The 142,829-nt window shown below is 35.0% G+C and overlaps 7 protein-coding genes and 1 long non-coding RNA gene across 24 annotated transcripts; 3 read left to right on the top strand and 5 right to left on the bottom strand.

The window, feature by feature from the left end:
- Positions 1 to 68: 68 nt before the first annotated feature.
- LOC110006853 (ammonium transporter 2 member 5) lies at positions 69 to 3,586 on the bottom strand. Its single transcript, XM_020664542.2, has 3 exons — positions 2,581 to 3,586; positions 1,463 to 1,748; positions 69 to 1,005 (listed from the first exon to the last, which is right to left on the bottom strand). The coding sequence occupies exons 1-3, from the start codon at positions 3,178 to 3,180 to the stop codon at positions 443 to 445; spliced, it is 1,449 nt and encodes a 482-aa protein (XP_020520201.2). The 5' UTR covers positions 3,181 to 3,586; the 3' UTR covers positions 69 to 442.
- A 10,369-nt stretch (positions 3,587 to 13,955) lies between these two features.
- On the top strand, positions 13,956 to 17,488 carry LOC110006819 (uncharacterized). 2 transcript variants are annotated; one of them, XM_020664196.2, is made up of 4 exons: positions 13,956 to 14,121; positions 14,266 to 14,324; positions 14,477 to 14,704; positions 15,631 to 17,488. In XM_020664196.2, the coding sequence occupies exons 2-4, from the start codon at positions 14,282 to 14,284 to the stop codon at positions 17,295 to 17,297; spliced, it is 1,938 nt and encodes a 645-aa protein (XP_020519855.2). In that variant the 5' UTR covers positions 13,956 to 14,121; positions 14,266 to 14,281; the 3' UTR covers positions 17,298 to 17,488. The 2 variants fall into 2 exon arrangements, with proteins under 2 accessions (XP_020519855.2, XP_020519856.2); XM_020664197.2 differs by having other exon boundaries at positions 13,957 to 14,121; positions 14,263 to 14,324.
- Positions 17,489 to 32,746: 15,258 nt separating this feature from the next.
- CML11 (calmodulin-like 11) lies at positions 32,747 to 35,085 on the bottom strand. The gene is made up of 4 exons (XM_006838849.4): positions 34,719 to 35,085; positions 33,533 to 33,690; positions 33,295 to 33,375; positions 32,747 to 33,102 (listed from the first exon to the last, which is right to left on the bottom strand). The coding sequence occupies exons 1-4, from the start codon at positions 34,792 to 34,794 to the stop codon at positions 32,968 to 32,970; spliced, it is 450 nt and encodes a 149-aa protein (XP_006838912.1). The 5' UTR covers positions 34,795 to 35,085; the 3' UTR covers positions 32,747 to 32,967.
- Positions 35,086 to 50,231: 15,146 nt separating this feature from the next.
- LOC110006845 (uncharacterized) lies at positions 50,232 to 51,062 on the bottom strand. The gene is made up of 2 exons (XR_002280154.2): positions 50,777 to 51,062; positions 50,232 to 50,520 (listed from the first exon to the last, which is right to left on the bottom strand). It is a non-coding gene; the product is annotated as an uncharacterized LOC110006845 (long non-coding RNA).
- A 15,814-nt stretch (positions 51,063 to 66,876) lies between these two features.
- LOC18429565 (uncharacterized) lies at positions 66,877 to 82,092 on the top strand. Of its 2 annotated transcripts, none has more exons than XM_006838850.4 (14): positions 66,877 to 66,977; positions 67,868 to 67,976; positions 68,147 to 68,201; positions 69,928 to 70,016; positions 70,350 to 70,374; positions 77,011 to 77,049; positions 77,149 to 77,266; positions 77,444 to 77,604; positions 77,704 to 78,058; positions 78,762 to 78,886; positions 79,351 to 79,561; positions 79,803 to 80,474; positions 80,614 to 80,694; positions 81,294 to 82,092. In XM_006838850.4, the coding sequence occupies exons 2-14, from the start codon at positions 67,884 to 67,886 to the stop codon at positions 81,670 to 81,672; spliced, it is 2,403 nt and encodes an 800-aa protein (XP_006838913.2). In that variant the 5' UTR covers positions 66,877 to 66,977; positions 67,868 to 67,883; the 3' UTR covers positions 81,673 to 82,092. The 2 variants fall into 2 exon arrangements, with proteins under 2 accessions (XP_006838913.2, XP_088717816.1); XM_088861690.1 differs by having other exon boundaries at positions 79,354 to 79,561.
- A 10,033-nt stretch (positions 82,093 to 92,125) lies between these two features.
- Positions 92,126 to 99,397, bottom strand: APG1 (S-adenosyl-L-methionine-dependent methyltransferases superfamily protein). The gene is made up of 3 exons (XM_011623328.3): positions 98,358 to 99,397; positions 95,519 to 95,825; positions 92,126 to 92,510 (listed from the first exon to the last, which is right to left on the bottom strand). The coding sequence occupies exons 1-3, from the start codon at positions 98,951 to 98,953 to the stop codon at positions 92,355 to 92,357; spliced, it is 1,059 nt and encodes a 352-aa protein (XP_011621630.1). The 5' UTR covers positions 98,954 to 99,397; the 3' UTR covers positions 92,126 to 92,354.
- A 3,822-nt stretch (positions 99,398 to 103,219) lies between these two features.
- LOC18429567 (protein LIKE EARLY STARVATION, chloroplastic) lies at positions 103,220 to 109,206 on the bottom strand. The gene is made up of 4 exons (XM_006838852.4): positions 108,602 to 109,206; positions 105,902 to 106,557; positions 105,367 to 105,563; positions 103,220 to 103,919 (listed from the first exon to the last, which is right to left on the bottom strand). Exons 1-4 carry the CDS (start codon positions 109,035 to 109,037, stop codon positions 103,541 to 103,543), a joined length of 1,668 nt encoding a protein of 555 aa, XP_006838915.1. The 5' UTR covers positions 109,038 to 109,206; the 3' UTR covers positions 103,220 to 103,540.
- Positions 109,207 to 121,674: 12,468 nt separating this feature from the next.
- Positions 121,675 to 137,813, top strand: SIR (sulfite reductase). 15 transcript variants are annotated; one of them, XM_020664300.2, is made up of 9 exons: positions 121,675 to 122,454; positions 127,657 to 128,442; positions 128,746 to 129,042; positions 129,151 to 129,348; positions 130,073 to 130,207; positions 130,321 to 130,437; positions 130,606 to 130,764; positions 131,221 to 131,419; positions 137,225 to 137,813. In XM_020664300.2, the coding sequence occupies exons 1-9, from the start codon at positions 122,284 to 122,286 to the stop codon at positions 137,233 to 137,235; spliced, it is 2,073 nt and encodes a 690-aa protein (XP_020519959.1). In that variant the 5' UTR covers positions 121,675 to 122,283; the 3' UTR covers positions 137,236 to 137,813. The 15 variants fall into 15 exon arrangements, 13 of the variants coding, with proteins under 13 accessions (XP_020519959.1, XP_088717822.1, XP_088717821.1 ...); XM_088861696.1 differs by having other exon boundaries at positions 127,660 to 128,442; XM_088861695.1 differs by lacking the exon at positions 137,225 to 137,813 and adding an exon at positions 133,499 to 133,521.
- The last annotated feature ends 5,016 nt before the right edge of the window (positions 137,814 to 142,829 follow it).

Raw genomic sequence — 142,829 nt, forward strand, 5'->3', positions numbered from 1 at the left:
GCTTATTCTCACAAAACATTAATAACAAGCTCTGATTTTTCACAAAATCAACCAAATACCCAATGGCATTGACATTAAAGCCCCTCATTTTATTACTTCCCTCCTAAGTAAATTCTAGACTCAATGCAAACCAAATCAAACACTCGGTCGCAGTGACGCTTCATATATCAAGGAACAAGTTTCTCATTGGAATCAACTGCCACCCCATCGAGAGAGAGAGAGAGAAAGAACTTTTACCCCATACAGAGAGACCCAAGAAAACCCTTTCAAGACACACCAAAAAGAAAAACCAAAGAAGAACAAAAGACAGAAGAGAGAGAGAGGAAAATCCTAGCAAGACAAAACAAAAAGAAAACAAAACAAAAAAAACCAAATAAGAGCAACACCCTAGCCCTTAGTTCACATCATCTCCACCATTGAACCCCTTGATCCACCATCAGTTTTAAGCCTCAGCATGGGCCCCTCTAGGCTTTCGAGACTCCTCCATTTCAAACACCGAGTTTCCATGCCTTGAGCTATCGAATTTTTCCCCATCACCCCACAAAGCATAGGCCTCCTCTCCATGAGCCGCGTCATCACCAGTTACCAAATCTTCCTCACTCATCCTCAATGGCACAATCTTACTGATTATGAAACATATTATACTAGTGGTTGTGATATTTACCACTATCACAAACAATATCCCTACAAGTTGCACCCATATTTGCCTAAGCCCTCTTTGAAATTGCCCCATTTGTATACCGTAAGCCAGGCCTATGTAGTTAAGATGGATTCCGTTCTCGTCTCCTTCGCCTCCATAGAAGATGCGGTTGAGCTTGGGAACAGCGAAGAATCCTGTGAGGATTCCACCGAGAGAGCCCGCGATTGCATGTGTATGGAATACGGCCATGGTGTCGTCTACCATCTTAAGGAACTTGATCTTTTTGTGGAGCACCATCATGGTGTACCAAGGGATGCTCCCTGAGAGTAGTCCCATGAGGATCGCTGCCCACCCTTGCACAACACCTGTTATTGAAGTGAGATGATTTTTGTGAGAAACTTTGAGAGAGAGAGAGGTCGGTATGGCCTTTGAAAAAAAAAAACGGAAAATGAATGTTACGGATGCAAAAACATACACAAGCATTTATGTGTGTGTGCGAAAGAAGGGCTAAAAGTGAAAAAATATCCTTTCTACAACAAACATACTAAAACTAAGATTACGTAATACAAGACTTTTTTGGAACTGGGAGTTCAAAATCATCTTTAACCGTCATGTGTGGAATTAACAGCTTGGAATGTGCCACAATTTTTTAGAATTTTCCTTAGACTTTGAGCATAGTTAATTCACATATCCAGCTGCCTGATTCACATCCAATGGCTGATGGTGTTGTGTACCCTCTTTATACCAAAAATAAATAGTTTTAGTGTATATTTTTCCTAACATAAATATCTCACAGTTATTGTACATATAGAGAGAGAGAACCTGCTGCGGGGGTAATGCACACCAGACCGGTGATCATACCCTGGACAGCTCCGATTACTGAGGGTTTTCCGAAGAAGATAATATCAAGGAAGAGCCATGTGAGCAAGCTTGTGGCTGCACACACATGGGTGTTAAGCACAGCCAACGATGCATCTATACTTGCAACATAAGGATCTCCACCATTGAATCCAGTCCAACCCATCCACAACAACCCAGCCCCTGCAAGCATAAGAAGGATGTTGTTGGGTGGGAACCTCTCCCTATCTGCGGTGATCCTAGGCCCAACCTGTGAATATAACTCACAATGAATAAATAATCATATGAAATTATAAAAAGACCATGATATTTTAATACTACACTATTATTTTGGGGAAAGTAAATACTAAGATCATCTATCATTGTTTTAAGAAGGTCACAATCACTCTGAGGCGTCATATGTAAAATCATGTGGCTTGAAGTGTGCTACTCATTGTGTTCAAAGTTCAAGAAAGTTTTCACAATTTTGTGTAAAAAATGATACAATCCTAGCATATTGATTTTCACATCTGATTGCTAAGGGTAATTGTTTGCAACTTTATCGAATTAAAGGTGAATGACCTTATTAGAAATGCCAAGGGTGTGACCACCCCTTGGAAGTAAAAGTACATGCCCCTACCCATTTCTTTCAAGTAGATTAAGAGTTAGCTTTTGAAGATGTTAGTGGGGTGATGTTGGCGGTGGGAATGAAAACCACAATATGGTAACTAAGTTGTAGGGTAAGAGCACCACGACCCCAGTTCCTTTTCATTGAGAGGTTGAAATACCATACATACCATTTTCATGTACATATACAATAATATAAGTGGCGAATGAAGAAGAACCATTATTGACATATAAATGCTAATAGATAGAGTGGTTTCATAGGATTTGGAGGGAAACTATAACTTGATAGAAACTTAAAGGTGTGTCTATTTTTTCCATCAAGCAAATGTCCTTCTTCATTTCATAGCCATGGTAAAAAGAGAGGGAGCAACTACATTATTGACAGTTCACACTCTTTTTTAAATCTAAGCCTGTATGATTTCATGGCATGTATTACTCATAGAAAAGTCTACATGTATATGTGCATAAACAATTACCCAATATGCTGCAGTAAATCCTGCAATGCCTGATGAGAGATGGATGACATAACCGCCGGAGTAATCAATAACACCCAGCAGGGACAAAAATCCAGTTGGACACCATATGCTATATGCTCCAATGGTATATGAAAATGTCAACCACAGAGGAACAAACAACATCCAAGCATGGAAATTCATCCTCCCAAGCAACGCCCCAGCTATCAGTATCAACGTAATGGCCGCAAACACAAACTGGAAGAAAACCATTGTTGCATTAGGAAACATGCCCAAAAAGGCTTTTTGCAAAAGATATTTCTCGCTCAAAGCCACATTCGGTCGTCCCCAAAATGGAATCATCTGATCCCCAAAGGATAGGTGGTATCCCCATCCAACCCAGCAAACCAACACAGCTGCAAAGGCATACAGGGCCATGAAAGCCGAGTTCACAGCCCATTTCTTCTTTACAATGCTTCCATACAAAACCACTAGTCCCGGGACACTTTGTAGGCCGACAAGCGTCGCCGCAGTGAGTTGCCAAGCATTGTCTCCTTTGTTCATCCATGGTGGGCTACCGTCATCTGGGATGAGGTTTGGAGGCAGTGTAGAATAGTTAGTCATTTCTTTTTGCTACTCTCCTCTAAAATTTTTCTCTTCTTCTGGTTTAGAAAATCTGTCCTGCTTTTCCTTTCTCTTACTTCTTTAGGTATTCCAAGTTACTAAACCTAGGTGATAATGTGCTCAACCAAAGCTCAAAGAATCAAATGAGTTAGGTTCTGAGATAGAACCAAGGACTTGAGCCCAGCCAACGAGAGGGTCCAACCACTGGGCTAGACCTCTCTACTCTTGAGGGTGGGTGGCCTTGTATGCGATCAAAATGGGATAGACTTGAGATTCTATGTGAGGGGAGTTCAGATATATACTTACATGCACGTGTGCCACATACACATGTGCGACGCCAAACGACGTGCCGAGATTTAGACTCTCTTAGCTGGATGGTGGAGAGATGTTGATTTAGGGCAGATCCGGACCGTCCATGTTAAACTACTCTTTTTTTCCTACATTGTGTGCTTGCCTGGGTGTCATGAAGTGGCGACCTTTGAGTTGTGTGGAATCTTGTCCATTGGCCGGCTCCTATGTTGCCTAGGGTTGAATCTAATTTGTATCTTCATATTTGGCGGAAACAACAACGGTCCCTCAATTGCTTTGTGAGGCTCTCATGATGATACAACCAATGGCAGACCTTAAACGATATTTGATTATAAATTTTAGCATGTCATTATCAAAAAATATAAAAATAAATTAGTATGAGGAACAATTTGATTATAAAATTTAATATGTGAACGGACGGTTCAGATCATTTGCCTACACAAGTCAACATCTAATACAACCCCAAGCTTAAAAGATTCGTATTGGACAATTGTTTTCTTGTTCTTGGAAATTGAAAAAAATAAAAAAAATAAAAAAATAAAAAACTAAAAAAGAAAAGAAAAGAAAAGTGGGGCTCAGTGCTTTAAACCAGCATTTGAAAAGTCGGATTCAAGTCGACTCGTTGAGTCCAAGTCCAACGCCTCCTAGTAGGGGCAACTCTTGCCTCCAACATGGGAACTTTAATAAGAAGAACAATTTTGAGTCTTGTATGATTGAAAGGGCTTTGTGCATCGCAATCGTCAAACTCCTGATTTGGTCCAAATCGGGTGAGTTTTGGGTTAGACAAGCTCCTTTCAAATACTAGTCTGGCTTAGCCGATTTTGACAAGTTAGATTGGTTAAAAAAAGTTGATTAAATTTTTTAATATGTTTTATATTTTTGAACTTTTAATTATTACTATTTTTTACTTTTATTATATACGCTCCAACCAATTCAACTGACGGTCATAGAGATTTGACTGGACTAGATTTCTGACCAATTCGGTGGCTAATCCTAATAAAACATTGGTTTAAAGTTTCTTAGTATAATTGATTCACGCACTCTGATATGAGATGCAATTTTAAATCTCCCTAGTCTTGGCTGATATTAAGCTGTCACTATTTGCATTTTATTAATATTATAGGAATCCATTGGCCTTTATTTATATATTTAAATAGTTGATGTACATCTGGAGTCTCTAATTACATTGTAAAATTAGTTATTTAGCCTCGATTGATATGGTAATTCATGTCCATTGTGCCTTGATTCGTTATGGTTGGTCTAAGCATAACCATTCCTGTTACTAAAAACGAGTGTCTTTGAAATGTACTTCTCCTATAAATTATAGATCAGGCGGATCAAACGCTCTTGGGGCTATTTGTATTACATGTAATATTGTTTTTATATGAGTGTTACTCCCGCATAAACAAAGGCACTTATAAACAGTCCAAAAGTTACAACTCTACAAACACAAAAAAACAGTTTCTTTATTCTGAAAAATGACAAGACTAACTTCTAAATACCTAGTAGGGTTTTAAACTAAGTAAACGCATGCACACATTCTAAACATTTATTTTAGGATGTGGTTCGCATAAGGTTGTAACCTTAAACAATTAAATTAAGTGGCACCCCCAAATTTTATCATAAGATGTAATTTCTGTGTCAAAAATTCTTAGGATGGTACACCAATCCATTTTCATCTCTAATTATCAAATTTTAAACTCCAAGCATGGTTCAAATTAAATAGATATATAAACACATGAAAATCTTGAAAATGAACAGTCCAAATAATGTGTTGCAAGATGCACTATAATCGAGATTCGAAATCTTTTTTGTTTTTTGAGATGATCAATTAAAGGGTTTTTCAACATCAAAATAGCTTTTTTCGATAAATTTTTGAAGTGCGTCATCACTCCACAATTTAAGGGTGCAACTTTATATAATATTTTTCCTTTATTTTATAACAGATGCTATCGTTCGGTGACGTGTGAATATGTGATGGCTCAGGGTACGAAATAATCTTTTTAACCCTATTGTTTTATTTTTTAACAAAAGCGTGTTAAGGGTTGGAAAACAGTAGATTAGCCTTTACATGTTCATTTGATATTTTCATTTCAATAAATTGACAGAATCATTGAGGAGTAGAAGGATTATTTAGCCCTATTGTCTACAATAGGCTAACACAAACAAACAAACGGTATAATCAAGATTCAGAAAATAGGGGAAAGATTTGGAGCCTATTGGCGTCTCCCATCGGCATCTAGATTTTCGATTGCGAGTACAGCGAAGAATAGCCAGATGGTGGGTGATAAAAAAACAAATTAAATAAAGGATCGTATATTATGAGACTATTAATTTGTAGTAAGATTTTAATCAACCCATGTCAAATTTAATGGCTTGGGGTACATCACAACTCGCAAAATTTTTTCTAGAATTCGAGCTAAGTTAATGGCAAATTCTCAGCTACCCAATTTGACAATTCAATAGCCGATAGTGATCGTAACCTCTTTGTACTGAAATCAAATGGTCTTATGCTATTCTTTTCCCGTCCCAATAGCCATACTTAATCCTTGTCTTTAGTGACCTTTATGGGTTAGAATAAAAATTTGGCACCTTTAATGGTCTTCATTAGTGTGTCGAAAGATGTGGCCTGGATGGGGAATCACTCACTCCTGACCGAGAACCAGTTGGGACCGATTTAGTTCTGACCAGCCGGATCCCCCCCCCCCCCCCCCCCCCCCTTATGGTTTTTATTTGTTTCATTCTTTTTTTTGCTTTTATTTACCCAAATTAATTCAGTTTTGAAATTTTGGCGTTTTTTTTTTTGCCATATCTCTGAGGCTCAAACATGTCAATTAGCATTTACAGGATAAGCAATATTCTATTCCTTAACTTGTACTCTTAATTGTGGCGTGCCTACCTGGCACTTCAACCATGCTGGTGGAAGAGTAGTGCCATATCATTCCAAAACTTGAAATTCATTTTTTTTTATGAAAAAATAGTGTAGATCAAGCTGATCTATAAGAACTTAAAAATTGACGGTCCAAAAATACATTATAAGATATACTATTTCCAAAACATTGGAATCCATTTTTTTCTCATATTTATGCATCTTAATGTCGAGATGATCAATTTGAGTATATTTGAGCATCAAAACAACCTCTTCTAGCAAAATTTTTGAGTTGGCTCTAATTTGATTATTTAGAACATCGACTCGATATAAACTTTTCCCATGTGTAAAGGTTGACGTTTGTATAAGATGTCAAAGTGTCAACCCTAAACAATTAAAGGCCACATCTAAATTTAGCTCAAAGAGGCAGAACCTGTACCGAAAACTCTTATGATGACATAAAAAGTATAGATTTTCACCCTAGCCAATGAATTTAAAGCTAAATAAATAGTGTAGATCAAGCATATATATGAATACTTGAATTTTTTAAAATTGGATGGTCTAGATAATGTTTTACAATATGCTATTTTTAAGATTTGAAGTCCTTTTGTTTTTTATATCTATACATCTCGAGGTCGCAATGATCAATTGTAAGGCTTTTCCACGCCAGAATAACTTTTTGGATCGGAGTTTTAAGGTGCACCTTATTTTCACATATAAAATTGACACGTTATATCTTTTCTATGCACAAATGTATCTTTATTCACTTATACATAAATTTTCACTCTTAATCGCAAAACATCTTAGGTAAGGCATGCAAAAAGAAAAAAAAAAAAGGGAAAAAGAAACAGATAAACAGTTTTGTGATTTTGTCCAAAGTTGAGGCATTTCACCGTGGGTTAATAATACAAAGTGAGAACATTGATACATGGAGGTAGGGTTGAGAATGGGTCGGATCGGGTCTGGATCTATCAAGATCCAAATTCAGATCCAAAAAGTATATATGGAATTCGGATCAGATCGCATCTAGAATATTCGAATCTGGTTCCATATATGAATAATATACATGTTACTCGGATCCAAAAAAATTAATTTATATATTATTTTATAGATTATTTTATATCTATAAAATAATATATAACAAAAAATGCTATATAACATATATGTACATATATAAAATAATATATTATATATTAATTATTGTGTCGGTTGCGGATCGGATTCACCTGTAACCGAATCTGATTCGAAGAACTATTCAGGTCCAAATTTTGGATCTAGATCCGAACCGTCGAATCCACATCTTGGATCCATACTTGGATTCCGATAGGATTCAAAATTCTAGTTTCGAATCCAAAGCAGATAAATTCTCAGCCCTACCAGGAGGTCACAATTACTTGTAATCATCTGATCTAAAATCTGACAACTAGATGCGTCACAAAGTTCGAAAAATTTTCTGTTTAAATTTGAGCTCGATAAATTGAATAAATATAGCCATCCAACTTTACATCCAGTAGTCAAGATCAATTATGACCACCTTATACCAAAAATAAATAATCTCATTGTAAACTTCTCCTCATATAAATAACATACTCCCCCTGCAGAGGTTCCTAAGACGAGGAGAACCTCAGTACAACGATTCTTGGAGAAGCAGAAAGCCACGTATATTTTCGTTATGTGAAAAGACGTAATCAATCCCTATTCTTTTATTTCACCAAAATTGCCGGAACTCCTAAACCTTCCCTCCTTTCTGAAAGCGAGTAACCTTTGTTTTTTTATTTTAGCAAGTACGAGAATTTCATTAAGGTAACGAACAACTTGAAACAAGAAAAGAAAAAAAAAAAAGAAAACAGAAGAGAACAAATAAAGGAGAGAACCAAAAAACCAGAAAGCTACGGGGATGTCGCAAGCTAGCACATCAGGTTCTGAATCGAAGCCCCGTTTGAGATGAACAAAAAGAATTGCACAGGACACCAAACCGAGAATGATCTCATCCATAATAGCACAGAGATTCCAGGGTACAAGATCCGGCCTTAAGCGTCACTAGATCATGTTGGCTGAGTCACCCTCGACAATGACATTGAGTTGAGCAGCGCTCAGCCATGCTACGCCGAGCGCCAAAAGTTCAGCATCATTAATCTCGCAAGTGTGCATCCTCCCATAGTATGACTACAAAGTATCTCCATTGTGATATCGAAGTAAGTCACTCACATTGTGACGAACACTACCATCGAAATTGAATTTTATTTTAGCTACCATTCTGGCCCAAACACAATTTAAGCGCCTAAGGCGTTCCTTGAACAAAACAATCTCCGTAAAATGGATGAATAAGAGTTCTTTGGGAACGGAGGTCTACAAAATAATTGCTCTTGATAGCAATAACAAACTTGGGGAAATCTCGAATTTGGCTTTTGAAAGTTCTAAAGTTTCTTTCTTTCCAAAAAAACACAGCTGCCACAATCTTCCACATGCTAAGGCCCAAGGACGAGGAAGGAGGTGTCCAAATTTGTTGCAAGCATTCAGAGATCGCTTCCGGGCGCCGGCTAGCCCAATTAGATGCGTACCCAACCAATCCCATAATCTATCCGCACAGGCACAATGGATGAAAATGTGATTAGTGGTTTCTTCAGCTTCCTTGCACATAAGGCAAACATCGGCTAAGATCATCCCTTTTGAAGGCGGTCGACCGTGAGGAGGCACTTAACGCCCGGCAACCACAGGAAGGATTTAACCCGACTAGGTGCTTTACATTTCCATAGCTTAGCTACATCCTGCCCATCGGGAATGTATGGAGGGAACCTTTTTTCTCTGTTCTTAATGCGAAAATGTAAAAAAAATGGATGGAAAAGGACAAGTGAGAGAAAAAAAATAGATTACTTACTCAACATAAATAACCACATCGAGTTCTTGTTATTTGGATATGGGACTTTGAGTTCAGCCAATGAGAAATGAGCAAGCTTTTTATGCTTTCCCTATAGCATAAAACTTATATATTTCCTCTTATCCAACCGTGCATTCTGAATGGACGGTTAAGATGGTCCCAATCATAATGTCATGTTTCTACACTATTTTATTTTTCATTTTTTTCTACATACTATTTTGACACCAAATTTTGGGTGTCCAATCCTCTCTTAAACTCACACTTGTAGAAAATATATACAAAAAAATATTCCCAATAAAATAAAATAATCAAAATACCCTTGAAATTTTTAAAGGGCATTTTGGTCATTAAATTTAATCGAAAAATTATTTGTAATATATTTTAAGGTGCACCCCATTGAGAAGGTGGCAGGTAGCAAATTTTATATTCATAAAATTTGTAAAAAAATAAAAAATAAAAAATAAAAAATAATAATAAAGAACATTGAAGCATCGGATCTAGATCAAATGATGAGTAGCTCACTTGACCAAAATTGAATGGTTGGATGGAAAGGGAGATATGCTGTAGGAAAAATATAAAAAACCTTTTGCATGAGGAAATAGGAGTGAAAGTCCGATTTTACCTCCTGAGATTCAAGTCATATTGCAAATTGCGATCCCGATACTTGGATTAGAGCATACAATTAACAAAAAAAATCTGAAAAATAAACAGAGAATTGGGGCTGTTACGGGATTCCTCAAGGAAGAGTTGGGGTTAGCACCTCTTGATCCCAATCTTGATCCCGGCTTGGGCGGTTCTGAGTTGGATCTGTGGTTTTCCAAACGTCGATGAAAATGGACGGTAGCATGCAAATGTAAGCAAATTATAATTTATAAAGTCATCTGACGTATAATATCTCCAGCTCTCCTTATTATTGCATAACATATATACTCTGTAACTGTAGTTTAACAATATAGTATAGATAACATGAATAAAACAAATGTGTGGTTTATAGAAGGTGACATATCATAATTTAAGGTTTTGATGTAGAACACCGTCTATTTTAATTGGATGGTTTAGATTTGAAATGCCTTTTAAGACAATGTTAAAATTTGTACATTTTTTAAGATGGTGCAAAATCTATGCTATCCAATTAAAATAAACAATACGGATTACTGCCACCTTACTTCTACCTTGTTATATAAACCTTTTCCAAATTTCTTTCACCTGTATCCAAGAAAGATAGTAATATATGAGACACTGTGGTCAGCCTCATATCTCTCTAGAAAATATTGTTTTGGTGGTGGAAAAATCCATAAATTAATGACCTTAGCAAATATTGATTTCAAACCATAAAAATAGTGTATCTTATTTCATATTATTTGGACTATCTATTTTAAGTCTTCACATATCCGCTACTTCTACATTTTTTTAAGCTTCAAAGCTCATAATTATATATATATTTTTTCAAGCCATCATAATGGTTAATGGCACCAAAAATGTATTTTCCTATAGGACTTTTGACATGGGATTTTACTCCCTCTTTTTTGTTAAGAAAACGCGGCCCTACTGTTTTGAAGTGTCTCTCCCCGTTTCTATAAAATGGAGAAATGAAGAGACTGAAAGGGACCAATGTTGCATAATGGATGTCCCCATTAATAGCAATGATTTATACTCAATTGAATTTTCCCCAGCTAGAAAACAACTATCTAGCGAAAAGATTTGCTTCTCTTGCAGGAGCGTAATGTGCAATTGCTCCCTCAGGTTAAACTCTAGCTTAAAATATTTTTTGGACCCCAAATTTTGGTACGTAACTTCTAAAACCAAACAACCAACCTCCACCAAAAAAAAGAAGAAGAAAAAATAAAAAAAAAAAAAAGAACGCTATGTGCCTCAATAAAAAATGAGATCCAAAGATTGAACATAGACTGTCCAATTTTTTGAGGGTAAGATTGAGATGTTCAAGAACTCAAAATGAGAACTTTTTTCTTGAAAACAATCATATGCTGATACTTAGATTGATTCCAAAAAAATTTATCACAAAAATCTCCAAGTAGTTCCTATGCCTGAAAGGAATTGTTGTACACTGTACTCCCGCTGGAGTCCATGGGAGTTTCTGTACAATATACTCCCGTGGGAGCATGCCAAACGCGCTCAATTATATAAGGGAATTATCGACATGCATAACCTTGCTTTCCATTTTCCTCTGAAGAGAAACACCTCACCATTGCTTTGTCAAAAGGGAAACGTCTTACAGTCCATACATAACCTTGCTTTCCATTTCCTCTTTAAAAGAAAAACAGCAACTAACCATTCAATCCGAACAGTCCTCTTCTATTGGACACGATTCAGTTCAGTTGATAATAAAATAAGCTCCCACTAATGGCGTGCTTCTCTTTACAGGGCATTAGGGGAGATTTTTACTAATTTTAAGAAGAAAATATTACTAACAAAAGAGTGGTCCATTATTCGAACGACCAGTTTCCAGAGTGAGATGGTGAATGACCACTCCCACCAGGTTAGGCCTTGACTAGGGCAAAAGGTTAGCCATGTAGATGAAAAGCCCTCGTCTTTCAACAAAATAACTACTATACCCCCAATTATTAAGTTTTATTTAACGATAAAAAAAAATTTTGATATCATGATTTATGTGGAGAAACAAGTATTAGCCCACAATTATTTATGGGATGAAGATATTGCATGTAGTTAATCACATTGGCTTGATTCATGTGAAGAAACATATATTTGCTCTCTCTCTCTCATATACACACATACGTGTACGTGTATTTAATATTAATGGATTGGATCTCCTACCACATTCATAAGGTAGAATATGAATCTTCCATTCATCTGCTTTAGGAGAAATTTATCAAATTACCGATGAGAGATAAACAATTTAACATATTAGCTGTACCTTTTAATGTAGTTTCTGAAAAACCATAAAAAATTGCATCATCTTGAGTTGGAGTAGTTGCATATGAATAGAATGTTAAGATCAATTTCTCTCGGAATTATAAAGCTTTCTTTTACCTTATGAAAGAACTTTATAAACTCCAACTTGGCCTCAATTTGATTAAAAAATGAAAAATTCATCAATCAAAAGTTGTTTCCTGATATGCTAAGTATCAAAACATGGAATTCTAAGTTTTCTTTTTTTGTTTCACTCAAAGAAGTGGCTGAAGAACTGTACTATAATCACCCTCAATAAATATACGATAAATGCATAGAAATGATATATGATACAAATGGTTAAATGTAAACATGATACATGTATAAAGGTGTGTACATATATGCCTTTGACGGAAGGCCAATATGGAAATTTCTAGAGAAAGCTGGTACCCATATATGAAAAGAAGGACATGGAATCATATTCATGGCCCTTGAGAGGTTAAAAGAAATAGAATGATCAAAGGAAAGCAAGCTGCAATCATGTTAGAGATCACCATTGAATAAAAGACCCACTAAAATACAGCTCCAGATAGCTTTCTCATCAAGATCTGAAGGGAAATATATAATAAAGTTTAAAATAAAAGTATTAGCCAAAAAAAATTGAATGCTTTGGCCCATGACTCCCCAATTCCACAACTAGAAAGCAACTCTCACCTGTGAACTTTTATTAAAGGGAGAGCTGGCCCTTATTGAATAAAAGAGGCCATTTACTTAGTGTCAAAGAAATCATTATGGGAACTGTATCAGCAAAACCAACATTATTAGAGGGGAAAAAAAAACATTACCATTTTCTTTTTAAAGAGTATCTAAACATTTGGTAAACAGTCTCCTTCCTTATAGTACAAAAGATTTCTCACCCTTTTATATGTTGCCAAAAGATATTATACCCCCACATGAGGATACTGTCTATTTACTCCCTCAAGTAAAACCCTAACTAGAATTAATTTTGGGACGCTAAATTTTGGGGATATAACCTTTCAACCCATAAATTAACCTCAATGAAAAAAAATCCTAATTGGGCTCTCTATCCACTTGAAAATAATAATGTCTCGAGATTGAATAGAGACCATCCAATTTTTAGATGGTAAGATCTAAGTGTTAAAAAACTTAAATTTCAAATTTTTTCTTTTGCAATTATTCATCTAATGATCCTCAGGTGGATCCTAAAATTTCAGATCGAAAAAATAGACCCACGTAAGTCTTCTAATCGAGGAAGTAGAAGTAAACTATGCTTTTGAGGGAGCATACTATGCATGCCCTTATATGATTTCACCTCTATTGTTCCAAAAAAGAAAAGATGTTTTCGCCTAAAAATTTTCGATAGTTAAGGTATAAGCAGAACGTAAATACCATCTTACAAGAAAATCATAAGTTTATAAATTATAGTATGGAAAAATTATATTTCTAACAAAAGACAGTCTGAAAAACTCCCATTAACAAGATTATAACTATGCTTAAAAGTGAAAAGAATTTGATTCATCATGTATTTGGTATACACAATTTAATAATAGAGATACGGAAAATCACTGGACTGGCATTTGGGTGTCAACAAGAGATGGTTGGGTTATTCAAGTTTGAAGATGGTAGCGAACTGTTTGAAATATAAATTCTAGCATAGTGTACTAACTGTATAGATACTTGGGTTTAACTAATTTTATTCAATTACTTAAAAAATTATACAGTTAATGTCATGCAACAAATATGTGGGCTACCGCATAAATATTAATAGTTATTGTTAAATTTTGAGATTTTAAATCAACAACTATATAAGAGGATGATAAAAAATACCAATGACTCTTAGATTTTCAAAGGCTTTGGCACTTCATTTTGATTTCTGCCTTTTTATCACTTGATCTGTCTTCTGATCCAAGGCATGGGGCTCCTCAAGTATACAGTCTGGCATCTCAGCTTTCTCCAAAAAAACTAAGGAAGAAAGAAGCAGCATATGGTAATCATGGTATGTACTCTGGAGCCCACTTCTCATTCCATTTTAACAACAGAGTTTTCGGGGCTTATGTTTAGTAAAGCCTAAGACCTTCCTGTCCAGAACTTCACTGTACCAAATTCTTGTTGTTTTTTTGCCTTCTTAAAACTGTAGCAGGCTTCAGTTAAGCCATATGGGCAATGAGATGGGCAATTCGAATGTTACAGCTCTTCAAGGTACAGCTTCTTACTCTCTCTCTCTCTCACTCTCTCTCTATCTCATTCTCTGTATTGTCTATCTATCCATCTCCACTACACAATTCATGTTATTGCCATGCCCACGATTTTTTATCTCACTTGTTCTTGAATGTTTTTGAGTGTCGGTTCAGAGCAAGATAACAACGATGTCCATGCTACAGAGGAGAATTCAGAAGCCATTAGGCCTTCAGGCCATGCAGGAGCAATTAATGAAGAGGCTGTTAATAACGAGGCAGTGATAGATCAGCCAGTTGCAGGCTCGCATGCTGAAGATGGTGAAGAGAACCAAAAGAGCCATGAACATGCAGTCCCCTCAAGTATGGGGGATCAGACCCAAGAAGAGACAACTAATGGAAATGGTTAGTAATTTTCTATTTCCTGTTTGTATCATGGTTTCATACCAGATTGGAAGCATACTTGAAGCAAAAATTTAAGGCTTTTTAGAATATTTTGTATCTCTAATGAGCAAAGCACTAAAATAGGGGTTGAAGTACATAGCTCAATTGGAAGGCTTACAAAAGATTATATTTTTTAATTAAAAAAACATTTTCAGTATTTATAGGAGAGATAAAAAGTGGTGTGAATGCATGTATTAGTAAGCGTTGAATCCTATTCTTTAAAAAAATGGATTATTTAGCTATTGTTTCATTAATACTAGCACTTTGATCTATCATTCTGATCGGTATTGTTCTTCAGAATATCTCAGTGAGGCAACTTATCAGGAGATTTTCATGGTTTTTACATTTCTCAAGAACTTCTCGAAAAAAAAAAAAAAGCACTTCAAAAGAGAAAAATTGAAGGATTATAAATAAGAGGGAGAAAAAATGGTGATGGATTTGATCTAAAAAAATAAAAGAAAACGTGATGGGTAAGGATTATAATTAAACGTCTATGACTTTATATTTTCCTTATACTCCTCAAATGTAATATTCGTTTAAGGCAAAATGATCTCTATTTTCAATTTTCTGGCCAATCTCATGATTCTAGCATGAGTTTTTTCAAAACGGGGCTACAGTGTACCAAAAGGTAATGATTTTTGTTGCTCTCTCTGACTCTCTCTCTCTCTCAATATTGTTATGGTTGTAACCTTAGATTCAAGCCCAATTTACGTTTCCCCTAGAGAATTATTTTCCTAATTTTCAGGACATGTAGTCTCCAGGAAGAAAACATTACAGTACTAACCATTAAATAAGTTTTGCACCGTTTTTAAAACATTTTCTATCTCTAGGCTGTATTTAGTGAACAAGTAGGATTAAGTTTGTAATAATTTGCATCTATGTTGCAGAAACTATGGAAGAACATAAAGAACCAACATTGAATACTCCCATCGCATCCCAAGATTCAGTTGATCAAAGGAGAAAACCTGGGGTAATGGCCATCTCAGCAGAGTATTCTACCATAGATGAAAGTAGAAACAAAGTGCAAGGAAACACAGAGTGTGAAAATGGGGTTGCGCAAGTTGATCAATCTACCGATTTAGACATCAAAGTTGATGACTTTGAAGACGAAACCCAACAAGCACTTGAGATGAAATTTGGTTCAGATTCTTTAGAAAATGTGAATGAATCACAGGGAGAGGAAGCAGTCCCAAATAGAAGCAGTATAAATGAAGAAAAAACAGAATTATTGGGGAAGGAAACACAATCTGTTCTTCCAGATCCCCCAACCCAAGATCATAATGAACCATCTATGAAGCCCGAGAGAGAACATGAGAGTGGTCGAGAGGAAATTAAAGAGTCTGAGAACCATTCAGTTAAACTGCAGGATGCTTCTGATTACCTGGGATTGAATGATAAGGAAAATGAGCTTGATTTTGAAAGGAAAATAGAAATCAACAAACTCGAGGTCCCCCCATCTGAATTTTCATCCCCTCCGAATGACTCAAGCTCTGAGAAATTGGACCATGTTTCTATCCAGGTAAGGGAACCACCCACATACGGTGCTCCTGAATCTGAAATTACAGGTTCAACCACTGTTCATAAAGATGAGAAGGAAGTCTCAGGCCCCAAAATCGAGCTTGAATTGGATTATTTCGAAGAGAAAAGAGAAGTTCAAGAATATGAATCTCCTGAATCTGAAAGTAAAGCGCCAGCCAATGTTGCTGACGAAGACAAAGAAGTTGAAGGTGCGATAACTGAGATCCCAAGTGCCAGTGTGCTTGAAGAAAAAGAAGTACCGGAGCCTGTTGATCCAGAAAATGTTAAGGAGACAGATGCCCAAAACCACTTAAAGTCCGAGATGGAAATTAAAGATGATTTTGCCATTGAAAACACATCAGAACAGATAGAGAAGGAAGGTGATTCAGCTACAAGTTCCTCTGATGCTGTAAGTACAGATCATTCAGTCAAAGAAGCAACGATGGAACAACCTAGGTGTCTTAACAGCAAGGAAGTGAATGAAAAGGTAAAGCCGATAGGAACAACGGGAAATTCCCCTGATGCTGTTGATCAGTCATTAGAGGATAAAGAAACACCCCATATCTCAAACCGATTGCAGGCTGATAAAAAAGAGGAGATGGATAAAGCTAAGGAGAAAGATGGTGATTTCGCGAACCCTGTAAACCAAGAAGAGCAGACATCCCAAGAAGACTTGGAAGTTGTAAAAAATGTGGACTTTGAGGACCCAAAATCGGGAACCCAAGTTTCAATACCTGAAACAGAGAGTGATGAATCAGCTCAAGCGCAGTATCCATCGCCAAACCAGAGAGAAATTCCCACCATTCAAAGGACTGATTCAGGTAAGATGAGAACTCCACTAAAGAGCTTCTTCGATGGACAAACATATGTGGTACCTGAATCATCAAAGGAAGAGACTGCAACTGTGAAAGCTGTGGATGAAGTTTGGAGTCCTCCAGCAAAGATAATCACAACAAATACTCCCACAGGAAGATACAAATCAAAATCCTGGTCCCTGTTTGGCAACTGCATTTGTTGTGCAGCAGCAATACACTGAAGAAGTAATGTGAGATTTGAAGAGGGAGTTCTTATTTATAAATTATGGTACTAATGATTTCTCATGTGGTGAGACGATTTGATTTTTTTGGGATTGTTTTTTCTTTTTCACTATTCATTATTGTAATTTGTATTATGTTTGATACGTGAGGAAATAATAAGGAAACTCTATGTGTGTTGTGATTGGTTTCAGTGGATGAACATATGGAAAAGTTTGAGAACTGTTTCTTTACCGCTTACAAATATATACATATTTCAATCTCTTTTTGTCAGATGAAAGTGTATTGTTAGCTTTTGGGCTTAATGTGTTTCAAAATCGAGGGATCACGTACGGACCCAGAGATTTTGCTTAAAATACACAAAATCGCCTTTTTTTTAGAGAAGAACTCGCCTTTTTTTTAGAGAAGAACGGGGGAATTGCTTCAAAGTTCGAACCATTCGCTACAGTTTTATAAACGCTCACCTCAAACGCACATGAACTAAAATAAAAAGGTTCGCATTACTTTTTATGTTGCCATTCATTCCCCAAAAGTTTCCATGGGGACTTTTTAGCTTTTAACCGGATATTGTAGCAGGGTGCCATTTTCGTTGGCTCCAAATTGCTAACGTAACGATGTTTTGCTCAGGGAGCATATTGTTCATTTGCTCCTTTATGCAAATTTAAGCATGCATTTTTAAGATTTCGGCAATGTAATATTTTGAGCATGAATATTAAAAAAAGAATATTTTTCAAGTCTAATGTATTACGTACTTGAAAGTCCAATTTTTAGAGAACTTTTTTTTTTTTTGTCTCAAAATAATCATCTAGTTATTCTTAATTGGATCCCAAAAATCAAATAAAAAATATCCTAGTGGCATTTAATCATAGATTATTTTCCCATCATCTTTTTAATTTTTTGTCAAAAAATAAAAAAAAATTACCTTGACAAAAAAATAAAAGTTACTTTGATAAAAATAAATAAAAGTTATATGACAAAAAATAAAAATTACCTTGACAAAATAAAAAAAATGTTACCTTGACAAAAAAATAAACATTACCTTGACAAAAAAATGACAGTTATGAAAAAAAAAATAGAAGTTACCTTGACAAAAAAAAAAAAAATTCAAAAAAAAAAAAATTACATTGATAAAAAAATAAAAGTTATGACAAAAAATAAAATAATTTTTTGTCAAAAAATAAATAAAAAGTTACCTTGACAAAATGTAAACCAACAATTTCAATTTCAGTATATAAGATTATAGTTAGTTAGTGATGGCCATTTTTTATGGTCATTTTTTATCGATTTAATCAATTCTTTATTGTACTCCGTATATGATTATATATTTCATCCATGATTTTTCTTTTGTGTGATGTAAATTTAATGGTTAACATAAATTCATACAGGGAAATAACATCTCAGTATTCGCATATTGATAAAAAAAATGAAATTTAATAATGTAGTACCCATATTTTTTATTGGATTCTTAAAAAACAATATTTATAATGAATTTTAATATTTTTTTTAGATTTTATTTAAAGCTTAATCCGATCGATTTAGCCGATTCTCGATCCAAATCGCTGATTCATCAATCTGAATGGGTTTTTGGGATGCCCGATTCGAGACACTAGTTTATTTTTTAAACCACTGCTTTTAAGTTTTTTATTAATAGGGCAGCACTACGACCTCTAAGGGTAGTGTCAAGTGGTTCGAGGTTCGAATCCTCGGACCTTGTGCAAGCCGAGTACTTGACCGAGTTACGAACTAACTTACACCCAAAAAAGAGTTAAAAAAAAAAAAAAGCTATAAAAAGGGTAAAAAGACCTCTAAAAGAATTTAAAAAAAAGAACAAGTTAAAAGTATTAATAGACCCATTAGCAGATTAAATAAGATGGAAAAAAGCTACGAAAAATGGATTATTCAAAAAGTAGATTTATACCATGAATATTATAGAAAAATTTAAAATGCATGAGTTCTAAAAGAACCTAATTATTTCACTCAGCCGAGTAAGTAAAATAAATGTATAAATATTTTATATGTAATTTTAAGATCTTTTATGATGATTGTGTGCCCTATTATTTTCTTTTTTTTTGGATTTTTATAAAATATCTCAAAGGCATAAATCACTTTTTTTTCTAAATCCACGTTTTACAAATTTTTCCTTATCTTGTTTGGATTTTTATTGTTGTTTTGGGATTACTTTGATTCTTACTTTTTCCATATCATTTATATTTATATATATATATATATATATATATATATTTATTTAACACTGCTTGAGGGAATTTGAGTTACTCAGCTTTGGGCTGGGCCCGAGTATCGCGCCCGAGCCAAGTTGGTCTTAACGATTCTCCATGAATCCACATCCCAACGCATTTGTTTTTCCTACAACTCGCTAGCATCATGCCAGTCTTTGGGGGACGCCTGACATGTTAAACTTTTTTTTTTTTTTTTAACACTGCTCGAGGGAGTTTGAGTTACCCAGCTTTGGGCCGGGCCCGAGTATCGAGCCTAAGCCAAGTTGATCTTAACGATTCTCCGTATAAGAATCTACATGCCAACGCATTTGTTTTTCCTACAACTCGCTAGCATCATGCCAGTGCCATATGTCTTTAGCGGATGGCTGACAAGTTAATTTTTTTTTTTTTTTTTTAACACTGCTCAAAGGAGTTTGAGTTACTCAGCTTTGGGCCGGGCCCGAGTATCGAGCCCGAGCCAAGTTGGTCTTAACGATTCTCCATATAAGAATCTACATCCCAACGCATTTGTTTTTCCTACAACTCGCTAGCATCATGCAAGCGTCAAATGTCGTTAGTGGACGGCTGACACGTTAATTCTCTATGATGTCAGCTGATGATTAGAGTTATGCTTTTGAGCCGTAAAAAAGTGAAACGATAGTATCAACTATTTTCTCTATCAAAATTGAAATCAATTTTCATAAAATTTTAAAAAGTATACATTTGCTTATATTGATGTGGAAAGAGGAAAATAGATGAGGGCCGTGGTATTGCAATATTTCTTTTTTGATGGGAAAAAATCGGTACAAAAACTATTTGAGTGAATTTAATGTAATTCGATGGGAAAAAATCGGTACAAAAACTATTTGAGTGAATTTAATATCATATGTATTTTCAACAATTTATTTTCCTTTCAAAATACTTCAATGTTTTTTTTACTTAGATGATTAAAGAGAAGTACTTTTAGGGGAAATGAAAAATAGTTTTCTCGACGAATTTTTTAAGAGATTGTATATTATGAGGCCATTTATCTTTGATATAAAGAAGTCATAATTACTAGTAGAAATTGGATGTTAAATCAGATGGCTTTGGGTATGACAAAGTTTAAGAAATTAATTTTGAACTTAGAGTCTAGTCCATGACACACTCATAAACACCCGATTTAAAATCTGATGGATAAAAGTGACTTTTTGTGTACTTTTCCATCTTTAAAATGTTACAAAAAAACAGTATACTTGCTAGTGTACTAACCAATGTTCAAATTTAACCAAGACTCCCTCTCTCTATCACATTAGTTGGGGCTTCATCATCTCTATTACATCACATCAGTTAAGACTTCGTATTTATTAGGCCTCTGTTGCTGAATCCGTTTTATTTGGGTATCCTTGTCTTTCCATAACAATTCTAATTACAAGTAATTAAGAAAGAACCTCTTTTTTTTTTTCCTTTTTTCTTTTTTTAACTAAAAATTTAATTACTATGATGAAAAAATGCTGTGCACTGAGAGAGTTGTACAAAATTGTATGACAAAATTTAAAAAGATGACTCTTTATACATTCTCAACTGTGTAATTGCGGCATGACCTTTGCCCTAACATTGCTTTCTTACACCCCCACGTTCTAAAACATTAGTTGTAACTGTTCTAATCTTTTTGTCTCCCACACAATAATTTGTTTCATGAGTCTCCACACACTGTGAAGTGAACCACCATGGCTGAGTACAATTGACTCCAAATTAGGCTCTTCTTTAGCTAGTGGCTAATCAGCTTCTCGATTTCTTTCTCTATTTGTATGCCGAAATTCAGTCCCTCTTATTCAAGAGTAGCTTTTATCTCATGAAGAACAGGGGTCACTTTGGGCACCATGACCTGCTTTGCACCAATTAATCGAACCTCTTCCTCACATTAAAATCTCTCTTTTGTAATCCTTTAAAGGTTCACCAATTTTGTGTGACCGTGGCCACTCTTCCCAGCCGCTTTGGCTATGAGGTTGAACTTAAAATGAACAAAACGTCCTCCTCACTCAATATTGATATCAGACAGAACATATTCATGGAAATCAACTGCTACTACTGCCTATCATACACATGCTTACGGCCAATTCAACATGATTATATGTCACGTCACTTCGTCACCGCTATCCGAACCCTGAACATGACAATTTACCTACAGGTTCTTCTATAATGTGTTGAGAGGCATATGGGTGTCGTCCTCGAGTCATCCATGTCATAACTGAATTTATTACCCATGAAGTGTGGGAAGAATTAGAGTTCAACAAAATAGGATATAGGGACGGAATTTAACAATGAAATGTGGGAAGAATTAGAGTTACAACAAAATGGGGTAGGAATTAAAGTTCCAACAAAATAGGGTATAGGGACTGAATTTAAAAGTGTAGAAAGAATTAGAGTTAAAACAAAATGGGTTATGGGAATTGAATTTAACAATAGTGTGAATATAACTGAATTTATTAACAATGAAGTGTGGAAGGAATTAGAGATCCAACAAAATAGGGGTATAGGGCCTCGAGAAACAATTGTAATAAATATCTTAACTAATATTTCAGAGCAAATAGAGAGGTACTTTCAATAGTTATTGACGAATATTTCAGAGCACATAGATAATCTACCCTCAATAGTTGAATAGTTCTTGAGGAATATTTCAGAGCAAGCAAATAGATGATCTACTCTCAATAGTTGAAGCCCCCTCCCTCCGCCATGTCCCTAGACCAGGGCAAGAGACTGTCTAGAAGCCAATGAATATTTGAGGGAAATAGTTGATTACCTCTAGTTGAAGCCGCGTCTCTTCCTTGAGGATTATGGCCATGGGTCAGCCACTCGTCAAGCAATGGAGTCACTTGCATGTGTGATATCGATGCAGACACACTCACTCTCACAAATTCCATGCAGAATCCATTTTCACTTGGCCCTATAACAACCATGTTTGCCCAAATTGTCGTTACTGTATAAATGTTGTGGAATGCATATTTTTGTTCTATTTTGATGTTACTTATAATTTATTTCTTTTATTGTTCCCAAAAAAATAATACTAGTTAGAGTTGATTATTTTTTCTCATTATTTTATAATGATTTCTATTTCTTGTTTTAATTTATGTATTTAATAAATAAAACTGCCCGGTGTACAAAATGGTGGCTCAAGTGGGTACAATCTAAAAAAGTACAGAGCTCTTATACACCCATGGATAATTGTAATTTTCTGTTTTTTGGGTTAAGCGCGGTGAAAGTTCACGTGGATAGAGTTTCCCCTCTTTTGATCTTGAAAATTCTGATTTCTCAATCTGAGATTAGGATTACATAGATCTAAAACTCGATGTTCTTGTTTTGAAGCATGTACTACAACAGAGTAGGTGGGAGTAGGATAAAAGGTTACATGAGTCAAAATATCAAAGAACTGAAAATTCAGAGTAGGTGGGACGTGGAAGTCAGTGAGCTTGGTTGTAGTGACAAATCATACTATGGTCGAATGATGCCAACGGCAGTTATGTAAAACTAACTGCTGCCAGCGTGTTTTTGTTGGAAATTTGAAACTCAAGTTTGAAAAGTGACCAAACTCACTGATAAACACAAAACTCAAAGAAGCGAAATTCTCAGTTTTTCGTAGTTAGAATCCAAAACTCTCTGAATTCTAAATTGGATTGGAAGTTGGAACACCAGTTAATCCATGTTAAATCCAACAATACCTTTCACATGGTATACAAAAGCAGTATACAGAAACAATGGTCAATATTCTACCTCTTGGCTTGAATGATCCGAGAACAGGGGATGTAGCATTATGGTCTATAATTGGAAACCCATCTTACCAACCCCATAGTCCTTATCTTCAGTTGGTGCACCAACCCTCTCCAGTGCAACATGAAATCACTATTAACCATTAATCAACCAAATGGATGTTCTATCCAACAAAGTGGTTTGACGACCATGTTCAAATTTATTTATTAGAAAGATTTGACCCAGACCAGTTTTGGGCCCTGATTAAATCCTTGAAATTGGAAAATAACTATCTTTTTATTGGGCCCAAAGACTCTTTCAAGAGCCACAAAAATTTCTTCCCATGAAAGAAAAAAAGGAAGGCAACAGTAGTAAGGTTTAGAAGTTAACCAAGGTCTACGAACCCAACGTTTTTGTAGATTACAATAAAGTTTGGTATCCATTTGGGCCAGCCCAAGGCCGAACACTAAGCCCAAAATTGGACCACACGGCTTTGACCTTTATTTTAACTACTGTTTTAACACCCGGAATTGGATTTTGAATGGCCCATCCATTGTCCCAAACCCAATCGACGATCCGATCAGATGAACCGGTGGAAACTCGGTCATAATTTAATTAAAGAATGGGGGGATTTGGGGGGGGGACCAGATCACCTTAGATTTGATCTGGATTGACGATTCCCAGGCCCAATCTCCACGTTTTAAACCTGCTTTGGACATTGGATTTGTGAGTATACAAGCTTGACTAGTTCACACAAAATGAATTGATCAGTAAGCCAGTTTGACTAGTTCAGAGAGAATCCTCAGTTGTTGGGTGACGATCTAGAACCAACCTAAGCATTAAACAAGAATTAAATGAGAGCATTTTCTATAAGCTGAAGAGTCGATTTGAAGTATTTTATTTAGACCGTCACAAATTGCTTGATATTGACATAATGGTTTCCAAATATTGTGAAATTTTGAAGTGGGTGGTTTCTCTGGTTCACGTCAAGTGTCTCTGTTTATGAGAACTTCCATGATCATCAGAATCCAGTACGAACTTTGAATGATTCCACTGTCAATTTGGTTGCGTTAATAACTAGGGATCCAAATCTTTGTACACTAACTGTACTTCATACTTGATCTGAAACCTTTTATTTTTCTGTCACAGGTGAAGTTTTGCATGTATAAGTTAGGGGCACCTCTAAATTTTGCTTAGAGATGTAGTTTTCGTACTAGAAACCTTATTATAATTTGAAAATCTATTTTGGTCTCTAGCTATGAAATTTAAAATTCTAGAAATAGTATATACCATATTTATACACACTTAAAAATATTGAAAATAGATGGTCTAGTAACTTATTATAAAATGTACTATTTTTGGGACTTGAAATTTTTTATTTGTATATGTGGCTCTTGAGATCAAGTGATCAATTGGAAGGTTTTCTAATAACGAAATACTCTTTCTTATAGAATTTTTGAGGTGCACCTTACTTCAATTGTATAAGGTTGACACTCAAAACTTTTTCCTTTAATTATTGGATTAAAAAGACTTGAAGCTAGTAGCTAATCACTACAACGAGTGCCAGTGCAAGGGCACACACTTGCAGGGGTCGGGTTGGGTCCAGGTTGACCCTAACTAAGACCCAATCTAACTATGTCTTTGCTAGACCCAAACCCCACTTAGACTATGTTGAATGCCACCGGGTCAGGTTGGGTTATGGGCATATAAGAAAAAGGTACAGTCGGCATACAGATGCATCCGTAGGTGTACAGGTAAGGTGCACCTTCAAATTTTATCATGGTATATAATTCTGATGTACAATGTTCTTAGGATTATAAAAATAGAATTCTTAGGATTATCTCAAAATCTATTTTTATATCTAATTATAAAATTTTAAATTTTAAAAATGGTTAAAATCAAGTAGATCTATAAACATATGAAAATCTTGAAAATGGACGGTGTAGATAATATGTTGTAAAACACACTATTTCTGAGACTTAAAATCTTTGTATTTTTCATAGTCATACATCTCGATGTCGAGATGATCAATCAAAGGGTTTTTCAACATTAAAACTACCTTTTCTGATGGGTTTTTGAGGGGCATCCGTAGTTCTACAGTATAAGGTTGCATCCTTATATAAACTTTTTCCACAAGAAAAATCAATTATATTATAAATATAATATAGGGATTACATACAATGAGATCTTTTACCTTTGATACAGTGAAGTCACAATTATTTACAACCATCCAATGTGAAATCTGAGAGCTTGGGTGTGTCACAAAATTCGAGAAAATTTCTTTTGAATTTTGAGCTTGGTCAATGAAATAAATGCTGCCACCCAATTTCACATCCAATGGTCAAGATTAACTGTGACCACTTTGTACCAAAGGTAAATGGTCTCATTATGTACACACCCATTGTATAATATTTTTACATATATGCATTCCTCAAATGCCCCAATACTACTATCTTTTGGGCTTGGCTTTTCAGTTTGAGTGGCTAGAATAGGCCATGGTCCCAAGATGCCCATTCTTTAATGCATTAGATTTGGAGCCCCTCTTTCCCTTCAGTGGGTTTGCATCTTTGGAGAATAATGGTTGCAGCCTTACTATGAAATTTATTGAAAGCATGCAATTTCAGAACCTTTGAGGGTATCTCGAGAGATGTCAATTCTCTGAAGAATTTTATTCATTGCTCAGCTATTTCCTGGGCCTATGATATCCTCCCTCTCTATCTCTATTGTGCCCAATCTATCTCTCTTTGCACATTTTCAAGATATCATCAAGCTCAAGAAATGTTGCCCTTCCCCTAGATGTGTCTGGGTTAAACATCTGATTGGGTGGTTTAAGTTGAATTTCGATGGATGCGTGCGATGTAATTGCTGGGATGGATGGGCTTTACTGTGGGACTACCAAGCAATTGTTCTTTGGTCCCTTTCGGAGAGATTCCATTACTGTGAGGTAAATGAAGCTAAGTTGTTAGTACTAAAGATGGGGGTGGTTCATCTTGACACCTCCTTTTCCAAGATCATTCTTGAAGGAGATTCAACTAATGTTATTGGTGGGTGTTGACTATAGGCTCATATTCCTTGAAGGCTCAGTGGTTCCATGGATGAAAATTTTTGGGTGTTGAGGGGTCAATAAAATTCTTTCAGTCTTATTCACAGACATTCAAACTTGGGGGCTGATTCTTTAGCTGTCATAGCCTCTGCTCCCTAGTGGTCTTTTATTGTTGTTTTCAGGCCTCCTCTTTTTGCTTTTGTTTTTTTTTTCTTGTCCTTTCCATTTGTCTTGTTACTTCATTGTCTTAATGAATATCACCCTTTCTTAAAAAAAAAAAAAAAAAAAAAAATTCAATTCACATTTATCATGAAAATATTTTCCAGGGAATATTTTTACACTAACCAAAGCATTGATGTTAAAAAAAATGTATTAAGAGAAAACACATCCAATTTGACATGTAATGAGTGGGAGTGATTGTGATATCTATGTACAAAACATAAAAGGAAAAGTTTATATAGAGCCTAGGCTCTAAACAATCAAATTAGAGCCTATGTCAAAAATTTCACTAGAAGAGTGTTATGTGCCCAAAAGCTCGAACGTGTAGCTCGAGGGGAATGCAAGTTTCTGTGGATATTTTCGCTAGCTAAATAGGATAACTCACGATTTTTACCCTTGTTCTTATTCCTCCCTATTTTTGACATAATACTAAGAGTCCAGTACTAGAAGGAGAACAAAGATAATTGTAGTTTCTTCGAGGGAAACTGACCTCAAAAGCCAAGTGGTTTCTTCGAGGGAAAACCAACCTCCAATGCCAAGCATTTACTAATGAGATTCCAAATAATTACAATCTCTAATTCTGGCCATTTAAAGACTCCTATCACAACATCTTCCCTAAACTTAGCAACGACTACCACATGACTCCTAAACTTAAGCAACAACCTGCGCACAACTCGAGTAACTTACCACCTTCTACCATCCTGGGCTTACCCGTTACAAGACTCAATCAACAAAAGAACATGACACCTTGTCTTTCCAAAGACACAGGGATTTATGGAAAATAAAAACAGAAAATAAAAAGATGCATAAAAAAGGGACACACAACAAAGAGGTTGTTTTGATTCCCAAATATCTTCAAATTGATCATCTCGACGTCAAGATGTTGGACTTCAAAAAAAAATGGATTTCAAGTTTGACGTCAAGATGTTGGACTTCAAAAAAAAATGGATTTCAAGTTTTGGAAAGAGTGTATCTTGTAATGCATTTTTTTACCGTCAATTTTTAAGTTATTCAAGTTTTCATAAAATTGCCTGATCTACAGTATTAAATTTTATAGTTAAAGATGAAAATATTTTTTAAGACCAGTCAAAGATTTCCAATATTGAAACCACATTTCTCGATACTATTTGAAAGTGGGCTCTAATTTGATTGTTTAGAGCCTCGGCTCTATACACTCTGCACCCAAACATAAATGGTCTCTTTGCGGACAATCTCAATATTTTATTATTACATTTTTAGAGAAAAAATATGTACTTTTTTCTTTTTCAACACGGTGAGGTCGAAAGGAAAATGACAAATATCTTAGGGACCACAAAATAGATTTTTTTCCTTTTCAACACGGTGATGTTCAAGGAGAATGACAAATATCTTAAGGAGTACTTTTTATTCGCACATTTTAAGACAAAAAAAATGTGATTTTTATCTTTTTCAACACGGTGGAAATTGACAAATATATTACGGAACACATTTGGTGAAATCAATTTTTTATTAATCCACCCACCACTGATCGCCAAAATCGTTATCATCGCGGCTAGTTTTATTTCTCGTTGTGCCAAAAGATACTCTACTCCCTCGGGAGAGTAGAATGTGCATTTACTCTCTCGTGTAAAACCCCACTTAGAATTAATTTTAGGATTTCAAATTTTGGGGACATACCTCTTCGGCCTATAGATTAAACTAAAAAAAAAATGCCCTAATTATACCGTCTATGTACATGAATAACATAATGTATTGAGATTGAACAGACCATCCAATTTTTTGATGATGAGATCTAAGCATTAGAAAACTCAAACTTTAACCTTTTTTTAGAATAATCATTGATTATTTCTTAATTGATTTCTAAAATTTCAAATTGAAAAAATCCTCCCGAGTTGATCTTCTATATGAGGTACACATTCTACTATTATAATTATTACTAGAGAAATCAACTATAAATCAATTTTCTCGGGTAATTAAAAAGTAATATCTATTGTCCACATTTTCTATTGGTTGTCGACTTTTTTAAATTTTCCCCAAAATAAACCTAATCTAGTACTTGAAGTACCAGACCACGTATAGGACTTTTCTTTTAAAACTCGAACTGGCGCTTGATGTACCAGATTGAGTCCGTAATATCTGCTATTTTTCTTTTCCTGGAGCCATTAGTGTAATTGCAATACCAAACTAGCATGAACAATGAAAAAATATGATTTGGTACTTCCCAACTATTTGCTATTTTTTCCCCGGATGTTGATCATGTACTTTAAGTACCGGACCTGCTGGAATGGTACTTAAAGTACTAGGCAAAAAGTTGAAAAAGATCGGTATGGTACTAGACACATCGGACCACAATAACATAGATGTGGTACTTCAAGTGTTGGACTGAGTTTTGGAAGAAAGAGTTTTACATGTGGTCTAATACTTGAATTACCGAGCCGATATCATCTTTGGAAAGGAAATTACAATATAAGGACCATGCATAAACTATGAAAAAATAGTGATTATTTTTCAATTCTAGAAAAAAAGGATTTACACGTTAGTTTCCCTTATTATTATCTAGTAAGAATAGGGAAAGTATTTTATGTCGCAAATTTTTTTTTTTTAGGTAAGTAAAAAAAAAAAGTAAACCGGTGGGAATTTGGGCCCTACCTTAATGAGAATGGAGTCACATATTTCATCATGAAGCTTCTAGGTACTACCACCAAGACCGAGCCCATTCTCAAAGATGCACCATGACTTATGTGTCCATGACTTCACAAAGATGCACCTCAAATCTTACCAAAAGAAACACTCAGCACTAGAAAATCATCCAATAAAAAGGGAAAATATGAAGAACCTCCAAAATCGATTATCTCAACTTCAAAAAGTAATGGACACGAAAAAAAAAATGGATTTCGCACTTAATAGCCTAGACTCTAGACCAGTCATTTCCAGTACTAAAAGGTTCACTAAATTGTTTTAAAAAAAATTATATAAAGCTACAACCTTAAAACGTATAACTAAAGATGCACATCAAAACTCCATCGGAAAAAAGTTGTTTTAATGTTAAAAAATCCCTAATTGATCATCTCGATATCAATATGTACGAACATTGAAAAAAAAAAAAAATATAGTTTTAGAAATATTGCATCTTGTAATACATTATCTAGACCATCCATTTTCAAGAATTTCATATGTTTATAGATCTATTGATTTTAACCATTTTTAGAGTTTAAAATTTTATAATTAGATATGAAAATAGATTTTCAGATATCTTAAAAAAATTTACACCAAAATTATATATTATAATAAAAATTGAAGTTCCGCCTTAATTGAATTGTTTAAGGTTGCAACCTTATCGAAACCATACCCTTTTTAAGGGAAAGTATATAATGAGACCATTTACCTTTTGCACAAGGTAGTCACAATTAATCTTGACAATTGGATGTAAAATTGGGTGGTTGCATTTATTTTAGTGACTAAACTCAAAGTTCAAAAAAAAAATTTCGAACTTTATGACACACATAAGCTGTCATATTTCGCATTGCATGGCTGTTAGTAATTGTGACTTCCTTGTACAAAAAATAAATGGTCTCATTGTATATATTCTCTTTTTTTAAATGTTAAATTTATATTATTTTTAAAGCTTCAATTTCTCCATAGGGTTGTATATCATCACAAAGATATACCCACTACTAGAAGTGCTTTTAAAGTGGGGACCAAAAGTGCGACTATACCAGATACTTTAAGGTCATGGTCCTACCAAAACCTCAATCGTAATCAAGGATTGTTACCTTTTGACCCTTTCAATTTCAAGTTTCATCCAAAGGGAGGGTCCCTCGTGATGTCAGCATGTATAATTCAAGGTTTACAGTACCATCTCCGTTGGGCATTGACCTTTAGGTGTTTGCTAAAGAACATGTCCCCTTGCGATGTCACCCGATCCAGGCTAAAAACTATCAGTCTGCCCCTTCTCGGACAATCAAACCATTGGGTTTTTTTTGGGGAAATTCTTAGCACATACTAAAATTATCTTTATGCATTCTGATGCATGGGACAGTCCCATTTCTAGGGTGGTTCAATATTGGGTGTTCCATCTTTTAGTTTTGTATAGGATATGTTGTTTTAGACATCATACCGCCTCATACTTAGCATTTTTAAGGTATATCAATTCGATGGTTCTATCGGACCACATTTGAAATTGAAAAGGTTCAATGCGATTTTTCTAACATCAAACAGCCCTTGCTACTTATAAAAATTTGTAAGTATCGAACAGCCCAATTTTAGAAACATCAGATATGATACATAAATAATAAAAAAATATAAGGGGATGTCTGAGCATCGAACTTCTTCATTGTAAACCACATGAAGAAACTTGGACCAGTCCGATGTTCCTCAAATTGGACCACCCAAAACTGGGGCCTCCATTATTTGGGCTGTCTTAGGATTTAATAAAATAAAAAATAAGAAAACCAAGAAATTTGATATTTGTAACAAACCTTGAATGAAAAATTATTAAAACGTAGGACTTCAATGTAAAATTTGTGAAAATATGGACCAAAGCATATTAATTAAATCCTATTATAATGTAAATTTTCCTTTTTCTTTTTCTCTTTCTCTTTGTATTTTAACTCACATATATATCATCCTTTTGAAATTCCATTCTCTTTTATATTTTTCAGACACGGCTTTTGTGAGTCAGCCAACTCACCTATTACTGTGCAGCCCCTTGGCTATCTAACGTCTATCTCTAAGATGGACGTCAACAAATATTTACATCCACTAAAAGTTAAAATGAATGGTGCATAAAGGAATTAAAAAAATAACATTTATATTTCTAAAAAATTGTTTTTTCCAAAATTAGATCATTGTCATGGTTGATATTAGTGTACTCTAAAATTTTGGGTCGAAAATACATCTTTGAGATATATTTTGTAAGGAGACAGCACAAGAATAGTGTGAGTGGGCCGACTCACTCAACACTTTTCCTTCTTTTTATTTCCAAAGTAATAGACCAATTAGATAGCAGCGTCTCAGGTAACCCTGGTTCTAGTCAAGCCAAGGGAGACAAGGGAGATGTTCAATGTCGATATCTATTTTTACTTCGACCGGCTATTGGGCGATCCCAATCCGAATTTCTATTAGTAAAGAGTTATTTATGGAGATGGGGACATTTTTAATTGAAATATGAAGGCAGGCGACATTATCCTAATGTGGGGCAGAGAAACCGCAGGACCAAACATTTGAGTTCTTGTTTTTTTATCAAAGCACAGGGAGATAACAAATTGCCATAACTCCTGTGAGAGTATCCATTTACCCACTTAGGTAAAACCCTATCTACGATTAATTTTAGTGCCCCAGATTTAGGAGTTGTAACCTCTTCAACCCCTCAATTAATCTCAAGGAAATTTTTTTTTTTTTTTTTGTCATGATTGAAGCCTCTATGCACTTAAAAAAAAGGAATGTCTCAAGATTGAATAGGGATCATCTAATTTTTAGTAAGTGCTAGTAAACTCAAAATTGAATTTTGTTTAATTTTGTTTCTTAATGAGAATAATGATCTAGTGATTTTTAGGGGGTTCCCAAATTTGAGATTGAAAAAAAATGCTCCCAAGTAAGTCTTCTGATCAAGGGAGTAGATGTACATTATGATCCCAAGGGAGCAAATTATCCAAATTGCGCCTCGCTTTGATATATTTGGAGTAATGTATCTTGCCTCTTCAAATATAGATCTTTTTTCCTTTTTTTTAATGTTTAGGCAGTTTAGTTAGAAAGAACTCCCTTACATGTGATAGGAATTTGTTTGTGGCATCCCGCTATCCTGACCCTCTGGCCTTGAGTCCATTCTTAATTATGGTATATACATAGCACAATATTGCACAAGCTTATTTTTACCCCTTCATTATGGTCAATAGATTTTAGCCCCTTCATTATGGTCAATAGATTTTAGCATATAGAAAGTAAACGTATCAGTTGGGTTTTCTTTTTAAATTGTATGAAGAGAAATCAACATTTTTCAGGTCATCTTTTGAGTTTCCTCTTTCTTTTCTTTTTTTTCTTTTTTTTTTTTTTTTTTTTTTGAATATTAAGGTCATATTTTGAATTGGTATGAAGAAATGTGTTTTACAAAAATGTGTTACCGTACTAGCAATGTCTCGTGTACCCAATAGGGTCACTTAGATTTGATGCATTTTCTTGTCCTTTTCCTGTATCATGTTACCATACAAACAGCGGATTAAGTTGTACATGAATGCGTTCTTCACTGGGCCACTTTTATAATTCAAAAAGGTATATGAACGTAGTTTTGCAAAGTTTATTGATTGATTCACATATTGACAAAGATTTACGTACTTTTGATCCTTGGAAAAGAAAGAGTTAGCCTAGGACAATTTGCAAACAAACAAATAAAAAGTAAACTGAGCTGATGGACCCAAACATCACCACCATCACCATGAGGAAGCACCATGAATGAATGATTCCAAATTTGCTAAGGCTAGTTGATCCTTTTGATCAAGCAGCCATCATTATCCTAACAAACTCTTCGAAATTCACTTGCCCATCACCGTCCATATCGGCTTCCCTGATCATTTGGGCGACCTCCTCATCCGTGAGTTTTTCGCCGAGGTTGATCATAACATGCCTTAGCTGCCCAAATTAGAAAAACTTGAATTATTAAATCCAAGATTTGGGCCTCAATATCACAAAAAATCGTTTCCAAAACCACAAATTTATCAATAAGGTCCATAGAACATTTTCAGAAAAAATATCACAAATTGGGTCACGTAAAACATTTACTAGGAAATATAGTTATGACTTCATGTGAGATAGAAAGATCACCTCAGTTGCAGAAATATATCCATTTTGATCCTTATCGAACACTTTAAACGCTTCCAGGAGTTCTTCCTCAGCGTCCGTCTCCTGCAAGCGATAATTCCTTCAAGGCTTTCAGCTCGAAATTTACTATATATACAAATATTAAAAAATTTAAACGAAGAAAGCTACATGTTTACTGTTTTTCAAAACTGCCAGCAGTTATCTGTAACAAATTCTTTGTTATCTATGTAAAGAGATTTACCTGCATTTTCCTTGCCATTAAATGCAGAAATTCCCCAAACTCAATGCTACCATTAGCATTTACATCAACTTCACTAATCATATCGTGCAGCTCTTCCTCGGTTGGATTTTGGCCTAATGATACGATCACGGTCTTTAGCTCCTCTAGAGTGATTCGCCCTAAGAAACCATAATCCGAACAAATACAAATAAAAAACACATAATAACAACAACAATAACAGCAATGGAAATTTACCAAGCGCACCTAACTTCTCAATAATTTGTCAATTTACCCTTTTTCAACTGTTCCAGGCCATGCTCGTATGTTGATGACTTTTTTTAAATTAAATCATAACATATTAAAGAGCTGATATCTTATATGGACTGTGATAAATTTCTCAAACAATAATGATAACTTTGTCGCAAAAAAGCCCACTCAGACCTCCAAACAAGGATGTGTCGATTTTTACAAAGAAGAGTGATTTAAGTACGGACCTTAAAAATTTTTCCAAAATACTTATGCTCCATATAGGTAGGAAATAGAAAGAAGGTTGACCAACTTGTTGTTTTTTTTTTCCATAATGGCCCCACGGTCCAACGATATCCTCGATTTTTATTTTTTTTTGTTAGTAAGGTGCCGCCCTAAAGCATGGGGCACTGCCCTACTAACAAAAAGCTATATATATATATATATAAAAAAAAAAAAGTAAAATTTAAACCGATGATTCTATCCTTAAACCAAAGGGCAATTTTAAAAAGAATCAAAAAAGGGGGAATAGCCTACCTTTGTAATTTCTAGTTTATTCTCATAAAGAGAGGATTTTGTATTTTTTTAAAAAAAATAGGGTTCCTGTGTAAATCACTCTACAAAAAATACACATGGATACTAGATGATTAAAAAAAACACTCAAAACAGCAAAAACAGGGGCTTATTTCTTTCAAGGAAAGCCCAGACCCTTGTCACTAATATCTTGAAGAAATGAAAACACTGTCCATTTGTCCAAAAGACCAAAACCATCCATGGCCTCATAAAAATGGCTATCATATTGCAAAAGAATCAGCATTCAGTTCTATTTCAGAGATAATTTGTTTGAAATGGCCCTTGATTCCCAGCTATTGCAAACTTTATGAAACTCTGAGAGAGAGAGAGAGAGAGAGAGAGAGAGAGAATGATAACTGATAAAAAAAAATTGGGTAGAAAAACTCACCATCTCCATCTTTGTCGAAGAGACAAAAGGCTTCCTTGAACTCTGTAATTTGCTCTTGAGTCAACGGTTCAGCCATAACTGTGAGAGTAGAGAGAGAAGAAGAAGTTTATGTTTCTCAGAGTGAAGAGATAGATGAAGAAGAAGAGAGATGAAAGAGGAGACTAAGAAGCTGAGAGGAAGGATCGGGAAAGCTTTTGTTTTTGCGGTGAGCGTGTGTGGGGTTTATGTAGGCGTAGAATTGAATTTTTTTTTTTGTTCTCGTAATTTTATTTTCTCTTAGTTTTGTAGTGAGAGAAAACTTGAGAGTCAGATGACATTGAGAGCTGCTGAATTCTTCTTCATTGCTGTTCTTGCTCCCTACGTTCAAAAGAAAATTCAAGAAAATTGACTATAATACCCACTCATGCCTACCCTTCCAACTGTACTAAAACGTGACCCAAAATGCCCATCATTTTCTCGTCAAATATCGGGCGTGCCACTCCCAAGGGAAAATCTCGCTTGCCCACTTTGTTAATAAATTCTAACGGCCTTTTCAGTACCCCGAAGAAACCACTCAGTTCTACTAAGAAAATCATGGGTTCCAATCAAGTCATACCTTGTGTATATGAAAATCTCTCTCTCACGCACACATACGCTATAACACACACCTCTTGTGTATATGAAAATCTCTCTCTCACGCACACATACGCTATAACACACACCTCTGGGGTTTGTCAAACATATGTCTCTGTAGAATTTGCAATAAATAGAATTTGTAATTAAAAAAATAGAGACCAGAGAGAGAGATGAAGAATCAACACGACATAATGCCTACGTCCATAGAGAGTAAATCAGTATCTCATTCATAATGAAGTACTCTAGTTTATCAAAGATTTACAATAGTAATAATAGAAAACTCAATACAAGCAACTTAATGTATTGTAATATACAAGATAACTCAATATAATAAATTTAATATCTTGTAATATACAGGATAGGAAATTAAATATATGGTTTCTATAACTGTCAACACTCTCCCTCAAGTTGGTGCGTAGATATCAATGGAACCGAACTTGGACAGTATCTGATGGAACTTTGTATTTGCAATAGCTTTGGTAAACATGTCTGCAAGTTGGTCTTCACTTCGAACATAAGGAGTATTAATAATTTTTTACTAAACTTTTTCTTTCACAAAGAGGCAATCAACTTCTATGTGTTTGGTTCTTTCATGAAAAACAAGATGCATAGCTTCTTGATTATCACAAAACATCTTCATTGGATTGACCGTTGGGAACCCCATATCTCGAAGTAGGTATTTTAGCCACATCAATTCACTTGTAGTTAAAGTTATAGCTCTATATGCAGCATCTGCAATGGATCGAGTAACTGCATTTTGTTTCTTGCTTTTCCAAGCAACTAAGTTTCCACCGACCAATGTACAATAACTGGTAGTGGACCTCTTGTCAATTGGATTACCTGCCTAGTCAACATCAGAATAACCAATAATATTAGTGTGACCATTCGGTTTCAACCAAACACCTCTGCCGCGTGACGACTTGAGATATTTGAGAATCCTATCGACCGCCTACATATGACATGATCTAGAAGCATGCGTAAATTGTCTCACAAGACTAACCGCATACATTATATTTAGTTGTGTCACAATCAAATAAATCAATCTGCCCACAAGTCTATGAAAGCGGCCCACAACTTCAAGAGGTTTTCAATTTGTTGAATTAAGTTTGTAATTAATATCAATAAGAGTGTCAACGAGTTTAACTCCTAGTTTCTTTCAATAGATCTAATACATATTTCATTTGAGAAATGAATAGTCCCTTTTTTTAATGTATTACTTCAATGCCGAGAAAATACTTTAGTTGATCAAGATCCTTGATATCAAGTTTCTTGTAAAAATATTTTTTTAAGTTTCATGGTGCTTTCTTTATCATTATCTGTAATGATAATATCGTCAACATAAATGAGTATAATTGTTGTACCAAAAGTTCCCCTTTTTGTGAACATCAAAAAATCGGCTGAACTTCTAAGAAACCTGACGCTCATCAAGGTTGAGCTGAATTTAGCATACTATGCGCGAGGTGATTAGTTAAGTCCATATAAAGCCTTCTTTAATTTGCATACAAATCATCTCTCCTTTTCTTTAGACGTTTTCGTGATGGTCACCATGTAAGAAGGCATTTTTAATATCCATCTAATGCAGAGACTATCCACAATTAAATGTGATAGACAAATAACACAAACCATATTCATTTTAGCAACTGGTGCAAAAATCTCTTTATAGTCGACTTCATAAGTTTAGGTAAATCATTTGGCTACGAACCTAGCTTTATACCTCTCAACTGACTCATCACTATTATATTTGATTTTATAAATGCATCTACATCCAACCGCTTTCTTCCCTTTATGCAGCTTGACAATGTTCCAAGCATGGTTCTTGTCAAGTGCTTGAAGTTTTTCTTTCATAGCCTTCATCCACACAGGTTGAGAAAGAGCATTTTGAAAATTAGTTGTAAAGTAGTCTAGAGGAAGGTTGAGATATACAAGAAGACATGTGCAATGGGGGATCAAGTGAGGCCACAGCCACAATGGAGTCTTCTTCTTCAAAACCAGTTTGGTAAGTTTTAGAGGTATCTTTAGCTTCGGCTTGATCATCATGATTTGTTCCAAGTATGTTGGACGCATCACTGGTGCTAATGACATCTTGAACACTCCCCCTGGGTCTTATTTTCTAAACCATTTTTCAATGTGTCATGGAAATATGACTATGTTTCAACACATTGAACATATTTGGAAATATGCATTTTTCTAGTTATGGGATCATAACATTTATATCCCTTTTGAGTAGATGAGTATCCAAGAAGAATACATCTACTAGAACATTTATCAAGTTTATCCCGGTTGTGCCTAGCCACATGAACATAAGACACATCCAAATACTCGCAAATTGGACAAATCAAATTTTATATTTTCCAAAATTTCAAGGAGAGATTTATCCTTAAGAATTTTACTTGGAAGTCTGTTAATCAAATAGCAAGTAGTTAAAACAGCTTCAGATCAATAAATGTTTGGAACATGCATCTGAAACATTAAAGACATTGTAGCTTTCAAAAGGTATCTATTTTTTATTTCAACAACTCCATTCTGCTGAGGTGTTGCAACACACAATATTTGGTGTATAATACCGAAACTCAATAAATGCTCAGAAAAAACTTTGTTTGCATACTCTGTATCTTTATCAATCCGAAAAATTATAATCTTGCCATTGTATTTTAGTAAAAATCAGTTTAGAAAACTATTTGAACATAGGGAAAACTTATGTTTTTATTTCAATAAATATATCAAAGTAGCACAAGACCAATCATCAATAAAAGTAACAAAATATTTAAAGCCGGCATAAGAATCAAAGCTGGTCCCCACACATCAGAATGTATCAAATAAAAGAATTCATTTGAAACATGCATAGAAGACTGAAAAGGAAGTCTTGTCTGTTTTGAGAATTTACGGACTTCACAAGAGTGAGAGTTTAAAGATAGAGAAAGCATTAAAAATTTTAAAACTTTATCTCAAGGGTGTCCAAATCTCCAATGCCATAATTTACTAATATCATAATTATCTTAACTAACAACTGAAGCCTTATTCTCCTAATTAAATAAATATAGCCTATGAGATAGTCTTCATTCACCAATCTTCTTTCCCATGACCCAGTATTGGAAAGTCACAGAGTTAAGAGAAAAAATAACATTACAATTCATGCTCTGAGTAATTCTACTAACAGAAATCAAGTTAGAGGAAAATGATGGCATAAAAAGAACTTTAGTGCTTTGGGATTTGGATAATAAATTGGCCTTACCAACACTATGGATAAGAATCAATGAACCATTGGCAATAGACATAGGATTCATATTTTCATTATTTTTAAGGTTGGATAGATATTGTAAATTGCCAGTCATATGATATGTGACCCCTGAGTCTATTATCCAAGAGAAAGTGTCACATGAAGACATAGAAGCAAAAATATTACCTGTGTCTGGGAATGGAGAAGAATGATCATGTATGGAGGAAGAGTCATTGTTGTTACTTAGTTGATGATAATGATCACAGTTGCAGTGATGAATTTGAGTGATTACAGTTTGAGCGATAGATTTGTATGGGTTTCTACCTCCACCATTATTTTGAGGCTTTTCTGTTTCATATTTCTCATTATTAGCAACCAAGGGAAATCTTTCAACACTTTCTTCAAAGGTTTCGAAACCAAAATTCATGATTTTCTTCCTAATTATGTATCGAAATTTAGATTTTCCAAAAAGAGAACGAGAAACAGCTATCGACCAAATAAGATAATTAAGTTTATTCAAATGAACAATACTAAGTTTCATGCTGGAGTTATTTTCGAAATCAACCATTTACAAGAAGATAAAAGTAACCAAAAGCCTGACCTGATTAGAGTAGAAGATGCCTCAATCAGAAATAATCGAAGATCCAAATAAGCATTATTGTTCATCTCTCTAGAAATTACCAATATGTATCCAATAACTAACCCTTTAAGGTTCAATCTGATGCGCACACAGAATGAATAGGTGCTTCGTCAATAAGAATACAATTGCAACTTGAAACCATCGTATGAGCTTCAAATACATCAACGAAGATGATATCCTCACCCTGCTATCCTCACGTATAAAGTAAACTTTGGCTTCTAGGTCTCCTCACGCACAGCAAATCCCCACTATAGAAAGCAAAGCAAGGGTAAATGATGTATATCAATACTAACAAAATATCCATACGCTCACAGTAGACACAAGTCTCCCTGTTCTTTTTTTACTTCTTCACCTTCTTTTACTTCATGATGTTACACAATTATCTTATTGTACGTCCAGAATAACACTAAGCACCCACGTAGCAACTGCCCTATTCTACGTCCATAATAACACAAGCTTCACGTGGCAAAGATATTCCCCAGGCTTGTCCTCAAAGGCATACAAAAAAGGGCATTTTAGCTATTACTATGAGGAGTCATGAGCTATTTTGTTCCTTTCTTTTTCTTGTTTTTCTCCTTCGAGGAATCCTTTCAATTCTACGTTTATGAAAAAAATCAATGGTCCCCGTTGTTAAATCGGTCTCCTTTCCGCTTAGAAATTGGGGTACGTGTGGACTTACAATTTCCTGTAATTTTTTCGGGACTGAATTAGTATTTGATAATATTTTACTTGACATCTTGATTTCAAGCTATACGGCATGACTTTCGTACTATTCCAATGCAAGTCTATTGACTAAAATAACCTTGCCCACAATTTCCTTTCTTTTGTATTATTGATTATTTGGCACTTAGCCACGTTGTTATTTTTGGCGTCTTCTATTTTTTCCTCGAGAAGAATCGGACTTAGAGTTACCACTTTGGCAATGACCTCAATATCAAATTATGCCAAAAATTTGTCTAAAGCTTGATTTCAATTTTGTTACGGAAAATCATAGATTTGGGGGATAATGGTCGACCCATATTTGAATTTCAAAGCTTGTGAGGGCAATTTCGTCATTCCCACAGCAATTTATTTCAAAAATGATATAAAGTAATCAAAAATTAGTTCGAAGTCAGCGCAGTTAGTAAAATACACACACGATAGCGATTTAACTCATTATCGTACACGATACTGTCCGTCTTTATTTTATTTTTAATATTGTTTTTTTTAAAAGAAAAAGTTTATATCAGGTTGCAACTTTAAAATGTACAATTACATAGTTGTTTTAATGTTGAAACTCTTTCGAATTGATTATCTTGATATCGAGATATAAGAATATATCTAAAAAAAAAAAGAGATTTTGAGTGCAAGAAATAATACATCTTACAACATATTATCAAGACCGTCCATTTTCAAGATTTTTATATGTTTATTGATCTACTTGATTTTAACTATTTTTTAAATTTAAAATTTTATAATTAAGTATGAAAATAAATTTTGAGATAATCCTAAAAATTGTTAAGCTAAAATTACGTATTATGACAAAATTTAGAAGTGAGCCTTAATTGGATTGTTTAAGATTACAACCTCATAGAAACCACACCTTTTTTTAAAATAATAAGAATCCCAACCTCTTTTTTATTTACAATTTTATTCTTATCAATGAGAAATTGAATATTGGCCATATACAACGACTTAGACCATAGAGACACTTGTGTGGAGGGGTGAGATTAATCGATTATTTAGATGAGTGGTCACTATGGATAGCCTTGAAGATGGAAAATCTTAGCCGTTCATTTTAGGGTTTGTTGTTTTTCCGTAGAGCACACAAATCCACTAACGCGGTTTCTCTTGCGGGACAACACGCTTTTTGACCCCATTTATTTTAAAGAACAGCAGAATGGCATGGGCTTGGGGGTTTAATGTTTATGGGGAAATCCAAATCAATGTGAGATTCGTAGTAGGGTAGATGTGTCTCCTACCATTGCTAATTGTAACCAATTTTTTTTGACATCTAGCCAATAAATTGATGACACATAGGTTGATTATACAAGACATTTTCAAATTTGAGAGGAGTTTTTTTAAGTGTTTAATGGTTTAAAGCAGTGTTTAAAAAACCGCCGAGTCGCCCGGGTTCGACTCGAGAATCACCATGGACGGATCGAATCGGTGAAAAAAACAGGAATCGTCCGGTTCTAGAGAGAACCGGACGATTCTGCACAGTGACTCGCCGATTCACTGCACGGAATCGGCAAGTCCCGCACGGAAGAACAGAGTTTTTTTTTTTTTTTTTTTTTTTTTTTTTTTTGTAATCCATGATAGATTTTTTTGTAATACTTGATCGATTTTTTTGTAATCCATGATCGAATTGTGTGTTTTTTTTTTTTTTGTAGTCCATGATCGAATTTTTTGTAATCCATGATAGAAATGTTTGTTTTTTTTTTTCTTGTAATCTATGACGGAATTTTTTGTTTTTTTTTTTTTTTTTTTTTTTTTTTTTTGGTGTAACCCATGATAGAATTTTTTGTAATCCACGATCGAATGTTTTGTAATCCATGACCGAAATGTTTGTTTTTTTTTTGTAATCCATGATCGAAATGTTTGTTTTTTTTTTTGTAATCCATGATCGAATTTTTTGTTTTTTGTTTTTTTTGTAACCCATGATAGAGTTTTTTGTAATCCATGATTGAATTTTTTGTAATCCATGATCGAATTGTTTTTTTCTTTTTTTGTAATCCACGATCAATTTTTTTGTTTTTTTTTGTTTGTTTTTTTTTGTAATCCATGATCGAATTTTATGTAATCCATGATCGAATTTTATGTAATCCATGATCGAATTTTTTGTAATCCATGATAGAATTTTTTGTAATTCATCGAATTTTTTGTAATCCATGATCGAAATGTTTGTTTTTTTTTCTTGTAATCCATAATCGAATTTTTTGTTTTTTTGTTTTTTTGTAACCCATGATAGAATTTTTTGTAATCCATGATTGAATTTTTTGTAATCCATGATCGAATTGTTTTTTTCCTTTTTTGTAATCCACGATGGATTTTTTTTTTTTTTATGTTTTTTTATTTTTGTAATCCATGATCGAATTTTATGTAATCCATGATTTTATTTTTTGTAATCCATGATCGAATTTTTTGAAAATTTGTGATTTTTTTTTTTTAATCCATGATCGAATTTTTTTTTGTAATCCATGATAGAATTTTTTTAAAATTTGTGATTTTTTTTTTTAATCCATGATCGATTTTTTTTTTGTAATCCATGATAGAATTTTTTAAAAATTTGTGATTTTTTTTTTTAATCCATGATCAAATTTTTTAAAAATTTGTTAATTTTTTTTTAAAATCCATATTATTCAAAGAGAAAATGAGAGAGATGATGATTCTGAGGCCACCCTATCCCAGCCATATTATTCACATATCGAGTCCCAACAGCAACAGTGTAGGGATGAGCAAGACAGTGTAGGTGAGCATGAAGGATGGACAAGCTTCGGGGATTTTGGATTGAGAACACAACAAAACACTAACACTCAGGGATTTGGAAATAGTCAGACGCCTGTTAATATCGATGATTCATTTTTAGATCGAATCAATAAATTGTTAAACAAATTCAATCAATGGCACCAGCGTGACCAAGAAGAACAATAACGTCGTCTATCGTTTTATTTTTAGATCATATGTTACTAATTTTATGCTTTATTGTAGTCCATGTATGTTGACATACTTATTCCATGATAATTCTATGTTTATCCTTTTGTGTGATGTAAATTAAATGCTGAATGGCAGTTCATGCAGGGAAAGAACATATCAATATTCGCATATTCATTCAAAAACATGAAAATTCTTAATGGAGTACCCTCATTTCTTATTGAATTCCTAAAAAACAATATTTATAATGAATTTTAATAAATTTTTCGGATTTTTTTTAAGCTTTATTCTGACCGATTCACCCGATTCTCGATCTGGATCGCCAATTCTCAGATCCGGATTGGTTTTTTGGGTACCCGATCCGGGTCACCAATCTGTTTTTTAAACCATTGATTTAAAGCTTATTGAAAAGCACATGTGACAAGTATGCGTTATAAATTTTATGGGATATTTATGAAAGTAAAAATCTTTGACTTTTTTTTATTGAGCAATGATCCAATGCAACGGTTGTATCATAGTATAATGCAACGACACTTCTAGAAAATCATGTTTGTGGTATTTGTATGGTTTTAAATTTTGCACGTACGCTCTCTTCATCTCAATAACCAATCCTTAAAAAAAAAAAAAAAAAGTTCAATTTGACCCCTAGATATGGTCAAAATAAATCTACTCCAAAAACAAATCTAGACTATTCATTTTGTTAATTTTAAGATCTTAGCCTTTATAAACTCAAAATCACTTTTTCCTTTTTTAAAATTGTTCATCTAATGATAATAAGGCTATCCAAAAAAAATTGGAAATGAAAAAATCGTTCTAAGGCCTTGATCTATGCATCTCGCCAAAATGAACGTCTTATGTTAATTGGGCTAAAAAAATACTTTCCAGGTTGTGTTTTCAATTTTTTCTTGTTTTGTGATTGTTCATTAGAATGAAAAGAGTGTATATTTCAAATTTTGGATCAAACAAATGGCCATAAGATGGTTTTTTAAAGTCGTTGCATCATATTACTATGCAACGATTGCATGAAATCATTGCCCTTTTTTTTTTTGAGTGGTAGAAGCATTTACCTATTTTCAACTATGCTAAATCTTGATCATGTGCATGACAAGGTATTTCAAATTAAATAAAAGGATTTTTATAGGACGAGACCATTTACCTTTGTCACAAGGAGGTCATAATTGGTACAAAGTTCGAGATTATTTTTTTTTTCATGAACTTTAAGTCTAGTCAATGACACACGTATTACCATTCATTTATAAATATAACAGACAAGAGTGAATATGACCTCTTTGAATTCCTAAATTAAAATATGAATAAAATATTAAATAGTTCATCATTTAAGTGAATTTTGATAAATTTTTACAAACTTATTTCTATTTTGTTATGATAAGCTCTGATAATTTCTTAGTAAAATAAATTTATTGCAATATTTTAAGCTATATTTGAGGTTTTTGGTTACTATAAAAAATTTCTCAGTAATAATATTTATTAATTTGAAAGCAAATTAGAAACTAAATCTCTAAACAAATTGAAAACAATTGATAATGGATGTGTAACTTACAAAGAAGTTGGATTGCAAATTCGGATATTTTAATTTTAATGTACATGAAAAATTGTTGTGGACTTTAATGTTTATAACATTTTGAGCATATATATGTTTTTTTTAGCTAAATTGGATTGATATTTATTCATCCATCATAAACAACTGATTCATGTTTATACTAACGTCTTAAAAATTATTTGATAAATTTTTATAAAAGACAAACACAATAATATCCCTGTAAAACTATATTCATGTAACGATAATCCTCACTAAGATTTGAAAAGGATTATTGTCATTCAAGGAGTTATTAGTATGTGATTTTTACATGGCATCACTTCCTCTTCTTTTTTTTCATTTTTGTTTTTTTAGTAGATCAAAGGTAAGAATTGAACTTGAAATGCAACGCTATTAAATGTCAACTACTAACCACTCAAGCTCAAGCTCAAGTCCAAGTCCTAGCCGGGCATATGGATAAGTGCCATCTTGGCGCTCGTGAGAAGAGACCCCACGCCGCGTTATATGTGGCCAGTTTAGGTGCAGTAGGTGAGCACATGCTTAGAAGCATATGGTGAAAATATTAGAGCACGTGGGGATACTGTGGCGATAGTATGGCGATTCCCCCGGGTTTAATGTCTCGGAACGGCTAGCTCTAATCCATGCATAAAAGTAATTTTTATAGGATGAGGGTTACATTAGGTTGCCTGCCTATATTATTAAAGTAAGGCCTGCTTCTAAATTTTGTCCGGAGATGTAGTATCAATGTCAAAAACATTATGCTGGTTTAAAAATTTGTATTCAACCTAATTCTAAAGTTGGAAATTTTGAAATTGATACAGATCAAATAGATCTATAAATCTTGAAAATAGACGGTTCAAATAACTTATTACAAGATACACTATTTTTTGAAGTCGAAATTATATATATATATATAAGAAGATACTACAAAACGCCTATAGGTGAAAATGAATAGTGATTTCGCATACCTTCATCACCATTCAAAGTTTCTCGCACACTCACAATTGTCTAGTAGTGTTTTATTTTTTATTTTTTTTCTATTAATCGGAATGATCTGAAATTTGGAGTGTGTATTCATCAAAAATAGGTGAATCTACAAAAAATATCACAAAATTATTTTACATGAAATAAATTGATCAAAATACCCCTAAAAAGTTTTAGGGGTATTTTGATCAATTTTGTTTTCACGAATTATTTCTTTTATATTTTTATTAGGTGCTTCTCACTAAGATGTACACACGCTTCAAATTCATATTATTTCGATTAGAAAAAAAAATGAAAAATAAAACACTACTGGATAATTGTGACCGTGCTATGAACTTTGGACGGTGATGAGGCTAGGCAAAATTACTATTTATTTTCGCCTATAGACGTTGGGAAGATTTTTTCATAAATATATATATATATATATATATATATATATATATATATATATATATATATATATACGGTGATGAGGCTAGGCAAAATCACTATTCATTTTCGAGACGTTGGGAAGATTTTTTCATATATATATATATATATATATATATATATATATATATATATATATATATATATATATATATATATATATATATATATATATATATATATATATATATATATATATATCAAGGTCGAGTTGATTGATTAGGGGCTTTCCAATTCTCAAACACTCATTTCTGCAGGAATTTTGAAGTGCCCCTTACTTCTAGGCTTATATAAAATGTTTCCATTTTTATTATAAACTAAATGATTACAGGCTCTCTGGGAGGGTCCTCCATTCATGCCATCGTGATTCTCATCCAAAAATAATCATGGGGTCCCAAATTTTCGGAATTGTAACCTCCTCAACCTAGCAACAAACACATACATACACATATATGTGCACATTTTCCAAGTTAAATAATGTTCTAAATTCAATAGAGATTATCATTTTTTAAGAAACTAGAATCACTTTTTACTGAAAATTCTCATTGTCTCATCTGAAATGATTCCATGCTCCTTTGGGAGTATATGGACCATTTGCTCCCTCTGGCAAAACTCAAGCTCTAAATATTTTTGGATCTCCATAACCCATCGGCCAAAAAGAAAATAACTCTCATTTTCTATTTGCCTAAAAACTAATGTCTCAAGATTGAACTGGAAGCATCTATTTAGAGCGAAAGATCTAGGTATTCAAGAACTCAAAATCCATGTTTATAATATTAAAACAATCATCTAGTGATACTTAGATGGATCCCAGATTTTCAGAAAGAAAATATACTCCCCGCAAGAGCATTATGCTACACGCACTCAATTCCCATTTGGTGATTTTAAAATGGATCTTAAAAAGTTTACATTGGAAAAGCCTTCTAAACTCTTCTTCTTCCTGATAGAGTAAGTGTAGTTCTTCGTGATAGAGCGAGTGTTTGTATGTTCTCAGATGAGTATCCTATGTATGGTTATGTACTCTTTATAGAAGCTAAGACTATATCAGCCAAAATTTGGAGAGTACTGATTGACTTTTTAACTCCTATAATGTGCGCGATATTTTTTATTTTGAATATATTTTATAAGAATATGTTTTATAAAATATAAAAGAAACAAAAAAGAACCTCTTTGGAATACAAAATTTATATAAATATTGCGCTTGTTTTGTATTGTTCCTTTTGTCTCCTAAGATCTTCCTAGTCCCGCTGATTGGCTTTTGCTATGAGTGAAGCAACTAAGAAAAGTAGTGAAAAGGAAGGGCTCACTTCTTTGCTTCTCTCACAAGGAAGATCGAGAAGAACACAAGGAAGGAAGTAAGCGGGAAGCTGCAATGCAATCGTACAAAGAAGAGGTTTGGCCGGACAATTTTTTTTCTAATTATTCGGGGTCCGCTACAAGTCAGAGGTTTGGCTTTTTGACTGAGAAAGAGAGAAAGAGAAAGCAAGGGTTAACATCTTAAAAGTGACAAAAGGATGGTTTTGTATTGCATGAAAACCTTAGTTCGACAAATGAAGTTTGGATGTAATTTCTTTTTGAAATGGATTTATAGACTTTGTTGGTTATTTGGGAAATCTAATGGTGGTTTGGAAATCTACTTTTGTTGCTAAGTATAACTCTTCAAGTTCCAAAAATATTGTAGATCAAGTAGATTCATAAGCACTTAAAAACCATGAAAATAGATGGTTTAGATGAGGTATTACAAGATGCAATAGTTTAAGACTTTAATAGTTTTTTTTTTTTTGCATATCCATAAATCTTGAGGTTAAGATGATAAATTTTTAGCATGAAAACAATTTTTGTAGATAAAATTTTAAGGTGAACCTTACTTTTGTAGTATAAGATTGATGTTATATAAACTTTTTCCTAATAGTGCAGATTTATGCTATCATTTACTTATGGGAAAGTTTTCTATGCTTCTCCTGCAGCATAGAAGTTCTATCCTCCCCCTACCATCTAGCCGTCCGATTTTGATCAAGAGAGTCAGTCACCGTTTGATCTTAGATCCAACGTCTCAAAGTATTTTATTTTTAGTTTTTTTTATACAAATTATATGAATATGAAATTTGGTACATGTCATCTTCTCATTAGGGTGCACCTATAAAAACTATTAAAAATAATTTTTCGATAAAATATAATGACCAAAATACCCCTTCAAAATTTCAAAGGTATTTTGGTCATTTTATTTTATTGAAAATATTTTTTTTATATTTTTCTCTAGTGCGAGTTTAATAGAGGAATGGACGTCCAAAATTTGGTGTCAAAATAGTTTACAGAAAAAAAAAATTAGTATAGAGACGTGACATTGTGATTGGGGCAATCTTAACCCTCCATTCAAAATGGACGGTTGGATAAATGGGAGGATAGAACTTCTATGCTGTGGAAGAAACATAAAAAGCTTGCCCTTTGCTTCTATTACAAAAACATTGAACAATTTTAAAAATAATTCGATGCCGAATTTATGAGCATCCGAAGCTAATCTCTAAGAAAGAGGAATCACGTACAACACACAATTGGAGAAAGGCACTCCTGGCCTCCAGCCCTGATTGAAGTCTGAACCAATGTTTTAAATTAGGCATTAGCCGTTTGGATCACCTTTTTTCTATATGATTCTAATCGGTGATATCAATCGGGAGAGTGGTTTTAAGCATGGCTCAACATAGTATTATCAAGGGTTGTTAGTGAGATATGTGTTATAACTCTCATCGGAACTATAGATTTTCATGCCTGTTTAGGTGAATCACATGAATCTTTATGTTCTTATAGTATATCTTTTTATATTTTATTTCTCTTGCTTGTACTATGGTTCATGCTCTAGCGGACATTGTTTTTGGCCGATTAATTTTTGAGGTTCTTATTTCTTCATGAAAAAGAGCTTTTGAATCCTAACATAATTATGTCACACATCGTTCTCTCTTATGAAACGGGGTTTTTCCTTGACATTTCGCTTGACTTGGGCTTTAGCTCTCTCTCGTGATCAATGGATGGAATTAGGAAAGGGCTCTTATTATTATTTAAATAAGAAACCAGCTAATGTTGTTTCATTTAATTAAACTTTGGGTACCACATTATGCCAAAATTTCTCAGTGAAAAGATTTATTGTCATTTTGGGAAGGTTGCGGTTTGTATAGAGCCTAGGCTCTAAACAATCAAATGAGCCTACCTTCAAATAATGTGGAGAAATGCCGTTTCAGTGCAGGAAATCTTTGTGATAACCTTGAAATATATTTTTATCTTTATTTACAAAGACTAAAGCTTAAAAAATAGTATAAATCGACATATCTATGAAAAACTTAAAAATCTTGAAAATTGACGGTCAAAAAATGCGTTACAAAATACATTATTTTCAAAACTTGAAATCCATTTTTTTCTCATGTACATGCATCTTGATGTCGAGATTATCAATCTGATGGTATTTGGGCATCAAAACAACCTCTTCTAGTTAAATTTTTTAGGTGAGCTCTAATTTGATTGTTTAGAGCCTTGGCTCTATGTAAACTTTTCCGTTTTGGGAATGTAAACTCTAGAGCCTAATAACCTTCATCAAAGAGAAAAAAAAAAATGAAATAAGCTCTCTATGTGCCTCAGAAAATTAAAGGAAATTTTGAATTCTCAAGGTTGAACGTTAAACCTCGAATTTTCAAAAGACAAAATGCACACATTTAAGAGGTTAAAATATCTTTTTTTTCTTGGATATGATAATCTGGTCATATAGACAGAGTACAAATTTCGGGTAAAATAAATCCCTAGTCACTCTTTTGCTTGAGAGAGTTATTGTACAGTATGCTCCTACAGAAACATGCTATACACGTTATAATTATAAGGGAAAATAAAGTATACAAAGAATCGTTTACTTTTAATACAAGGAGATCACTATTAATCTTGTCCATTAAATTTTATATTGGATGGTTGTGAATGTATCATGAACTAGACCCAACTTCAAAAAAAAAAAATTGAACTTTGTGACATGCCAAAAGCTTTCCAATTTGACATCTAATGACTAGTACCAATTATGACTTCTTTATACCAAAGATAAATGGTCTCGTGGTATACCATTCCAAATTTTTATCCACTTTATCTAACTATGAGAATCCAAAGATGTAGCTTTTTCACGTGAGGGATCAAAGTGGACAGTAATGCTCTCACGGGAGCATACTCTATTGCGTCTTACTTGTATATACTATATCATGGCTTAATGATATGATATTGCCTCCCAATCTTTAAAATAAAATGGAATTGCATACTAAGTGACTATTTATCTTTGATACAAAACCGTCATAATTACTTTTTGCTATTAGATATCAAATTGGATGGTTTGAGGTGTGTAACGAAATTCAAAAAAAAAAATTTGAACTTTGAGTCTAGTTAATAACACTCTTACAATCACCGGAATTGAAATTTGATAAACGAAAGTAATTGTGATATCGTTATACCAAAAATAAATGGTCTCTATAAAATGAAAATAGCATTAGTACATGGAAAGAGATAAGATGAAAAGAAAAAATAAAAAGGCATTCACTAGTTATAATTAGTCATGAAATAAGTCATACCATATAGCCAGCCCAAAGGATTTCTTGAGTTTTAGCATATTTAGAGAGAGAGAGAGAGAGAGAGAGAGAGAGAGTTTTAATAAGAACCACAGCAATATCCGAGGCAGTTATCCATACAGTCGTAGCAGCAGGAGCAGCTGCAACATAGAAGTTCACTCAAAATCAGGGAAGGGAAAAGAGGAGAGAGAGAAAAAAGGGGTGTCCACTCCAAAGTAATAATAATAATAATAATACTAATAATAATAATAATAAAATAAAATGAGACTAACAAAAAGAAGAAGAAAAAAAGAAAAAACTAACAAAAAAGAAGAAGAAGAAACCCCACCTTGAGATTGGATACATCAAATACTAAGATCAATGACTTGCAATGCACCAAAGAATCTGAAATCTTACCAATAATTCGTTACCCTGTCTTCTTCATCTTCTACCTTGTAATCCTTGGCTTCATAACCTGAAAACCCTTGAGAAGGAGGTGGTTCCATCTCTAAAGCTTTACTACTTTACACTGCCGAAAACCTGCAAAGGCACAAGGGCCACAGGCTACAATGGAGTTTCTCTCACCTCTTGAATCAACATAAAATAAAATTGGGACAAGAAGCAAATGGGTATTGGCCAGCACCAAGTAGGGTTTGAGTTTATAGGAGGTTGCCCATGTGACAAGCACCTCGCCTTTTGTTTTTGGAGCTTTGTGGGGTGGGTTGATTAAAGCTGCTTTTGCCCTTTACTTTTTGAACGCCATTAGAGGGGCCCATTATTTGAATGACGTTTATTTTAGGGTGTGGTTTGCATGAGGATTCAATTTTAAATAATTGAAGTAAGGCGCGTATCTAGAATTGTCATAAGTAATTTTGGTATCTATGGCTCAAATATTTATTTTTGTCTTTAATTATAAAATTTTAAATATAAATTTTTTTTTTTTTTTTTTTTTTAACTTTTAAAAATTGATCACGATGTGAATCTAAGATATTTAAAAATTACCACCTTCAAAAAGCCCCCAAGTGCATCCCTTATCAGAGAGACCAAATGTATAACTTATTCCTACAGGATCATATATGTGTTCCCACGAGAGAATACTGTAGGTTTATTCTTTTTTAAAATATTACTAACTTTTATAAGAAAGAGTGGTTACAATAAGTTAGAAAAGGGTTATAGTAACAACTCCTCCAACCCAAGTAAAGATTGAAATCGTGGCATCCACTTTTGATCATTAAATAAAAGTTTGGATTTTCTTGGTAAAAAAATAAATAAATAAAAGTTTGGATTCAATCTCCAAAATTTAAACAGTATACACGTTGCATTTTTGCACACGTAAAGAGATCTCCCTTCTTCGAAGTCGTTCACCAAATGCAACGTAAAGAGATATCCCTTCTTCGAAGTTGTTCACCATATTGAAGAGATTACATCTCTAAAATTAGTTTATTTAATAATTATAGGGCTTTATGTGCATTATTTGCCCACGAAATTTGATTAAATGTACAACAACCAATGTTTAACCATTCGGCGGAATCCACTTCAACTTGGCCGAGCCAAGTTGCTGGCGTAACTTGGGTATATTAAAAAAATAAAAATAAAAAAAAATTATATGAATTTGTGCGATCAATATATAGAAAATTATGTATCTAATCTGGATGTATTTTATTATTATTTATTAGTTTTTATTGTCAAATACATTAATTTTTTATTTTCCTATCCTTTGGATTTTGGTAAAATGTCTTCAACTATAGATTAATTGTGACCACCTTCTACGAAAGATAAATGGTCTTATTGTATACTTTTAAACTCTTTTTAACCTAGTTTTGTTTCACTTTTAAACTTTTTGTATTTTTTTGCATTTTAAATTTTTTATGACTATCTGAGCGCTACATTAATCAACCGAGTTACTTGGCTCGATCCAATGCCAAGTCAGAACCCGAGCCAAGTCTAGAAAAATTGATCACCACCATCACCGCCTTTTGCTCCCTTCATCAATCAAATACATAATCGGCTTCAATTTTATTAGTTGTTATGAAAGGCGTATGAGAAGAATGAGACGTTGCAATTCCCATCTATTTGTGTTTTTTCTTTCACCAAAAGAATTATACTTCGTTGAGAGATTAGGCATTTATTCTCTAAAGTAAAACCTTATTTATGAGTGTTTTTGGCAGCCTCCACTCTATTTTCAGAAAATAAATAGATTATAAGTGACTAAAAAATAGCATCTATATATTGAAAAAAGATTGTCCAATTTTTTGAACGTAAAATCCAAGTATTGAAAGATTTAAAAATGATGTTTTCAAAAACATACTCATCTGATGATGATTCTAAAGTAGATCCACAATTTCCCATAAAATAAACTTCCCTAGGAAGTAGCATAGCGTGGCCCCGCGGGAGTCCACTATGCACACTCCTTTTGTTCCCCTTTTGGTAGGTAATTTCACGCTTTCAACTTCAAACGGTTGCCTAATTTGGGGCACTCCATTTTTCTTCCTCTCTATGGAGTTGGGGACCCTATCTTTGCGATTTTGGGGCTCTCCCAATGGACAGGGCTGGGCCTCGGGCTTTCGTTCTGGGCCGCGAGTTTGGGCAAATCACTAAATGAAAACACCCCGATTGAAGAATGAACTTAGGCCAGTCTCCTCTTATCTGAATTAAACAGTTGGGAGATTAAGTTATGACCTTGTCTTGAAAAGGAGCCATGTGCATACAAGGTTGCCTTATCAGCACCAAATGCACACTTCCAAACTGATCATCAATTGTTCAATTCCCTTTTCCTTGTAATCATCAAAACGATAAGTACTCCATAGATAATATAAATTAAAAATGGAAATCAATCACTAATTCAGCAAAAAAGGCAAAAGAAAATACTACTCCTCAAAATCTCTAACTTTCAAAAGGCCCATAATATTCCATGACCTTATGGCCCTTTGTGGTCGGGCAGACCAAAAGCCCCATAAGGTCCAACGACCACATAGGCCCGTAATATTCAATGACCTTATGGCCCTTTGTGGTCGGGAAAACCGCCTAGAACGCTTTGTGGCTGAATGTTGATGTTATTTCGTATATTCGTTGGGTTGGTCCAATTTTGGAGATATCAAACCAGCTTAATTTTATTTTTTTATAATCAATGCAGTATTTTATAACCAATGCAGTAAGACGTTGAAGACAACGGACGATTATACTTAAAAAACATACACACTTCAAAAGCATAGACAGTCTGGAGTGGTCCAATATTTCAAATACTGGATATTAGGGGAATTAGAATGCCCCGAAACTACAAAAATAAAAATTAAAAAAAAAATGCGGTCCAAAATGTGCAATATCAGGCATATAGCAAAATTGAAACTAAAAAACTACCTAAGCATAAAATTTCTGAAATTTTAGACAAAAACATGTTTCCAAAAGTTAATAATTCCCATATATGAGATAAATGAGACTTGGCCCTGAATTCCGAGCTTGAGGCCCAACCTCTTTGCCATCCTTTCAGCTGCAAAGTTGTGGGTGGCCCCTGTGTCAACCAAGGCCACCGCATCCCGTTTGTTGATGGCCATCGAGAGACGACGTATATCAGCTTCTTTGATGTGGGCTTTTCTTCCGTCCTAATGGCATTGAGTTGTTGCAAGGCCCCCATCCATGGCTCTGCTTGCTCCTCCTCCCTCTTTAAGGAGTTAAGGGCCTGCCTCTGGGGGCTGTTGAACCACACGGAAATATTTTCCCAAAAAGATAGAGCCCAATAAACCACATGGTCGTGAAATCAGTGTTGTCAGGATCGGACTGGTGCTCAAACCAGGGAAGGGGTTGGTTTATTCATAATAGGTCCGAGAAATCAGTGTTATCAGGATTGGACCGGTACTCGAACCAAGGAAGGGGTTGGTCTACTCATAATAGGTACAATTCGCAGTTACATTGGTCAGACCATTTTCTCAATGTAAAAGACTTCAAAAATTTAATAAACCGTAAAAAGTTCAATAAAGTTTAGAAATAGATTAGGTAAAACCAATGAAAAGTTGGTAAAAGTGTTTGGTGATCCATTATTAGTTGAATGCAACATATAAAACCAATTGAAATCTTACTCACCGGATAAGCATGTTATTTTTCCCAGCTCGATCGGTATTTTATTTTCAAAGTTTCAAAAAAGGAGTCTCTCTCCCCTCTCTCCTAAAATCTCCCCGTCTGCATTGAAATTTGAATGGAGTTAGTTACGTTCAGGAAAGATGGAGCATAACAAGTTAAAAGTCTTAAGAAACTAACAAACAAACATCAGCTTACGTTTGTGTTTTGGATTGATACATGGGAATCTCTCCAAATTCAGGAAATCATGGGATTTGAAAAGGTTGGTATGCTGAAATGGTGTAAAGTTTGTTATTTTGTAAAGAGTTTAAGAACTCTCTCAATGTCAAAAGACTCTGTTTTTAGTTTATGGTCTTGCTTGAAAAACAAATGTTGAGAAGTTAAAAATTATTTCTTTTAGTTCTTGGTCTTGCTTGAAAGGGAAGCATGGAGAAAGAAATTTCAGTAAAGAGGAGAAAGCTTTCAAATAGCGCTTCTGCCCTTGAAGGAAACGAGATCAACTCTTGTCTGGTTTCTAATGAGCTTTCTTCTAAATCATGGAAACAATTCCTCTCCTCTCTCTGTTTTGCTCGAACCCACTCTCTCTCTACTCCGCTGCCTCCCTCAACCTTGGCCTTCATATCCACAGATTTGGGCTTCTCCTTTCTCCGCACCTCCTCTCTATTGTACGTCAGAACCATTAAAATCCAACTGCAAAAGCCCTTTTTCGCTGAGACCTTGAAATATTATCCAATTTGTAGTAATGCATGATGTGCTACACAGCCTCTTTGAGTTCGCAAATCGGTATCGTTTTCAACCCTGTTACCAACGAATACCTTACCCTCCCAGAGTTCTCATCCACACTATTTATTGTAGGGTTTCATTTCATGCGAACGAACCAGAATTTCAAGGTGTTGGTGAGATTTCAGTTGCCTACGTATGCCATATTTAGCTCTCGAACCGGATGCTGGAAGAGGATTGAGCTTCTGTTCCATCTCAAAATTGGGGTTGGGGTGATATATTGTGGGTGTGTTACGGATGCACTGAGAATGTAATGTTCATTTTCGATACAAGAGACCAGCACAATTGGGAATCCATTCCACTTATACATAGCAAATCCTCACTGAAATTGACGCAATTCTCGAAATTGAAATGAGAAGGCCGTATATGCATGAGTCTGTCGTTGCAATGTGGAGATATGGGAGCTGACAGAGAGGAAGAATTGGGAGAAATCGTTTATCTGCCTCTTTGCCAACTTCAAACTCATGAGTGTGATGGGTATATATGGTCGGTTACTCTTCATTGTTGATGCTATGGATGCGAGCATCTCTGTTTCCTTTTATTACATATACTTCTGATCTTTGTATCCTAGACTCACCTTTTACTCCAACGTCCGTGCCCTTGTGCAGCTAAATATAACAGACTGCAATTTTAATTTTTATATCTCCCTTTTCTTTTTCTTTTTTCTTTTATTTTTTTACTTTTTCTATGAAACCGTAAAGGATTTTTAATGGACTCTTTCTTCTTTCTTTTTTTCGAGGAATGAAGATATCAATACTCCTTTTGATTGAGAAAAAAATAGTTCTTGGACATTGTTAATCCCCTCCTTCCGGTGTGTGTGATGAACATGAGTTTAAAAAAATGGTGGTTTGACTTGAATCCGCCTAGGTAAATTTGACCTAAGAGGTATACAGAGTGATTTCCTCCCAAAAATTGATTTGGGTAACTTTCTCTTTTTTTTTTATCCTTTTTTTCTGATTTTTTTTCGAAAATCACATTTTTTAACTCATTTGTATTCTATTTTCCTTTTTGATCTTCTAGTAGCACCCTTTCATATCCAGAACAGAAAAGGGGGTTTTTATCACAATTTATTGGATCTAAACCTCTGATTGAGAAAAATTTTAGGCATTTTTTTTGGATACTATAGCTTAGATCTATAGATTTCTCAGGTTTACAATGATTTCGATTTTTCTTTTGGGTTTTATTTTTTTTTCTAAAGTGAACTTCGGTTTTTCTTAAAAAAAACATATATTTTGTAATTATTATGTTAAATTTTGTTAGAGTTTTTCTTCTAAGCTTAAAACACCCGATTATATATTCTTTCATTTCTTTGTATTTGGATGAAAATATTATTTAGGGATCGAAACCCACTATAGGTACAAACCCCTTGTAGGATCAAATGATCCCAATTCTTTGATTTCTTTATATTTGGATGAAAACACCATTTAAGGGTTGAAACCCCTTAGAGGATCAAATGATCTCAATGAACATTTTCTTTTTTTTAAAGTTAATCCTAATTAACATTTGAGGGATAGTTTTTTCACTTTCATTCACTTTAGATACCTTCTTAAAAAAAAATCTCAAAAATCCCTTATTTTATCTTGAGAATTAGAAAGCCCAAATAATGAGGGGGGCTCTTGTCATTGTGTAAGCCATTTGGGTGCCAAATGGCAAAATACCGCTCCTTGTTCTACATAGGATTGTGGTTTGCATAAGGTGGCAAGTTGCAACACTAAACAAATAAGATGCACCTCTAAATTTTATCATAATATGTAACTTTGGTGTTACAAATTCTTATGATGGATTCCATCTCTAACTATAAAATTTGAAACTCTACAAATGGTACATAAAAATCGTTCAGAATCCAAATAATGTGGTCTAAAATAAATTATTTTTGAGACAAATTATTTTTCAGACCTGAAATCTCTTTTATTTTCTTTACTTATATACATACCTCACAATGTCAAGATGATCAATTAGATGATTCTCCAGCATCAAAAGGACATTTTATGATTGATTTTTGAGGTGCACTTTAATTTTGTAGTTTATTTAAGATTGATTTTCGAGATGTACTTTAATTTTGTAGTTTAAGACTAGGAAAATTGTTTCATGTGGGCTGGACCGCATTTCTACAATATGCGGTCCCAAGGTACAAAGCATCCATTTTAAAGATGGATCCAAATAGGTGGTCCATCTAAAAACAATTGAAACTAATGGTCCAAATATTTTTTTCATAAAATTATTATTTTTATTTTTTTAAATTTACTTAGTCCTTGAGAGTCAAATAATTTCTACATGGACTCATAGAAAACGTACGATAATTCTAATCAATTTTTTTTCGACTATCAACTTTTACCATTTAAAATTGGAAAAAGTTTATATAAGGTTGCAACCTTAAAATGTAGAACTACGGATGCACCTAAAAAGTCTAACAGAAAAGGTTATTTTAATGTTGAAAAACCCTATGATTGATCATCTCGACATCAAGATGTATGACTATGAAAAATAAAAAGATTTTCAGTCTCAAAAATGGTGCATCTTACAACATATTATCTACACCGTCCATTTTCAAGATTTTCATAGAATGTAAAATTTTATAATTAGATATAAAAATAGATTTTGAGATGATCCTAAGAACATTTTACATCAAAATTATATATTATGATAAAATTTGAAGGTGCACCTTAGTTGGATGTTTAAGGTTGCAATTAAACCACACCCTTCAAAATTTGCTAAAATAAGGAATATGAAAAGCATATAGATTTGATATCTATATAACGATAACTTTTAATACACACGACTGTGAAGGATAAAAAACAAGGGAAAGCATAGATAGAGTTTGAGACAAATTGTTTTTTACTTAAAACTTCTCCCAAGGATAGATAGAGTTTGAGACAAATTGTTTTTTTACTTAAAACTTCTCCCAATGATATATTTTTCAAACAAATTTGTAGATATTGAAAAGTTTCCAAAGGCAAAGCATTCTAATTCGTGCTTTTAGAACCCAAATATTATTAATACTATGGGTTTATCTAGTAATAGGCGTCAATCTTAAATAATCTAAAGGAAAAAGTTTATATGAGGTTGTAACCTTAAAATGTAGAATTACATATCCACCTAAAAGATCTATCGAAAAATATTGTTTTAATCTTGAAAAACCATCTAATTGATCATCTCGATAGCGAGATGTATGAATATAAAAAAAAAAAAAAAAAATTGAATCTAAAAAATAGTGCATGTTGCAACATATTATCTAGACCGTCCATTTTCAAGATTTCCATATGTTTATAGATCTACTTTATTTTAACTATTTTTTGAGTTTAAAATTTTATTATTAGATATAAAAATAGATTTTGAGAAAACCCAAAGAATTTTTATACCAAAATTACATTTTATGACAAAATTTGGGGGCGCGCCTTAATTGGATTGTTTAAGGTTGCAACCTTATAGAAACCATACCCTAATCTAGTGGTTTAAAAAACAGATCGGTACGATGGATCGGACATCCCAAAAACCCATCTAAATCGGTGAATCGGCCATCCGTATCAGAATCGGACGAATTGGTCGGATTAAGCCTAAAAAAATCCAAAAAACTTACTAAAAATCACTATAAATGTTATTTTTCAGGAATCCAATAATAAATGAGTATACCACAATAATAACTTTCATTGTTTTGTATCAACATGCGAATATTGAGATGCACTTTCTCTATATGAAGATTTTTATCAAACATTTATTAAAACATAACTAAATACAACATTATACATTAAATTAGAATTATTGGTTTGTATTATTATTTTATCATTGTTTTACTATACAAATAAGAATAAAGAAGTGGAAGCCATTCCTCGGATCAGAATGGCCATCGAACCGTTGGACTGACTAGCCAACTAAGCTTGAAAATATTATACTGCAAATAAAAATATGTAAATATGTATTTTGTATAAAAATATTGTATATGCTTTTGGGTAGAGTTTGATCAAATATAACTTCGGAGGTTTAGACCATTTCTATACCAGCAAACCTTTAATTCGGTTGTGCTCCAACACGGGCATTTTGTAAATTTACTCCATCGGCTTGAACATATTTTATTTGAACATTAAATTTCAATAAAATATTATTTGCACTTTAAGTTGGAGTAGTAGCTGTCTTTTATTTTAGATAGAAATTTAGGAAATTTATTCCTCACACTAGAAATATTGAAAAATTTCCCATGTATTTTATGTTTTGTAGTGCAACTGTTGGGCTATGTGAAACAGAATGTCCCACATCGAAGAGATCTGGGATGAGACTGGTATATATAATGGCGGCGTGTAATGTTCAAACGTATGCCATATGGCAATAAAAATGGGTAGACACGGCCAGAGCAACCGGGTGGGTACTGGACGTTGTTTTAGCGCATTTATAAAATCTAATTTTAGTTTTGGAAATTTCAATGACAACCAAAAAAAAAAAATTCACATTTAAAATTTAAAACTCAAAAAATGATTAAGATTGAGAAAATCTACGAGTAAATGAAATTCTTGATATTGGACAATTTTGATTATCTATTCCACACCATCTTTTGAACTTTAAAAAACTTCTCTCTTTTTTTTCACATTTGTACGAGGTTGATATGATCAATTAGATAGTTTTTCAGCATTGCAACAACTCTTTTTGATGGATTTTAAAGGCGCGCCTTTTTTCTAAGATTAAGATTGCAACCTAATATAAACTTTTTTCTCTGCTAATATTAGTAAGGGAGAATAAATAAGAATGTCAATTTTGAAACCCTTATCATACTATTTTTGTCCCCCTTTTTGTGTAAAATTTCTATCATTAAAAAGAAAAAAAAGAAAAAATTATATGTTGAGCAAACTTGAAAGAATTATCTTTCAATTTTTACAACTGCAAGGTGCATTTTCCATATCTCTCCATAGATACCAATAATTTGTTCTGGTTTTCCTCAATTCAAATCCAAAAGGATGAAATTTCAAATTGGCGATCAAGCAACAAGCTGAGTAGTTATTCATTCAACACGTTATGTTTCCTGCAAATCCCACATCGCATTTGGGTATCAAAACATCAAGTTTTATGTCTAAGGGTTTGTTTCGCTCTATGTGTTGACAAACACATGTTTTGAATCAAAACCTTATTATGTCAAACCAGTGATTTTAAAAATGGATCGGTGTCCCGGATTAGGCACTTCAAAAACTCATCCAGATTTGGAATTGGCCGAATCGGTCGGATTAAGCTATAAAAAAATCCAAAAAAATTATTAAAATTAATTATAAATGTTGTCTTTTAGGAATCTAATAAGAAGTGAGGGTACTCCATTGTTAACTTTCACTTTTTTCATCAATTTGGGAATATTGATATGTTTTTTCTCTATATAAACTTATGTTAACCATTAAATTTACATCACACACAAGAAAAATCATATAATTATAATGGATAAAATATATAATCATACATGGACTGCTATAAAGAGTATATTTAATCGATAAAAAATTGTCATCAAAATCTCAAATTGGCGGAAAGCCCTAATCCCTTAAAAATACCCAAATTATTACAAACTAACTAACTATAATCCAAATTTATTACGATCTAACTAACTATAATGTTATGTGCTGAAATTAAAATTTTTTGTTTATATTTTATAATTATTTTATTATACAAATAATAACAAATCTAAAATATTTTGTAATACGATCTATTTTAAAATATATTATTGAGAACTATAAGAAAGATAATAAATTAAATGATTTATAATACAAAATTTAATAAATAAAATAAAAATTTGGTTATAAGTTATTAGAATGCATACCAATTTTCGAAAGAACACTTTAATTTTTCAAAATTTTAATTTTTTAGATTTCTATAATAAATTTAGTAAAAGATATTGTTAATAGAAAGAGAGATATTTTAAATGGAATATTTTTTTTAAAAAAAAATGATTTTTTAGATTTATAGAATAAATTTAGTAAAAAAGATTGTTAATAGAAAGAGAGAGATTTAAAAAAAAAAAACAAAAAAAAATTAAAAAAATTATTTTATGCTTAATTTTATTGTCAACAAAAATAAAATAAAATGTGTCCAGGTAGAAACGAACTTGTGACGTGAAGGTTGTGATAACTACTCCGCCACATCTGCGCAAGTGTAATGGTTTTGTACATTAATAATGTTTATCCAAATTCTGTCATAATTTAATGCATCGTAGGAATTGTCCCACATCCAACAACGAGCTTTAGTTTCGCTTCTATAAATTGTTTTGTAAGGTCGTTAAGGTTTGCGCGCGTGTGCCCGAGGTTGCCATCCACGCGTGCTCAATGGGTGACAGTAGTTTTTCAAGCACGCTCAATGGGTAACATCATACGGGAGACTTTTACTCGTGTATGATGTCAATGTGACGTCATACAGCCGACTTTCACTCGTGTATGACGTCATACAAGCGATTCACTGTGTAGAACTGGGTACACTGGAATCGGCACGGGGTAACTGATTCCCGTGTAGAACCGGGTACACTGGAATCGGCACAGGGTAACTGATTCCCGTGCCGACTCAGGCGAGTCGCAACACGTGTGAACAGTGGAAAATCCATATTTTGTCGCGCGTTAACTCGTTATGTGATGTTATACTGGCGACTTTCACCCTGTGTATGACGTCAATGTGACGTCATTTGGACGACTTTCACCCGTATATGACGTCATACAAGCGATTCACTGTGTAGAATCGAGTACACTAGAGTCGGCACGGGGTAACCGATTCCAGTGTAGAACCGGGTGCACTGGAATCGGCACGGGCTAACCGATTCCTGTGCCGACTCGGGTGAGTCTGTTACGACTCGCCGATTTTTAAATCACTGTGTCAAACCTTGGTTATGTTAAAACCAGTTGGATATTCAAATACCCAAAACCCCAATTTAACTTATCATCGAATATCACACAGTCAAACCACAACAAACTACAACAATAATTTAACGTGGTTCACTCCGTAGGGCTACATCCAACCTAAATGGAAAAAAACCGGTGAAAACCATCACCATAATACGTTCTTAAAAACATCCAAAATGTACAATAGCCTCTGCTTAAATTCGAATGATCAAAAAACTCGAGCAAGACAAGCCCATATAAATTCTCCATAAAATTGGACAATAAATCATTTTTCACCTATTTTCCTTTCTCATATAACCAAAAAAAAACCTAGCCTCTTTCTATAGAGATAAGAGCAAAACAAAGTAGAGTGAATCGAATGTCCAAAAGAACCTATTTTTTGGTCTTTTATACAAGTCACTTTTTATGGTGACAAAAGCCACCAACAATGTACAAAAGACAATTCCCTCTGAGGTGATTTTTTTATCACTATTAACAATCTCCACTTTGATAGCAAATTACCTACTTGCCTTGCCGATAATTTTTTTTTAAATTTTTTTTTTTACTTTTTATGAAACCTAATACTAGTGGGCAACAATTTTTTGGAGTATATTAGTCATAATGGAAATATGTCTTCAAGTGGGAAAATGTTAACATGAAGCCATTTTTCTTAGAGTCTATGAGTTCTTTAATTTGTTGGGAAAAAAAAAAGTGGTCTTGCCTATTAGTTGTGGCTTCCATATTTTTTGGGATATGCAAAAAGGAAAATATTATATTAAATCTTATGAGGAATTAATGTTACCTTATTCATAAGAGGAATAGGAGAGATGAGGGTCATGGTCATGTGGGTCTCCATGGGTTGTCCTCTTTATAAAAATAGTTTTGTAGAAAGAGAAAATGAGAGATACATAGGGCTGCCAATGGAGAGGGCCCGGCCCCGGGGGAGGCCGGGGAAAGCCCGGAACCGTTCCAGGCTGGCCCGGCAATGCTTTGCCCAGAATAAGCTTGCCAACAGCCTGGCCCGGTAAGCTTGGAACAATGTGTAGAGGCCTAGGCCTAGTCCGGTAATTTTAAAAAAAAAATTATTTATTGTGGAATTAAAGGTCTTCTTGGTTCAATTCATAAATTGCAGAAATCCCATTTAATCTGGTTTACTTCTTCTAATTAATTTAATGAATGCATTTATTTACCCACTTAATATGTTAAATTGTAAATTTGTGAGACAATGGAAAAACGTCTCACACTAGCAAACAAGAACATTGTATTTTGTGAATATGGTATGGAGTTTCAATACTAAATTAATCTTCATATTACATCTACAATGCTTATTTTTTTCCCTTTCTGTGATATTCTCTCTCTCTACCTGTGTGCGCACGTGCGCCGTGCTTGTGTGTGGTGACTATTTGTTCTGTGTGCTGGCCATGAAACATGAAATAAACTGAATGGGCCAGTTTAGAAACTTGGTTAACTAAACAGAGCACTATATTCCGTCAGCATTTGGGTAAATAAATGCATTCATTTAATTGATTAGAAGAACTCAACGAGATTCAATTGATTAGAAGAAGTCAACCAGATTGAATGGAAACCTCTGCAATTTATGAATTGAACCATGAAGGCCCTAGAGAAAGAAAGAGATATTTGGCTTCTACTTTTTAGAGAGAGAAATAGTGCGTTTTAGAGAGAAGTTGGATTTTTAGAAAAAGAGATTTGATTTCTAGAGAGAAAAAAAGTGGTTTTAGAGAAAAATATGATTTTTAGAGAGAGATATTATTCAGAAAGAGACAGAGATATTGGATTTTTATTGAGAGAGAATGAGTTTTTAGATAAATAAGAGAGATAGAGTTTATAGAGATAGAGAAGAGATGGGGTTTATAGAGATATAGTAGTTATATATATATTTTTAAATATTTTAATATGATATATATATACATGAGAAATGACACTATGAGACCTTTCTACACCCATGTAAGTAGGACCCCAAAGGATCATCATTAAATTTTGACACAGATATTTATAAAAGTTATGACATTGGTCTGGGACTTGGGTGAATGGGTTTTCTCAAGATTTGTGTCAAAATTTAATGGTGATCATTTGAGGTCCTACTCACATGAGTATGAGAGGGTATCATAGTATCATTACTATATATATATATATGTGCACGTTACCATACACATTAAAAATTTGAAGAGTGAAGCTTTTATTATAAATAAAAGCATGTTAAATGGGCCTGACCAGGCTTTATTTGGGCCCAAACGAGACATTAATGGGCTAACCAGGGACAACTTGGCTCGTTGGACAAAATCCGGGGCATATCAAGCCCGCCCCGCCCTTTCCCAATAACAGTTTATATTCAAAACGGCCTAGGCCCTGCCCGAAGCCTGCTAGCTACCCGTTAGCAGGACCTACCCAGAAGCCCACGAGCAGGAGCTGTCCATTGGCAACCCTCGAGATACAAGTAAAAATAGAGAGAAGGGTTCGTTTTGTGTAGTCCTCTGGGTGGGTGTTCTAAAGAGATAAATATCATGTTTTAAGACTTGAGAGAACGCTTGTAATCCATTACATTTACCATAGTTACATGATGTTTTTTTTATTAGTGGAAGAGAACTTCGCTTCCCTGTGGACGTAGGCAATTTGCCAAACCACATAAATCTTTGTATCTTTCTTTAAAAAATTTATGCACTATTTTGTTTCCTTTATTTGATCCAAATCTTGATTTTTATCCTCTATACAATCTTGTCGAAGCGAGAGGTGATGTTTGTGCAACATTGGAACATGAAGCACACGTATTTGAGCTAGTAACTGAAGACCTTGGGCAAGATGATGCCCACATATAGCTAAAATCAACTTAAGCAAAACTTGGTTAGTTAGACCATGGACAACTTGACCTGACATGTGTTTACAATGAAAATTTGAGAAGATTTCAGAAGAAACCACCCCAAAGTATGCTTTAAACTTTTAAAATTGAAGATTAGTAAATATTTGTGGGTTTCGTCAAATCAGGACTAATGAAAAGGAGGATCTGCATGAACAAATATTCTTCACAAACCATTGACAGAGTCGACTTGAAATCAAACAAAATCCAGAACAATATCTTAAAATTAAAATTGATCTAAATCAATGTGAACTTAAACTTAAAACTAAAGAAGAAAAATAAAAAAATAAAAAAATCCAATGGGGCTTGTTGGCCCAGTATACCTGAAGTCGGTGCTCGTATTAGACCCTAGGTTGTTTTTTCCGATCTCCTTTTCTTCCTTGAAAATTGCATTTGACATAATTATCTTAGGGCTTTGGTTTTGAATACTATTTTGGATATGAATTTAGGGTCTTAAGATTGTAGAGAATTGGCTAGGGCTTAGAGTACCTAGGCTTGCGTAGATCTAGGATTTGAGCTAGGGTTTCTACAATGACTAGTTTGGGGTATTAGATCTATGATAGATGGTACTCTAAGGTCTACTAAGTTATTGCTCATAAGCGAATTCCAAAATGAATATCTACAATGGAACATGGGCATACGTGCAAGAGGCCAGCTAACCATACAATTGGTTGGGTGGTTGTGTTGTTAAGTGTGGCCATTTGAATTATGCAATTGCCCAAGGAATGGGCTTAAGTTACAGCCACAGACCGTTCGAGAGAGGGTGCATATGGTAACAAACCAAAAAGCTTGAATTGAAGTGCAAGCCCAAATAAGACCCATGTAGTTGGCACTGCCAAAGAAAATAATTTTAGGACTATTTATATGCTTAAAACAAATTTACATCCCAATATTGAACAATAACCGCCTAGTTTTCGGAGGGCAAGATCTAAGCGTTTGATAACTTCGAATCCAAAATTTAGATAGATCTCAAAATTTTAGATCAAAAAATAAATAAAAATCAAAAGTTGCCCTTTTGCCTAGGAGAGTTATTGTACGTATATGCTCCCCCGTGAGCTTTCCCAAACTATTTTAGTAGCTTATCTAGACTGTACACTATTTATAGTTGGACCCTCTGTCAAATACCAAAACGACATTTCTAAGTAAATTTTATCGGCACGTCTTATTTCTACATATTAAAAAAAACAACCTTATCGAACCTCACCCATTTTTTTATCCAAAATTTTAGGGATGTGATATCTAGAATCAATGGAACAACCTCAAAAAAAAAAAAAAAGTTTTAATCCTTGCACTCTATGTGACTAAAAAAAAATATATCATCACAAAATTGTCCTAGATACATCTATTTTTGGAGGGAATGATCCAGACGTTCATGAATTAAAAAAATCTAATATTTTATTTTAAAGTAATCATCTATTTATAATTAGATAGATCCCAAAACTTCAAAATAAAAAAAAAATGAAAAAACTCCTAAGCCAGTGTTTTCTCCGAGTGAGTAAATTGTATATTAGGCTCCCTAGGGAGCATAGCATACACGCTCAGAGAGAAACTCCGACTCGGTGAAAGTGGCCAAATACAAAGGAGGAACTTTAAGCCTCTAGAGTCCAGAGAGAGGATTTATGGTAAGTTCTTCTGAAAATCTAAGGAGATTTTGGTAATTTTGAATGTAGTCTCGGTCCATGAGGTTCACGCCACCTACAACACTCGTGTGAAGAAGGGCCTTAGCGTCGCACCGACTCAGAATACCCCAGAAAGTTAGAGGAAGGAAATAGATACTCTAGAGAGAGAGGGGGTAGTGAGAGGAGAGAGAGATAGATATTAGAGAGAGAAAGAGAGAACGGGTGGTGCGAGAAAGGATTTTATTTGAGCGAGAAGGGTTCTATAAGTCAAATTCCATTTTTCTCCTACCCCTCTTTTATTTTCAATGAACAAATAGCTTGAGGTTTAGCTTTTCTTAGGTTTTCGGTCACATGGAGCCCCAAATTTCCAACCCCAATCGCTGCAAACCCTCCCCCTGAAAACCCTAATCCCATGTCATCGGCTTAGCCGCCGCCATTAGGACTAGGTGAGCTTTCATCTTATTTTCATCGTATTGCTGTCTTCTCTTTTTGTTTGCCCTTTTTGATACGTTTTATCACTGTATGCATCGATGGCTTGTTGAGGTCAGGTTTTAAACTTCTATCGTCGCGGGACCTTCTTTTCTAGGGTTTGTCTCAGTTTACGTGGAAGCATTTGAGTTTCATGTGCTATGTGAATGTTTGTGAAGGTTTAGGGTTTAACCATGCTTAGCTGTGTGCTTGTTAGGGTTTGTGCTTTTCTGTGTTTTCTAGGTTTATTTTTTATGTTTGTCGGACTTGTGAAGTTTCTCATAGTTGGGATTAGTGTTTTGGCATGCTTTACTGGATGGTTGGTGTCTGGGCGTTTCTATCTTTTATATTTTCTTTGGGTGTTTATGGTCTAATCTCGTTTTTATTTTACCTGGGTTCAAAATATTTGTTCTTTGTTTTTCTTGTTGTGGCTGAATTTAGTTTTAGGCTCTGAGCTTTTGATACATTTCAATTATTTTAATGCACTCCTTCGACGATATTGCTGAATCAATTACTTGCCAGTAATAAGGAATCTGAGTTATCAAAAGGAATTAGATCTTGGTGTCGCTTCTGCCTATGAGAACTGGGATTATTGAACTTTCGTTTTCATTTTTTATTTTTTTATTTTCTGTTATGTCGTCGATGCAAAGTAAAGTGCGTGTTCTTAATATGATAATTGGATAGGGTTCTGGTTGGTAATTAGGTATAATTTATTCATCCATTTGCAACTTAATTTGTTTTTAAATATGGTTTATGATGGTCTAATAACCAAGAAAATGTAGTAGAAGGCTTTTCCATTTTCGTTATTTATTGGATTTTTTTCGTTTGCTAATTTGAATTCTGCAAAATTGATCTTTGGCACCGCCAGCTGCATTTCAACATCAATGAAGTCTGAAAAGATGGCTAAGAAAAAGAATTCTCTTGTGTTTTTGGATGTATCAATTGGTGGGGATCCTGCTGGAAAAATGGTCTTTGAGGTACCTCCAGAAACTATGTTACAATTTTGATCACTTTTAAGTTTGATTGTTGTATGGCCCTTGTTTTCATTTTGGCTCTGTTAAACCCTGCCTTATTTCCCTGTAATTGTTTGTGATCAATATAAATATTTGTTATATTATTAAAATCGTTCATTTTGTGTAATTGACAGCTATTTTCTGATGTTGTTCCTAAGACAGCTGAGAATTTCCGAGCACTCTGTACAGGTATATGATCTTCCATGCATATCAGTATCTCCTATTCTGGTTTCCTTACAATTAATATTTGCATTGTAGCTTCAACTTTGATGTAATTTATCAATCAGGTCTAACTTCTGATTGTTATGTGGTTCAGTGGATGCTCTTGTAATTAGATATGCTCACTTTCTGTATGCCATGTTCCATCTTTGCCTCAATATTTATGCAATTATTATTTTGGTGACCTTATTCTTCATGATTCTTAACCACATTATTTCTTTGCTGTGAAATTTATTATATTATTATTTTGGTAACCCTATCCTCCCGATGTCTATTCTCTGTCCAAGTAGTTAAGTTATCCTCTAAGTAGTTTTCTTGGAAGGACTCGTCAATTTTGCACAAAGTGAGTTGTAGAACATCATTGCTTTTGAAATTAGTTGCTAATTTTGAATTTTGGAGTTCTCTATTCTTTGCTTTTGTTATGTTTTCCTCTAATATTTTTAGGAATAGACTTATAGCATAGGTGGCCATGGTGGTGGGTACAACAAAATGACATCTTGAGTTCTATTCCTACCACAGGTAGGGAATCCTTTCCCCATTGATCCATCCACAATACACACACACACACGAAGGGAACCCCTTCCCTACAAGAAGGGATAGAATTCAAAATGAATATATTTAGGAAAATTTAGGTGGTGCACCAATAGGCGATAAGATGAGAGAGTAGACATAGTTGGGCTGGCCATGTGTGGCGCAGACCCAGTACAACACCTGTTAGGATGTGCGAGTTAGTTCAAGTAGAAGATTCAAAAAGGGCAAAGGGTAGGCTTAAAAGGATATGGTTGGAAGTGGTGAGAAAAGATATGGAGACATATGATGATATGGCCCTTAATAGAGGGCGAAGCAGGATTTATGTAGTTGACCCGAATTATTTGGGAAAAGGTTTTGACGATGTGTATGTATATATATATATATAGTTTGTGGTTTCTATAAGGTTGCAACCTTAAACAATCCAATTAAGGCGCACCTCCAAATTTTATCATAACATGTAATTTTGGTGAAAAAATTCTTAGGATTATCTCAAAGTCTATTTTTATAGCTAATTAATAATTTTTGAACTCCAAAAATGGTTAAAATCAAGTAGATCTATAAACACATGAAACTCTTGAAAATGGATGGTCTAGATAATGTATTACAAGATGCATTATTTTTGGGACTCAAAATCTTTTTGTTTTTTCATATTCATACATCTCGATGTTGAGATGATCAATTAGTGGGTTTTTCAACATTGAAACAACCTTTTCCGATGGAGTTTTGAGGTGCATTTGTAATTCTACATTTTAAGGTTGCAACCTTATATAAACTTTTTCCATATATATATATATATATATATGCTTTGCGTGTGTGTGTGTGTGTGTATTAGTTCATGTCACTGAATTAGTATGCAACATCTATGAATTTCTTTACTACTTCCCTAGATCAAGTGACTCCAAACTATGAATTTTCGATGGTTGATGATGTTCTTTTACATTTTATCAATGCGCCTCGCTTTTGTTTCACTTTGGTGCTTAAGATATCTAGGTACTTGGCTCTTCTTTAATTTGATTTGATAGAATTAAATTGTGGCATCATACTTCTTGCTGATTGAATGTCACATGTTTCACTGTTAGATACCATTTTGCTGTGCTAGATTTCTATTATTATGTACTTGGATTATGTTTATGACAATGGCTCTAAATTATTTATACTTTTGTAGGCGAGAAGGGCATTGGACAAGTTACAGGAAAGCCTCTGCATTACAAGGGATCGATATTTCATCGCATAATCAAAGGATTTATGGCTCAAGTAGGTTCTCTGATTTACTTCGGAAGCGTTGTTTGTTGTAGGAAAGTGAATCTTCTGGAATTTTGTTATGTATCTAAGTATTAGCATTGTAAAAGCTATTGAGCTTTATATTGTTGGTCAGTTCCCCCTGTTTATGATGTAGGGTAAAGGTAGCTGATGGTCAAGACTGCTTTTCTTGTTGATGTAAATTTAAGGTTGTACATTATCTACTGGTTGAGCCTCATTGTTAATATTTGTAGTGGGTCATCTTGCCTGAACCATGAATTTTGAGCATTGAACCATTTCGTGCTAGACCATTGATGATGGGTACTGATGATTCGCATTATTTTGCAGGGTGGTGATTTTTCAAGAAAAGATGGTATGTGTTTTCCTTGCACCCAATACTTGATTTAGATAAATACTTTGTATTGTGTTTTTTATATGTGACTACTCAAAACTTTCATGTGATTCATGGAAATTACGATATGGTATGATTTATGTTGGACCTCAATGCCTTCAATATGAAAGATGTGCTATTTGCTATATATTAAAGGAACTCTTTCCAATGCATCCAGGGGGTTCTGGTTCAGTTGATTTATCATCTTGCATTTACACCCACTTTTCTCTTCTTACATTTCATATCAGTGTTCAGGCGAGTCCGATGACCTGATGGTCAGGTCCTCTGCCCTTGGTTTCTATAAGGTTGCATTCTTTAACAATCCTTTAAGGCGCACCTCCAAATTTTATTATATTGGTGTAAAAGATTCTTAAGATTATCTGAAAATCTATTTTCATATCTAATTATAAAATTTTAAATTTTAAAAATGGTTAAAATCAAGTAGATCTATAAATATATGAAAATATTGAAAATGGACTCTCTAGATAATATGTTGCAAGATGAACTATTTTGGGGACTCAATATTTTTTTTTTTCATATTTATACATCTTGATGTTGAGATGATTAATTCGAGGGTTTTTCAACATTAAAACAACCTTTTTCGATGGATTTTTGAGATACATCTTTAATTCTACATTTTAAGGTTGCAATCTTATATAAACTTTTTCCTATATATATATAAAGGTTAAACAAAAGGAAAGCGGATGATTAAGGTGGGATTTGAACTCTCACCATGTGTGTTACTTGAATGTTCATTTAAAACATCGGTGTGTTACTTGAATGTTCATTAAAAAAATTGGCACATTATTATATATAACCTACTAGGAACCCGTGTACAGTGTAGTCGGGGCAAACTCGCCTTGCCCATAGGGTGAGGCTGAGTTACTCAGCCGAGTCCGAGTAGTCCTGGTCGAGTCTTGAAACACTGTTCCATATAAAAGAAATTTATTTAGGGAGATGTTTTTGAAAACTTCTGCTATTTAGATCTCTTAAAACAAAAAATAACTTATTTCATTCCTTAGCAGTAGGAGGGCATTTGACTCAATGCTTTTTCTGAATAATCAGAATCACATGTGCAACACATACCCAACACTGTATACATATGTTTATATATCTTAAATTCTAAACATCAAGGGACTGTGGTTTATGAGTCATATGAAATGCACTGAGGTTCTTTCATTCTTTTCTCGAAATTGGCAAAATGACTGTCATACCAATATTTTTGGATCTTTACACTTGACTTGCCATTCCTTGAAATGTCTTGCATGATACAAATCCATAATTTTGTTGCCATATATCTCCTTATCCTTTCTGGAAGTAGGTGGGACCTCACATTCTCAAAAACTTTACATATGTGTGTGGTTCAAATTTTGAGTTGTATTTTTAATTGTTAAAAATGTTGTTTGTTACACCTTTTATGCTGTATAGCTTATAGTTTTAAAACTTATTTTCTCTTTCAAAAAATGGGAGAGGACCATATGACATAAATTGCTACATGTAGGCATAAAATCTCTTCGCTATTCTTGTTATGATTTTCTTCTCTACTCCATTTGGTACGTTTAACGCCTTAATTGGGGGCATTCTAAACGCCCAAAGTGAAAAAAAAAAAAAAAATGAATCTAAGCTTAGCCTTCATTGTTGGAATTTTTTTAGGGTACTAGTGAATGTATTTGAAGACTTTTCGGTGATTTTGTAGCTTGAAATATATCAAAACATCAAAGACCAAATTATTATGGAGGAAAGAACTCTCTCTTCTTTTGTATTTCAATTTTCATTGTCTTGAGTATTCCATCCTATTGTATTGGACATTTGGACTATTGGTTTTATACTTCTATTTTGTACTTCATTTTGTTTAGTTGTGATCATGTTCATGCGTCAGTATGGAACATGGCGTACTTAGTTTAGACTGGATGGCTCGAGCTTAGTACACTGTGGACTTGTTTATGTTTTGACTTTTTTTCCTCTTAATTTTCAATGATTTGAAGTTTTGAATGTGTTTCAACATTCATGCATATACATTTGCATGGAAAAGTTAGTTACAATATTTGTAAATGCAAAAATTGCAAAATTAACAAAAATATTTGCACATATGTGCTTTTGAACAACACATATATGCATTTTTTCACTTGAGGGTGGCAGAGCGCTTGAGGTTCTGGGCACCTGCTTGGTACCTGGGTGCTGGGCACCAGGCTGGTCGCCTAGCGTTTTCTGAAACACTGATATTTATATTTGTTTGTCTGTGTTGGGGGCACATGTGCTCTTTATGTGAATCTATGTATCATGTATGTTGGCTTTCAAATCCGATGTGGTCTTGAGGTGTCAACCTCCTAAATTATCTTTTAGGTAAAATGAACTATTATGACAATGATTAATTTTTATTCATTCATATGATGATATATTTTGCCAATAATCATCGATTTTAAGATTTAATAACCACATAAAACAAGTTGAGTTATTTTATGAAACTTGCTTGTGAATTAGTTTCTTGGTTTCCTTTTGGTGTCGATATCTGCTAAGGCAAGTTTAAGGTCCATAGAAAATTTGAATGTAATGGCCTTTTGTAGGTCTGACAGTGCTCTTGGTACCAAAGTAAAAGTGCATGCCGTGCTAGACACTAATTGGAATGCATATATTTTTAGAGCACTTGTTGGTTCCTTTTGTGAAACGAGAAATCATTGTCCTGTTGGATCGCCGATTGGATGTTGGGAGACACACTTAAAGATGATAGACAGAATGGGCATATTCTTTTGTGGTTTTACGGGATGCCACTAGGGCTGATGACTTTCTCAGTACAAGATTTTGGCAAAAGTTTAGTGATAATACATCCACCCACCCACTTCAAAAAAAATAGAATACCATCCACCTTCAGCCTTTCCGATCCATTTTTTCATTCTATGTTGTTATCAGGGCAGCACTTACCATAATTCACTTGTAGTTTAGGATACTAGAATGAGAGTTAGGTCTTTGATTTTTTGCGATGCTTCCGAACTTGATAAGTGTCTCCAGTGATAGGTCTCAGGTTATTTGGAGAAATCGTGATAGTAGGAGATATGGTGTCAATAAGAGAAGAACGGCGGCCCTGTTCAGGAGGTCAATATCTTCCTATTGTCTTGGTGGAGGTGGAAGCTATCAGCTTATGGGCAACTGTGGCCTGGAACATTGGGTACAGCTCGAAATCGGGAAACTCTGATGGTTATTGCCATTTTCAACTTTCAACTGCATTCCTTAGGGTACCACATGAGAAGGATAAAATATGAGTCAAGAAATGGGGGGTTTCTCTTTCCCTGGAAAAACAAGGAAATTCCTTTGGAATGATGGCTAGGTGGAAAAATTCTTGGATTAGGAATTTTTGTGCCCCTCCAGGGTTGGTCTCTAGCAACCTGCAAAGCCATCTAAATGGCTGATGGAAATGAATGGAGCATCAGAGGGTAACTCTTCTAATTTTAGACACGCCTAACTGCGTGATCACCCTCACAGTCTGTGCCTATGAATGATAGAGTGGAGCCTACAGGTGACTGGCTCAAGATGTCAATTATGTTCTAGTAACGATGCTAAAAGAGAACTGGTATGAGAGTTGATATGGGAGCTTACTATTCAAGACCAAGACACGGGAGTTGTTTTCCCAACAGCCATTGCTAGACAAAGGTGCTGTGGCAGCAAAGCTTCAGAATATCTGCTCTTTACTCTTGTGTAGTTCATCAATTCTGTAACCCCCTAAATGTAATGAGGCAAAATATCTTGCAGAGCAATTTATATTTGAATTGTCTTTTGAAATATGAGCTACCTGATTAGCAAGCATTGAGGGAAGACATGGTTTGGGATCACCCAGGTGAAAACAAGCAAGTCCAAAAAAGTGAATCCAATCGTCCCTGCATACTTGGTGTGGATTAATAGATGAATAATGCTATCATCCCGGCTGCCTCGTAACGCTTGGGCAAACATTGTTACTGAAGGTGGTCCCCTCAACAATCATGCTATCATCCCGGCTGCCTCCTAATGCTTGGGAAAACATTGTTACTGAAGTTGGTCCCCTGTCGAGATCTTGCTGTTTGTCATGCAAAAACCATGGGGTATTGGGCCTCCCAGACCAATGGTATTAGGGAGTAAACCACATCGGAACCCAACAACGTGGGCAAATATCTACCAGAAAAATCTTTTGGTTCTTACTTCTTAAAGACTAATTTTAAAGATATTTCTCATGTAAGGAGCTGAATTAATTGTTTAATCTCAGTGATTGGTTTTGAAGTTGATCTCGACAGCTTTGGAGGTGCCAAAATCCATTTAGAAACTTGGAACAACAAGAAATGCAGTTGGACAGGGTTGTCTGCCTCATGATCCTGCCATAGTCTCATACGTCTATGAAAAGACAGGATGATTTGTGGTTGGCCCCTTCATATAACGAAACTGTTACAGGAAGCCACATCTTGGCAATGAAGACCTCTTTGAGGGAACTATAAGATTGACTAATTAAACAACAACCTCCACGCTTGGACTCCTGTGGAATCTCATACACCATATAACCCTCGCACCACAATGCTAAAAAGTCAATCCTTAACCTTAAACTCTGGGTTACAGTTAACTTTCAGAAAAGACGAAAATTGAACCTCTGGGTCTCTAAACCTTAACAACCTCTGGATCACAGTCAACTTCCTGGAGTTGCTCATACCAGAGGCAGAATCACTTGTGTCACAATTTGGCTATTTTTTAATGACTGGTGCGCTTAACTATTTTAGCTGGGTTTCTTCGTTTAAGGGCCGTTTGGATACCTGGAAATTTATTGTTTGTGAAATATGTTACTGGCGGTAATACATTACCTGCAAATGGATTGTTATTGTTTGGGTAGTATTTAGATGCAACCTGGGAAATACATTGCTACTGTTTGGCTAAGAAATATGGGAAATGCATTACCAACATTTTACCAGCACTTGCCCGTGAACTATCATTTCTTTCCTTTTTGTCACGAAATGCCACTGAAATGTGGAATTAAAGTCCTCATCACACCATTCCAAAAAGATTTTCTAATAATAACATCATCACCATTCCAAAAAGATTTTTTAATAATAACTTGTACCATTCTAAAGTCATCATCACACCATTTCCTACTTATTTTGCATACCTTTGGCACTTACAAGGAATCACATGCCTTCTAACATGATTAGACTTTGGTTTTAACAGGATAAGTCATTGGAATAATATGATTGGAATAACATATTTTCATCGTGATAAGCCTTATTTTTATTTATTTTTTATAGAAGTCTTTTAAATGTATTTATATAATTTCAAATAAGCAATAAATTTATGATACCAAATTCAAAATCTTTATGGTACAAGTTAAAAAATGGGAAGAAGTTTGATTAGTAAACTAGAAGGTTTGGTTATTGCAGTAGAAGATTTTGAGGCATTGGAGGAGACTAAAGAAGTAGGGCCTTATGCAAACCAGTTATTAGGGCTCAAGAGAGATAAAAGGGGCAGGCTTAGAGAGGGAGGGAGCTGCAAACCGGTTATTAGGGCTCAAGAGAGAGAGGGGGCGGGCTTAGAGAGAGGGAGGGAGCACGTATGCAAGCCAATTATTATGGCTCAAGAGGAGAGAGCGAGTAGGGCTTACCAGAGAGAGTATAGGGCTTACCAGTGAAGAGAGAAGTGTCGCTTTGGTAAGTTCACGAGTTTGAGAGAGGGAAAATGGCGGGTTGGAATTTTTTTAAGCGGAATAGGGCAGAGAGGTGTGAGCAAAAGATTTCCCAAAGATTAACTGTCAAGGCGTGTAATAGATCTTTCACCGCGTAATCGGTTTCATTTTTTTTTTGGAGAAATCTCGGGTAATCTCTTTCCATTTCCTTACTATTAAAGTGTACCCAAACAGTGGAAATGTAATCTATAGTCATGTAATAGATTTCCAGGTACCCAAATGGCTCTTTAAAGGAAGTTTTATTTGGATGGACCTAGCATTAGATGTTTTGTAAGGAAAGGGGTAAAAAATGGAACCCTTTTAATGCTTTATGGGTTTTAAGAGTGTTCTAGGGAGAAGAAAGTTATTTCGGTCTCCAAAACTCACTTCAGTTTCCAGCTTGTCCACCTAAAAAAGAAAATTATGGGTTCATCAAGTAAGCTGGCTCAGATGAAATAGAATGTCTTACAACAATCATGGGTTCCAAGTCACTAGCTATGTCATGGCTTAGCCCAGTTCTGGTCATGAAGTCTAATCAAGTGTTTATTCCCAAATTCACTTGTAGATATTTTGAACTGTGGTCCATAGCTTCTGTCGTAAAATATGTGCCTGGTCAGAAGCTCTTGGCTCTTGTAGGAGAATTGTAAATGAATTGATTTTTTTAATAAGTGCAAATGAATTGATTCAAGTTTGGAAGAAATATAATCTGGTGGAGTGGTTGCTTTTCTCTTTGTCAACCTCAGAGTTAAAGTTCTAAGCTTCTAATGGAGTACCAATGATATCTTTTGTAATTTATCCAAGTTCTAAATGTATTTGTGGTAGTGCACTTGTGCCCTTAGGTCTGTGGCATTTTTGTCTTGGGCTGTGTCATGAAAATTTAATGTCTAGTGAGCTTGTTTTGTGTTTGGTATGTGTACTGGGAGAATTGATTAGTTCTTTACATCCATGGACAGGCACTGGTGGAGAGAGCATATATGGTGGGAAGTTTGTAGGTGTGTGAACTTTTTTTTTTTCACTTGTTATGTTTTGGCTTTTTGCAGATTGTGAGCCTTATTTCACATTAAACACTAAATTGTTTTCTTCAATTGTAGATGAAAACTTCAAGCTGCATCATGATGGGCCTGGTGTTTTGTCCATGGCAAATGCTGGTCCAGACACAAATGGTTCTCAATTCTTTATCACCTTTAAGTCTACAGGCCATCTTGATGGGTACTGCCTCTTATTGTTAGGCTTATTCTCTGCTGTGATCTCTCCTTGCTTCTTGTCTCTAAATTTTGGACAGTAGTCACGCTCAAGTTTTTTTGAATTTTATATTTAATGTTCTGGTTCTGCTAAGTGCATGATTGCATTCATCCATTCAATGGAGATGGTTGATGAATGTTGCAGGAAACATGTTGTTTTTGGAAAACTTGTGGAAGGAATGGATGTTCTAAAGAAAATAGAACAGGTTGGTACAGATCAAGGGAGGCCGACTCACAATGTGAAAATTGTTGACTGTGGTGAGTTTATTGAAGCCAAAGCTCATGGTGTGGTGACAACAGAGAAAGGTAACCCATAGGTGTTTGTTGTGACATGAAGTGAGCAAATTGTGGTATCATTTTAATAGTGGATGTATTTACATTGAATTTGTGCTTCGATTGTTGCAGATAAAAAGAAACCAAAGAAGTCAAGAAATGTTAGGGAATACTCCTCTGAAGATGATAATGAAGGGCGGGGGAGGAAGCATAAGAGATCTTATAGGGATCGAAGAAAGAAGAAGAAGAGGAGGCATTATTCCTCGGATTCTGATAGCTCGTCTGACTCGGATGACGAGTCTTCTTCTGATACTTACTCTGATACTGATTCTGATTCTTACGGAAGTAGTTCTAGTGAAGACAGGCGTAGAAGAAGAAAGAAATCATCAAGAAGGGATCGCCATAGGCGTGGGAAAAGAAAGAGGGACAGGCGCAGGGAGAAACGGAAAAGACGGCGTGATAGACGGTCAAGGCGCAAGTCAAAATGGTCTGATGTCAATATATCTTAGCACCAGTTGTTACCCCCGTTTTTTTTTTTGGTTGAGTAATTTTGTGTATTCTCCTTAGGTATTTTAAAAAATGCTTACAGCTCCATGGTCCTTAGCTGTAATCTTAAGATCTTGAATGTGTGAACTCCTGTATTCTTGAAGAGTCTTAAATTTCATTTCATTTTCTTGTGATATTCTCCACCTTTCTAGAGCACCCTTTACTTGACAACCTGTTTGGACAAAAAAAATATTTTGATTTCCTCCCAATATACTCGACTTAGATTGTTATGACTTATGATTCTTACACTAACTAAACACATGTTTTTTGACCAACCGTCTTTCTTCTGTCAAAATTTGAGAGGAAACGATTAATTAGTTCTTAAAGTATGAACTTTCAATTCTTTATCTTAGTATATTTTGTTATGGTTTTTTGCTCTATTCAATATAATCGGTGCTTTCAATATAATTGATTTTATGTTAAACTAATTACTGCCAGTTGAGCAGTGTTGTGAGATTTATGTTAGTACATCAAGACTCTAGTTTTTTTATGCCAAGGGCTATATCTTTCATTTCATCTTTTTCTTTTTTTCAGTTTGGAACGATTTTCTCATAATTGACTGCTCTTTGCTTTTGACATGGAGGTTTTAAATGGTGAAATATCATTACTAGCGAGTGAAGTCCTCTATTTGTACTTGTTTGCAGGAGTTCTGATAGTGCAAGTGATTCAGAGAGTGAGAGTAGCTCTGATGATGGTTTGAAGGCTCGAGAACCAGTTCGAAAGTCAAAAAACTCATTGCAGGCTGCTGAGAAATCACCTCGACTCCCTGGTAAATGACTCCATATATGTATTTACCTCATTCTTGCAATGTGTTTTTACCAATCTATATCAAGAAGCTGTGATCCAAAGCAGCTCATAACATGGTCTGGGATTATATGAATAATTGACTATTGGAGAACATGGTCTGGTCTTTGAAACAGAAGCAATTAGCATGATTAATGTAGTGCAACAGATTAAGGACGTGATGTTCTTTATGAGATTTTGGTTTATCTTTAATGACTAGTAGTCACAGATGAGAAATGCTTGTAAGACTTGTAAGACTATTGGAGGACTAGTCTGGTCTTTGAAACAGAATCAATTAGCATGAATAATGTAGTGCAACAGATTAAGGCCGTGATGTTCTTTATGAAATTTGGTTCAACTTTAATGACTAGTAGTCACAAATGAGAAATGCTTGTACGACTTGTCGACTTGTTGTGAATGTTAAAAGTTTTATGTGTTGGTTCGTTGCAGTAGGAATGCAGTCCTCCCCAGTCTTAGACCAAGAACCAGAAGTGGATCGCCAGAAGAAAGAGGAAGTAAAAGTCATTCTTGACAACGCATCACAAGAGGAGGGTGAATTTTCCCGTGAAAATGGTGAAATACCTGCCAATGCGAACGGGGCAGAGCCTAAATCTGATAAAACCTTGGGAAGACTTGCCGATTCAGATCGCGGTAAATCCAGGTTTGAAGTCCTCATTCCCTACTCCCCATTTTCTTGTTTATTCTTCTCTCTCTCTCTCTCTCACACACACACACACACACACACACCCACCCCCACCCCCCCCCCCCCCCCCCCCCCCCCCCCCACCCACGCACCCACCCATCCCAACCCCTGTTCCCCCCTCTTTTCCTCCGCCTCTTTTTTTCTTCTTCCCCAAACAAGAAAAAGTTTGATTGTGTCCTAACTGGAAGTTGAAAAGCAGGAGCCTGAGCAGGAGTCGAAGTGCGAGCCTTAGCCGGAGTGCAAGTCCAGGCCCTAAGAGAGGCAGTAGCGTGAGCCCAAGCCCTACGAGACGCCAGAGTGTAAGCCCAAGCCCTATAAGGGGTCGTAGTATAAGTGCAAGCCCCAAGATGGACCGAAGTCTCACTCCAAGCCCCAAGAGGCGCCGGAGTCTAAGTGCAAGCCCCAAGATGGGCCGAAGTCTCACCCCAAGCCCCAAGAGGCGCCGGAGTCTAAGTCCATGCCCTGAGAGGAGCCCAAGTCCAAGCCCTAAGAGGAGGAGCCCCAGTGTGAGCCCTAGGAGAAGCACAAGCAGAAGCAGGAGCCCCAGCGTGAGCCCAAGAAGGAGCCTAAGGAGGAGCCCCCCTCCTCGAAGTGTTAGCAGGAGCCCTGCAAGGCCTCCTGGTAGGGCTAATCGTGGTAGTTATTCGAGGAGCCCTGTGAGGAGGGGTCAGGCCCCTTCTCTCTCTAACCATGGTCGAAGTGTGTCAAGAAGCCCTTCTCCTGATGGTACACCTAAACGTATAAGGAGAGGGCGTGGCTTTAGTCAGCGCTACTCGTATGCAAGAAGGTACCGCACTCCTTCCCCTGATCGCTCACCTGTGAGGTCCTATCGCTATGGGGGTAGAAGTGGTTTGGACCGGGATCGGGAGAGGTATTTCTCTCTCTCTCTCTCTCTCTCTCTATATATATATATATATATATATATATATATATATATTTATAGATATAGATATATATTGTTATCTTGATAAGCTTTAACACAATTTTGGTTTTCTCCTTGTGATGACCAGATACTCAGGCTATCGTGGTTATTCAGATCGGTCACCTCCAAGACGATACCGGAGCCCCCCTAGAGGCAGAACACCACCAAGGTCATATCTCTCCTGTCTCATCATACAGAATAGCTTTTGGTTACTACTAAAGAAAAATGATTGACCTTTTAAAGTAACCATAGTGTGTTGGGCACCATATGATGTATTTATTTTGATAAAATTATAAATCATGCGGTGAGACTGTGTTCGAATTGCTATATTTGCAGTGAAACCATGTGTAAAACTTCCTGAAATTCCCGAGCTATTTGAAAAACTACCTTAATTTTTTGAGAAAGTGCAAAAGTTCAGGGAAACTGCAGTCCATTGGGATCACACCCATGCGTTGACTTTCTTGATGGATTGAGAATGGAGCATGCTCCCAATTGTGGATCCTACCCTCGCCATTGCCATCAATTGCATCGGACAGCCATGATCCAGTGGAGATTTGATTTCCCAAGAAGGGGGTTGGTTGTTCCTATTCTCATCACCATCTGTTGTATTTGATTGTCATGACCCCAATGGAGAAAAGTTTTTCCATGCCCATTGCACTTTTTCTTTTCCAGTAAATTGAGAAGATCAAGATAATATTTATCAAAAACCTCAAAAAAATGGAAAAAAGTGATCGGGCTTATATGTAGCCTTCTTATCCCTCATTGCAGATACAGGAGCAGGAGAAGCCGGAGCCGAAGCATATCTAGGAGCCCAATAAACTACCGGTCGCGTGGAAACAAGGATCTCAGCCGAAGCCCAGCATTTAGCCGAAGTCGAAGCCGAAGCCCAGTGGATGAGAGGCCTTCCATGAGTGAGAAACTGCGCTCTCGCCTTGGTCCTGGCACGTCTGCTCGGCATTCCTCAGAGAAAGGAAGGTCTATTTCAAGGAGCCGGAGCCCTTCTTCAATGTCGAGGTCATCTGATGATGCTAAGAAATCGAGGTCTCCTCTTGGGAAGGATCGTTCTCCTAGTAGGTCGCGGTCTCCTAGCCCCTCTGGAAACAAGGGCCTCGTTTCATATGGAGATGGGAGCCCTGATGCTAAGTAGAGGTTTCGTTGTTCATTCATGCTTAGGTTTTTATTATGAATTGTGACTTTCGTATTTGGGTACTTGGTAATTTGCTAGTAGGGAGATGGTCGTATGTGTCCCTTCTGAAGTCTCTCTCAATCTTTCTCTCTCTGTTTGTTTTGGTACTGTAGAGATGGACCAAGCTTACTAGTGGGTTTCTTGCTGTGTGAGGATTAATTTGTATCATTCCCCCTAGTATGGTATGCGCTCTAATGGATATCTTCTCCATTTTGGAAAGGATCAAGTCATATGTAGAAAAGGGGGAATGGAGTGAGATTTGTCGGGTGTGTTATTCGTACCCAGTTTTGTGGGCTTGGTTGTTATTAGCATTTGCTTATCATGGATCATTTATTCCTGTTGACATGGTATTTTTAGACGAGTAGTTTCAGGTTGGCAGAATATTGTCTTTTTAGCTTTTGCCCAGAAGTAGTGAACCTCAACTCATCATGCCCCATTGTCAAAATTCCCCAACCAAGAAAAGATTTTGCTCGACCACTGAAGAGCAGTGTTTTAAAACCTGGGATTGGGAATTGCCGAAATGGGCGGGGAGTAGGCTGCAACCGAATCATTTTGGGAAGGCATAGGTAATGGCTCGGGTTGCCCCCTTCATTTTTTATATTCTCATGTCTCATGACCTTTTTGAATCTCCCTAAGACGAGTTCCTATTTTAATTTTTTTTCATTGCAAGTATCTTTTGGATTGTTGATTTGGACTGATTTGCATCGGCAATTTTGCAATCGATACGGACTTGTGTGGGTTGGGGGATCTGTTTTTGAAACGCTGCATGGGAGTGAAAGGGGTATTTGTGCCAACTACATGAAAAGAACTTACACTTGTACCGATGTCAATAAAAGCTCACATTAACTTCTCTTGATTTTAAACCAAAGAATCTCTGTAGTCTTGCTTGCATCTCGTTGATGTCGAATTTTTATCTTTAAAGGTCCATAATATAAAAATTCTTCTCAAGTGTCTCTACTTGGGATAATGCCTGAAGTGATGTGACAATTATTACCTCTGGATTATCAAGATCCGAAGGTGCTCATGGTTTGGGCCTTTGGCTTTTTAAGGTTTGAAGCTACTTAAAAAAGAAGAAGTTTGATTCACGCTTTCCAGGTCTGAAAAAGTCTCGAGGAAGTTTCAATTCAGACTTCCCAGATCTGAAGATTTGACATGTAGAAATAACTTGGACGCAATAGATTTGAAGTTATTATTGATAAAACTTAATTTAGGACAATGAATGTCCAGAGTTCATTAAAAAGAACTTCGGACCACGAGTGATAATAAGATTAATTGTTCGTAACTTCAACCCGAAGTTGTTACTTACTGTGGAAGTCTGAAGCATAGTTAGTAAGAACATGTCTGATTTTTCTAATAATAAAAACACTTTTTACCATGGATATTAAAAAATTCGCATTTTGCAGGTGCATTTCATCATTTTTCAAAAATGCTTTTAAAAAAAACTTCCTACTTTTGAGTTTTACAATAGATTTTCAAGAAATAACATTTTGATATAAAGGTTTAGGGCTCGTTTGGATCCTAGGGTAAACAAAACCATGTTTTGGATATGCAAACCGTAGTTATGTCAAAACTTGGTTATTGAGAAATGACTGTTAGGATAGCTCGTAGATAATACCCAGGTTATGTAGAATCCCTTTGGGTTGTCTATTTGCTTAACTTAGGATTACACTATTTAGGACAGTTTGATAGGTGTGAAACATTTTCATGCAAAATATTTTCATGTGAAAATTATGTTACACATATTTGGTATGCAACAATACATATAAAAAAAATTTCTTATTATAAAATTTTTTATCAAATGTTTAGAGAGAGAAACTATACAAAATTTTAGAGAGCAAAACTACCTAAAAATTTTAAGAGAGAAAAACTATCTCAATATTTTTAGAGAGAAAACTGTCTTAAACTTTAAATGTGATATAGTTTCTCTCCAAATATTTTGAGATAATCTCTCTCTCTCTCTAAAAATTTGAAATTTCAAGAGGTTGAAAATTGCTCTATCTAAAATTTTTGAGATAGTTTCTATCTCAAAATAAACTTTAAAATACTTTCCCCCTCTAAAACTTAAAATTTGAGAAAATTTCTCTAAAAATTTTGAGATAGTTTCTCTCTCTAAATATTTTTTAAGTAATTTCTCTAAAACTTGATATAGTTTTACTCTCTAAAATTTTAAGATACTTTCTCTCTTAAATTTGAAATTTGATATAATTTCTCTCTCTAAATTTTTTGAGATAGTTCTCTCTAAAAGGTTTCAGGTTGTTTCTATATCTAAATTTTGATGTAGTTTCTCTCTCTAAAACTTAAAATTTGATATAGTTTCTCTAAAAATTTTAAGATAGTTACTCTGTAAAAAAAATTTAGGTGGTTTCGCTCTCTAAAATTTGATATAGTTTATCTCTCTAAAATTTAAAGATACACACACTCTCTCTCTCTCTCTAAAGCTTAAAATTTGAGATAAATTCCCTTTGAAAATTTTGAGATAGTTTCTCTCTCTAAAAATTTAGATATTTTTGCTATCTAAAATTTTAACGTACTTTCTCTCTCTCTAGAACTTGAAATTTAGGATAGTTTCTCTCACTAAACATTTTGAGATAGTTTCTCTCCCAAAATTTTTTTGGATGATCTCTCTCTAAAATTTGATATAGTTCACATTTCTAAAATTTTATGATACTTTCTCTTTTTAAAAATTGAAATTTGAGATGGTTTCTCTCACTAAAAAATTTAAGATATTTCTCTCTCTAAAAAATTTAGGTCGTTTCTTTCTCTAAAATTTGATATAGTTTCACAATCTAAAATTTTTCAATACTTTCTCTCGAAAACTTGAAATTTGAGATAGTTTCTGTCTCTAAAACTTGAAATTTGAGATAGTTTCTCTCTCTTAAAAATTTCATGTAATTTATCTCTTTAAAATATGATATAGTTTTTCTCTCTAAAGTTTTAAGATTTGTTTTCTCTTTAAAACTTGAAATTTAAGATAGTTTCTCTCTAAAATTTTAAGATAGTTTCTCTCTCTACAAATTTTGGGTAGTTTCTCTCTATAAAATTTGATATAATTTCTCTCTTAAATTTTGAGATACTTTCTCTATCTAAAACTTAAAATTTGAGATATTTTCTCTCTTTAAAAATTATAAGATAATTTCTCTATCTAACAATTCAAATTTGATATGGTTCTGCTTTCTAAAATTCTTGAAATAGTTTATCTCTAAAAAATCCAGGTAGTTTCTCTATATGGAATTTGATATATTTTCTCTCTAAAGTTTTAAGAGGCTTTATTCATCTAAATTTTATAATTTGATATAATTTCTCTATCTAAATTTTTTTGAAAGGATTCTCTCTCTAAATTTTTTTTATGTAATTTCTCACTGTAAAATGTGATATGGTTTCTCTCCAGCTAAAACTTGAAATTTGATATAATTTCTCTTTAAAAAATTTGTGATAGTTTCTCTCTCTAATTTTTTTTTGTAGTTTCTCTCTCTAAAATTTAATATAGTTTCTCTTTTTAAAATTTTAAAATATTTTCTCTCTCTAAAACTTAATTTGCGGTGTTTTTTCTCTCTAGTTTGTGTGAAGTTTTTGACATAAGTAATTGTATTTAATAATGTGGGCAGCTCTGGTGTGTGAAAATTAGTATTGTCACAAGTTGTATTCCTTCTTTCTTGCTTACACAAAACAATGTTTTAGATAACTCAATTTTTTTTTTGGTTTTCTATACCCATCTTTTGGCCCTCTTTCTTCATTACAGAAAACATGATTATGTATCCAAAAAGTTGCCAAACGAGTTTTTTTACGAGATAACATGGTTATACAAAACCATATTTTGTTTACCCTAGGATCCAAACGAACCCTTTATTTATCTTTCTTCAAAAGGGTAGGGTTTCTATGAGGCTGCAACCTTAAACAATCCAATTAAGGTGCACCTCCAACATTTATCATAACATGTATTTTTGTTATAAAAAATTATTACGATTAGCTGAAAATCTATTTTCATATCTAATTATAAAGTTAATCAAGTAGATCTATGAACTTATGAAAATCTTTAAAATGGACGGTCAAGATAATGTTTTGCAAGATGTACTATTTCTAGGACTCAAATTTTTTATTTTTTTTTCCCTATTCCTATATCTCGATGTTGAGATGATGAATTAGAGGGATTTTCAACATTAATACCATTTCCGATGAATTTTTAAGTGCATCTTTGGTTCTACATTTTAAAGTTACAACCTCTTATAAACTTTTTCCTTTTCACAAATGCTTTTCAAAAAGTCTTTTGCTGTATAATTTTATCTATCTTCTTTGTTGATTTGATATCTCTGAAAATTTGTTTTTGAGATATGCTCATTAAAATTGGGATTAAATTATGTATCTTAGTTTAATAAAAACTTCCATAAAATTTTTTGCCCATATATTCCTCTAAATATAATATTAAAAAATACTCTACCAAAATATTCCTTGAAAAAAAAAAACTATACTTTCATTAATCTCATCTATATATATATATATATATATATATATTTGACATTTTTTGATCAAAATGGTCAATAGTTGTATTACTATGAAGGCATGATGCACCACAACACTTAAAAGTGTTGAAATGACTATCACAAATTATAGATTTAATGTTTTGAGGCATCACAGTATTTTAATTTCCGCGATATTCTCACATGTTTTACTGCACTTAAAATGCCTTTATTATATTTGATGATGATTACAGTACCGTAATGCTAATGCTGAAGGGCGCCATCTTGGACTATGGCCTAGAGCCGTGGGTTTAGGCACATATGAATCAATCCATTATCTTACATTTAGTACTTTTGAATATTAAGGGAAATGAACCCAGCGCGTGGCACATGGAACTAGGCACTAAAAAATGAAAAACAGGGTTGGGAGGTGCTAAAAATGTTGAAAAAAAGAAAAAGAAAAAACACTTCTCACAATTATTATGAAAAGTTTGCAGTACTCTCGCACGCCTGAGTCATTCAAGCATTCTAGGTTTTTGGTTTCCTGGTAAACAATGACCGCGATGATTTGTTTTTCTTTTTTTGTATGGTGCGGAAGTTCAATTGATTCTTTTGTTTTGGGTGGTTCTGAAAATGAATTTATGATAAAAGCACAATGTATATATATTTAAAAATAAATTTATCTTTATATCGGTAATATCATTTACAATGTCCAATTATAATCAAACTACTCGTGAAATAAATAAAATAAAAATAAAACCGATTCTCAATTGCTACATCTTCAAATACAATTCTTTATTCAAGAAAAAAAACTATAATTTATTGTTTTATGGGAAAAGAAGTAAATATTTAAAAAAATAAAATTTTCGGAGATTATTTCAATGGGGCTTAATACACCCCACGAAGAGTCTCATCTTTCCGATGGTACTCGGGATATATGATCGGTTTGTTGATTTTCCTACATGGCAAAAATCCACTGACTTAATTTTGATCAAACCTCTTAGCTTGATTTTAGAACGATGAATATGAAGAGAGAATGAGAGATCCACTAGACCACTTTGCCACCCATAAAAAACAGAAGTAATGGGTGCCCCCAAAACATGATATAACTTGGAGAAAGATAAAAATTGAGGCATGCTTCCTTTTGGTAATCCAAAACCTTTGAGAAAGAGCTAAATTTTTGGTAGGAAGAGATAATTCTTAAAGACAGAAGAAAATACGTATCTCATTTTATGAGGGGAGACATTCTTTTATAGATTTTTTATACCATAGATTTTGCCTCAATTCGTGGGGTCAAATCTCAACCGTCGATCTCAAAAGACTTGTGGGGTGAGAGATTTGAGCTATCAATCTCTTTAATCCACCATCAAGACTCAAAGAGATGAACTAGAACCTTATCCTCCATTTCCTAAATCTATTCCTATCAAATAAGGAAAACTTATATTTTAATATATCCTATCCTTAATTATTAGATCAACCAATATTGATTCGATAATAAATATCTCAAATATTCAACCTTATTATATACCTAAAGATAAGCCAACAAAGACGATAAACTTTATTCCCAAGAATATTAGGCGTGTCCCCCTTTTTGGTGGCCACATGTGGGCCCCACCTGATCCACATCTTTTTAAATTTTGGACTTCATATTTGATGGAGATCAAATATATTTTTAGAAAATATTTTATTTCATATTTAGAATTTTTAAATATTATATTTTATTTAAAACATTGAAAAATTAATTTCTTTTAATTTATAAATCAAATGACAAAAATAAAATATCAGAAGATTCACAAAAATTCAAATAAACATTCCGAAAATCATATAACATAAAATTAATTAAGTTCGATAGGAATCGGATCCAATATAGGAAATTATCAATACATGGGAGCACCCCACCTTCAACTGCGAATCACGATCCGCTTAGCTTTTTCAAATTAACCTAGCAGTTCCCATGACTCACATTCCACTATAGGGGCTCATGATTGGACCACCAAAGTCAGCCAATAGACTAAGGGACGCAATCCTAGTTTATAAATTTCAAGTTCTCCACTAGAGACAAAAATCATGGTCCTCCAGACCATGATGCAACCATGACTCTATGGTGCATAGGAGTAATCTCTCGCATACACGATTCACCCTCATTGGTGATCTCAAAATAGCTATCTATGTACATGTTGTGTGATGATTAATGATGAGGTTTTAGCTCTGTCTCTAAAGGCTATTCATCACACGCAAGGGCCACACAGTCCCTTGGCTCTCATCTAAGCATATTCCAACCTCATCAAAGGATAACCCACTAAACCCTTCTCGGTAGATCCCTATGTTTAGGTATCTTGGGTTTTTCCAAACCTTAGTTGGCCTAGCTCGTCAAGCCTAGTTCGAGTATCAGCAAATAACATTTGCCTAGTATGGTCAACAAAATTCCCATTGAGTTTATGTTCCCCTATATAAAATGCTCATACAAGCTCTCATAAGGCCACATAAACCTAACAAGTTCAGCAATAGACTTGGAACTTGGCAAGTGTGGCTTTGCAAATTCAAAAAATTAAAAATTCAAGCCCCAAATCCTCAAAGCTTAATATTCATGGCAAAGTATAAAACCGAAGGACAATTTGAGCCTGGTGGGCATGACGCCCTTTAGCATTATGGTACTTAAAATATCGTAATAATGCTCTTTAGCATTACGGTAATTTTTTTGCCGTAATCATCATCAAATATAATAACGACATTTTTAGTGTCGTAAAACATGTGAGAGTCATCACAGTACTTTAAGTACCGTGATGTCTCAAGATATTATGGTTGAATCTATAACCTGTGATAGTCATCACAGGTAATACGACTACCGTGATGTTTGAATCTATAAGTGCCATGATGCATCATACCTTCACAGTAATACGACTACCGTGAAGGCTATTTTTGATATAGAAAAGAAAAAAGCCAAAAATGAAAAAAAAAAAAAAAAAAGTGTATGAAAGAAGTTAATGAAAGTATGGGTGTTTTTTTTTTTTTTTTAATTAGACAAAAACTAAGATATATTTCTGATAATTTCTCAAAAATATATTATCGCAAAACGATTGTATATCTCAAAGTAATAGATAAACTAAAGGAAAAATAACCCAAAGAAAATTTTTTTTTTTTTCTAAATCAAGAACACCATTACAAAGAGAGAGAGAAAGGGAATCATGCGAGTGAGGGGTTTAAAAAAAAATTTATTTTTTTTAATTTTATTTGGGTCAAAATAATTAATAAATAAATAAATAAAATATGTTTAGGAGATTAGGAGATATAAGAGAGTGAAATTCTATGTAGTAAAATAGATGTTGCAACCTTGGATCAATGGAAAAATAAAAGTTGAAAATGAAGTTTATGGAGATATTTTTTCATTATAATTCTATTTACCTTTGCATATAAAATTTGTTCATTGTTCTTTTTTAAGCCTAACTCTGAAGTTTTCATGATTATTTGACTTATATAATATTTGGCGACCTGTACTTTTGCCCTAATATTTTACCACCGAATTTTTTGACCAAAACAAATTTATTACCGGTACATTGGTTTACCGATATATAATGGTCCGAAGTGGAACATTTTGGCAAAAAAAAATAAAAAATAAATGGTATAAACATAAACAAAATTTGAGATAGATCTTTACAATAACATTATTTCAACAAAGTAGATTTATATTAGTAATAATACATGGGCAAGCTTTCTATGATTTCCCTACAACATAGAAGTTCTATCCTCTCCCTTATCCAACCGTCCATTTGAATGGAGGGCTAAGATTGCCTTAATCACAATGTCACGTCTCTATACTATTTTATTTTTAATTTTTTTTCTATAAACTATTTTGACACCAAATTTTGGACGTCCATTCCTCTATTAAACTCGCACTAGCAAAAAATATAAAAACTATATTTTCAATAAAATAAAATGATCAAAATACCTCTAAAAGTTTCAAAAGGTATTTTAGTCATTATATTTTATTGAAAAATTATTTTTAATATTTTTATAGGTGTGCTCCAATGAGAAGATAGCACGTACCAAATTTAATATTCATACAATTCGTATAAAAACAAACTAAAAATAAAATATTTTGAGATGTCGGATCTAAGATCAAACAGTGAGTGGCTCTCTTGATCAAAATTGGACGACTGGATGGTATAGGGAAGACAGAACTTCTACGTTGTAGAAGAAACATAGAAAACTTTCCCATAATACATTTCCTTAACGCTCTTTTGCTTCCACCTGCTAAAAGATCAACATGATCTCTCTCAGGAAAGTCCACATTTCACAGTGGAGAATATGAACCCCCAAGCTAATTGAGACCCGCAAAAAGCAACATGTGGGGGACTATAAACACAGGAAAATTTACTTCGTATGAATTTTTATGGTTAAGTTCAGGGCCCAATCCTTGAAACGGAAAATAAATTTGACGTATTGGCTTAACATTAGTGCGAAAATCGATGGGTTTTATCCATCTTGATCATGAACCTCATCAACTGCTCTTGGATAAGAAGAAGAAATCACTGTTTTGGTCTTCGTATGATTTCCATGGAGCACAGATTGTGAAAATGGCCTTTAATGGTGAAACCCAATTTCTCTAGAAATCACTGTTTTAGTTCTCGTATGATTTCCATGGAGCACAGATTGTGAAAATGGCCTTTAATGATGAAACCCAATTTCTCTAGAAGGTGGAGGCGCAGACAGAGAGAGGTTACGTGGATCTTCTCCATAAGAGAGGAAGAGGGCGACAAAAAGAAAAGTCCATTTATTTTTTATACAAATAGGTCACAAGTACTTTTAGCTATTGGATATAAAATCCAATAAATAAAAATGTCGCAATAATCGAAAAATTTTATTTTGGATTTTATATTTAAACAATGACATCTTTAACCACCCAATTTCAAATTTAATGGTCATTGATGATTGTCCCATCTTTGTATCAAAACTAAATGGTACATACATTTTTTCAATATTCAATATGAAAGGTAATTCACTCTGAAATGTTTTGAAGGTTTATTGCCATCAAGGTGGAAAGTTGAGAGTTAATCGGTTTGCACAAGCATGGTTGGGAAATTTCACATGGATAGTTACGGATAAGGTTCTCAAAGTCGCACTGTAAGATTTTGAAGAACTTAGAAAGACATCGTAATGGCCGCATATCCCACTTCCTTTTTCATGAATTAGTTCCAATTAAGAGAAATGTTTCTATACTTCAAATCTTTTTATTTTTCATAATCATACATCTTGATGTCGAGATGATCAATCAAATGATTTTTCAACTACCTTTTCCGATGGATTTTTTTGGGGCATACGTAGTTCTACCTTATAAGGTAGCATCCTTATATAAACTTTTTCCTTTTCTTAATATTAGAGTACAAGAAGCAAATAAGAAACCTGACCTGTGAATTGAACCCGTCGCCCACCAATTCAAAGCTGACTTAAGAACCGGCCGAAGCTAACTGGCCGGTTCTCAGCAGTTTTTTTCTATAAAATAAGAAAACAACTGGGAATCGGTGGAAACGAGGCAAAACAGGGGGTCCTAGACCTGGATCGTTCACCTTGGTTCCGAGCCAGCTTGCCAGTTTTTAAAATTCAAGGTGTAAGTATACAATGTGACCTGTTTTTATTTTGCTTTGGATATATGCAGATCCTTCATGTCTGTCGATGGAACTTACACGATGAAGAATCACTCCCCAGCCATCCATGGTTAACACTGCCAGCATCAAAGAGAGCTACCATATTTGATGGGCTGAGACTAAGTCCAGGATACCTTAGTTCGATAAGAATCATTATAGACCGATAATGCTGTTGGCTCTCAGAATTTCGTAATAAACTAAAAACATACACAAACAGAGAGAGAGAGAGAGAGAGAGAGCCATTAAGGAAGCATGCAGCAAAGGCAGAAACCTAGCATCCTGCAGCTGAGCTTTGGGCTCAACAGAAAATGCAAAAGCTAAAAAAGAACACACGCATAGTATATGGCTATATGCCAAAGGTCAAAAAAAGAACACAGGCATACCATATGGCCATATGCCAAAGGTGTTAACTTGCGGACTCTGATTATTAGAAAATCATACAAACAACTACAAAATACTTAAAAGTCAAAACCACGTGAAGGCTAAAAAATCAAGAACTTGAAAAAGAGTCTCAAGATAGTTTGGCATGAAATGCCGTCTCTCTCTCTCAAATGGGCTGACCTTGGGGAACAATCTTATCTTTGATCCACATGTAAATTGGGACAAGCACAAAGTACGCAGCACATATGTTCCCAAGGATGAACCGATATATGAACACGAATGAATTGACAGGTTTGTTAACATCTTCAACCTTCGGACCAAGCTGCACAAAACTCAAATAAAGTTATGGTGCCACATATTGACGAGAATTTTCAGATGCAATCTTGATGTTTACAAGGCCTACAAGGCCTAGTTATAAAATGTCAATGTTGATAAGCCTCAAGTATTGAATTAGAACAAAAAAGAAAATGAGAAGCCGTTAAGCCTCGAGAATGAGAAAGCATACTATATAACTTTTTGTTTTTTTGTTGATCGGTTAAGTGAACGAATTTCACAAGGGCATGCATATTTTCAGCACACAATGAAATCAAGAGTTTCTTTCATCAAAGAAATTAAAAAGACAAAAAAAAAAAGAAGCAAAAGAACATGCAAAACACTAACCTGCTTAGCCACTTAAAGGATGAAAGCAAGAATTAAAAGGCAGACAATGAAAGATTAACATGGCTTGGGCACTCATACTTAATCTGCATCTCCAAATGCTCATCTGAACTCTGAACAGTCTAGGACATTTACAGTGTGTGAACAATTCGTTGACGAATAGGGGGTTTGATGCCCATCCAAAAGTTTCAAAGCGATATGCATAAAATGATCTCTCTCTCATGATGAATAGGGAATTTACTGGATTTCCTGAATGATAAATAATATTGAAGGAACTGAATTGAACTTATGTACTGTATTGCTACCTTTCTAAAGAACTAAGCATGTAATGCAAAGTGGGAGATCTCTTTTCACTCCTGAACCAACATGTGATAACACAATGCATACATGCAACTTCAGATGCTGAAATGACTGACCTATAATGTCAATAGAGCTTGCAAACCCAGATCATGTTGCACACTTGGCTAAGCATACCCTAAGAATTACTTGACAAATAGCTATGTTTCAACCCTTCTGGTTGATTGCAAGAGGCACTTTCTATATATCCCAATAATTGTAAGGTACCATACATACGCACATGCAACTTTCCTTTTCTAAATCTCCTAATGGTTATCTCTGCATGTTCCATATTTACTTACGAGAAAGTCCTTTACATTTTTGGTTTAGACAATTTCCAGAACACAGCCAAAATGCACATCCAAACAGCATAAAATTTCCTTTGCCACCAGCTTCACCTCTCCAAATAAGGTGAATGTTAAAGGTCCCAAAGGTTTAGGAACATATAATGCCCCATTTCAACCCATAGGGTACAAATATGGTCAGAAATGGGATATATATTATATACAGATAAAAAGTCTACCAGATGGCAACGATAAACCTGATAAGCCTAAGCAATATTCCTTTTCTTTAAATTTCTGGACAACAACGAGGTCGGAAGATTACTTAGCTAAAGTACTACTTTTTTCTTTCAAGTGGATAAATGGTACTGCAAGTTTACAAACGAGTGCTAGGCTCCAAAACATGTCCCTTCTAATAAAAGGAACAAAAGCCCAAAGTTAGATGCCAGTTTTCATATTTAACACAGATAACCACTACCCAAATTTTTAGGCATTTTTATGGAAAATATGTATTTTGGATGGTTACAAGAAATCTCAGGCAGTACATGAGGCAATAAAGTGGGACAGGAGACATTCTTCCGATCAGAATCATCCTGGAAGCATTGTTCTAGAAGTAGGAATGCCATCCCAAAATAAGGTTACTACGTGCAAGTTATTAATAAGATGAAGCATTCAAACGCTCACTTCACTCAGCCATGAGTAACTAGAAATATACGATCTAGACGACATGCTTCTGCTGGTTGATTAATTGATTTTTTTAATTTACACAACATTGCATCTTAGCCTATCTTGCATCTGGTCCACATAAAACCAGGTTTAATGTTTCGAGAAAGCACAAAACTTTTTTCGTAAGACAAAATGTTCTTGGACTTTCTCAGTCCTAAATTATGCAGCTTTAGTGTAAACTGTTTAATTTGCCTCATTATTATTAGGAAAAAGTTTATAGAGCCAAGGTTCAAAACAATCAAATTAGAGCCCACCTCAAAATTTTCACTAGAAGAGGTTGTTTTGATGCCCAAACATCCTCAAATTGTTCATCTCGACATCAAGATGCATGGACATGAGAAAAAAAATGGATTTCAGGATTTGGAAATAGTGCATCTTGTAGCGCATTTTTCGAGTTTTCATAGACCTGCTCGATTTACACTATTTTTGAAGCTTTAAATTTTATAGTTAAAGATGAAAATATATTTTAAGGCTATCACAAAGATTCTGTGCGCTTTACTTTGATTATTTAGAGCCTCGGCTCTATATGAACTGCACCCTTATTATTATTTCATAAAAATTTAATCACATTTAACAACATAATTCTAGATTGCTTTGTACTATAATTTAAGTTACTCACACCTCAAAAGAAGGTCTGTCAATCCATTATAAATCATGCACACCTACAGGTGTAGGACAAACACACATACCAAGACCTTCCTTCTCATACTTAGGTCCTCTTGGTTATTTGGTAGTGGGATATTGGGAAACGAATCATAAAGCCACACTCATCCCCCAAGGTTTCTGAACTAAACCCACATGCATACATATTCATAAAGGGAAGCCCACATACACAAAGCACAAACCTAGAACTGAGATTATTGTTCGTCTTAATGATATATACACATTCAAAGTCTGCAAGGATTTCAATCACAGCTATTTGATACCATCTCCAAAACATCTATGAGTAAATAATAATACCCTGAAATACTTCACAACCAAATAATTACAAGTGTACCTCATATAGGGTAGTGACATGGAACAAGGTACAACAGACATACTCGAGCACATACCCACAAAAGTAAATGTTCATTGGAAAATAGAAATAATTATACAATGATATATATGGAAAACTAAATGATCATCTCAAACCACAATAAACCCAAGTAGCCCTACTTTCATTAACAAATAAACATACTCATGAAGTTAGATGTATGAAAATCTATATAATCATCTCCAAAACAGAAATCAATCTAACGGTAGGCATACTCGAGCAAAATATCCATGAACATCGACATAATCAGTAACTCATAGAAATGGGCATACACATATGGCAATCCAAGTAACATACCTGCAAGGGAGAATCACCTGAAGCTTTTTTCACGCCAGTTACCGAGCATCCCATGATCAAACCATACCTACGCACACCTCTGTACCACTTTGGACCAATCCTTTTGAGTTGGACATCTTTAAAGCCTGCCTTTTCAAACCACTCAATGTACTCCTCCTCTTTTGGGAAGAGCATCCACATGTCAGCAAAGAAACGTGATAACCAGTATGTTGGGTGTACAGGACCTATGAGACAGGCTTTGCCCCCTAATTTTAAGACTCTATATGCTTCCTTGATGCCTCTTTGGGGATCTGGCCAGTACTCAATGCTGAAAAATGGTCAACAAAAATGACTCGTTATGTCACTTTTTAATGGTAATTTTGTTTCATCCTTTTCATTGTTCAAAAAAGCAGACCGCCCAGCGCCTAGGCGGTCCAGAAGGCCTGGGCGCATCACCCAAGCCTAGGCGGCAGTCCCTAGGCACCTACAGGCCAGTGCCTGCTCCCCGCCTAGGGGCAGAATTTTCTTATTTTTTATTTTTTATTTGTTTGTTCTATTGAGTTTTTTTAAACATAAAAGCTTTTAAGGATGAGTTTTGTGTTCATTTGAAACCTAAACCCACAAAAACACATTGTAGAGAGAAAGAAACCTCAAAAAAACTAAATTTTGTGATTTTCATTAGATCGAAGTGTTTCTCTAAGTTACGAAAAACAGATCCAAACATCACCCAAGTAGATTAGATTTAGTTTTGGAGTTTTATAATCCTAGTAGATGGTGTTTTTTATTATTTTAGCACCTGAAAACATATCAGAGGTAGGAGTTTGGAGTTCGAGCAATCAAAGTAAGTGCAAAACTTTATTTTTCATATTGCGTGCTTTATTTTGAGATTTCTTCAGAATCTAGTCGAAGTGGAGATCCGGGTTGAATATATGGATATAACCCGAATCCAAATGACAAAAATTGCACTAGATGCAATTATTGTGAAAAAGATACAAAATGGGGCATAAACCTGTTTAAAAAACATCTTGTCGGTAGTCAGGGGGATGTTGCCCCTTGTAAAAAAGTTCTTGAAGCTATAAACAATATATGAGTTCTGTAAAACAAAAACAGGAACAAAATCCTTGTCATTTAAATAGATCTATTTCTGCTTCTTTTAGAAGAAATGATCCGGTTGGAAGTATGGTTATAACCCAAAACCAAACGATAAAAATTGTATAAGGTGTAATTTTTGTGAAAAAGATACCAATAGAGGTATTAACTGATTCAAGAAACACCTTGCTGGTATTAAAGGGAACGTTGCTTCTTGTAAAAAGGTTCATGAAGCTATTCGGGATGAGATTAGACAATTTCTGAATTTAAAAGAACCAGAAAATGATGAAAATGAGCCGTGTTCTATGGAAATATCTTCTCCAAGTTCTTTTAGAAGTGGTGATCTGGGTTGGAAGTATGGTTATAACCCGAATCCGAATAACAAAAATCGTATTAAATGTAATTATTGTGGAAATGATACTAATGGGAGAACTTACCGGTTTAAAAAACATCTTGCCGGTATTAAGGGAGATATTATCCCGTGTATAAATGTTCCTGAAGCTACCAGGGACGAGATTATACAATATTTGAGATCAAGAAAGCACAAAAAGATAGAAGGTAGAGCAGCCAAAACTCCTAGGGTCTCATCTGCACATACTAATAAGAGGGAGGTAAAAAGAGGAGGAGTAAAATGCAGATTCAGAAGAAACAGAGGAGGATGAGCGTTATATTGAAAAGAGAGATGACTCTAACAATGATTGCCTCGAATCTAATGCATATGATGAGGCAAACCCAATTCCTTCTAATGATGATGATGACGATGAGTGAAGACTCTTGGTATTGAGTATTGACTGTTAAGTTGAGACTTGAGTGTTGACTGTTGACTATTGAGTCTTGACTATTGTGTCCTAGGCTGTATATTTCTGAATTTCTGTATATTTTATTTTTCTTATTTTTAGTTTCTACTTTCTAGTTTTTAGTTCTACTATCTAACTTTTGTGTGTACAGTCTACAGTGTATCAGACTATCAGTGTATGCTTGTATGGTTTCATTGTTTTAACATTGTATGAAAATATGGATTATGGTCTTATTGATTATCAAAATTCTCTTCTCAACTTCTATCTTCTTCTTTTTTTTCAATTGGGCCGCCCAGGTTTTGGGCGCCCGCCTAGGCACTGGGCAGCCTGGACCCCCACGGCCGCCTAACCCTTTTTGAAACATTGATCCTTTTAGTATAGAATTTCTATGGAGACGGAAACAAATTATCTTTAACATAATTTTTTCCTGTTCTTTGTTTACATGGCTGATTTAAGCCACAAAGCTGCTATGTATGGTGAAGTTTATGGGGATACGGCCACCAATTACAACAAATTACATCAATACAGCCCAAAATATTTAAGGATAAAACCAGCGAACCTTTAGTTTAGATTACCAATAAGCAACTGAAAATGCTCAAATAATACTAAGGCAAGAAAGTCCCCTGCTCACATAGCTAAGGCCTACGAGCATGAAGACACACTAAATGCTCTCTTTTTAGTTTTCTTATTGATACTTTAAGGTTTTTTGCATTTACATTGAGAGAACAGGGCTATAAATTCAAATCAACGCAGGACTATCATAGATATGCAGAACTAAAAACCAATTCATTAAGGATAAAAATGGTTTGCAGATAAAAACTGCTCAGAACAAAAATGTTAAAATGCATGAAAGCATAGTTAGTGCACATAAATCACTAACACATACCAAACCAGAGGATAAACCAAGACCCTAACCCAATAATTTCAACATGTGAGCTGCATAAATAGATAGATAGATAGATAGAGAGAGAGACCTTCCAGCCGATACGTATCGATCCGCATAGTCAGTTGGGAATGGGAGATCCTCAGCATCACCCTCTATGATCTTGCAATCTTTGAGGGGTTCTTTTTGCTTGGCCTTAGCCAACTGATGTGGAGACTGGTCTAATATGGTCACATTCTTAGCATCAACATGCTTAACAATCCCTAAAGTTGTGAAACCAGTTCCACCACCAACATCAACAACTGTCATTCTCCTATCATTCAAATCAGCTGGTTCAAGAGCTTCATCTCTCATATCCTCAGTCCAATGGCCAGGGTTTATTACATGGTCATAAACGATGGAAAGAAATCTATAGAACCAGAAAGCCTCTTTCTTATGCTGGATAAACCTTGGTTGTGAAACTGGCCTAGAGGAAGAGAGACTGCACTTGGGACTCTGAATTACAGGCATTCTCTGAGTACTCAATGAACCCACTTTGAGGAAGAGTGTTCCCTGCAAATCCGACTTGAAAAACCCTAGTTTTAGGTGATTGGGAAGTTGGGTTTTCATGGAGAGGGCTCCATTTGAAGGCCTTGGTTTCATGAGAGCCAGTGTCTCAGTTCCGGGGGCGATTATAGAAGAAGCCATTAAAGTTGCGGAGGAGATGGAGGGCAAAGGGGAGATTCCCCTTCTATACAAGAATCAGTATTTGGGAGTACGATAACGTTACGTGTTGCGTGTTTACGTACCCCAAGCTTTTTTTTTTTTTTTTTTTTTTTTTCAAAATAGACTTCCTATACAAATACCTCCAACAAAATAAAAAATAAAAAAAATGCCTAAACTACCTTCACTCTCTTCTATCCCTCCAAAATAGTGGGCTGTCCGACAATAGGACTCCAGCAATATTTAAAGTGTTGTCCGATAGTAGGGCTACGGTATTGTGTAAAATTTTGTCAAGTAGTAGAGCTTTAGCACGGTGTAAAGTATGGTACAACAGTTACAAAGGCAGTCCAACAGTTGTAAAAGCGATCTGGCGCTAGATATTATTGGATTCTAGGACTCACGGTAATATGTAAAAGGCGGTCATGCAGTACTCAGTTTCGGTCTAATAGTTATTTTAAGGCGGTCTGTGCCCTCTCGAAATGTGATGGTGCGCTGCAGCAATGTACTACTGGGGTACAAAAGTCAGCATCAAAGGCCAAAATGATTTTTGTGTATATCTTTTTAAAAAAAAAAAAAAATTTCCCTAGGAGGTATTTACTTAGAAAGTTTGTTTTCATATATATATATATATATATAAGAGAAAAAATTAAGTTGGAGGTAGGTTGTTTTTATATATATATATATATATATATATATATATATATATATATATATATTTTTTTTTTTTTTTTTTTTTTTTTTTTTTTTTATTCTACTCATATGTGCACTCCTCCCTCTATTGATTTTAACTGCTCTCTCTCATAATCTATTTCTCGTCAATCTTTTCTTAGATAAAAACTTTTGGGGCCTCAAAACTACCAAAGTGTCCAAATAAATAAAACAAATCCGATTTTTCAGTGGTTCAAGTGCCCTTTTCCATCATTAATTGAATGGTCGTAATATTTGGGAAAGCGTGGGTGTAGTTGGGATACGACACATCCGTAGCTGTAGAGGTAAGGTGTGCCTTCAAATTTTATCATGGTATATAATTTTGATGTAAAATGCTTTTAGGATTATTTTAAAATATATTTTTATATCTCATTATAAAATTTAAAATTTCAAAAATAGTTAAAATCAAGTAGATCTATAAACATATGAAAATCTTGAAAATGGACGGTGTAGATAATATGTTGTAAAATACACTATTTCTGAGACTTAAAATCTTTTTATTTTTCATGATTATACATCTCGATGTCGAGATGATCAATCAAAAGGTTTTTCAACATTATTCCTTTAAAAAAATGTTTTTTTTTTATTTTTCAGTATATTTTATAGTAAGAAGTTATTATTTAAGGGTTTGAAACCCTTTCCCAAATTAGGACATCTCAATAATTTAATCCTCAAGAGGCATTATTCAATATTACAAAAAGAAGCATACTTTTAAGGTTAGCAATGAGGAATAAATAAAGGTATTTCTATCATTTGGCACCAAAATGGCTTGCATGTATAAAATGACGTACATACCTCTAATTGTTCCTCATCCTTATTAGGAACCCAACATTGTGCTCTTTATTACAACGCTAAATAAGCAAAGGTATTTTTATTATGGAAAAATATCTTCATACTTTCTATTTTTAGGTTTCGTTTCACAATAGATCCAAAATTTTAACAGATATCTTGAGGCATAAAAATTGTAGATTTTATTTCTTCTAACCCCCTTAGCTAATTTAAACCTGTTTTTTAGACCAAACAAATCTAAAAAGACATATTTTTTCTAAAAGTTTTCATCCCAAACTTCTACAAAGAGAAGGGCTTCATGGAAGTGAGAGGTTATCAGAAAAAGAGAGAGGTATTTAGAGAAACACATGAAGAGAGAGATGCAAGAAGAGAGAGAAAAATAGAAGTTTAGGGTATATAAGTGAAGAGAGAGAAAGAATTGGGTTTAAAAATAACACGTTTTTCTCACATTTGTTTAGTATAAAAAATATGATTACAATGGCCAAAGGGTTAGAAGAAACCTTTTTAAACCTTGGACTTATCAATCAATGAAACCTAAAAATATAAGATATTGAGATGTTTTCCCTTTTATTATTTATTCCGGGCCTCTTAAAGGTCAAATTACTCATACTTTATATGTGTATAGTTTTTTATATTAATACCTTGTTTTATTGGTGGAAAAGTAGGTTACCAAATCTGCCTATTCTAATAACCGCAAGAACCACACGTTAAAGTTCTTCCCCAAATAAGTGTTTCTTATTGTTATTGTGGAAAGCATTTTTCCAAAATAATGCAGCACTTCCTCTTTAAGAAACATGATAAGCATTTATATCTGAAGCTGCTGTTTCCGGAAGCTCCAATGTCTAATAATTAGACAGGCCCTTACTTTAATTGCTTTGCAAAAACACATGGGGAGAGTGCTTTCAGATGGACCCAGTGTAGTAAACTCGGAATTGGGTCCCGGATTACGCTTCTAGTGAGCCGCTCCAAATAAGTTATTTTGATCCATTGCGGATAATTCTCTGCGTCAATAAGTATTAAAATATTAAAAATAAATAAATTAAGTGAGAATGGCCCTATTCCATGACCTATATCACATGTTCTTCTAATTGACGTATTGCCCATTCTTAATAAAATCATATGAATCCCTAAATCAGACCAATTCTCCATTCCAACAAACAATAGAGACAAGCCAATTCCCCATTCCAACAATGAATCGAGCCAGTCTCCCTGGCGATGTTGATTCGAATGGATGATTCTTGATATAGGTATACAATATTTCAAGGAAAATTTTAAAAAATATCTATGAAACATGCATTATTTAGCATTTTAAACATTTGTCACTGTTTTAACTCATGATTATGTGTCTTTTGATGAGTATTTTACATCAAAGTACAAAGGCAAACCATTAAATACTTAATCTCTCGTAGGTACTTTAACAAATTTCCCGAATTTTAAGTAAGAGGTAGAACAGGCCATCCTATATTTACTACTTTACTATGATGGTCATATGTTAGTATGTCAGCACAAAAACTCAAACTCGCACCTCTAGACAACCAACTTAACTTTGATGATCATACGTTCGCATAGGATGGTGCTCCTCTAGACAACCGAAGGAGTATTAGATCATGGTCATTAACCCTAGACACAAAGGAGAGTGCGTTCCCACCAGATTATAGGGCTGGCAAAAGGCCGGGCCAGCCCTAACCCTAGCCTGACCCTGTTTCCCCAATGGCCGGCCTAAGCACGGCTTGGCCCGGACCAAGCCAAGTAAAATTAAAGATAAAACGATAAAGAAATAAGGGCTGAACCCTCAGGCTACATTCGGTGGCCCAGTCCTAGTTTCTAAGGGCCGGGAAGTAGAGCCCAAAGCGCATCACGGATATATATTTTCATGTTGAAGCATTTAATATTTTCCTCCCATGTGACAGAACCGAAAGCCTTCGAACACAGCAAACGTGTCCCATTGCGATTCAGTACCTAATTGAAACTACTTCCCGCAAGTTTCTATGTATTCACTTATTCATGTAGACAAGTTGCGGTTGAATCAGCCAATTTTGAAGCCTTTTGCGATTCAGTACCTAATTGAAACTACTTCCCACAAGTTTCTATATATTCACTTATTCATGTAGACTTAGTAGGCATGTTGCGGTTGAATCAGCCGATTTTGAAGCCTTTTGCGATTCAGTACCTAATTGAAACTACTTCCCACAAGTTTCTATGTATTCACTTATTCATGTAGACTTAGTAGGCATGTTGCGGTTGAATCAGCCGATTTTGAAGCCTTTTTCACGCACAATTCTTTGCTTCTTAATAAATCAAAAGGGAATCAACAGCTATGGTAGCAGAAGTGAAATGCAAGGAACCTCCTAATCATCTCTTGATATATGCGAATGCTAGTCAATTCTATAGCCTCCATTTAAGTTGGTATAGGCATCTCAATTCAATTTTTCCCCTCCAAATAATCAAATCAACCAAAACAATGTTTCCGAAGTTCCCTATGTATAAGCGATCCATAGAAATGAGTTGCAGTCTCTCTCAAACACAGATTTGTCAATTGTTTTTTATTTAGTGTCAACTCTAGCATCTTAAAAGAGAGCCATTATCTCATCGGACGATCCCCAACGATGCCACTTGTCACCAGATTGGCATTACAGTATTCATCTCCTTAATACACTAATAGATATGCATTATGTCCCTGTCCAAACTATACTGCAAAATTTATTCTTAAAATTCCAATAACTTTAAGGGGGGGAAACAACAAAAGAGTCATTGTTTGCTCAAATTAATGTAACCATCATAGAAAATTTATTCTTATAAACTACATACATGAATCAATGTTGAAAACAAAACATTGATGTTGCTCCCTTCAAAGTTCAAACTAAGGCTTCAGGCCAAGCGCATGGGCCACATGCTACACGCAAGTATTCAGATCATGAAAAATTACAGACAGGTAAAACAAATAAAGAAACATCAAAGAAAAAAGATAGCTTCAAGCAAGCAAGAAAAGTGCATCCCAAAGTACCAACAGAAAAATGAAGAGAGAAAAAAGGAAGAACATAAAAAGTTTAGGGCCACTCCAGTTTCCGATGCTTTTCATAGCTCATGCCTCTTCGGCTTTGTCACTTTTCTCAACTCCTTCGAATTCTCAAAACACAAATCAAAGCCATAGTGAGGGAACCTCTCATACCAAGTGTCTTGCTGAACATGAGTATCCCAGTGCTCACCACTACTGCTCTTCCCATACTTGTGAACCCAGCCCGAGCCATTGTGTTGCTCACCCCATGTTCGGTTCCAACGTTCACCACCAAGCCCCTCCCACCAAGTCTCGCCTTGCTTAACACCATGGCCATTGGGATCAAAAGACTCGTCCCATTTGTCACCCCACTTTGTCCAACCCCCAAAGTCTGAGCGCTCTGCCCATTTGTCAGTATATTTCATGCTGCCACCCTTCCCATCGTATTCTTCGCCCCACCTGTGTCATTGTTGGCATTCAGAGAGAGAGAGAGAGTCTAAGGGAAGTACAATAGAAGTCCAATGGACTACAGAAAACTATCATCCACTGGTGATCCCTACCATACAGTAAAATGATAAATGGTGAAAGGAAGGATAGTGGAACCCACAGGAACAGGGCACAACTTGCAAGGTGGGTTCCACTAGCTATCCATCACCATGTTCACTGGCTGGTTTTCCATAATTCCTTAAAGTATACTGCTTCCTTTTTTTGCTTAATCTGTATGGTCACTTTCTTTCAAAAATTGCTTATTTTTCCCTCTCTATGACCATGGCAATTGCAGGTCTAAAATCAGAAAAGCATGTCCAACAGATGGATCTCAGAACCATGATTCTTCTCTGGAGATTGGAACCATGATTCTTCTCTAAGCAAATGGAAAGAAGGTGCCCTAAATTGTTGTCAAAATTGAATAGAAATAGGAACTCAAAAATGAACTTGCCAAGTCCCAAACAAGGCAGCCTTGACTAATTAGGAACCCCTTAATTGTGTGTAAATGAGGTGATTTATTCAGTGATGCAACGCGGATTTAGTAATGAGATGCCAGTTTAGGTAGTAAATCAGTCAATACTGGTAACCATAGTTGCATGACAATTTCTCTACTATTAATCTGGAGTTCAAAAAATACAGAGCTTTTTTTATTTCAAATAAATCAGGACATTTTCTGGCAGCCCTGATAAAAGGTCATTTAAAATTTGCAAACATGCTAGAATATAAGGACATTACAAGGGACTCTGGAAGGTAAATTTTACAATCTCTGGGTAATCTTTAAAAAAAAGTTTGAACCAGCATTATGTTGAAATTGTCAAAAATAGATTTCAGGAAGCTTTGAGGAATGGAAACCTAAAAACAGGAAAACAACAAAAAAAGGCTTTGGCCAGCTATTAATCTCAGAAGGTATTATTTAATTTGTATATCCATTCTCACGATAAGTTTCAAAGAAAAGCAGTAGGCATGGTCTTCTTTATTTCTGGGTAAGAAAATACAACAGGAATCCCTGGAAACAGAGTCTCCAAGTTAGCTCTCTGAACTCATCAAATTGTTCTCAAATTATTTACCAATATCAGCCAAAATAGTGTGAATTATCAGAAAATAGATTCCCAAAAAAATCCTGACTTCTAGAAATTTATCTGTATGTTAGTCACTCTTTACAACGAACTGTCTAGTTTCTGAAGAACTTGGGATAAGCATGTTGAGGGCTTCCGTACCAATCAAGTGCACATTTGGATCAATGTCACTTAAGTAAGTTTAGAATGTGTCAATCAATTAAGGGAAAATACAGAAAGGTAAAGTTTAAGGATGATTCAATCTTGGCTTTTCAGAGCATAAGAAGCACAAAGGCGGACTCAAGAATCTCAGGCATGTTCTTGTAAATTAAATTTAACGCTTATAGGGTGAAAGGAAAATGTACCTCTCGTGCCAAACATGAGCATGACCAGGTTCTAGAGGTGTTGTTGGATCGATGTGGCACCACTTTTGGGCCCACTTATCAGCCTTTCCTGATGCATCATAGTGCTCCCACCATTTCTCATGCCACTCTTCACCCTTCCCATTCTTTCCCCACTTGTCTGCAGTTTTCTCCATATTCACCAGGCCACTACTTAGGTCCTGCAACAACCCAAACAGATTGAGAACACAAAACAAGTGACACAAATTTAACTTGTACCAACAACACCAAACCTTGAGACACCCAGAGGAGTATATTTTAGTTATCTGATAAAATCGCAAGAAGTGAATGGGTATAGATGTTACTCATGAAAAAAGTATATATTGAATGCCCCTTGCAGATACAAAGCAACCAAAACCCAAATGAACAAGGAAGGGAGAACATCATAGTTATCATTGGATTTGTAATCAAAGTTAATCAGTTGAACTAGAGCAACTCTATTTCCATACAAAAAAAAAGAGTAATAAATCCTTCATAAACAATAAATTGCAATGGATACCTGCCACATCGACTCCCTCCAGAACTCACGCCAAGCACTTCCAGCAGCATCTCGACCTGATTTCTCAGACCCAAGTTCTTTATAGTCAAACTCATCAGAGGCCTCCCAGTACTTCTCTTCCCATTCCACATCATTATTTGCACTCACTCCTCTTGTAAGTGTCCACCTACAAACTACCCCATCAGGTCTTTGCTCTGTGCCTGTTTCTTTCCACCACCTTGACCCATCTGCATTAACTCCAAAAGAGGATGCCTCTCCAACCTTACCCAGAGCCATTGCAGCCTCTTCTGCATGCCTTGAAAATACCACATCAACCGCATTATCAGATTTTAGAGGAGGGGACTCTAAAGAATGTAACCCATCTGCCTTTTCAACCTCCACTAGTGATTGAAGAGGTGAAAGTAGGGGAATTTGATTGCTTCCCTGTAAAGACAAATTACTTTCAAAAGGAATTGGCAACACATCAGTGGATCTTTCCTTCTCTAACAAGGATTTCTGAGAATTTTGATCTAAGCTTGATTGTCTGGCCTTCTGTATCTGCATTCCTTTCTCAGACGGGCCACTATCTGAAGGAGGAGACCATGACCAAAAATCTGGACCAGGAGTTTCCCGTGTTGTGATTTCTGAGAGAGGTAGGTTGCTAATGTTCTTTTGGCCTGCACTCCTAGCAAATGTAGATGGTAAGAATCACACCTAGAACTGGTAAAGCGAACTTGCCGATTAATGACATTGCATAACTGATCATATGGTCATAATGACTCCAATACTATATCACCGTGACATCAATGGAATCAATGGAGATGGATGGGAATGGACCCAACCGACAATATCATCAATTGCATTGCACGGTACGATCCTCCATGCATCACCATCTAACCTAAAGATCGGACAGTGATAAAGCAGGTGGTCTTTGATGTTACTATGACAATATGGACCATGCAGACACACATATACACACACACAAAGGCACACAGACACCTCCAGATACATAAATCATGGTATTGAACCTCTCGACAATGAAGTAGTATAACACCTGGGAAGTTGTAAACTGGACTTTGGATGAAAACACAAGTTATCATTATGGGTAAAAACTAATTCACATTGCACTCATCAGTTCTATGCGTTACTGATACTAGTTGATACTGGCCTAATTATTGGTATGCAAGGTTAAAGAATCCTGTAGGGAAATGAGAAACTACACAAATAATGTTTCTTTTTTTTTTTGGTGAGGCTAAGGTTTTGATGAGTCTGCTGACTTGTCCATTTACATGCTGCAACCAAACCCCCCCAAAATTTAGGGGCTGACAATCTCTACCATGGCGAACATAAATCTGGGAAAAGAAATAAAATCCCAAAATTTACAATCATATTTGTTTTATTTTATTTAATACTATTCATTTCCATTTATGAGAGGGGACCATTTTTTCAAATCCATCTTGAATATGAATGTTTGATGTGTTGGGTGCCGCTATTAAACCGCATTCCCTAACGCATGAAACAGTTTTCCTTTGGATAATTCATGGTTCTTGGAGATGAGTAAATCATAGTATCATGTACAACGTCAAACATATTACATTTGGCTGTTTTGGCGAATACTCATTAAATTTAAGTTACGGTTTCACTTCTTTTTTGCAGTTCCTTCTGGCCTCCTTCTATTCCTCTCAATTTTAATTTTCTTGCCTTCAAGTTCATTTTTCTGCGTGTTATGGGAGATGATTTTGACAGTTTTTAAGATGATTTGAGAACTTGAATAGTTTTTCCCTTCTTTAATTTTTTTAAAAATATTCAAGTTCTCCAATAATCCGTCTTTTATAGATTTTGTTTTATCTTTTCAGTCTCCTGGTGACTGCTATTACTTCGTTCATTTTTTTCTTGTTTTAACAATTTTTAAAGATTACGTTTACCTCTTTTTTTTTTCCTTTTTGACTTCTCTTCCTTTTCTAGGGTTGTACATAACACGGCAGAGTCTACTCGCCTCGGCCAACTGCCAGTACCTCGGACCAGGCGATTTCCAAAACATTGATTTTTGTTAAATACAGTTTGTCATGCATCACAAGGGTAAATGATTGTTCAAAATTCAAGCTTAATAAGATATATAGGCTCCAATGCGTATTTAACAACAGGCTGAATGTATGGTCAATATACTCCCAATGAAAGTTGTGAGGATGATATCTATCCAATAAAACAAACCTGGAATTGGATATAAAGACCCAATATAGGAAATGGGGACTTTGATTAATTGAAAATAAATATATCCATTTATGCATCATCGATAGGTCCAGAATCTCCAGATAAAAACAATATCTCAGAGAGAGAGAGAGCCAACTGGGTATCTACAACGTAATACATATATCACAATAGTTGTTCTAATTCTAGCCAATTTCATATCAATATGAAATTATGATTTATGAATCGAAGCAATTGCCAATATGGAACTTAAATGCAATGGTACAAGAGACAATTGCCTATCTGGAACTGAAATGCGCTGATACGAAAGTGAGAGAGAGAGTTTTGACTGCATGGTATTGGGATTTAATTATACAGAGAGTCCTGGGCATTATTCCAACGAATTTCACTTGAAATGACTACGAATGAATACAATAACCGAAAACCAATAGAACTACACTGATAACCACCGTATCCATAGAGAGAGAAGGAAGCTTAAGAGATAGAGAGGGAAGTGAAAGAAAAAATTGGTACCTTCTAGTTTTGTACCAGAGGTTGCAGAAGAGCTATGATCCGAAGGAACCATTGCAGAGAGGGGCTTTAGAGAAGGGGGCTTCTCGGCCATTAGCGCTCGAGCAGCCGCAATCGTGGCCGCTGCTCTAACAATGACCTGAAGCCTCTGAACCTTATCTCTCTCATCAGAAGGAACCTCCATCATTCTCTGAAAGTGCTCGCTCCTCCTCTTAATCTCTGAACTCTCATCCATTTCCACCGCTTCCTTCGTCCATGTCCCGAGATCAGGTCCATTTTGTCCATCGCCATGAACGGCCCTCACTGTTCGAATTATAAAGTGTTTTTTGCCAGGAAAATGCAGGAAAAGAATCTGGCTTTTGGGGTTTCGCTTTTGTTGGGGAAGAGGGATACGAGGGCGGTGGTTGAGACCTGAGAGAGTAGCTGCATCGACAGCCATTGCAGGGAACCAAGAGATAGAGAGAGGAGGGGATTCGCAGAGTATGAGTTTGATGGTCTCTCTCTGGCTTTATATGGGCCTAGATGGCTTTCAAATGAATACGCAATCTGTCTAACGGTTCTCTCTCTTCGTTTATGCTGGTTGCTCTCTTTCCCTCCACAATTTTTATGATTTGTTGTATTCTTTTGGTTTGACGTGTAATTGGAGACCGGAATCAATCCTTCCCACTTTTTCATTGCGAGGATAATTAAAAAGGAAAAAGTTGATTTGAAGTCTAAAAAAAAAATGGATTTCAAGTTTTTGAAAATAGTGTATTCAATCATTAATTTTCAAATTTTTTAAGTTTCTATGTATCTATCGATCTATAGTATTTTTTAAGTTTCAAATTTTATAAATAAAGATGGACAATATATTTTAAGGCTATCACACAGGATTTCCGGTGTTGAAACCACATTCTCGATACTATTTGAAGGTAGGCTCTAATTTGATTGTTTAGAGCCTACTTTCTATACAAACCGCACCCTTTTATCACAAATATTTCCAGTATTGAAACCACATTTCTCGACACCATTTGAAGGTATGCTCTAATTTGATTGTTTAGAGCCTAGCCTCTATACAAACCGCACCCATATTAAAATAGTATCGAGAAATGTGGTTTAAACATTGAAAATCTTTGCGATGGTCTTAAAATATATTTTTATTTTTATTTATAAAGCTTAGAGCTTAAAAAATAGTATTGATCGACAGATTTATGAAAACTTGAAAATATTGAAAATTAAAAGTCCAAAAATGCATTACAAAATACACTATTTTCAAAACTTGAATTCCATTTCTTTCTCATGTTCAATATCAAGATGATCAATTTGAAGATATTTGGACATCAAAACAATATCTTCTAATGAAAAAATTGAAGTAAGCTCTAATTTGATTGTTTAGATCTTCGGCTCTATATAAACTTTTCTCATATTTAAATAGGTGTCGTTTCTATAAAGTTGCAACCTTAACCCTTCCAAATAAAGCTCCTCCAAATTTTAACATAACATGTATTTTTTGTGTAAATAATTCTTAAGATTATCTAAAAACCCATTTTCATATCTAATAATAAAATTTTAAACTCCAAAAATGATTAAAATCAAATAAATCTATAAACATATGAAAATCTTGAAAATGGACCACCTAGATAATGTGTTCCAAGATGCACTATTTGTGGGACTTAAAATTTTGTTTTTTAATATACTCATACATCTCGATGTCAAGATGATCAATTAGAGAGTCTTTCAACATTAAAACAACCTTTTCCGATGTATTTTTGAGGTGCATCAGTAATTCTACATTTTAATGTTGCAACCTTATATAAACTTTTAAATTGCCTATAGAGAGAACGTTTAACTTTGGGCGTGGTTTCTACAAGGTTGCAACCTTAAACAATCCAATTAAGGTGCACCTCCAAATTTTATCATAACATATAATTTTGGAGTAAAAAATTCTTAAGATTATCTAAAAATCTATTTTTCATATCTAATTATTAAATTTTAAACTCCAAAAATAGTTAAAATCAAGTAGATCTATAAACATATAAAAATCTTGAAAATGGACGGTGTAGATAATGTGTTGCAAGATGCACTATTTATGGGACTCAAAATATTTTTTTTTTTTAATATTCTTACATCTCGATGTCGAGATGATTAATTAGAGGCTTTTTCAATATTAATTTTTTTTTTATGGATTTTTCCAGTACATCTTTAATTTTACATTTTATGGTTGCAAACCTTATATAAACTTGGGAAAGGTTTTTGTACTTCCCCTACAGCATAGAAGTCTATGCTTTCCCTACCCTCTAGCTGTCAATTTTGATAAAGAGAGCCACTCACCCTTTGATATTCGATCAAATGTCTCAAAGTATTTTATTTTTAGTTTTTTTTGTATAAATTGTATGAATATGAAATTTGATACGTGCTATATTCTCATTGGGGCGCATTTATAAAAGTTATTAAAAATAAATTTTTGATACAATAAAATGACCAAAATACCCATTGAATCTTTTATGGGTATTTTGATCATTTTATTTTATTGGAAATATATTTTTTATATTGTTTGTTACCACGAGTTTAATAGATGATTGGACATACAAAATTTTCCCTATGTAAGCTTTCTATACTTCCCCTAAAGCATAAAACTTATATACTTCCCTTTATCCTAGATGAGAGGACCAAGATTGCCCCAATCACAATGTCATGTCTCTACACTATTTTATACTATTTTATTTTTTATTTATTTTCTATAAACTATTTTGACACCAAATTTTGGATGTCTAATCCTCTATTAAACTCGCACTAGCGAAAAATAAAAATAAAAAGTAAAAAATATTTTTATAAAATAACCGAAATACCCTTAAAAAATTCAAACGGTATTTTGGTCATCATATTTTATCGAAATTTTATTTTTAATATTGTTTATAGGTACACCCCAATGAGAAGATGGCACATACCAAATTTTATATTCATACAATTTGTATAAAAAAAACTAAAAATAGAATATTTTGAGACGTCGGATCTAAGATCAAACGGTGAGTGGCTCTCTTGATCAAAATTGAATAGCTGGATGGTAGAGGAAGGATAGTTATTCTATGTTGTAGGGAAAGTACAGGAAGGTTTAACTAAACTTTTTCGTTTAACTTTTACATGATGAACAACCAATTTTTTTCTTTTACACTTTAAAATGGGTGGTTGTCATAGTGTCGTTAATTAGACACAAATTTTTTTTTAAGAAACCTTCGACTTTCTTACTCATCTCAAGATAAAGGGGAGGTGTTTATTAGCCGGCTAAAAGATAAAGACAACACTAATATAGTATGCTTGATTTTAACCTACTTTAGGACGAAAGAAGATTTTAGCCAAATTTACAATAACACCCCAAGAAGACGTTTCTTATGCACCTTACTCCCGCTCAAAGTTTTCGCTTTTTCCCAATTAAATTCTTAGCAAATACCGCCCAGCCAAAAATAAAATAAAAGAAAGACCAAACTACCATTTATTGACTTTTACCGACACCTCTCTCTCCTTTAGGAAAAAGTGTCGCCCGGCAGATCTATGTGGCAGTGCGGCACTATTATTTATGGATAACCATGCGGTCTAGAAAATATACATTGAAGTCCACCACTTTTTTTATGGACAAAAGACGGTCCAGCAGATCCCTATGACGGTCCACACTTTTTTTCAGGACAAACATGCTGGAAGATTTATATGGTCGTCTAGCAAACATGCTGGAAGATTTATATGGTCGTCTAGCACTTTTATACGTGCAGTCCGGAAATTCTATATTTGTGATATAGCACATCTATATGCAGTCCGGCAGATAATGAAGGCAGTCCAAAACTTTTTTTAAGTTGGGTCCCGCAATTGGTACATGGCGATATGGCAGCTCATGTAGCTTTTGGTATTATGTGTAAGCTTTCCTGAATGTCAGTCCAAAATTGAATTTTTATGTACAAAAAAAGGTATTTTCGTTAAAAAAATGTACATTCTTTTTAGTTGAGAGATATTTGTTAGGAAAGTATATTTTGAGGCAAAAAGTGAAAAAAAATTTCAGTTCGGGTAAGTTGCATATGAAGTTTATTTTTAGGATTTTTTGTAATTTTTAAAAAATCAAAGGAAAAAGAAAAAATAAAAAAATTAACAGAGTAAATGTCGCAAACTTTGGGGAGTCCCACACAAAAAAGACAATAAAAAATCAAGAAAAAAAACTCTTTGATCCTTTGACTTGTCCAACTTCATTTCTATAAGAATATGAATAGAAATAAATAAGTATAATGTAAAGAAAATTCAATTAAAGAATAAAACAAAAAATGAGTAGGCAAGATCCCCTATATTTATAGGCACAAATGATATTATAAAAGTACAAAAAAAAAAAAAAAAAAAGATTTACATAGAGCCAGAGCCATTTTATATGTTCTTAGAATTTACATATTTTGACAAAATAATAAAAATCCACCATCAAATACCCATTTTATAATATAAGTATGTAATATACTTTAGTTTTTCTTTTGGATCCTACCGATTTGCCAATCTAGATTAGTTGATTCAGGTCACCAATCCTTTTTTTCAAAACATTGATAGGCATTCGTTATGATAAAACAATTATGTACGTCTTGCCCATAATATTCAAAATAAAAAATTTAAAGCAAAATTGCTTTGAAAATATAAGATTGAACATAGGATTGGACTTGGTTACCTAGTCCGATCCAGGTGGGGTTAGGCTGAGCACGACCACCCAGATGGGGCTGAAGAGGCCCTAGCCTTGTCCATGACACGCCCAAAAAATGAAAAGAAAAAAGAAAAACCAAAGGAAAAAAAAGGTTGCCCAAACTTGTGTCGCCCTGACCCAAACCCGGCCCCGAGCCACTTTTCCGACTTAGTCCAAATTGTCTACAAGCACCAAGGCGTCCAAAAAAATAATCGACAAAAAAATAATCGACAAAGCAATAGCATGTCAAAACTATGATTGAGTTGAATATAGAAAGGGAGTAAACTGCTATCAAGATCAAACCGGTCATTAAGATGGCAAGAGTTGGCCGAACCAATTTTTAAAAATCAAAACCATGGTTTTTTGTTATTAACTTGGATGAGACCTACCAAAACACTGGTCCCGAGTCCAACCAGTTCGATCCGATGTTGATAATTATAGGAGAAATTGATAAGTATGAAAGGAAATAAAAATCCACGTTCAAGTCGTCAGCCGTGATTATTGGATTTAAAAAGTTAGGAAGAGTGCTCTCATCACGCTTTATATTTAGAAAGTTAAATTCATACCAGAAGGAAGTGGTGGACCTGGAGACCAAACTGATCCATGATTGGAAGCCTCATAGAGGAGTAGCGGTGAAATTGTTACTGCCGTAAAACAATGAAGCTCAAACCCAATCCTCATGCCTCAAAATTTCTGCTGCTTAATCACGACTCTCATCAAAACTGACATAAATTTAAAAGAATCGGGCATAACCACTAAAGCGGAAAAAATATTTGTTCGTCTCCCAGCAAATTCATGTAGGAGTAGGATTATATGATCCCAGCATGCACTCCCTATAATGCCTAGCCATTGTGAAAAGAAGAAAAGCCTCGCCTCGAAAATCTTGTCTGAAAAACAATTCGGGCATAAAAAATCTCCAATGATCTATTTCCATTGCTCATTGCGAGCTTTCGGGATGAAGGCTTTGAAAATGAATAGTATAAGATAATATATTATGGAAAGAAAGATAATATATTATGGAAAGAAAACACCACGCAACGTCTATAGGCGAAAATAAACAGTGATTTCGTTTATACTCATCACCGTCAACAATTCATCCAATAACTACAGTTATCCGATAATGTTTCAATTTTTATTTTTTTCTACAAATTGAAATGCTCTGAAATTTGAAACACGTGTTCATAAAAAATAAAAAAATATCATAAAAATATATAAAAAAATAATTCATAAAATATAAATTAACTAAAATATCTCTTAAAATTTATCAAGGTATTTTGATCAATATATAAATTGATCAAAATACATCTTAAAATTTATAAAAATATTTTACTCAATTTATATTTTACGAAATATTTTTTTTTATATTTTTATTAAATACGCCTCACTAATATGTACACACGCTCTACATTTCAGATCATTTTGATTTATAAAAAAAATAAAAATTGAAACACTATCGAATAATCACGACTGTACGATGAACTCTGAATAATGAAGAACATAAACGAAATCACTGTTCATTTTTGCCTATAAACGTTGAAAAAACTTTTTTATTATGAATATATATATAAAAAAACTATTTACTTTTAATACAAAAAAAACAATGTCCGTCAGAATTCAAATCAAATGGTTGAAAGTATGTTATTGTCTAAACTTAAAATTTTTTTTAAAAAAAATCTCAAACTTTACGACACACATCAAGCCATCCGATTTTTTTACCGCTTGTGACACTTGTACCACTGTCGGGAACAATTACTAAATAAGCTCCCGTTTCATCAAGCCATCCGATTTGATATCGCTTGTAACACTTGTACCACCATTGGGAAGGGTCAATTACTAAATAAGCTCCCGCTTCCTAAAAATTACGACCACCACCCCTCACCTTTGAGCCCGGTCCAACAATGGACACATCAGACACAGGATGAGGACATATTTTAATTTTCTCTACCGTCTAAACTATTTATTCTCTCCCTTCTCAACGAGTATTCCTTCCTCCTCTCTCTCTCTCTCTATTCCTTCTCTCTATTATCTGTTTCAGTTTCTTCCCGCTTTTTCTCCTCCCTTCTCCATTCTAAAAACCATTCTTCCACTCCATCGCCAACACCAAAACCCCCCAAAAGGAAGACAGGATTTAAGAAAGTCGCAATATGGGGTCTGATAAGAAAGGCCCAAATGTTGCCTCTGAAACTCAGTCCTGCAATTTGCAGCAAGTATGGAAAAGTATGCTCTTTGCACCATCTATTCGAGCCTCACCTCACCTCAGGATACACCTAATCAAAGTCCTCAGCTTATACGAAAATAAGGAACTCTCTCTCGTCTTCTTGTGCTCATACCCATATGTTTGATTAAGCGAATAAGGTGGTTTAGAGAATCACTTAAGTCGGGGTAAATTACATAAAAACTTACATTGGGGTAAGTTGCATAAAGAAATATCGCCTTGAGGGTTATTTGTAATGTACGAAGTTTTAGGCTGAGGGTTTATTATTTTGCCGTAAAACCTTGGTCGTATTATAGTCCCGAGGGCCACTATCACAAAAAGATACGGGTTTAAATTCTACAAGGTCCAACATTTGGCAGAATCAAACATAAACTATTGACATAAACACTTGAGTTCCATATGACCTTTTTACCATGAATCTTTCATCCCAGGTAAACCCGCAATCCAACCCCAAAGGGCTGAATAAAATAACCCATCAGCAGAACATCCGGGGGCCTTGGCGGAACATCTGGCGGCGGCCACACATCCGGTGGTCCCTTCCGCGGCGGAGGCCGAAGATTGTCAGGCGGTCCCTGTGGCGGAACATCAGGGACTGGCGGGGAAGGAATTGGTGGCTGCGGGAGGTCTGGGAGGTCTGGTCCAGGAGGAATCGGCACCCCTCCAGGAGACCAATCCGGCATGTAATTTCCAAACTCAAAAGGCAGCAGCAAAGGCAAAAAATGCTCAGCGGCGGTGCCAGGGTCGACCAATGGGGGGATCTCCTGTGGCGAAGGCACGTTTGGAAGCTCAGTTGGAACTGCCGGCATGAGGTTCGGGGCAGGAGGGGGGATTTCTTGTGGGGTAAGTGAAGGTGGTTGTTCAGGTAGTGGTGGACCGGTTGGAGCCTCTGGGTTGGGTGGGTTTGGTGGTGGTGCGTCTGGTTTTAGGGGGTGGGACGGTGGTGGCTCAGGGCGGAAACTGGCGGCGTCAACGGGGTACATTCGGCGGCGATGGCTGGAAATAAACGTGCAGAGGGCTCTGGTTTGTGCCTTTGGGATCGTGGTAGACCGGAGCAGAGTGATATATTTCATTACCAAGATGGTCCTGTAGGTTAACGACGCCAGTCGGGTTTCCTCTCTCCTTTCTTCTCTCTCTTCCGTTGCTTCACTCTCTTGGTGTTTCTCTCTCCTCTCTCTCTCTCTCTCTCTCTCTCTCCTCTTCTCTGATGTAGAACAGAAAACGGGAGTATGATTTTTCGTTGCCGTGACCACGTATCGTACGCGTGGCAAACACAGGTCAGGAGTGCGGATGCGGCTGCCACTTGGTGCACACCGCAAACTATATGACAATTTTTTGCGGATATAAACTTGGACGCGGTTTCTATGCGGCCAGCCCGCATAATGTAGAAATGCGGGCTTGGTAATAAATACATATTAAAATATAATTTTATCTTAATTTTTAGAGTTAAAGATCATAAAAAAAGAAAAAATTGAAAAACCTTAATAATAATTATATTAAGAAAATATATGGACCGTTAATTACCGTTGTTTTTAAATGGCCCATCTATTTTCATTCATCTTTAAAATATATACTTTTGGACCCGTCTATTTTCATCCATCTTTAAAATAGATACTTTATACTTTTGGACCGCATAATGTAGAAATGCGATCCAACCCCGCATAAAACAATTTTCGTATAAAACTTTGGGAAAGTTGAAAGATGAACATAATTGTGCACTTAATTTTCCTTTTCTCCACGGAAAAATCCGGAAATTCACTCGCTAAAAGTGTGGAGAGAGGAATGCTCAGTTCATTGTTGGTTGGGATAAAATGATGTTACACTAGTTCGAGCTAGCCGTTCTAGTGATATTTTATAAATCGCCGATCTGGAGAACGAATCAACGATCTAAATGGGAGTATCGGTGAAACTGACTTGATTTCAAGTAGAAATTGGAAATATGTTTCATTTCGATGGGCTTGCATGCTGTCAAAGAATTTGGCAACTTTTATAGGAATTGATTGATTTGGATAGTTGGAGTCACTGGCTCCATCCATTTTAATTAGAGTAATGATTATGTGAGACCTTTTCAAGTCCATATGTATGATTATGGAGGATCATTTAATGTAGCATAGATTTCTAAAAAAGTTACCATGCGTGGAACTTGATGTTTTTAAAAAATTTATGTCAAATTTAATGGCAATATTTGGATACTATACACATGGGTGTAAGAGGGTCAGCAGTGTTATTTCCCTTTTTTTATAGTCTCATCAAAATAAAAGAAAAAAAAAAGTCTTGTAATAATATTTTCCTTTTTTGCTATAGACAAATATACTCTCCCTACGTTGAATACCCCTTTCAATGCACTTTACGTAGAAAATACCCATCTCTATCTACACACACTTTGTGTACTTGAAAGGGAAAATATCTCCTTATTTTATATTTTTAACTTCCATTTCTCATGAGATTCAAGAATTAAAAACATTACTTATAAGCAAACTCCATTTTTTATATCTTACAACCTCCTGGACCCTTTTGACCACAAATTTTGTACCTAAACAAATACTAAAATGACACCTTATTTAAACTCCATCTCTCTCTTTAAAACTTCATGTCTCTCTCTTCACTTCTCGGTGAGTTTGCCAACCAAAGGGTTTAGCTTGAGCTCGAATATGAGCACATCTTCTTATGTGTGTGAGAGAGATGGAGTTTTAGAGAGAGAAATGGAGTTAGAGAGGAGTTTTAGAGAGATAAAAAGATAGAGTTTGAGTTTTAGGGAGATAGATGGAGTTTGGAGAGAGAGACGATTATGTGAGAGAGAGATGGAGTTTTAAGAGAGAATGATATGAGAGAGAGATAGATATAGTTATTTCATAAGTTGTTGAAGTCAATAATACATGGTCAAAAGGGTTTAGGGGGTTGGAAGATAGAAAAGATGAAGTCTTTTTTCTTACTAGTAATATTTTAAATTTTTGGGTCTGATGAGATATAGAAGTTAAAAATAAAGAATAATAAGATATTTTCCCTTGTTGGAAAGTGTTTTTACTCTGTCTCTCGCCCTTTCCCTTCAAAACGACTCTCTCTCTCTCTCAAGCCCGAGAGCCAAAGGGGAACAACCCTCGTAGGTCTCATTAGCCTCATAGATCTGCCATTTAGAAGTAGATTTGAACCCCAAGGCATCCTACCATCGATTCCAGCCCTTTACCTCATTCAAGAATCGAGATTTAGGGTTTATGTAAAAATATTTTCTACCACTTGGGTTTTCTATCTACTCATTCCATGGATCTCTCGCTCTCTCTCTGCATCTTATGATCAAAATTCTCTATTATATGTCTGGTTTGGATGAAAATTAAGATTTATTTCATGAATGAATTTGGAGATTTTACTTTCTTAATATTATTTTGTCTATTTTTTAGGGTCCTACATACATAGTTGTGGGAGAGTCTCATAGAATCATTATTCTTTTAATTATTATTAATTTTAATTTTTAAATTTTTAAATATTATGTAAAAGGTGTGGTTTGAATGAGTTTGAAATTTTAATTATTTTCACCTCTAATTAAAATTTTAAACTAAAAAAGTAGTTCAAATGAAGAAAATATATAAATATTTTAAAGTCTTTAAAATAGATAGTTAACAAGAAATATGTTGCAAGATGAAGTAATTTTGGTACTTAAAATCTTTCTTTTCTCTATATATCCATACTTCTTGAGGTCGAGATGATCAATTAGGTGTTTTTCCAATACCAAAACGATTTTTTTTTAAGGATTTTTGAGATGCTTCTGAATTTTAATTTTAAAATATCAATCTTATATAATTTTGTTTTATATTTACATTTTTTTGTGGCTATTTTTTATGTCTAGATAAGCGATCGAAATCGGTCCAACTAGTGGCCAAGTTGGACCTACCCGGCCTTTTGATCTGGGTTTTGAAACTCTGGTTTTACATGCTATGAATTGGAATAAATTTAATACTGAAAAGTTTTTTTTGTTAGGCATTAACCAGACAACATGTTGTAAAAGTAAGTCAGGTGCACTTCAAAAGCCTATCCGACTCGTGCTGGTGGATTCTCTAATCGACTGTTTGGTTCTCACAGGGAGATTGAATAAAAAAGTTTTCTAAGTCTTAAAATTAATGTACTATATAAGATATTATGATGGTTTATTTTTTAATAAGTTTTAAATATTTATAGATACGTTTGATTTGAAGCAATTTTTAAAACTTTAAATTTTATAATCAGATAGAAATAGATTTTTGTGCTATCGTAAAAGTTTATAGCACTGATGCTGCATTTTTTGATGGAGTTTGGAGGTTTACTACAGTGACCGTTCGAGGTTGACCGCTTTATGGGAACTAGACTAGATAGGAAGATGCTTCCATAGGGCTACGACCGTATCAAAAAAAGTGATGCCCCCCCTCAAAACTCACTTGTGTTGGTAAACCTTCACATCCATCGTTTTACCTGGACCATGGTAGTTGTGAGAAAAAAAAAAAAAAATCAAACCCTAATAATAGGGTATAATGTAAAATATTACATAGACCAGCTATTTTGCTCTAAAAATAAGTTTCCATATATTCACAAGATTTCTATAATTTTCTAAGCATCAAAATTCATAATCAGTATTGAAAATGGATTTTTGAGCAATCATGAAGGTTTTCAATGCCGAAAGTGCTTTTTAACGCTTTTCTTTATTTTTATAAAGCTCGGGCGTTATAGAAGTCGCATATTTTAAGATATAATGTGGTATGAATGAGTTAGTGGTCTTATATCCTATATAATGCCCTAAAAAAATTTACAAATAATGGGATAAAATCTTAAAATCGCATTTAGTTAAGGAAGAAGTTTATATAGAGCCGACGCTCTAAACGATTAAAATAGAGCCTATCTCAAAATTTTTACTAGAAGATGTTGTTTTGATGCTCAAATATCCTCAAATTCATCATCTCGACATCAAGATGCATGGACATGGGGAAAGAAAATGGATTTTTGGAAATAGTGCATCTTGTAACACATTTTTTGACCGTCAATTTTCAAGACTTCCAAGTTTTTATAGATATGCTCGATCTACATTATTTTTTAAGCTTTAAATTTATAATTAAACATGAAAATATATTTTAAAGTTATCACAAATATTTATTGTATTAAAAACCACATTTCTTGATACTATTTGAAGGTGGGCTTTATTTTGATTGTTTAGAACCTCGGCTCTATACAAACCGCACCCTTAGTTAAATGCCTTTAGATTTGAAAATATCACTGACAATCTCGATGTGTGTGTATAGTTAGTTTAATCTCGATTAGTAGTTAGTTTGCATGGGATTGATAATGAAATCTTAAAGGAAAAAGTTTATATAAAGTTGTAATTTTAAAATGTAGAATTACAGATGCACCTCAAAAATCCATCAAAAAATGTTGTTTAAATGCTGAAAACATTATAATTGATCATCTCGACATCAAGATATATAAATTGTCTACTTTCAATATTTTTATATATTATCTAAATTGTATATTTTCAAGATTTTCATATATTATCTAAATTGTCTATTTTCAAGATTTTCATACATTCATCGATCTATTTGATTTTAACTATTTTTGGAGTTTAAAATTCTATAATTAGACATAAAAATAGATTTTCAGATAATCCTAAGAATTATTTACACCAAAATTACATGTTATGATAAATTTTGGAGGTACATCTTAATTGGATTGTTTAAAGGTACAACCTCATAGAAACCACACCCAATCTTAAAATTTGATTATTTAGATGTATTATATGATTGGAATTAAACTCGCACTTTCATTAGGCTTCAAGTATTTTATTTGCAACAACTTGTGGGTACGAGTTGGGTTGAACCGACCCGGACCCGAACGAACCCGAATAGTATTCGGGTCCAAGCTTTGGACCTAGATCCGACCCCTTGGGTACAAATGTTGGACCCATATCGGATATACCCGACGGGTCCCATCCATTGCCACCCTAACCACAACACCCTAAAAATTTGAACTTCTGGCACCGAAACTTACAATCCCAAACAAAACTGGCTCACACAAACCTGTTGGAAATTTGGTTTCCGAAATTTCATCCCTCGATTGGAAATGTCACCCCTCACTCCAATGAAAAGTCAGGGGCAACTTTGTCATTCTCTACTCTATTATGGGATGTTTTTTAGCTTTTCTTTATTCGCTCCACAAAGATTTCATTTCGTTGTGGCTGCGTACTTTACTACAATTTCTAGGGCATTTGGTGCTGTTTCTCTGACTATTTAAAGGTTCACTATGATGGCGGCTGCACGTTTAGCTTTTAGACGGCCTTCAGGCGACCGGAGACCGACCGGAAACCATCCAGATTCAATGAACCCACCTGCCGAAAACGTGTCGTGGCAGAATTCCGGCGACTTCCCCTGTGCTTCGGTATAAAAGACTGAGGGGTAACCTTTTTGTTTCTAGGGTTACCGCTTCTGTAAATGCTTTACAGTGACTGCAGATTCTCTATCCTGGTCGCTGATTTGGGGCTTCATTAGATTTTTTTTGCTGATACTAGGGCTTTATTAGTCTATTTAGCTCGAAAGTGAAGCTTTGTACTGGTAGTAGGGTTTTTGTGAGCTTTACAGTGGAGCTTTGTGGTGATACGAGAGTTTGTCCATTAGCATCACAGAGTGGAATTTTGGTCACTGAGGTGTGAATTTTAGGTTTTCAATTGAATGTAAGCTTGCGTCGAGTGATATTGGGTTTCTGAGGAGCTGATTGATAGATTCTCTGGTTGTCTGAAGCATCGGAGTGGAGATCGACTAAAATAAAAAGCTATCAATTTTCATGGGGGCCTCAGTTGGAGCAACGACAACTGCTGGCTTAATGGAGGCCAGGCTTCAACTTCCGGCCCTTAATGGTCTGAGACAGGCTGGTTCAGCTGCAATGATTGGGCGTCTCAGTGTCTTTCCTGCAAATCCTTCAAGTTTTTCGAATGTAATTCGAGCTGTTGCCACTGTAAGTTTTCTTGTCTTTTCCTTTTGGTTCCTCTATTTTGTATTTGAAATATTGGTTGCACGCTGGATATCATAATCTTTATTACTGATGCAATTATCTACATTTGTTGGGTTTTCTTTATTGTTTGGCGTAATGTATTTTGTTTGATTTTTGAGCTAGTTACCGCTTTAGTTTTTGTGCTTGTTTCGGGATATTTAGCATTAGAAGCAAAAGGAGTTATTTAGATTGATATTTGAGGTGTTGGGCCTTTCGTTTTATGTGGTATTTGTTGGATATACTTCCGTTTATCAATTGGGTTTTTGCTGTACATGCTGGAATGGTGAATGTGGTTCTAATTCGGTTCTGTAACATCGAAAGAGCCTAGTAGTTAACTTAACACTTCCAGTCTTAGGGATGTGTATTGGCAAGGAAGACTTGTACTAAGAAGGTTTCTGGACGAATATGAGAATTTGTTTCATATTCAGTCAATTTTTATTAGTGATGGCTTCTTGGGACTAAAGATTCCTTTGCTCTTTGATCAAGGTTGTCTTCAGATGTGAATGCAGAGGCATTTAAATGTTTTTTCAATCATCAAATTTGTCCCATCTTCTAATCTATATTATGTGTTAAAAGAAAGTATAGCATTTTTTTAATGTATATATGGCCAAACTATTGCCCTTGATTTGTAAATATATGCATGAAATCTGATGGCTTAAAGTGTTGTCACGGTGGCGTGTGGTTTATAGGCGTTAAGGTCTTGGGTTCGAATCATGCCTGACGACTTGAGCTGCACGCCCTACTCTCTATCTCTCTCTTAAAAAAAAAAATATATATGCATGAAATCTACTTCAAAGAACCGCAAGGAAATGTTCCATTACATAATTGGTGGATATTTCTTCCTTTATGTTAAGGAGCAGCCGCCCCTGAAGCAGATGATTTCATGTGATATAAGTTACTTCAATAGCTAGATTCGATGTTACAGATAATAAGCTTTCATGCAAGAGGATAAATGCTCACTAAAAAGGTATATTGATCCTATATATCCGCTAATGTCCAATAAACTGGAAAGAAGGGCTGAAAAAATAGGATGGAAAAATAGGGAGAAAAAAGGTAAATAGCAAGTGCATTATCTACCTGAGAAGAAACTTCATGAAAGACCAACATTCTCTTGACCTGTTACTTTATTCTCCTCTCATTGATTACCCTTTCCTTTTGTGATAGCCCATGGAACATATAGTTTCTCATTGGTGCTCCTTCACATGGGAAAAGGTATGGAAACATCTTTACATGGAAAAATGTTTGGAGGCATTCTTTTTTGATCTTCCTTCTCAATTGTCGTGCCTTGGGCTTCCCGGTGTTACATGATAACAGCGAATCTATGTAGGCAATCCAAATTGGATTTGATTTCGTCATGGCTCATATAGAAGCCAATTGGGATTTTTGCCTGTGGTTACTGGTTGATGAATGACCTTTAAGACTCAGTATAATTCCATTCTTACCCAGTCAACATTTAACAAAAAAATGTTTGTTGCATCATTAATGTGAGTATGACATCCATCAATATCTATGAATATTTTTGATGCTGAATTCACCACTCACCATGGGGCCATAGTTACATAACTATGAGTGTACAATGGACCATGGTCCAAGATTGGCGATCTAAAAAAAAGAAAAGAAAAGAAATAAAGCAAAAAAGATGCAGTGTAAGATGGGTTTGCTTCAAAGATAGCTTTTTGGAAAGCGAACCTTTGATATCAATTGTAGATTGGCTGTCATCTGCATGCAATGATTAAAGCATTCATGGGTTAACTTAGTGAGGTAATTACTTGATCAGTAGAGCATGCATTATCCTTGGTGATGGCACTTGTCGTCAAATGCGTTTGAGGGGATTCACTACATCAGCTTATGCACAAAAATTTTCCCTGGTGGCTGACTATAAATGATCATCCTCCGTCACTTGTGAACATATTGCCATTATAGGCAATGCATGAGCTGTAGCAATTCACTGTACTCCTCTTGAACTATTTAAGTGATGATATGTCAACTAGCATGGTAAACCTGATAGAGAACTCTAAAACTGACGTATAATGATAGTAATTTATGTAATGATTCCAATTTCCAACACCACATGAGTATCTTTACCAAAGAAAAAAAATTAATGTGCGTTCATTTCTTTATTTGTTTACCTTTGAAATCAAGGTTTTAGAAATGTAGGGCAGCGGTCAGGTGGTCAGGGGGGTTTTGGATGCGTAGGCACTAAGCTGGGGCCAGGTTTCAAGGCACCCAGTCTCTAGAACATACATATGTACATATGTGTGCTCTAAAATGGTCTCAGACACATGTTCATGAATCATTAATGTGTATATATGCATATATGTGCATACCAAATGCACATTGTTGCATATATATGTGTCTTTTATGTATATCTTTTATGTGTGTGTGTGTATTAATCAAAGCCTTTTCTCAATTAATTGGGATCGATTATGCGAATCTTGGTCTGCCATTTTGCTTTGTTAAGGGCTACACCCTCAGAGAGGTCATAACTCGTCTTATCTTTTCTCACTACTTTCAACCTTGTCCTTTTGGGCCTACCCCTTGTCATTTTGAGCTTTTTATTTGAATCAACTTGCACCTCCTAACAAGTGTTTCACTGGGTCTGCGCCACACATGGCCAACCCACTTAAGTCTACTCTCTCTCATCTTATCACCTATTAGCACCACACCTAAAAATTTTTGAATGTATTCATTTCGAATTCTATACCTTTTTGTCTTGCCACTCATCCATCTCAACATCCTCATCTCCACTACACTCATTCTATAGATATATTGTTTTTTGACTGCCTAACATTCCGCCCCTTAGAGCAAAGTTGCTTTCATATTTGTCCTCCTTTAGCTTCATTAGTATACGACGATCACATAAAATTCCGGTTACACATCTCCCCTTCACCTGCCCAGCTCTAAATCTATGTGCGACATCTTCCCCAATCTCTCTATTTTCCTGGATTATCAACCCAAAATATCGAAAGTGCGTTTTGTCTTAGTCCGGCTAATTTTAAAACCTCTAGATTACAGAGTATCCCTCAAAAGTTTTGATTTTGTGTTGACGCCGTTTCGGGTCTCATTGATCAAAATTATGTCATCTGCGAACAACATGTACCACAATACCTCATCTTGTAGGTGCCTAGTTAAGTTGTCCATAACTAAGACAAAGAGGTATATATATATATATATATATATATGGAAAAAATATTTCTTAAGCTACAAGCTATAATGAAATAGTATAAGCTACTTGCTCTCAGCTGTCAGATCTTCATCGGGTGGTTCAAACTTCATATCACTATCTAAATTTTAATCTTTTTTCTAGAAATCAGATCGTAATAAAATTTTGGACGTGTGTGCTAAAAAATAGGGCACACAATAAAAATATATATAAACAATATTCCTAAAATATAAAATGATCGAAATACCCCTGAAAAATGATGGGGGTAATTTGGTCATTTTAAATTATTGAAAGTAATTGTTTTATATTTTTATAGGGTGCGCAATAGGGTTAGGTATATACACCTAAAATTTCATCTTAATCCGATTTATAGAAAAAAGATTAAAATTAAAATAGTGATATGAATTTTGAACCACCTGATGAAGATCTAACGGCTGTGAGCTAGTAGCTTATACTATTCATTATAGCTAGCTTAAGAAATCTCTTTCCATATATATATATATATATATATATATATATATATATATATATATATATGTATATGTATATAATCCACATGATTGCATATTATGTGTCTTTTATGTAAATATATGCATATATATAATTGGCTCCTGATCCTTGATGTTTTGGATGAATATGAATCACCCAAAAATTCCTTTTGTAGCCTCTCTTGCTAGTTCCAAACGAATCCAATGAAAAAATGAGGTATTGGATGATTTCTCAATCTTCTAAAAAAATTTTTTATTTAAAAAATTTCAGAGTTGTCACAATCTCTGATTCTTTTTGGGAAGAGAAACCCTAGAAAAAACTTTTGGGAGGGGGAGTAGGATACCCCATGGGTTTCTTCGTTTTCTCCCTTAAAAGGGGAAAATCACTCTAATGGCCCTTATCTTAGGGCAATTTTCCCACCCTCAGGCAAGGGGTGATTTAGGCAGGTGCCTAGGCCTAGGTGCTAAGTGCTGCCTGGGTGGCTGCCACCCTAGAAGGGCAGCCTAGGCCTAGCACTCTGGCCCCCTAGGCAGTGGAGGCGGTTGCCTAGGCAGAAGTTAGGCCGTTTTTGGCATTTATTTTCGGAATGTCTTTGTTCTTCTGATTATGAAAAAATATACACTATGTTTGCATGGCTAGGAAGAATGTGGGAAATTGATGCTTGACTATGGGAAAATGTTTGATAGAGCTGCGACCGTATCAAAATATATGAAGCCTCACCACAAAACTCATAAAAATTTGTAGTTCTGGCGTCGGAAAACCTTCAAATCGATAATCTCGGGCTTGATCATTATGGATGTGAAAAAAAACTAGGATTTAAAGCCCTAAAAATAGTGTATATGTTAACACATTATTTTACCATCCATTTCGCCCTAGACATAAGTTTTCATGGATCTGCAAGATTTGTACCATTTTTTGAGCTTCAAATTTCATAGTCGGTGTTGGAAATTGATTTTAGAGTCGTCATGGAGAATTCCAACGCCCAAAGTGCTTTCTGGATGGGGATTGAACGTGAGGCATTACTTTGTTTTTATATAGCCTAGGACTTACTCTTAACTGCATCCTATACGCTAAGCCAACACATATGCAGATTTACAGTTTGCTGTAAACTCTTTCATTTGTGCTGACTAGCATGTGTTATGGTATTTGTGGTCAAAACTCTTCTTTTATATGATAGAATGATCTAAGAAATATCAGGGGTCTTTCAGTTTAGTCACTGGTACTGATTGAGTTTTATGCCACAAGTCCATGGGAAGAACTGGTTGCAGTCTTTGAGCTGAAGGATTTTATTATACTTGGCTTGCACAAACATCTCTGTGTATGATTGCACACATGCACGTCTGTGATGCTGGTTTATTTAGTTTTAGTTTGAACAATCTATCCCCTCTCTCTCTCTCTCTCTATAGATTTTGCAATCTATGTCTAATTCATGAGTGTTTTATTCTTCTTATTCTGTTATATCTTGATTTTTGTATTGAGATAATAAACTCATTCAGTTAAATCTTCCTGTGCAGCAGCCTGTAAAGCCGGATACTTCATCCGAACCCAAGCGCAGCAAAGTCGAAATAATCAAAGAGCATAGCAATTTCCTGAGATACCCTCTTAATGAGGAGTTGGAAGCAGAAGCCCCGAATGTAAATGAGGCTGCCACCCAACTGATCAAATTCCATGGAAGCTATCAACAAACTAACCGTGATGAACGTGGAATAAAGAATTATTCTTTTATGCTCAGGACTAAGAACCCATGTGGTAAGGTCCCCAATAAGCTCTATTTGGCAATGGATAGCCTTGCTGATGAGTTTGGAATTGGCACCCTTCGGCTAACAACTAGACAAACATTCCAATTACATGGAATTCTAAAGCATAATCTCAAGACAGTGATGAGCACCATAATTAGAAATATGGGGTCAACCCTTGGAGCTTGTGGTGATCTCAACAGAAATGTTCTTGCCCCTGCAGCTCCATTTATGAGAAAAGATTACTTGTTTGCTCAGGAGACAGCCGAACACATAGCTGCACTTTTGACCCCTCAATCAGGTGCTTATTACGATTTGTGGGTTGATGGGGAGATGATCATGTCGGCTGAGCCACCTGAAGTGGTAAAGGCTAGAAATGACAATACCCATGGGACGAACTTTCCAGGTTCTCCAGAGCCCATTTATGGGACCCAGTTTTTGCCAAGGAAGTTTAAGGTTGCTGTTACTGTACCAACTGATAATTCAGTGGATATCCTCACTAATGACATTGGCGTTGTGGTGGTTTCTGATGCTGATGGGGAACCGCAGGGCTTCAATATTTATGTATAACTCACTCCTTATCTCTTTGTTTTTTTTTAGAGTAGCATATTTGTTAAGCTAAAGGGCCTTTCTAAGGAATTTGAATGACCAAATACCATGACAATATTGTGTATAGCCATGTTAATGGGCATTATGAATTATTTTTTGAATTCTAAAATTGCATTGTTAACCCAATAGCTGGAGTTTTTATTCCTTTTGAGCTGTGGTAATTTTTTTTTTTTTTTTTTTCTGAATTCGTTGAGTTGGATTTATGCTTTGGTTATTTGACTATAATTGGTGGGGCTTGATGGGCATATGGGCGGGCAGGTTGGAGGTGGTATGGGAAGAGCACACAGGATTGATACCACATTCCCACGATTAGGTGAACCTCTGGGCTATGTTCCGAAAGAGGATATACTCTATGCTGTGAAAGCAATTGTGTGCACTCAGCGAGATAATGGTAGAAGAGACGACCGAAGATATAGTAGAATGAAGTACCTAATAAGTGAATGGGGAATTGAGAGGTTCAGAAGCGAAGTCGAGAAATATTATGGGAAAAAGTTCCAGCCATTTCAAGAGTTACCGGAGTGGGAGTTCAAGAGCTATTTGGGGTGGCACGAGCAGGTAATTTGCTCGAGTTTGTTTAGTTTTAGATTTAGCAGGGTTATTTAGTTATGTTTTTCATGTATCTCTCTCTCTCGCTACTTTTTTGTCTCTGTGCTATTTTGCCAGGGCAATGGGTCACTATTTTGTGGCCTCCATGTTGATAATGGGCGTATTCAAGGGACAATGAAGAAGACATTGAGGGAGATAATTGAGAAGTATAACTTGAGCGTGCGTCTGACACCTAACCAGAACATCATATTGTGTGACATCCGGCGTGCCTGGAAGCGACCTCTCACCACAGCTCTTGCACAAGCTGGCTTGCTGGTAATTTTCTTTTGGTGTTGCTATAGCAACTCGACAGAGCTATTATGGAGAAGATTCTTTGATAGGACTGGCCGGTTAAGACCGGGAACAGGTGGCCCAACTGGTTGGTTTGGGGTCCCAAACCAGGGGGAGCATTGAACCAGCATCGAATCCGAGAGTATCCTGTTTGATTCTTGGACTGGGCAGTTCAACTGTCCAGACTGAACAAGCAACTGGTCAAAACCAGTCAAAATCCAAACTGAACTGGCCGATTAGGCCAGTTGAAGTTTGAAGCCATGTGAATTGGTCGGTTCAGACGGGTTTCAACCAAAATTTTTATTTAGTTTTTATCTTTTTTGTTTTGTATATTTCAGATGGTCTGAACAGTGAACCGGTTGGTTTAACCTGTTTGGTCGGGACAGATCCCCTCACCAGTTGAATGACCTGTCTGGTCCTAATAACACTGCTTTTTTTTTTTGACATGGTTACATAGCGATGGAACTTGAGACCTATGAAAACCTAACCTCTACCATCTTGACGCAAGTCCGTTTCCTTCCTAATAGCACTGCTTTTATCATGCTTTAGTTGGTATCATGAATTTGGCTTAATATTATTTACTTAATTTGGTAGTTTGATTGATTGTTTGTGTGTGTGTGCATGAGAGAGAGAGAGAGAGAGAGAGAGAGAGAGAGAGATTTATTCTTTTCATGAAGTATTGCCCATACCTCACCATACATGTGATCAGCAACCACGATATGTGGATCCTCTGAACCTGACAGCAATGGCTTGCCCCGCCCTACCCTTGTGTCCCCTGGCCATAACTGAAGCTGAACGTGGAACGCCGGATATTCTCAAAAGAATAAGAGGTGTATTCGAGAAGGTAAAGCAGGCATACAGGCAAACATTACGATGCTTGTGAGCCTAAATATTAGTCTTTGATGCTTAGAGTTTAGTGCCCACACAATTGAACATGAATAAGTTTCTCTATTTCAGGTTGGCCTCAAGTATAATGAATCAGTTGTAGTAAGGGTTACTGGATGCCCCAATGGTTGTGCTAGACCTTATATGGCTGAACTTGGACTGGTTGGTGATGGACCCAACAGCTATCAGGTCTTTATGATGTCCATGTTTTTCTTTTTCTTTTTTCTCTATAAATGTAATACTTGTTGTTCATTCGTCAAATGCTTATTAAAGGAAAATGAGAATATTCTCTCTCCTTTCTCCTTGAACATTTGAGTTGGGTGCTAAAAGTCATAAAGTGCTTCATGGCTTCAACAGATCTGGCTTGGTGGCACACCTAATCAAACCACGTTGGCAAGGACTTTCATGAACAAGGTGAAGATTCAGGACCTAGAGAAGGTTTTGGAGCCATTGTTCTACACATGGAAGAGGAAGCGCTTGCAAGGCGAATCGTTTGGCACCTTCACAGATCGCATGGTAAACTTATTATCTGGCAGAGCTTATTATAGCATATCACGACATACCTCATACATATGGACTGTCACTCTCCATCGACATGAGATCTTGTTTAAAAATTTATTAATTTAATGTTGACTCTTGATGTGTATAAACCCTCTCTTTTCAACATGCCTTTTCTTCATCTTTACTGATATAATAATAGGTTGACAATTAATTATGAATCAATGCACACATTCAGATCCTCTCTCTGACACGCACACACATTAATCATTGCATTTCACAGCACATTGTACTTAGAAAAAAAATCTCTCTTTCTCTCATGCGCCTATGCACATCAAAACATAGTAAACTGAAAGGAAATTGATGTGGGAACCACAAAATAGAGGATTCCTTAGACTACTTCTAATGTGTGCAGGTATAGTTTTGTGGTGGTTCTAAGACACTCACAGTGATATTAAAATCCATCATTTGCAGGGTTTCACCAAACTGCAAGAAGTTGTGGATAAGTGGGAAGGCCCAGTACCATCTTCCTCAAGGTTCAACTTGAAATTGTTTGCAGACAGGGAGACCTATGAAGCGATGGATGAGCTTGCAAAGTTACAGAACAAGAATGCCCACCAGTTGGCCATGGAAATTATTCGCAACTATGTGGCCTCTCAGCAAAATGGCAAAAGTGAGTGAGCTTCTTCCAAAAACTGATAATTTACTGTATTCGCAAGTAGTTATGATGAGATTCTTGTTGCAGAAGGGTTGTTTTTTTGTCCTCTCGTTTTTTTGCAGCATAAGAAAAGCTGGGTTTCCAGACTGCTATAGAGTGCTAGAGTTCCACATAAGAGGACTGCTTTATATTTATATGAGAAAATATCATGTTTTTTGTCGGGTTCCTGTCCTGTGGTTATGCCTAGAAAAAGGGTGGAGAAGAGCGAGAGAGTCTTGGTGATGCATAAACTTGGGAAATGATTACTTGGAGTTGGCAAACTTCTTGTTCTTTTTTGTTAATTTGTTTCATATTTGCCTGTTTAGAGAAACTTAAGAGCAACTCGTATCTATGCTATGGCTTTGAATTGTATACTATAAAACCATTTACTTTTGGTACAAGGAGGTCTCAATCAATTTTAGCTATCAGATATGAAATCTGACAGATTTAAGTGTGACAAAACTTTCAATAAACTCTATTTTGGACTTTGTGTGCAGTTAATGCTGCAACCCCAACTACCTGATTTTTTATCCGACTGTTTGTGACCTTGTACCAAAGGTTGGTCTTATTGTACACATTTCCTATTGCTTCTCCTTCTCAAAGTTTTGAGTGAGAACAACATTGATTCTTACCATTTCCACCCATTTTTCTGGTGGGAATTTGGGAAATGGATATTCCTTTGTATATATGTGAGATCATTCGTAGCGTAAGTGGTGTGCTTTAAGACAAATCAGTGAGTAAACTCACTTGCTTGGTGGGTGAGTTCTATACATTGATTCAAAAAGAGATCTGCCCAGTGCATAGGCAGCCACGTAGACGGGCTTGGCCCCACTGCCCAGGCCTGGGCAGACCAACTAGACGGGCTTGGCCCCACTGCCCATCCAAGGACCCTAGGCGGGTGCCCAAGAGATCCTCCTAGTACCCCGCCTAGGCAGTCCCCATGGGACTAAACTCGGCTAGGTGAAAAATACCTATCGGGTGGGGTGTTTTAGGTGTTTTTTTATTTGGGTGTGTGCATAACTATATTTTTTATACAAAATCTGGACCTAAAACAAGATTACTGGACACCTCTTGCCCTTTTTAAACTTGGATGGCATTGAACCCCTGGCTGCCTAGGTGCCTCCCGGAAGATGTTTCTTTGCTTTATGTTATCTTTTTTGTTAATTGGATTAAAAATGGTTCCTTCTAGGCTGATAAGTATACTTACTTGATGCACTAGGTTTTCTTCTCATAATTGGTATGTTCTTTTGCTATTATCTGTTAGCATTTTTGGAGGAACTTAATTTTTTTCCTGGATTTACTGTTTGGGTTGGCGAATTTAACTCAGGTTTTGGCGATGTCAGAGTTGGGCAGTAGTTTGTGTTAAACAATATGGTAAAAATGACAAAATTTCCTTTTTCTGTTCGACATTAGGAAACGTTGAACAAATGTCGGCGTTTTGGTTATTCAGCTAACTTCAGTGGTTTGATTGAAAGGACAAAAATATCACTGATTATTCATGGTTAGCGATGCATAACTGGCCAATGATAGAAATAGCCTTTATGATTAGTAATAATTCATTTATTTGATTAGCGATGTACAACTGCCAGATAAAATTTTTTCTGATGTGTTTTTGTGGATAATTCTTTATACATTTTTGTTTTTTCTGATGTGTTTTTGTAGATAGTTCTTTATACATTTTTTGTTGAGGTCGTACGTCGATTTGAGTAAGGAATTACCAATTTGGATCAGTCAAATTGGGAATTGGAGCCCAATGATTCTGATCCAATCTTCAAACATGTGTAAGTCTTTGATCTTATAAATTTCGAAAAATTGGTGGTAGAAAATACTGCAAAGGGGAATTGAAAAATCACATTCCCATTAATTCTCCAAATTAGAATAATTTTGTGCATTCAGTCTTCTCATATATGCGTATTTATTTGATTGAACTATGCTTTCGAGAAGTTCCAAATTAAAAAGTTTTACTTGTTTCAAACTTCTCGTGTTGCACGAGTTGTAGCCTAGTTTTGTTCAAGTCCACACTGAAATTGGTCCTGATTACTGTTTTTTTTTTAGATATCTGATTTTTATAGGACAAGGAGTTGAGATGTAGATTTCTGGTGCATTTTGAATCTCTGCATCTTTCAAACTATGAGCGCAAAACCTAGCGCCCTACTCAAGAGAGCAAAATTTTTAGGGAAATTCCATTGGAGCCACTCTACTAGTTCCTATCTGTCCAGTCCTAAACTCTCGTCTTTTACCCCAACACTCTTGCACTGAACTGCTTCGGTCTGACTTGACAGGCTAACGCAAGGTTCAAAATCAATGCTCAGAGTTGGGACACATGAGGGTCCCTTTCATACTGACTTAGCCTAGCCTGTATGAGTCCGAGTGATCTATTCTGACTCAGCCTAGTATGTCCGAGTTTGAGTGATCCATACTGACTTGGCCTAATCTGTACATTGTACAGTGCTAACGGCCGAGTTTGGCTTGTTCTTAATTACTTGGGTGAATCCATGGAGTTTTAGAACACTGGCTAACATTAATAGACTCAATTTCATTATTTTTTATGGATATTTATGGAGGGACTCCGCATTAGAAAATCCTTATAAATGAACAACCTGTATAATCAATTAATAACCTACACGCTAAAGTGGCTACTGAACAGCTATTGTTGATATTGGGAGGAGCCTAAATATTGTTGTGATTGGATATTTTGAAGATTTTGAGAACGGTATTTTCTTGGTGAATTACTTATTGATTTCATTTTTATTTTACTTTCTATAAGGTCGTCATTTTGATTTTGATTGCAATTGAAAGAATTGGGGATTTCAATATTTGTTTTGTTTTAAATATATCAAAAAAATGCTGCAATCCTGCATGTCATATTAAGGATCTCTTGGGTGTATAATAAACTTTTAGAAAATTTCTTTTGAACTTTGAGCTTGGCCAATTGAATAATATTCAAGATTAATTGTGACCATTTTGTATTAAAGGTAAATGGTCTCATTGTTTACTTTTAGTACAAAGAGGTCAAAATTACTTATAACCATTTGATGTGAAATAGAGTTTCAAATTTCGAGAAAGTTTCTTTTGAACTTTGGGCTTGGTCAATTGAATAAATTCATTCACCCAATTTAACATCCAATGTTCAATATTAATTGTGATCATTTTGTATCAAAAGTAAATGGTCTCATTGTATATTTTTTTATGTATGGTTTAAATAAAATGAGATTATTTATCTTTGGTACAAGAAGGTTACAATTACTTATAACCATCCGATGTGAAATATGATAGTTTGGGTATGTCAAAAAAAAACTTCGAAAAAATTTCTTTTGAACTTTGAGCTTGGTCAATAAAAAAAATATAACCGCTCAATTTAACATCCAATGTTCAAGATCGATTGTGACTATTTTGTAGCAAAGGTAAATGGTGTCGTTGTATACTTTTCTTTGAAAGGGATTGCATGATATATGTCTAAAAATAATGCTACAATGGTTTTGTGACCCATTAAGGATTTGCTTGTATGTGTGGATAGGGTGCTAATAAGGAAATCTTAGGAAAAACTTGAGAAATCTATAGATCTAAGCTAGAATTTCCAAAAAATGGCTAAAATTTCAACTCTTCATCTCCTCAGAGGCTTAGATCCAATAGATTCTGACCTGGCTTTTAGAGGGAATCTAAAATGATTATTTTAGAATAAATTTCAGTCAAAATGGTGAACGTAATGGCCGATTGGAGGTTTGGGCTTCAAAATGGCTACTTCTTTTATTAAAACTTCTTGCCATAAAACCCCCCTTTGTTGTTTGTGTATATGAAAAGGGGCTCAAAATGTCAAAAGGGACAAGGAGAAGCTCAAAAATGTCAAAGCAGAGTAAAAAATGAGTTCAAAAAGGTGAATTTCGAATAAGAAATAAGAAAAGAAGAAGAAGAGAAAGTTACCCAAACCATATTTTGGAAGGAAATCACTCAGTGTACCTATTATGTCAAATTCAACTTGGCGGAATCCAACTCGAACCACCGTTTTTTAAGCCCATGTTCATCACCGAGGTTTAAAAAATTGGACCCGGATCAGCCACCCCAAGAGCATGTCTGATTGATGGATTGGAGATCACGATCACAAAATTAGTCAGTATCAGCTTCAAAAAAATTTCAAAAAATTACTGTAACTCTAAAAAATCTAGTGTTTTAGGTTTATAAAAGAAAAGGTGTCAATTGAACTATGGTTTAGGAAAAATTACGTGTGGAGTAGTATTATTTACTAAAGTTGTATTTTAGTTTAATTGAAAAAGTTTTAAGCTAAGGTCCCTCTTTTTGGTAGTTCTTTCTTCCCTCTTAGTTTGATGTTGCTCATTGGTCTAAAGTATAAAATTGGACCACTCCATATTTATGTACTTTTTTTAAGTATACTGATCCGATGTCTTTAATATTAGACTACATTTAAAATAAAAAATAATATGATGATTCGATATTCGATATCTCTAATATCATACCGGCCCAGCCAATTTCAAAAGTCAACAACCATGTGTTCTAGGGTGTCGACAAAGGGCCATAAGATCATTAATATGACCATGTGTTCTAGGCTGTCGACAAAGGGCCATAAGGTCATTAATTATTGTGGGCCTTGTGGTCGGGCGGGCTTCATGGGAAGTTGAAGATTTTGAGAATAATCGTTTCTTTGGCCTTTTTTTGGTGAATTAGTTATTGATTTCTATTTTTCATCTATATTTTCAATGAGGTACTTGTTGCTTTGATAATTACAAGGGCTAGGAGGTTGAGCACTTAGTTATCAAAATTCAATATGCAATCTCTGTTGCCATAATTGATGTGCAGTGAAGCTTGCACATCAATTTAGAGTTGTCAATTTATAAGGATACCTGATGGGGAATCCTTCCATAGGAAAAGCCCAAAAAAAAAAAAAAAAAAAGAGAAAAAGAAAGTAAAGAAGAACTAAAAATAAAATTGCAGTATGTTAAAGTTAGCTGCACAAGGGCTAGAACGTTGGAGTAAAAGGTGAGAGTCTAGGGTACAAAAGATCGGAAGTATATGAAATAAGAGGGTACGTCCAGTAGAATTTCCTCAGAAATCCCCCTCTTTGGTTGTCGACGTCGACGGAGATGATAGCTTCAACAATGAAGAGTAACCGACCATATGGTACTATATACCCATCGAACTCATGAATTTGAAGTTGGCAAAGAGGCAGATAAACGACTTTCTCCCAATTCTTCGCCTTTGTCAGCTCCCATATCTCGACATGGCAACAAGAGACTATCATGCATACGCGGCCTTCCCACTCCATCAATTTCAACTTCAATTTCAATGAGAATGGCATCAGTTTCAGTGAGGATCGCATTCTTACATCGGTAGGAAGTGGAATGCATTCCCAATTGGGCTCATCTTGTCTTGTATCAGTGCATCCATAACACACCTCATTCACCCACGATACATTATCAGTGCATCCATAACACACCTCATTCACCCACAATATATCACCCCAACCCCAATTTTTGACATAGTACAGATGCTCAAGCCTCTTCCACAATCCGGTTCAAGAGCTAAACATGGCATACTTAGTCCACTTAAATGTCACCAACACCTTGAAACTCTGGTTCGTTGGCATGAAATGAAACCCTAGAATAAACAGTTTGAAAGGGAACTCTGGGAGGGTAACGTATTCATTGGTTACAGGGTTGCAAACAATAACGATTTGGGAACTCGAAGAGGCTGGGTAGCACATCATGCCATTACTGCAGACTGGATAATATGTGAATGTCTCACCCAAAGGGGACTTTTGCTTTGCAGTTCGATTTTAATGGTTCTGACGTACGATAGGGAGGAGGTACAGAGAAAGCAGAAGCCCAAATTTGTGGATATGAGGGCAAAGGTTGAGGGAGGCAGCGGAATAGAGAGAGAGCGGGTTCGAGCAAAGCAGAGCGAGGAGAGGAATTGCTTCCACAATTTAGAGACGCACTTGTACCTGCCAATGGACTCAATTGGGAGCGTCGCGAGAATTCAAATCAAAATATGATCGTTTATACCCGAGAGATCGATAGAGGCATCAATGCTCTCATGCTCTTCTTTAGAAGAAAGCTCATTAGAAACCATACAACTCATGCTCTCATTCTCTTATTTACAAGAAAGCTCGTTAGAAACTAGACAACTCATTCTCCTCTTCAGAAGAATGCTCATTAGAAACCACAGACAAGAGTAGATATGGTTTCCTTCATGGGCAGAAGCGTTATTTGAAGGCTTTCTCCCTTTTACTGAATTTTCTTTCTGCATGCTTCTTTTTCAAGCAAGACCAAGTTCTCAGCATTTGTTTTTCAAGCAAGATCATGAACTAAAAACAGTGTCTTAACATTGAGAGAGAGTTTTTAAACTCTTTATACAATAACTAACTTCACACAATTTCAGCATACCAACCTTTTCAAATCACATGATTTCCGAATTTGGAGAGATTCCCATATATCAATCCAAAACAAACTTAAGCTGATGTTTGTTTGTTAGTTTCTTAAGACTCTTAACTTGTTATGCTCCATCTTTCCTGAACGTAACAAGCTCCATTCAAATTTCATTTTTGAAAAGGCAATAACTGCAATATTCCGGGGCACGGGTACATGAATTCTCAACATAAAAGTGATAAGGAGAAAGAAAATCAATGGAGATGAGAGATTTTAGGAGAGATATGAGAGAGACTCCCTTTTGAAGCTTTTGAAAATAAAGATAGAGCTGAGAAAAATAACATGCTTACTTGATGTTTAAAAAAATGCCTATCCAGATCATAATCACCTCATTTGGATTAGAAATTGGTGGGAATTGATTGGATCCAATTAATGGGGAATCACTCTTTTTGGGTTGGAATTCTTGAATCACTCTTATTTATCATATTTCAAATTAGGTGATTATGGATGATAATTGACTAGACTCAAAGTTCAAAAAAATTTCTTGAACTTTGTTACATACCCTAAGCCATCTCCATTTAACAAGGATAAACAGTCTCGTAGTGTAGAATATCTTTTTCTTCATGTTCATACATCTTGAGGTAGAGATAATTAATTGGATGGTTCCTTAATGCTCAAACACTCTCTTTCGGAATCTTATATCATCTTTGCCCTTTATCGGGGAGTTTTCATAGTATAAAATACGTATATGGTATGGTCAGCGATTCATTCTTTGATAATAATCATAACCCTTGATGGAGGAGATTAACGGAGCCTAAGAACTATTTTTCTCACTGAGAAAATTACTATAAAATAGGAAATATATGTTTAAAGTAAGATTAAATAAAATACTTCAAAATGATATTAAAAAATAATAAAAAATAGATTTTAAAAAATCAATTTGTGATGGAGGTATTTTTAAAATAATCCAAAAAAATGGGAAAATGTAAAACTATCTATCGCCAAAACTCTTCCCGACCTTTGCCAAAGTGATTGAACATAAAAAATATATCCCAAATAAATTTCGTATTTTTTAGATTTTATTATTCTTTTTTTTGAGTTTTTTAATATCCCCAAGTTGGACACCTAACTCGGGCCAACTTGGGCTCGACAAGGGTCCGAGCCCGAGTAACTCGACTGACTAGAAACTACTTTGCTGACTTTGCCAACACTCGTATAAAAAATCAACCCTATCCCATTGCAAAACTCCAATTTGTTTCTTTTTCCACATCTATTTCATTACTGTTTAACCATAAAACGCCTTTTTAGGTCTATTGAAGGTTTCTGATATTTTCTTTTCTCTTTGTACAGTTTGGACAGATCACCGATTTTAATCAATGATATGGATTAGTGGGTAGACAATCCAACCGACTGATCCACATTTTAAAATGCTTCTCACTACCTTTCTTTTGAAATAATGCCCAGACTTTGGTAGCAATTATATAAGGAATTGTTTATAAAGGCACTATTATAAGGAGGTCGTAACCATTCCTACCCATTAGATGTCAAATTGAAAGGCTTGGGTTGAGTCAGCAAGTTCGAAAATATTTTTTTTAGAACTTTTTGTCTATTCAATAATACTTTTACAACTACCCATTTTGAAATTTAAAAAGCAATAATGACTATAACTTGTAAAAAAAAAAGGTAAATACTCTTTTGCTGACCATCCCCTTATACAACATTGATAATAACCTTTGCATACAATGACTTTGTAGACAATCCCCTTGTATAACCGTGATAAAGGCCACCACAATTATCTTCATAACGACCATTATAACAGTGATAAAACAGTGCTTTCAACTTTTTAAGACCTTGCCATTGACTATTAACCATGATCTTAGGCTTCCATAGCCCACTACATTATATTCCACATCAATCTTTGTGGTCTTAAGCCCTTGCTCTTTCGAGCACGTGTACTACGGTAATCAGGATTGTCCATCTAAAAAATTGGACCGGATCGTAAGATTAGCGATTCAGATTAGAGAATCAGTCGGATCACTAAATTTCGGCCTTAAATTTTTTAAATTTTTTTCTAAAAAATCGATTTCTTTAGGTTTTTTTAAAAATAGTGATATTGCATTACATTTTTTCATTATTTTGTTAAAAATACATAAGAACTCAGAGCTTGTCTCATGGGTGAGTGTTTGTTATCCATTATATTCATTTTATAGTCAAAATGAAATTTAAAATACTACTTATTGCAATAGAATGGATATCTTTGATTCTAATTTAGAGTGAAAAAGAAAAGGAGCCTATAATAGTTTTGGAGCTTTTGATTTAATTGAAAGAAAACCAGAGTATGATCCTCACAAATAAATGAATTTAATGTGTAATAATTAATATGGATAAAATATAGAATTTAATAACATAAATTTGATATCATGTTTAAATAAAATTAAAAAAATAAATAAATAAATTCATACTTGCAGTGTGAGATAATTGATAAAACAAATTGGAAATAGATTATGAAGTGTTATGAACCAGTGTTATTTTTTTTTTCTTTTAACATATTCCGTAAGTTAGTACTATTTTTTTTAAAAAATGATCAATAAAGTAGCATTAGTTTTATTTTTATTTTTTTAATATCCCATGAGGTAATACTATTTTTTTATATTCCCAATTAGGTAATATCTTAATATTAATTCCTTCACTTCTGACTAATAGCTTATAAAAACCACACTCACCCTTGTATGCAAATAGCTTAGTTAATGGGATATGTAAGAGCCGATTGTGGTTACATTGCAACACAGTAGTAAGGTGGGACTCAAAGAAAGATCCAATATGAGACAAACAATAATTTAGAGCTATTTTTAAGTTGGTACGAAATAACGAAATAGCTTATATGCATCAATTTCATGCAAATGAAGAGAGTTTTATTCAATAGAAAAGACGAACAATAATTGTCCCACATCGAAAAATTATGGGAGTGGCAGGCATTATTAAACCAATTAAATCTCGACGGCTCACGTAGGAACGTGATGGAGAAGCCATGACAACGATGTTTCTTGTACGCATGGATGACAATGAAAACACGTCATTTGGTGTAATCGAGGACCACGTAATCATCACCACTACTTTCACATTTTTTTCAATTGAAAAGTGAAGAATCGGTTGAGGGATCGAGATTTTTTTTATCTAAAATTTTGGGAACTATAAATAATTGTTGGATTAAAAGAAAATAAAGTGGAGTTTTCTAACATCGTTGGTCTTTATTCAATTTCAAAACTTATGTTTTTAAATATATAAAAAGTAGAAAAAAGTTTATATAAGGTTGCCTTAATAAAATAGAAATAAAGATGCACCTAAAAATTCTATAAATTTTTTTTTTAAAAAAAGTAGGAAAACCCTCTTATTCATATCATCTCGTGTGAATATAAAAAAAAGAAAAGATTTTGAGTCCGATAAATTGTGTATCTTGCAACATATTATCTAGACCGTCTATTTTTAAGATTTTTATAGATCTGTTTGATTTACGTAATTTTTTGAGTTTAAAATTTTATAATTAGATATAAAAATAAATTTTTAGATAACCCTAAAAAATTATACGAAATGTTATAATAAAAATTGAAAACGGGCCTTAATTGGGTTGTTAAGGTTGCAACCTTACACAAACCACATCCTTGGAAAAAAATCATTTTAAGTTGTAGAAGTTTAGAGGTTACATTCTCAAAATTTAGGGTCCTAAAACTAATTCTAAGTGGACTTTTACCCAAGGGAGCAAATGCACATTCTAGACTCGCGGAGCAGGAGGATTCCCTCACTTACCCTGGTGCCGATCCCCTGTAAAGATGACGAGTATTTAAATGTTCAAATTTCGACGTCCGTACGGTGATGCGAACGAAGGGCGGAGATTCGAACCGATGGCAGGTGAGGCACTGGCCAAGCTATCTTTGAGAGAGAGAGAGAGAGAAACAAAGTAGGAAAAGAGGACGGCGGGATGCAGACCACATGGTCACGTCCTACGTCATCACAAGCTGAGCCAAAAGGACGATTTCCATGTCATCACTGCCTCCTCTACATACGACGCCCTGCTGTGCCACGTGGGCGAATGTAGTTGCGGTAGGCCGGGATTTTCATATCGCGCCTCGTCGAAGGGTCAGAATGCAATATTTACGTTGACGGGCTAATTGACCCTGGCTTTTGAAGAAATATCAAGGACACCCTTTGTGGTGGTAACCGCATAAGTACCACATCCAGCTCCGGGCTTTGTGGAAGTCAGGAAGCACCTGTGAAGGAAACTGAGAAACCCAACCCTATGCTGGGAAGGACCCCGCCTTCTTCTGATTAAAGTTTAAGTAACTTCAAAATCCTCGATTCTCTTAGTTTTTAAAATATTTATTTTTACTATCAATTTCATGATTTGCATTTATGTGGGGAGTTCCATTTTTAGGGAACCAAATAGGATCTAACTATGCCTAACCATGGACCCACTAATACATGGAACTGATCTTCTTTATGTTGATATTTACCTTTCAATTATTCTACTCTCCCTCGCTATCTCCAAAGATAATTACCAATTTGGAACTGATCTACTTTAACTTGATATCTACCCTTCGTTTATTTCAACTCTCTCTCTCGCTATCTCCCAAGATGAATTACCAAAAAAAATTCCTGCTTTTTATATTTGATAATCTCCGTGTAAAGTTGAAAAATCTTAGATTTTTATGTTTGCTGAAGAGTTAGGAAGTTCTCTGACTTTGGGAACCTTTGAAAAGTTAAAAGAAGCTGTGGACTTATTGTGAATAGACACGAGACGTGAGAGTTATGTGGATCTATTATGAATTTACGAGAAGCAGCAATTAATTCACTTCTTATAATCTCTCAAAATCTGTACTTTCTTGTGGATGCCAAAAATTATGAAGCAATTAATGGAGAGATAAAAGAGTTGGTGCGCGTGTGTAGGTGAGGTCAGAATCGAATGTACGGAAATCGTGACAGGAGATAGCGTAAGGCAAGGGAAGATTTTG

Source organism: Amborella trichopoda, chromosome 3 (assembly GCF_054954075.1).
Source record: "Amborella trichopoda isolate Santa Cruz 75 chromosome 3, AtrichopodaSantaCruz75HAP2 v2.0, whole genome shotgun sequence".
NCBI lineage: Eukaryota > Viridiplantae > Streptophyta > Magnoliopsida > Amborellales > Amborellaceae > Amborella > Amborella trichopoda.

Bases quoted from the DNA above. Each gene is read 5' to 3' on its own strand.
- LOC110006853 (XM_020664542.2), bottom strand. From the start codon at position 3,180: ATGACTAACTATTCTACACTGCCTCCAAACCTCATCCCAGATGACGGT. The intron at 1,749-2,580 runs GTAATTGTTTAT...TTATATTCACAG, and splicing joins GATTTACTGCAGCATATTGG to GTTGGGCCTAGGATCACCGC. The intron at 1,006-1,462 runs GTTCTCTCTCTC...CTTCAATAACAG, and splicing joins GTGCATTACCCCCGCAGCAG to GTGTTGTGCAAGGGTGGGCA.
- LOC110006819 (XM_020664196.2), top strand. From the start codon at position 14,282: ATGGGCAATGAGATGGGCAATTCGAATGTTACAGCTCTTCAAG. The intron at 14,325-14,476 runs GTACAGCTTCTT...GTGTCGGTTCAG, and splicing joins GAATGTTACAGCTCTTCAAG to AGCAAGATAACAACGATGTC. The intron at 14,705-15,630 runs GTTAGTAATTTT...TCTATGTTGCAG, and splicing joins AGAGACAACTAATGGAAATG to AAACTATGGAAGAACATAAA.
- CML11 (XM_006838849.4), bottom strand. From the start codon at position 34,794: ATGGCTGAACCGTTGACTCAAGAGCAAATTACAGAGTTCAAGGAAGCC. The intron at 33,376-33,532 runs GTAAATCTCTTT...TATCGCTTGCAG, and splicing joins TAATGGCAAGGAAAATGCAG to GAGACGGACGCTGAGGAAGA. The intron at 33,103-33,294 runs GTGATCTTTCTA...TAATTTGGGCAG, and splicing joins GATATATTTCTGCAACTGAG to CTAAGGCATGTTATGATCAA.
- LOC18429565 (XM_006838850.4), top strand. From the start codon at position 67,884: ATGAAGTCTGAAAAGATGGCTAAGAAAAAGAATTCTCTTGTGTTTTTG. The intron at 77,267-77,443 runs GTACTGCCTCTT...TGAATGTTGCAG, and splicing joins TCTACAGGCCATCTTGATGG to GAAACATGTTGTTTTTGGAA. The intron at 80,475-80,613 runs GTATTTCTCTCT...TGTGATGACCAG, and splicing joins TTGGACCGGGATCGGGAGAG to ATACTCAGGCTATCGTGGTT.
- APG1 (XM_011623328.3), bottom strand. From the start codon at position 98,953: ATGGCTTCTTCTATAATCGCCCCCGGAACTGAGACACTGGCTCTCATG. The intron at 95,826-98,357 runs GTCTCTCTCTCT...ACCATTTTTCAG, and splicing joins CGATACGTATCGGCTGGAAG to CATTGAGTACTGGCCAGATC. The intron at 92,511-95,518 runs GTATGTTACTTG...AGTTTTGTGCAG, and splicing joins CAGGTGATTCTCCCTTGCAG to CTTGGTCCGAAGGTTGAAGA.
- LOC18429567 (XM_006838852.4), bottom strand. From the start codon at position 109,037: ATGGCTGTCGATGCAGCTACTCTCTCAGGTCTCAACCACCGCCCTCGT. The intron at 105,564-105,901 runs GTATCCATTGCA...GGGTTGTTGCAG, and splicing joins GGAGGGAGTCGATGTGGCAG to GACCTAAGTAGTGGCCTGGT. The intron at 103,920-105,366 runs GTACATTTTCCT...ACAATGACACAG, and splicing joins GCTCATGTTTGGCACGAGAG to GTGGGGCGAAGAATACGATG.
- SIR (XM_088861691.1), top strand. From the start codon at position 122,284: ATGGGGGCCTCAGTTGGAGCAACGACAACTGCTGGCTTAATGGAGGCC. The intron at 128,443-128,745 runs GTATAACTCACT...ATGGGCGGGCAG, and splicing joins CGCAGGGCTTCAATATTTAT to GTTGGAGGTGGTATGGGAAG. The intron at 129,043-129,150 runs GTAATTTGCTCG...CTATTTTGCCAG, and splicing joins ATTTGGGGTGGCACGAGCAG to GGCAATGGGTCACTATTTTG.